Source organism: Oncorhynchus kisutch, linkage group LG5 (genome assembly GCF_002021735.2).
Source record: "Oncorhynchus kisutch isolate 150728-3 linkage group LG5, Okis_V2, whole genome shotgun sequence".
NCBI lineage: Eukaryota > Metazoa > Chordata > Actinopteri > Salmoniformes > Salmonidae > Oncorhynchus > Oncorhynchus kisutch.
In genome coordinates this window covers 57,771,317-57,915,495 of record NC_034178.2, presented here as the reverse complement: position 1 = coordinate 57,915,495, position 144,179 = coordinate 57,771,317, and the positions used below count along the sequence as shown (strand labels likewise).

General features: G+C 43.4%; 5 protein-coding genes across 9 annotated transcripts; 2 read left to right on the top strand and 3 right to left on the bottom strand.

Annotated features, from left to right (window-relative positions):
- Nucleotides 1–15,367: 15,367 nt before the first annotated feature.
- LOC109891307 (protein BTG2-like) lies at nucleotides 15,368–17,817 on the top strand. Its single transcript, XM_020483740.2, has 2 exons — nucleotides 15,368–15,864; nucleotides 16,308–17,817. The coding sequence occupies exons 1-2, from the start codon at nucleotides 15,717–15,719 to the stop codon at nucleotides 16,658–16,660; spliced, it is 501 nt and encodes a 166-aa protein (XP_020339329.1). The 5' UTR covers nucleotides 15,368–15,716; the 3' UTR covers nucleotides 16,661–17,817.
- Nucleotides 17,818–43,013: 25,196 nt separating this feature from the next.
- On the bottom strand, nucleotides 43,014–55,870 carry znf76 (zinc finger protein 76). 3 transcript variants are annotated; one of them, XM_020483739.2, is made up of 13 exons: nucleotides 55,760–55,870; nucleotides 52,652–52,751; nucleotides 52,443–52,526; nucleotides 52,254–52,331; nucleotides 51,871–52,061; nucleotides 51,476–51,661; nucleotides 49,163–49,364; nucleotides 46,810–46,989; nucleotides 45,264–45,467; nucleotides 45,070–45,161; nucleotides 44,637–44,798; nucleotides 44,395–44,508; nucleotides 43,014–44,308 (listed from the first exon to the last, which is right to left on the bottom strand). In XM_020483739.2, exons 2-13 carry the CDS (start codon nucleotides 52,722–52,724, stop codon nucleotides 44,219–44,221), a joined length of 1,656 nt encoding a protein of 551 aa, XP_020339328.2. In that variant the 5' UTR covers nucleotides 52,725–52,751; nucleotides 55,760–55,870; the 3' UTR covers nucleotides 43,014–44,218. The 3 variants fall into 3 exon arrangements, with proteins under 3 accessions (XP_020339328.2, XP_031681348.1, XP_031681347.1); XM_031825488.1 differs by having other exon boundaries at nucleotides 45,070–45,158; XM_031825487.1 differs by lacking the exon at nucleotides 55,760–55,870 and adding an exon at nucleotides 53,747–55,718.
- Nucleotides 55,871–56,080: 210 nt separating this feature from the next.
- LOC109891305 (bombesin receptor-activated protein C6orf89 homolog) lies at nucleotides 56,081–64,293 on the bottom strand. Of its 3 annotated transcripts, none has more exons than XM_020483737.2 (8): nucleotides 63,986–64,293; nucleotides 63,150–63,471; nucleotides 62,622–62,787; nucleotides 62,361–62,509; nucleotides 62,025–62,173; nucleotides 60,613–60,748; nucleotides 60,375–60,498; nucleotides 56,081–58,917 (listed from the first exon to the last, which is right to left on the bottom strand). In XM_020483737.2, the coding sequence occupies exons 2-8, from the start codon at nucleotides 63,336–63,338 to the stop codon at nucleotides 58,835–58,837; spliced, it is 996 nt and encodes a 331-aa protein (XP_020339326.1). In that variant the 5' UTR covers nucleotides 63,339–63,471; nucleotides 63,986–64,293; the 3' UTR covers nucleotides 56,081–58,834. The 3 variants fall into 3 exon arrangements, with proteins under 3 accessions (XP_020339326.1, XP_020339325.1, XP_020339327.1); XM_020483736.2 differs by having other exon boundaries at nucleotides 63,150–63,437; XM_020483738.2 differs by lacking the exon at nucleotides 63,986–64,293 and adding an exon at nucleotides 63,807–63,969 and having other exon boundaries at nucleotides 63,150–63,437.
- A 321-nt stretch (nucleotides 64,294–64,614) lies between these two features.
- On the top strand, nucleotides 64,615–80,696 carry LOC109891304 (ADP-ribosylation factor-like protein 8A). The gene is made up of 7 exons (XM_020483735.2): nucleotides 64,615–65,069; nucleotides 76,506–76,586; nucleotides 76,720–76,793; nucleotides 76,989–77,082; nucleotides 78,074–78,141; nucleotides 78,239–78,309; nucleotides 78,412–80,696. Exons 1-7 carry the CDS (start codon nucleotides 64,947–64,949, stop codon nucleotides 78,465–78,467), a joined length of 567 nt encoding a protein of 188 aa, XP_020339324.1. The 5' UTR covers nucleotides 64,615–64,946; the 3' UTR covers nucleotides 78,468–80,696.
- Nucleotides 80,697–94,771: 14,075 nt separating this feature from the next.
- LOC109891303 (G-protein coupled receptor 37-like 1) lies at nucleotides 94,772–99,381 on the bottom strand. The gene is made up of 2 exons (XM_020483734.2): nucleotides 98,457–99,381; nucleotides 94,772–97,452 (listed from the first exon to the last, which is right to left on the bottom strand). Exons 1-2 carry the CDS (start codon nucleotides 99,150–99,152, stop codon nucleotides 96,481–96,483), a joined length of 1,668 nt encoding a protein of 555 aa, XP_020339323.1. The 5' UTR covers nucleotides 99,153–99,381; the 3' UTR covers nucleotides 94,772–96,480.
- Nucleotides 99,382–144,179: the final 44,798 nt, after the last annotated feature.

The following is a 144,179-nucleotide window of genomic DNA, read 5'->3' as shown; positions in this document are numbered from 1 at the left end:
CATCAAAACTATGAAATAACACCTGTGGAATCAATGTAGTAACCAAAAAAGTGTTAAACAAATCAAAAATATATTTTAGATTCTTCAAAGTAGCCACCCTTTGCCTTGATGACAGCTTTGCACACTCTTGGTATTCTCTCAACCAGCTTCATGATGTAGTCACCTGGAATGCATTTCAATTAACAATTGTACGTTGTTAATAAAAGTACATTTCTGGAATTTCTGAAGGTCAGTCAATAAGGAAAATTTCAAGAACCATCAAGTGGTAAGATGAAACTGTCTCTGTGGGAAGAGAGGCCCGTGACCATGCCATATGTGTGAGAGAAGACATCACCTCAGGCTCCAGAGTGTAGGGTCAGCCTTCACCTGTAGGTTGCACCTTGCTGCTCACACAGCGCAGGGGTCAAAGGGCACTCAATCAAAGCAGGAAGTGGCCCTGAGGCAGCAGGATGCCTAGTATGACTAGTGCTATCAGGGATCCTTGGGACGTCCATAACTTAAACCCTACACTCTTAGAAAAAAAGGTTCCAAAATGGTTATTTGGCTGTCCCACTAGGAGAACCCTTTTTGTTTGCAGGAAGTACCCTTTCTGGTTCCAGGTAGAACCCTTTTGGGTTCCATGTAGAACACTCTGGGGGTTTTACCTGGAACCAAAATGGTTCTACCTAGTACCAAAACGGGTTCTACAAAGGGTTCTCCTATGGGGACAAAGAACCCTTTTAGATTCTAGATAACACTTTTTTCTAAGAGTGTAACCTTAACCCTTACCCTAACCCTTACCTTTACCAGGATGACAGGTAGCCTAGCGGTTAAGAGCATTGGGCCAGTAACCAAAATGTCGCTGGTTCGTATCCCCGAGCCAGCAAGGTGAGTTCCTGGACTATAGTCAATACAAGCATTTCTAAAACTAAGAGCATTGTATTTGGTTCAAATCATACCCTATGTTCTAGACCTCAGCTGAATCTGGTAATGAATGGTGTGGCTGTTGAACAAGTTGAGGAGACTAACTTACTTGGTCTTACCTTAGATTATAAACTGTCATGGTCAAAACATATAGATTCAATGGTTGTGAAGATGGGGAGAGGTCTGTCCGTAATGAAGAGATGCTCTGCTTTTTTGACACCACACTCCACAAATCAAGTCCTGCAGGCTCTAGTTTTGTCTCATTGACGTCCAGTCGTGTGGTTGAGTGCTGCAGGAAAGACCTAGTTAAGCTGCAGCTGGCCCAGAACCAAGCGGCACGTCTTGCTCTTCATTGTAATCAGAGGGCTGATATAAATACTATGCATGTCAGTCTCTCTTGGCTAAGAGTTGAGGAGAGACTGACTGCTTCACTTTTTCTTTTAATAAGAAAATTCAAAATTGTTTGCATAGTCAACTTACACACAGCTCTGACACACACACTTACCCCCACCAGACATGCCACCAGGGGTATTTTCACAGTCTCCAAATCCCAAACAATTCAAGAAAACATACAATATTATAGAGCCATTATTGCAGATAAAGCAACACCTACTTAGATAGTGTGTGCCTTTTTTAAATTGATGTAGTTCTGATCTAGTCTATTAATGTTCTGTATTATGTCATGTTTCATGTTTTATGTGGACCCCAGGAAGAGTAGCTGCTGCTTTCGTAATAGCTAATGGGGACTCTAATAAAATATCAAATACCAAGCATTCACACCTGATTCAAATAATCAGGTAGGGCTGATCCTAGATCTGTGGCTACAGGCTACTTTTACCTGCAGCTGTATTCCAATAGACCAACATGCAAGGCAAGAGAAAAGTCTGATTAGCATAGTTAGTTCCATTAGTTGACTATTACATCAAACAGGACACCTTTTTATTATTTTATACCTTTTTTGTCTCCCCACTATTCAGTTCAGAACTGAGCCTGAGTGGGGGAAGTGAGGTCCTGAGAGCCAGATAGCCTGTGGAGCCTGTGGAGTGCTAGGAGTCAGTCTACTGAGACGCTCTCTGTCCATCCCACTACAACACAGCCCGGTTAGAATCTCTCTCCTCAACACTGTCTCCTCAGGCATCTCTCTCCTCAACACTGGCTCCTCAGGCATCTCTCTCCTCAACACTGTCTCCTCAGGCATCTCTCTCCTCAACACTGTCTCCTCAGGCATCTCTCTCCTCAATACTGTCTCCTCAGGCATCTCTCTCCTCAACACTGTCTCCTCAGGCATCTCTCTCCTCAACACTGTCTCCTCAGGCATCTCTCTCCTCAACACTGTCTCCTCAGGCATCTCTCTCCTCAACACCGTCTCCTCAGGCATCTCTCTCCTCAACACCGTCTCCTCAGGCATCTCTCTCCTCAACACTGTCTCCTCAGGCATCTCTCTCCTCAGGCATCTCTCTCCTCAACACTCTCACTACAGGCATCTCTCTCCTCAACACTCTCACTACAGGCCTACATTTTACTATCTCTGCCCTTGGTTTGTTAAGCACAGCAGCTGCAGTCAAAGAACATCACCTGTCTGGAAAGCACATCATCAGTTCCAAGAACAATCCCAGGCAGTACATGTATAACAGAGTGACAAACGCAGTAATTAGATGGTTAGGACATTTGTGACTCATAGCTCAAGGCAGGAGAGACTTTTCACAGCTTTCATAGCTTGACAAGTAGGACTAATACAGTACCTTTCATGCGTGAAGTAATCGGATGGATTTCTGAGAAACTGGTTTGAACTGTGTGATGTAGACTGGAGTTATAGAGGATTTCAGAGCATGTGGCATAGACTTATTATAACATGCTGGAGTTATAATGCACGTATACCGCTCGGAATAAAATAAATAGAATGATATTCAGATTTCCTATTTCACTGAAAAAGGCAATCACAGTGCACACAGCGAGCAGCCAGCCATCTGCATTTACACACCTAGCTACAAACATACACAAATTGAGAGAAATAAACGACACATACGGAGTGAAAGGTTGCAAGAAAATCAACAACATTGGCAAATCAGACAACAACAAAAAACAACAGCAACAAAAACATCCCTCTTTCGGCTGAAAATCATTCTGGTGTTGCCATGGTGAGGGGGTCCTGTGCTTGAATATAACTGTTACAATGACATCATCCCATCCAAACATAGACTAGCATTTAGGACGGGTGTCATGGGCTGAATAATACCCTGAGGAAACATAATGGGATTCTGCTTAAACACTTAGTGTTGATACATTCTAGATGGACCATAGAGAGTTGCTGGAGTCTAGCCAGTGCCGATCAGTGCTTCATTTGTAAGTCGGGAGGTGCCCGAACAAAGAGTGAGCTTGAGAGGTACCAGAACTCATTAAAAAAAAAAACTTTATAATAAAGCATTGCATGCATATCATAGCATTTGCGTAGTGGCATACAGCAGTAGAGTAGAGGCATACAGCAGTAGAGTAGAGGCATACAGCAGTAGAGGAGTGGCATACAGCAGTAGAGTAGTGACATACAGCAGTAGAGTAGAGGCATACAGCAGTAGAGTAGAGGCATACAGCAGTAGAGGAGTGGCATACAGCAGTAGAGTAGTGACATACAGCAGTAGAGTAGTGACATACAGCAGTAGAGTAGAGGCATACAGCAGTAGAGTAGAGGCATACAGCAGTAGAGTAGAGGCATACAGCAGTAGAGTAGTGGCATACAGCAGTAGAGTAGCGGCATACAGCAGTAGAGTAGAGGCATACAGCAGTAGAGGAGTGACATGCAGCAATAGAGGAGTGGCATGCAGCAGTAGAGTAGAGGCATACAGCAGTAGAGGAGTGACATACAGCAGTAGAGGACTGGCATACAGCAGTAGACTAGAGGCATACAGCAGTAGAGGAGTGACATACAGCAGTAGAGTAGAGGCATACAGCAGTAGAGGAGTGACATACAGCAGTAGAGGAGTGGCATACAGCAGTAGAGTAGAGGCATACAGCAGTAGAGTAGAGGCATACAGCAGTAGAGGAGTGACATACAGCAGTAGAGGAGTGACATACAGCAGTAGAGGAGTGGCATACAGCAGTAGAGTAGAGGCATACAGCAGTAGAGGAGTGACATACAGCAGTAGAGGAGTGGCATACAGCAGTAGAGTAGAGGCATACAGCAGTAGAGTGACATACAGCAGTAGAGGAGTGGCAAACAGCAGTAGAGTAGAGGCATACAGCAGTAGAGTAGTGGCATACAGCAGTAGAGTAGAGGCATACAGCAGTAGAGGAGTGGAATACAGCAGTAGAGGCATACAGCAGTAGCGTAGAGGCATACAGCAGTAGAGTAGAGGCATACAGCAGTAGAGTAGAGGCATACAGCAGTAGAGTAGAGGCATTCTGCAGTAGAGTAGAGGCATACCGCAGTAGAGTAGTGACATACAGCAGTAGAGTAGTGACATACAGCAGTAGAGTAGTGACATACAGCAGTAGAGGAGTGGCATACAGCAGTAGAGTAGAGGCATACAGCAGTAGAGTAGTGGCATACAGCAGTAGAGTAGAGGCATACAGCAGTAGAGTAGAGGCATACAGCAGTAGAGTAGAGGCATACAGCAGTAGAGTAGTGGCATACAGCAGTAGAGTAGTGGCATACAGCAGTAGAGTAGTGGCATACAGCAGTAGAGGAGAGGCATACAGCAGTAGAGGAGAGGCATACAGCAGTAGAGGAGTGGCATACAGCAGTAGAGGCATACAGCAGTAGCGTAGAGGCATACAGCAGTAGAGTAGAGGCATACAGCAGTAGAGTAGTGACATACAGCAGTAGAGTAGTGACATACAGCAGTAGAGTAGAGGCATACAGCAGTAGAGGAGTGGCATACAGCAGTAGAGTAGAGGCATACAGCAGTAGAGTAGAGGCATACAGCAGTAGAGTAGAGGCATACAGCAGTAGAGGAGTGGCATACAGCAGTAGAGTAGTGACATACAGCAGTAGAGGAGTGACATACAGCAGTAGAGGAGTGGCATACAGCAGTAGATGCATACAGCAGTAGAGTAGAGGCATACAGCAGTAGAGTAGAGGCATACAGCAGTAGAGTAGAGGCATACAGCAGTAGAGTAGAGGCATACAGCAGTAGAGGAGTGACATACAGCAGTAGAGGAGTGACATACAGCAGTAGAGTAGAGGCATACAGCAGTAGAGGAGTGGCATACAGCAGTAGAGTAGAGGCATACAGCAGTAGAGTAGAGGCATACAGCAGTAGAGTAGAGGCATACAGCAGTAGAGGAGTGGCATACAGCAGTAGAGTAGAGGCATACAGCAGTAGAGTGACATACAGCAGTAGAGGAGTGGCATACAGCAGTAGAGTAGAGGCATACAGCAGTAGAGGAGTGACATACAGCAGTAGAGGAGTGACATACAGCAGTAGAGGAGTGGCATACAGCAGTAGAGTAGAGGCATACAGCAGTAGAGTGACATACAGCAGTAGAGGAGTGGCATACAGCAGTAGAGTAGAGGCATACAGCAGTAGAGGAGTGACATACAGCAGTAGAGGAGTGACATACAGCAGTAGAGGAGTGGCATACAGCAGTAGAGTAGAGGCATACAGCAGTAGAGTAGAGGCATACAGCAGTAGAGTAGAGGCATACAGCAGTAGAGTAGAGGCATACAGCAGTAGAGTAGAGGCATACAGCAGTAGAGGAATGGCATACAGCAGTAGAGTAGAGGCATACAGCAGTAAGGTAGAGGCATACAGCAGTAGAGTAGAGGCATACAGCAGTAGAGGAGTGGCATACAGCAGTGGAGGAGTGGCATACAGCAGTAGAGTAGTGACATACAGCAGTAGAGTAGAGGCATACAGCAGTAGAGTAGAGGCATACAGCAGTAGAGGAGTGGCATACAGCAGTAGAGGAGTGGCATACAGCAGTAGAGGAGTGGCATATAGCAGTAGAGTAGAGGCATACAGCAGTAGAGTAGTGGCATACAGCAGTAGAGTAGAGGCATACAGCAGTAGAGGAGTGACATACAGCAGTAGAGTAGAGGCATACAGCAGTAGAGTAGTGACATACAGCAGTAGAGTAGTGACATACAGCAGTAGAGTAGAGGAATACAGCAGTAGAGTGGTAACATACAGCAGTAGAGTAGTGGCATACAGCAGTAGAGTAGAGGCATACAGCAGTAGAGTAGAGGCATACAGCAGTAGAGTAGAGGCATACAGCAGTAGAGTAGAGGCATACAGCAGTAGAGTAGAGGCATACAGCAGTAGAGTAGAGGCATACAGCAGTAGAGTAGAGGCACACAGCAGTAGAGTAGAGGCATACAGCAGTAGAGTAGAGGCATACAGCAGTAGAGTAGTGACATACAGCAGTAGAGTAGAGGCATACAGCAGTAGAGTAGAGGCATACAGCAGTAGAGTAGAGGCATACAGCAGTAGAGTAGTGGCATACAGCAGTAGAGTAGAGGCATACAGCAGTAGAGGAGTGGCATACAGCAGTAGAGTAGAGGCATACAGCAGTAGAGGAGTGGCATACAGAAAAATGAAATGAAATATTTTGTTAGCCTACAGCATAGCATAGTCTTCTCTTTTCAGCTGGAGCCATTTGGTTTCAAACCTATGTTTCCCGCAATTGTATTTGAAATATTGCGAAAGGCCTGTTTTGTCTGCATGCTGTTCACTGACAGATTTGCCGCATGATCCCGACTGTAGGCTATATAATGTTATTGGGCTACACACATTTCACAGCAGTGGAGGCTCCTCAGAGGAGGAAGGGGAGGACCATCCTTCTCAGTGAATTTCATAAAAATCTAAATCGTGAAACATAAAAAAATATATATACTAAATATATCACCAAATAATTGATTAAAACACACTGATTCGCAATGAAGGTCTGCAGTAGCCTCAGCAGCACTCTGTAGGGTAGCACCATGTTATAGCCTGAGGGCAACTAGCTTCTGTCTTCCTCTGGGTAAATTGACTTCAATACAAAACCTAGGCGGCTCATGGTTCTCAACCCCTTCCATGGACTTACACAGTAATTATGACAACTTCCGGAGGATGTCCTCAAACCTATCAGAGCTCTTGCAGCATGTTGTCCACCCAATCAAAGGATCAGAGAATGAATCTACTACTGAAAGCATTAGCTACAGCTGGCTAGCACTGCATAAAATGTGGCGAGTAGTTGACTCAAAGAGAGAGAAAAACAATAGTTGAACAAATTAATTTCTTCCAAAATTAAGGAGAAGCGAGAGCAAGAGAGAGAAAGAGCGAGCTAGCTATATTTGATTGTATTTTTTAAACTTTCACTCAGCTAGAAAATGCTGCTAGCTAGTTTAGCCTAGTCAAACACCCGACACAAACAGAGAGGGATGCTATGTTAGATAGCTGGCTACGGCTATTGACCAAAGCGCAGCGTGGTAAGTGTTCCTGATATTTTATTACTCAAAAAACACTCAAACAAAATAACAAAGTGAAAAAAAAAAAAACAGTTCTGTGAGGTGCTGACACTAAACAGAAACTAACTACACACAAAACGCAGGTGGGAAAAAGGCTGCCTAAGTATGATTTCCAATCAGAGACAACGATAGACAGCTGCCTCTGATTGGGAACCACACTCGGCCAAAAACAAAGAAATAGAAAACAAAGAAATAAAGGACCTAGAATGCCCACCCTAGTCACACCCTGGTCTAACCAAAATAGAGAATAAAAGCCTCTCTATGGCCAGGGCGTGACAGCTATCCAACACTGAAACTCTTTTAAGTCAAGGTAAGCTTTTTGTTTTATTAATGTATTGCCACTGGGACACATCAGTGTAGCTGCTAAACTGCTTTCTGACTGTACATTGTACTGCATGACTCTAGCGGATTTACTAACGCATTAGTTCTAAATCAAATCAAATCAAATGTATTTATATAGCCCTTCGTACATCAGCTGATATCTCAAAGTGCTGTACAGAAACCCAGCCTAAAACCCCAAACAGCAAGCAATGCAGGTGTAGAAGCACGGTGGCTAGGAAAAACTCCCTAGAAAGGCCAATACCTAGGAAGAAACCTAGAGAGGAACCAGGCTATGTGGGGTGGCCAGTCCTCTTCTGGCTGTGCCGGGTGGAGATTATAACAGAACATGGTCAAGATGTTCAATGTTCATAAATGACCAGCATGGTCAAATAATAATAAGGCAGAACAGTTGAAACTAGAGCAGCAGCACAGTCAGGTGGAAGTTGAAACTGGAGCAGCAGCATGGCCAGGTAGACTGGGGACAGCAAGGAGTCATCATGTCAGGTAGTCCTGGTAGTTCTTACTAGTCTTCTAGTAGTTTTGATAGTAGATTTGACTTGATTTCTAGTTGGCTATGACGTGACAACTACAGTATGTAGAATGTGTGCAGCGGTTAGCATTCATGATATGAAGGTTTGGCTTGGAAAGGTTTTTTCGACTGCACACAGACAGCTGATATGTTGTGCACTGAAGTTCACAAGCGGTGGGAAAAGGTGAGAGAAGAGCGTGTAGATAGTTGTGAGAAGGAATTATATATACAACGAGCAAAGTGATCATGCTGTTTTTATGTGGCTGCTATGAAAGTGAACTGTTTGCATGCGATCAGGGATGTATTCATTCCGCCGATTCTGTTGAAAAACTTTTCTAAAACTGAAGCAAACAGAAGAAAACGGGGATAAACATACCTGAAGCATGTTCAATAGAAACTCTCATTTGCAACTGTTGGACTAATGATTACACCCTAGATCAGCTAGATGCAGGCAAGAGTGTTCAAGGCAGTATTTAATGTGTCACTGTCTGTCACCTTGAATACTCCAAATTCTCTCGACCTGTGCAGCAACGTTTTAAACTTGTATTCATAGCAACCTCATGATGGGTATAGGGAAAATTAGAGTATCATGTAGTAGCCTAAACCTATCAATGTTACATTGAGCTGGGGAAATGGAATAAGAATGACAGTCATCCAATATGCTGTAAAAGGCCATGCTCACACAAATGATCATTCTCCTACATTTTAACTGATTCACAGCTAGGCTATTTTTTAAAAGAAACTATTGATCCTCCGTGGCTAAATGATGGGCATTTTCATGGTGTAGTATGCTATTCTAAATGATTTTATTTATTTCTGAACAGGCTGCAGTTATTCTATAACTTTGGCAAATGTATTTCAATTTATCAGCGGTGTTGCAGGCAGGTCCTCCAGAACCCTTCTCACGGCTATGATTCTATAAAGAAAAAAATGATGAAGTGCAACACTGGAGAGATGAGAGTTGCAGGCTCAGGTCTACAAGAGCATCACAGAAAGTGAATCTCATTCTATTTCTGTGAGAGATACAGGCGTGCTACTCACACAGCTATGGCCACGCGTTGGTCTCAAACATAGTGACAATGTTACGCAAACTATAAACCCGGGCCTAGCCAACCCGAATCAACTCTTAGAATATCAGGCCCGGGCAGCAAATCTACTTTTTCACATTACATTTTCTTTTGGGGGCGGGGGGTGGGGGTACCAGATCCGGCCAAATAGGTTCCGGAACGAAACAGTCCAAAAATGAAGTAGTTTATGGTCATTGTCGATGGTCAATATCAGAGGTGTCGTAACCATTGAAACTGAGCGGCCACTTACCCCCTCACTTTCATACAAAAGATTCAAGACATATGATGACAAAATGGTTACAACACACACACACAAACACACACACACCACTTCAGGAGCTGCTGTGTGCCATGCTGTGCGAGCATAAATGCTAAAGTTCATTTGAAATTCAGAAGAGTAGGTCAAGCATGTGGTTGTGGCATTTAAGCAACATGTGGTTGGCCACAAGAGAAAATGAATATCAGTGGAGAACTAGATATGGATCTTATGTCCACCTACCAAAATTCTAACCTGAATACCACGAAACTAATAGCCAGGTCAAACGGCCTAGGAGGACAAAGAGCAAATCAGATGACTCTAAACAGAAAGTATTTAACCTGAGACCTACTGGTGCTGTTGATAATGGATTTCTTATATATCCAACATGTTTACATTGTGATGTGTAAAGTGCATTTGGAAAGTAGTCAGATCCCTTCACTTTTCCACATTTTGTTACGTAACAGCCTTATTCTAAAATGGATTAAATAAATACAAATACTCATCAATCTACACACAATACCCACAATGACAAAGTTAAAACAGGTTTTTAGAAATGTTTGCAAATATATTAAAAATCAAAACAGAAATACCTTATTTACATAAGTATTCAGACCCTTTGCTATGAGAATCGAAGTTGAATCGATGTTGAGCTTAGGTGCATCCTGTTTCCACTTATCATCCTTGAGATGTTTCTCCAACTTGATTGGAGTCCACCTGAACCCGATGGTTACTCATCTCGGCTCCAGAATTCCTCTGTGGAGATGGGAGAACCAAGATTCTCTGGTCTGATGAAAACAAGATTGAACTCTTTGGCCTGAATGCCAAGTGTCACATCTGGAGGAAACCAGGCACCTCTCATCACCTGGCCAATACCACCCCTACGGCGAAGCATGGTGGTGGCAGCATCATGCTCATTGGGGTGGCAGGGTAGCCTAGTGGTTAGAGCGTTGGACTCGTAACTGGAAGGTTGCAAGTTCAAACCCCCGAGCTGACAAAGTACAAATCTGTTGTTCTGCCCCTGAACAGGCAGTTAACCCACTAGGCCGTCATTGTAAATAAGAATTTGTTCTTAACTGACTTGCCTAGTTAAATAAAGGTATACATTTTTTAAATTAAAAAAATGCTGTGGGGGAATTTTGGCAGCAGCAGGGACTGGGAGACTCGTCAGAATCGAGGGAAAGATGAACGAAGCAAAGTACAGAGAGATCCTTGATGAAAACCTGCTCCAGAGCACTCAGGACCTCAGACTGGGGTGAAGGTTCACCTTCCAACAGGACAACGACCCTAAGCACACAGCCATGACAACGCAGGAGTGACTTCGGGACAAGTCTCTGAATGTCCTTGAGTGGCCCAGATTGAACCCGATCGAACATCTCTGGAGACCTGAGAATAGTTGTGCAGTGACGCTCCCCATCCAACCTGACAGAGCTTGAGAGGATGTGCAGAGAAGAATGGGAGAAACTCCCCAAATACAGGTCTGCCAATACCCAAGAAGACTCAAGTCTGTAATCACTGCCAAAGTTGCTTCAACAAAGTACAGAGAAAAGGTCTGAATACTTGTGTAAATGTATTTATCTCAGTTTCTTCTTTTTGTTGACATTTGCAAAAATGTCATTATGGTTTATTGTGTGTAGATTGTGGGGGGAAACAATGTAATACATTTTAGAATAAGGCTGTAAGGTAACAAAATGTGGAAAATTGAAGGAGTCTGAATACGTTCAGAATGCATGGTATAACTGAAAGTTGAGCCAATGTTACAGGAAAACAAATGATCAATGAGAAGAAACCGACTACACCGATGTAGTGTCTTCACAGACCTTTTCAATCTATCCTTGTCCCAGTCTGTTATCCCAACATGTTTCAAGCTGACCACCATTGTCCCTGTTCCAAGGTAACCTGCCTAAATGACTATAGCCCTGTAGCACTCTATAATTATGAAGCGCTTTGAAAGGCTGGTCATGACACACATCAACACAATCATCCCAGACACTCTAGACCCACTCCAATTCGCATATCACCCCAACAGATCCACAGATGACGCAATCTCAATTGCACTTCACACTGCCCTGTCCCACCTGGACAAGAGGGGAAATAAACATGCGAGAATGCTGTTCATAGACTACAGCTCATTCAACACCATAGTCCCCTCCAAGAGCATCACTAAACTAGGGAGGCTAGGACTGAACCCCTCTCTTTGCAACGGGATCCTGGGCTTCCTGATGGGCCGGCCCCAGGTGGTGAGGGCATACGGTTTATGAAATGGTACAAAAAACTACACTTGATTCAAAAACAAAATCAATTTAAATGATTATATAATATTATTGCCACCAACAGAATGCTATATATATGGGGCATACAACAATCTCAGCTCTGTAGATTTTGCTGCGAAGAGACAGAATCGATAGATCACTTATTCTGGTATTGCCCCTATGTAGCTTGGTTCTGGTCACAGGTTCAGGAATGGATAAAAAATCACAACATGCACCTAAAATTAACTTTACAAATAGCAGTGTTGGGCAATCTGGAACGCCATAGACAGTCAATAAATAATATAATAATACTCGTAGGAAAGGTTTTCATCTTTTGCTCACAATCTGTGGTTAATATACGATTAGAAAGATTCAAACATTTTGTGAAACATCACAGCACAATTGAAGAATATATGGCACATGGAAACCAAACAAGGGCGGTCTATGATGATAGGTGGGATGGGCTGAGAGTGGCTGAGGGTTAAGATTAAAGAGCGGAGGTCTATGGTGATAGGTGGGATGGGCTGAGAGTGGCTGAGGGTTAAGATTAAAGAGCTGAGGTCTATGGTGATAGGTGGGATGGGCTGAGAGTGGCTGAGGGTTAAGATTAAAGAGCTGAGGTCTATGGTGATAGGTGGGATGGGCTGAGAGTGGCTGAGGGTTAAGATTAAAGAGCTGAGGTCTATGGTGATAGGTGGGATGGGCTGAGAGTGGCTGAGGGTTAAGATTAAAGAGCTGAGGTCTATGGTGATAGGTGGGATGGGCTGAGAGTGGCTGAGGGTTAAGATTAAAGAGCTGAGGTCTATGGTGATAGGTGGGATGGGCTGAGAGTGGCTGAGGGTTAAGATTAAAGAGCTGAGGTCTATGGTGATAGGTGGGATGGGCTGAGAGTGGCTGAGGGTTAAGATTAAAGAGCTTATGTTTGGTAAAGTATTATTGTTATTTGACTGCTGTATATAAATGTACCATGTACTGTATGTAAAATGTGTATGTAAAATGTATATGTAAAATGTGTATATATATGTAGCAAAAAAGCTGTAAAAAAACTAAAATATATTTCTCCTCCGAAGAGTGGGGGTGGTGGAGGGGTTAATAATAACAATTTTAAAAAAATTTAAAAGTCAGAGACTTAGCAGTGTGGTGCCAGGACAACAACTTCTCCCTCACTGTCAGTAAGACCAATAGGTTGATTGCGGACTATAGGAGAAAGAGGGGAGAGCACGGCCCCATCCACATCGAAGGGGCTGTTGTGGAGCGGGTCGAGAGCTTCAAGTTCCTTGGTGTCCACATCACTAAGGACCTAACATGGTCCACACAGTCATGAGGATGGCACGGCAGCGCCTCTTCCTCCTCAGAAGGCTGAAAAGATTTGGCATGGGCCCTCGGATCCTAAAAAAGTTCTACAACTGCACCATCGAGAGCATCTTGACTGGCTGCATCACAGCTTGGTATGGCAAATGCACCATCCCTTGACAAAGATCTACAGAAGGTGGTGCGGAGAGCCCAGTACATCACTGGGGCCGAGCTTCCTGCCATCCAGGACCTCTTTATCAGGCTGTCTCAGAGCAAAGCCACCCAAGCCATAGTCTGTTCACTCTGCTACTGTCCGGTAAATGGTACCGGAGCATCGAGTCTCTCGGACCAACAGGCTCCAAGACAGCTTCTTCCCCCAAGACTGCTAAATAGACAGACTGCTAAATAGACAGACTGCTAAATAGACAGACTGCTAAATAGTCAATTAATGGTAACCGAACTATCTGCAACTGACTCTATCTATTAATCTACGCACACTCACTAGACTACATATATCAATCAATTAAATGTATTCATAAAGCCCTTTTTACATCTGAAGATGTCACAAAGTGCTTTAATCCAGATGTAGAAGCACAAACCATATACACACTCACTTACACACACAACATTGACACTCCCACACAAAACCCACACCCATTCACATACACTTTATACACACACATATAACACACACACATAGGCCTACATACACATTACACACAAACACTTTTTCACTCATAATTTGCTGCTGCTACTCTGTTCTTTATTTGACTTGTATTATTATTTATCCTGATGCCTAGTCACTTTACCCTGCTTTAATGTACATACAGTATCTTTTTGGCATCCCGAGTGGCGCAGCGGTCTAAGGCACTACAGATCCGGGTATGATCCCGGGCTGTATCACAACCGGCCTTGCTCAGGAGTCCCATAGGGCAGCCATGCCCAGCGTCATCCGGGTTAGGGGAGGGTTTGGCAGGGGGGCTGTCATTATAAATAAGAATTTGTTCTTAATTGACTTGCCTAGTTAAATAAAGGTTAAATATTAATAAATAAAAATCTACCTCAAATACCTCGTACCTCTGTACATTGATCTAGTACTCACTTCATATAGCTCCATTCTCGTGTATTTTTATTCCTCGTATTACTACTGTTGGGAAGGGCTCTTAAGCAAGCATTTCACGGTAAAGTCTACACAAGTTGTATTCTGCGCATGTGACAAAGAAATATTGATTTGAACAGGGGGTTAAAATGGCAAACTATAATTTAAATTTACAACCACTAGATGTCCCTGTAGTAGCGCCAGAGGAACCACAACACACACACACACACACACACACACCCGAACGTTAAACCTGAACTGTGATTTAACATTTTGTTCCTCACAGCCGAGAAAGTTTATTCTGCCTAGACTTTTATTTCCCCATATGCAATTGTAGTAGCACTGATTAAAGCTGGAGGCCTTAATTGAAACAATTATAAAGCATTTACCCCACCTCTTTTTTGGTCAAAAGCTGAAAAACATGAAGTATGTGGTGGCCCACAACTGTGCCTGAATAATTGTGTTATCTGGCATGGGCCTGTAGAAATGTGACCAGTCTCAAATTCATCAAAAGAGCAATGGATGCAAGGACTGACTATCCATATCAAAGTAATAGTTGTAACCATGTTTTGGAACTATACAGTTTGTTTACATTTACATTGTTTACAATTTTTTTTAACAAAAAATATATTTTGGGTTCTGATGGGGAACGACAGTTGAACTAAACTCATGATGCATTTATAAGTTATATTATTCAAGAATCAATTGGTAAAAATAATTTATAAGTCTAAAGTCTAATGTATGTAGCAACTAAGGATTCTAGCTTTAAATGAAATATGTAAAATGGGATGAGTATTTTTGTCAATACTAGGTTCATTTGTTTGGCTAAACCGGTAAAACTGTTTTTCTTCCAAATAGCCGTCGCCTATGTAGGCTACATGTTATATCTGTAAACAATAAAACTCTTTGAGCCGATGTCAATAGTTGTTGAATACGCTTGTTAATGTAGTAAAAAATCAAATTTTCTCGCTTTAAATTTACGGTAAGTGGCTAGTGTTTTTTTGTTGCACAGTAGTCACGAATACTTTAGAGCAGGGTTAGACGTCAATTTCTATATTTGGTGATGGACGGAACCTCATTTGCATTTTACACCCACCTCAGTTTTCCACGATGTGAACCAATCACATCGCACGGGGAGCGCTGTGTGTGGTTTTTCTGTGAATTTCATTGGTTAAAATGCCAATCACTCAAAACTCGCAATTAAGTGACATCACATATTCTCTCCCTTCATAAAAAAGAAGCCACAAGCTGTAGTGCGAGCACAGACAACTTGGAAGTGGCACTTGAGCGAAAAATAACATCAAACGCCACTTCCAATCGAACAAATATTTTTTTTTATAAATAATGCTCATTGTTACTTTGGCTAGAGCCAACTTGTTGCTTTGATATCACTGCTTCGGACTTGAAGATTCATTTTTGCTGAAGGATTCGTCCAGGACTCGCATAGCTACTTCCGCTATAGCTAGCTAACGTTACCTCGGTTTCACACTGCATTACTGTCAAACTCTTATTTTATTTCCTACGAGCCGAAATAACAATTTTGTTGGCAAAATGAACCAAGGATACTCATCTAGAGGTGAAATGGGCCCCGAAGTAACGGCCGCTGCGACGTTTGTTTCCAGGTTATTGAGAACAAGAGGCTTCCTGAGTGAACACCAACTTCATGATTTCAGAGATTGTCTTCAACAGTCATTATCAGGTAATTTGGTAGGCTTTTCCTGTAATAAAAAAAAAAAAAGTTTGGCTACGAACTAGTTATTGTCGAAATGGCTGCATAGTGTTTTGGCTAGTTAGTTGAGTAACGGTAGCCTAGCTAACGTCGGCTAGTATTGGCTTTGTCTGTTTCAACAGACAAATCGAGCTACTTTTCTAATCTGATCGACGTTAGTCAGCAAAATTATTTAAAAAATATATATTTATTAGTTAATGCTGGGGGGAGACAACGAACATGTAATTCGACAACATTTTTTAAATACATTTTCAAGTCAGCAAAATCGTTAGCAAGCTTCCTCGTTAGCCTAATTTAGCATAATATCTCGAGATTGTAGTAGGCCCAAATTCATTAGCTGGTGCTTTGTTTTCAATGCAACAAGTTGACTCTTCTAGTTTCGTGCCTTCATTCTGATAATTCTCTCTTCACAGAGCACTACCAGAACCACTGGTTCCCAGACAGACCACAGAAGGGCTCGGGCTACCGCTGCATCCGAATGAACCATGAAATGGACCCAATTATTGGCAGGGCTGCTGGTCGGATCGGACTTACTAGCGATCAGCTCTTCGCCCTCCTGCCCCGAGAGCTAACCCTCTGGGTGGACCCTTTTGAGGTCTCTTACCGCATCGGGGAGGATGGCTCCATATGTGTCCTCTATGAAGCAGCGGCCCCAGCGCCAGCAGCAGCACCAAGCCCCGACCCCACACAAAATTGCAAGAATCAATTTCTGATCGGTGGCCGCACTAGCCCGCCGAAGAACTACCTGATGACCGTCTCGAGCTAGTGCGGAACCAGGCATTACCTCGACTGGCTACGTGAACAGCGTCAGTGTGAAGCCCGTCGACCACCCACAGTGACTATTTTTCTACTTACATTTCGCAGCATTTACCCCTTTTTTTAAATTTGAGTTTTCTTAAAGCACTGGGTATTTGTTGTAGTGTTTCTGTTGGGTTAGTTTTTTGTTTGACTACCAGCCCATAGGCTCTTTTTGCACTGCAGAGACTCAGTATGTAGTGTGCTTCTGTCCTGTGGTCTTGACACACTACAATCAAGCCAGGACTCAAAGGGTATACAAAATGACTCTGGGATTCAGATGTTAGTATCTCATGGTGCAATAGTAATAATACTTCACACCATTGCCACTTCTCACAAATGTATACTAAAGCAATCATAACTGGAGCGTTAAGTATTTGTTCAGGTACCCATACATTTCCAAGATTAACTTTAAAAAAATGTTTGTGTACTGCTGGTTTGTAATCTTACAGGGCCTCTTTTAACCTACCTGTGCCCTGAAATCAAGACAACGTCAGACATCCTAGTTGAAAAAGAGCTGCCTCTAACAGGTTATACTACCTTAACATGACAATGTCTTCCCAAATCCCTTTGTGTTGAATATTGCTGCCAAACTTTATATCTTGGCTCCTTTTGTGCAATAGTCAAGAGTATTCAGAGCAACTGGAGTTTGGCTAAATCTCAACAAATAGTCAACTAATTTCAATCCTCTTGGATCCTAGTTGAGAAAGATTTGACTTTTTAATCTAAAATAGCTTTACTTTCAACATGTTCAAGAAGTGGTTGGTTTTAATATTGATCACTATTGTGAATGTTTTTCCTATGTGAATCTGTCACTTCGACAAGTGTTCCCTGTTATTCTCCCCTGGGTAGTTTGCCTTGTGTATAAGCTGTGAGGTGGTTGGTTGGCGTCATATTAACGTCTATCACTGCCAGGTAGCGTGATGCTCTCAGCCCTCTGTAGTATACTCTCTCCCTACCGAGCTGTTGAGCAGCTCACCATTGTTTACTGTTCTAGATGGGAAAGATGTAGAGTTTAAGCTATTTGAAGCACAGTATGCATTTAATGTACATTTAAAAAAATATGTGCATATCTAGATACTTGTACAGTTTGTCAATTTTATTACAATAAACCTTTATGAATTCAGATTCTCTTGCTGTGGTCTGTTCAATTTGCATTATAGTTAATCCTTTCACTGGTAGCCCATTCTACGTAATCTCTTCCTGTTGTAACTTAAACCGGAACTCTGTTTATGCCATATTCTACATAAATGTCCCCAGCCTCTACTCTTGAAACCCATGAATAGATCTGACAGGATTGGATAATTGTTGCCCATAACTCCTATGAGCTCCTATCCCGACTCATGTTTGCATTGGACCAATCTGATCTATTTATCTATATGCAGGGTTTATATGAATGGTGCATTGTCACTCAATCATGCATTCTCTCTCAGGATCAGGCTTGTCTGTGCCTCAGCGCTGGTTTGGCTTGTCACTAAGGGCACACATGTCTTGACATGCCCTGCACCAGCCACAGAAGAGGGAGGACCTATCCGCATGTACACTGTCCTGTTATCAGTTCTGTCCTGGGAGAATGTGTGAAGTTATTTAGTAAACCCACCCTCCTCCCTGCAAGTGTTGGCAGTTTTTTCTGCAAATAAACCTTTCAAGGATGGTGTTTGTGTAAACTTGCACATTTGTTAGTATGCGGATGTCTTGATTCAGCAATCCTACCTTCCAGGCTTACTCTGCTTGAGCCTTAACAGACAGCAGGCCAAACTGTGTTGGAAATAATTCAACCCAGCCAATAGACCTACACAGACAGTGATGTGTTTTAAGTATTACTAGTCTAAGTGCCTTTAACAGACTAAACTCCACTCCATGGTGAAGGGAGTTTTATGATTAACTTAACTGATGGCTTGGGGCCGAGACCAGGCTTTGTGGAATCTAGCAACGATTCGCCCAAGGTCAATACTTAACATTTAAATTATGAAACACCCACCTTTGTCCTCTGTAGTTGCCTGCCTTTGTTTGACATCCATGCTATCTCAAAAGTGAATCAAATGCATCCACTGACTTTCCGTGTTGAGATTCAATTCAGTAGGCACATGCACATTTGTGCTGAGTTGCCATCTTAGAGCAACCGCAAGGAGCAAATCGTTGGTTGTGTTTGAATCTTCCTTCACTGTGGAGTTTAGTCTGCTAAGATGCCCTCAGGTTGGTTGACTTGACAGGACCCCGAACAGCTTCTACCCCCAAGCCATAAGTTATTTTATTTAACCTTTAACTAGACAAGTCAGTTAAGAACAAATTATTATTTACAATGATGACCTATAAGACAATTAAGTAGTTAACCAAATATACTATTTAGCAATCTGCATGGACCCTTCTTGCACAAACCTTTTGACTTGTCACACGCTGCTGCTACTGTTATCTAGTTGCCTAGTCACATTTATTCCTAGTTCTAAGTACATACAGTATCTACCTCAATTAGTTCGTACCCCTGCACATGGACATGGTACTGGTACCCCAATGCATTGGCCAAACTACCCGTTGTGTATAACTTTTACGTGTTATTACTTTTAAAATGATTTTTTTTTCTCTGCATTGTTGGGTAGGGCCGTAAGTAAGCATTTCACTGTTAGTCTCTCAACCTGTTGTTTACGAAGTGACAAAATATTTGATTTGTGTGTGTGGGAGTAAATACAAAAATATAAACCAAGAGTTCTCAATTTAACCTCATTCTTTAATGATTTATTTCTCTAATTTTCTGCATATTAATATACTTCTCTGTCAATGGGTAATATGCGTATATACAAAAGGATGTTGACACTAGCATTTGCAAACATGCTGATGTCATTAACATTGTGATAGAGTCTGCCTCTGTGTTAAGAGTACAAACCTGAGGACATCTCTAGCTGTTTCTCCTTTCTAAAACCACACTATCATTATGAATGCTACTATACTATGAACTACTATATTTGCTGTGTATGTGACTGTTAACCAACAAGAGTCAACAATAAAACATGTATTTTAAAAAATCAACTAAAAGGAATATGAGGGTGTGTTTGTGTCTGGTTCCCTACAGCTTCTTCTTGGTACTCCATGTCTGAAATTCTTCTACCTTTAGATTTCAACTTCTTAATAAAATACATTTAGAGTCAAGCTGACCTGAAAATCATCAACAGTTACGCTGAACAAAAATATAAACTCAACATGTAACAATTTCAACAATTTTACTGAGTTACTCATATAAGGAAATCAATGAATTGAAATACATTCCTTAGGCCCTAATCTATTAATTTATTATGACTGGGAATACAGATATGCATCTGTTGGTCACAGATACGTAAAAAAACGGTAGGGGCATGGATCAGAAAACCAGCCGGTATCTAGTGTAACCACCATTTTCCTCATGCTGTGCAACGCATCTCCTTCGCATAGAGTTTATCAGGCTGTTGATTGTGGCCTGTGGAATGTTGTCCCTCTCCTCGTCAATGGCTGTGCGAAGTTGCAGGAACTGGAACACCCTGTCATACACATCGATCCAGAGCATCCCAAACATGCTCAATCTGTGTCATGTCTGGTGAGTAGGCAGGCCATGGAAGAACTGGGACATTTTCAGCTTCCAGGAATTGCGTACAGATCCTTGCGTTATGAGCCCGTGCATTATCATGCTGAAGTGATGGCGGCGGATGAATAGCAAAGGGCCTCAGGATCTTGTCATTGTATCTCTGTGCATTCAACATGCCATCGATAAAATGCAATTGTGTTCATTGTCCATAGCTTATGCCTGCCAATACCATAACCCCACTGCCACCATGGGGCACTCTGTTAACAACATTGACATTATTGAAACCGGGATTCATCCGTGAAGAGCGTATTTCTCCAGCGTACCAGTGGCCATCGAAGGTGAGCATTTGCCCACTGAAGTCGGTTCTGATGTCGAACTGCAGTCAGGTCTAGACCCTGGTGAGGACGACGAGCACGCTGTTGAGTTTACCTGAGACGATTTCTGACAGTTTCGGGAGACATTCTTCGGTTGTGCACACCCACAGTTTCCTCAGCTGTCCGGGTGGCTGGTCTCAGACAATCCCGCAGGTGAAGAAGCTGGATGTGGAGGTCCTGGGCTGGCGTGGTTGCACGTGGTCTGCGGTTGTGAGGCTGGTTGTACGCACTGCCAAATTCTCTAAAACAATGTTGGAGGTGGCTTATGGTAGAGAAATTAACAACAACTCTGGTGGACATTCCTGCAGTCAGCTTGCCAATTGCACGCTCCCTCAAACATTTAGACATCTGTGGCATTGTGTTATGTGACAAAACTGCACATTTTAGAAGGGCCTTTTATTGTCCCCAGCACAAGGGCCACCTGTGGTAATGATCATGCTGTTTAAAAAGATTATTGATATGCCACATCTATCAGGTGAATGGATTATTTTGGCAAAGATAATTAACGTGGCAGGTTAGGAAAATTAGGTTAAGGCTTAAATGGTCCCTGACGCAATGTATAAAAAATATCTAGCTACAAAAAGGGCTGTCCTGAAAACAGTCTTGGTTTCCACAAATGCAATGCTGCTTCTCGAGTCGCATGTCTAACACGTCTATCACATCATAGACACACATACGGAGACACCCTGCAGTGGGTCCATTTTTTCCATAAGAATCCCCCTGAAACTCCCTGAGGGGCACTCAGGGGCTATATAGCTCTCCAGCTTGATGTCCTAAAAAACAGAAAGGATGTACCTGTGGTTCGTTCAGCCATTCCTTTGGGAAAAATGAATGGGGAAAGAATAGGGTTTTGGAATAAACGCAGAATATAAGGTCTGAGGATAACACAGACTTTTAGGAGATCTTATACACTTTGTTCTATGAGATAATATCAGTCAGTTAACTTTGAAGAATCTCAAATATAAAATATATTTTGATTTGTTTAACACTTTTTTTGGTTACTACATGATTCCAAATGTGTTATTTCATAGTTTTGATGTCTTCACTACTTTTCTACAATGTAGAAAATAATTGAAAAATAAAGAAAAACCCAGGAATGAGTAGGTGTGTCCAAACATTTGACTGGTACTGTAAATGCAAAATTGTGACTGAAAACATTGATAATTTCTGTGGTGAGTTTATCAGCTTCTTGGAGCATGCTTCTTGCCTGGATGATGGTTCTTATGGTTCTCTGTGGCACTAACATATCCTACATCAGGCCGTCACCTACTACCAATTCAATCTTCTGGGATTTCCATTCCATCTGTGCTATACAATGAATGACGATAGCAATAAAGAACAAGAAGCCAACCTTACTAAAGCACAAACTGTTGGAGTCACTGTACTGGTCTACTACTCACAGGGATCCTCTCAGGCTCCCTCACCCTTTGCCCATCATCCTCTACTTTCCTCACTGCCTCAGCATAGGACACTTTCTGCACTGCTCTCACCCTGGAAACTTCAACTTGTCTCACTTTCTTAAATTTTTTTTTGATTTAACTATTTAACACGTGCACAGGTAATTTCTGATCCCCAGCAACATGACCTCCCTCACAATTGAAACACTCCACTTTTTCCACCAAAACTACACACTTAGTCCCATGCCCTCCTTCACATTTCACACACCTCAAAATCTCCCTCCTGCATACTGCTCCAATATGACCATAAACTTGTCACCTGAAACACTGCAGTGGGTTCGGATCAGAAGCTCTCACAGGATAACTTATATACCCTAGCTTGACTTTATCCGGCAAACACTCTGCATCAAAACTCAGGACAGAAAGGGTCTCCTCAGTCTCATATTCACCACCGGGTCTGCGCCTCACCAAACGACATGCATCATAGACACTGCAGATCCCCAACTTCAGGTGATCCACACCAACACTCAACACCACCCCAGTTATCCCTCCTTTCAGCGGCACACTGCTCCCGGAGAGCACAGCAGGACACAGCTCTGGCGATATGCCTAGGACCCTCTCCCTCTGGGCAGCAGACACACAGTTCACCTCTGGATGCTTTGACCAAATTGACAGAACCCAACTTCTTCCCTGCCCAGCCTGATACCACAAACAGATAGATCTACTTTCTCCAATAATTGTACTCCCACTGGACCAGAGTAATCTCTGGCATTTTCCTGATTATTGGGGTGAGGCTCGGAAGCCTTCACCTCACCTGACGACACGGGTTCTTCCTCTTCACTTCTGTTGCTTTCAATTTCAAATTCATTGTCCGTCGACAGCTCAGGGTTATAAGGAGCGTAACATGTAATTTTCTCTCCTGTTCTTGACACAAAGGAGAAAGTACTCAGGTTGTATTTCGCAGATGTCTGTTTGGGTTTGAACCTCTTCTTTCTTCATTCTTCTTTGTTTATTCTTGTCATCCTCCATCTTCTTCGCCTGCGCCTCTGACATCTGGTAGGTAGCTCAGAGCAGCCAAGCGGGGTAAAACAATTCTTCTTCTTCTTTGGTGGAGTTTAACGGGTTTAATGCATTACCCCCACCAACTGGACGGGCTATTGAGCGCTAAAATTAAAAATCCATTGCCGGAATAGGAGAAAAAAACCAACATCAAACATTATACAAGAAAATATTAACAAATAAAACCAATCCCACTCCTCCAGTAACAGTCCGATCTAAAATACATCCCTACACAGGTTCAGGGGCCTGTTAGGGCGGAACAGTCGTTGACAGGATTCCTTGCAAGGCCTCGGCTGTGAAATCACGAAGAAAAACATTCAGCCGCACGCCAATGATGCCATTCTTCTCAAACTTCTTCTCTGCTTTTGCTGTACAGTTTAAGACCATTGCAATAAATGATAAAAAGTCCACCTTTTTAATATGTACAGTGCCTTGCAAAAGTATTCATCCCCTGTAACGTCTGCTTACACTCTCAAACACATAGATCCCCTGAACACAGCTCACTTTCCAGCTCACACTCTCAAACACATAGATCCCCTGAACACAGCTCACTTTCCAGCTCACTTTCCAGCTCACACTCTCAAACACATAGATCCCCTGAACACAGCTCACTTTCCAGCTCACACTCTCAAACACATAGATCCCCTGAACACAGCTCACTTTCCAGCTCACACTCTCAAACACATAGATCCCCTGAACACAGCTCACTTTCCAGCTCACACTCTCAAACACATAGATCCGCGGAATGCAGCTCACTTTCCAGACCACTTTCCAGCTCACACTCTCAAACACATAGATCCCCTGAACACAGCTCACTTTCCAGCTCACTTTCCAGCTCACACTCTCAAACACATAGATCCCCTGAACACAGCTCACTTTCCAGCCCACTTTCCAGCTCACACTCTCAAACACATAGATCCCCTGATCGCAGCTCACTTTCCAGCTCACACTCTCAAACAGATAGATCCCCTGATCGCAGCTCACTTTCCAGCTCACACTCTCAAACAGATAGATCCCCTGATCGCAGCTCACTTTCCAGCTCACACTCTCAAACACATAGATCCCCTGAACACAGCTCACTCTCCACATCCCAATCACCTGAATTCTGATCACCTGTTCACACACCTGTGTGTCATTATCACACACTATTTAGTTCAGTTCTTTGCACCCCATCATTGTGAGGTATTGTTTGTTTTGTGACATACTTGTATTCGGACCTCTGTTTTTCCCCGTAATTTAATCTTCCCGTGTATGATAGTGAGGCAGGGAAAAACTAGCGACGCCTTTTGCCTGCCTGTATTTTAGCCTATCGGATTTCCTGTTATCAACCTATTGTCTGATCTCCCGGAGGACGTTACTAGCCTTTTACCTGCTTGTACGATTGTCTTTTTGGACCCCCTGTGTATGACCTTCTGCCTGCGCCTGGACCCAGCTACCTGCCTCCTCCTGTCATCCTTTACAAATTATCATGACACAAGGGGAGACCCAAATGTAGACACAGGAGGCAGATGGTTGGAGTCTTACAATATTTATTAATCCAATAGGGTAAGGCAAGAAAATGGTTGTGGACAGGCAAAAGTGTCAAAACCAGTTCAGATTCCAAAAGGTATCAAAGGGTAGGCAGAATCAAGGTCAGATCAGGCAGGCGGGAAAGTAGTCCAGAGTCAGGCAGGGGTCAAAACCGGGAAGACTATCAAAAAGAGAATAGCAAAAGGAGTACGGGGAAAAACACGCTGGTTGACTTGACTAAACATACAAGACGAACTGGCACAGAGAGACAGGAAACACAGGGATAAATACACTGGGGAGAATAAGCGACACCTGGAGGGGGTGGAGACAATCACAGGAACAGGTGAAACAGATCAGGGCGATGACCCCAATAAACACCTGCTGCGCCCTACGCTTGAAACCAGCTCTCTGTCTCCCATCGTGTTCAGTACATCCCCCCTGGTCAATTGTTTTCTCTATTTTGTTGCATTACAACCTGTAATTTAAATGGATTTTTATTTGGATTTCATGTAATGGACAGACACAAAATAGTCCAAATTGGTGAAGTGAGAAGAAAAAAAATCACTTGTTTCAAAATATTTAAAAAAACTGGAAAGTGGTGCGTGCATATGTATTCACCCCCTTTGCTATGAAGCCCCTAAATAAGATCTGGTGCAATCAATTACTTACAGAAGCCACACAATTAGTTAAATAAAGTCCACCTGTGTGCAATCAAAGTGTAACATGATTTGTCATATGATCTCAGTACAGTTGAAGTCGGAAGTTTACATACACTTAGGTTGTAGTCTTGTTAACGAACTATAGTTTTGGCAAGTCGGTTAGGACATCTATTTTGTGCATGACAAGTCATTTTTCCAACAATTGTTTAGACAGGTTATTTCACTTGTGATTAACTGTATCACAATTCCAGTGGGTCAGATGTTTACATACTCTAAGTTGACTGGGCCTTTAAACAGCTTAGAAAATTCCCCAAAATCATGTCATGGCTTTAGAAGTTCCTGATAGGCTAATTAACATAATTTGAGTCAATTGGAGGTGTACCTGTGGATGTACAGTATTTCAAGGCCTACCTTCAAACTCAGTGCCTCTTTGCTTGACATCATGGGAAAATCAAAAGAAATTGTAGACCTCCACAAGTCTGGATCATCCTTGGGAGCAATTTCCAAACGCCTGAAGGTACCACGTTCGTTCATCTGTACAAACAATAGTGCGCAAGTATAAATACCATGGGACCACGCAGCCGTCATGCCGCTCAGGAAGGAGATGCCTTCTGTCTCCTAGAGATTAACGTACTTTGGTGTGAAAAGTGCAGATCAATCCCAGAACAACAGCAAAGTACCTTGCGAAGATGCTGGAGGAAACAGGTAAAAAATATATCTATATCCACAATAAAACGAGTCCTATATCGACATAACCTGAAAGGCCGCTCAGCAAGGAAGAAGCCACTGCTCCAAAACGGCCATAAAAAAGCCAGACTACGGTTTGCAACTGCATAGGGGGACAAAGAGCGTACTTTTTGGAGAAATGTCCTCTGGTCTGATTAACAAAAATAGAACTGTTTGGCAATAATGACTATCGTTATGTTTGCAGGAAAAAGAGGGAGGCTTTGCAAGCCGAAGAACACCATCCCAACCGTGAAGCACAGGGGTGGCAGCATCATGTTGCAGGGGTGCTTTGCTGCAGGAGGGACTGGTGCACTTCACAAATTAGATGGCATCATGAGAAAGGACAATTATGTGGATATATTGAAGTCATCCATCAGGAAGTTAAAGCTTGGTCACAAATGGGTCTTCCAAATGGACAATGATACCAAGCATACTTCCAAAGTTGTGGCAAAATGGCTTAAGGTATTTGTATTGTATGAATGTTGGGCTCAATGAGACAATTCTGTTTAACCTGCCTTGCTTAGAGAGCAACTGTCAGACGAGTGCCGTGCGCGACCTCCGGAGGTAGTGTTCGAGACATAAGAAATACGCTAGTTTACATTACAGTAATGTCTCTCGAGAATCAATACCTCTTTAGAATCTCTCAATTCTCATCAATGAGAACACACCCTCAGTGTCACCTGGCTTTTTCACCCTCCTCTTCTGTGCCCCTAAAACCCAGCAGCAGAGAGAGGGAGAAATACCTGAATGCAGGCCTCTAAAAGGTGAAAAGAAGGTTGGTGTACCCCCTCCCTCACCCATCCCTGTTCCCCCTTTCATCTCACCCTGCTGACCCAGGAGGGTTGAGGGACCTAAGCCGAGGGGCACCGGACCTCTTGCAGCACGTGAGTGGGACAATTGGCATCGCTTTGCTGGGCCTTTCAGGAAAGGGGCATCTGGTGTTTGTGAAAGCCGGGGGAGATGAGAGGAACAATAAAAAAAGGCATGCCTCGTTCCCCGGCTCTACTCCCGTCTCCCTCTCTCTATCCTTGGCTCCCCCTCTCACAGTAGCCATAGCACCATCTGTCCCATCCCCACCTCATCCTGTGCCCACCGCCCCCATCCATCCAGCACTAAACATCAGAAAAAGGCCTCTTTCAGCTCAGTGAGCCCCCCCCCCCCCCCCCACCCCCCGACAATCCTATTACTATTACAGAGGCCTGTGAGGTCGACATAACTTTTCATGCAGCAACAAGTGCCCGGGGTGGATTAGGCCGCTTTGACTGAGGGGGGAGAGAAAAAAGAGGTAGGAGGGGGAGTTGAGCAGAGAAACAGAGAAACAGAGGAGTGGAATCAGTGTAATTTATTCCTTGGTGGAGTCCTATTGATCATAGATGTGTTAGAGTGGAATTTTCCAAAGGTTTGCCTGATGCTGTTATTTTGGTCTGATCCTCTGGGGTTACAAAGTAAATGGCTAACCATCAAAGTACTACTGTTTTCTTTAATTATGTTTACTTTTATAACAGTCAAATTTGTAGCTAATCTGAATATCTGATTTCAGGTACAAAATACATCACACACTAGAATATACACACAAAAACTCAAATAAAATGTGGATAAACAGAGACTTTCTAATAGTTGACCTCTACCTTATTATCTACAGAATATTGATTGTGTGTTGCATGTGTGTGTGGGGGAAGGGGGGCATTTATGTATGTATGGGAGAGAAAGACAGGATATGTGTGGGTACGAACAGAACAGTGAGTGAAGTGGTCCTCATTTAATCATTGGTGCGAAGAGGGATATCATTTAATTGAGTCTGTAAACAAGATGTAGGTGTTTAGACGAGGTTGTTTATTAGCCAGAGTTTATTTCTGTTTATGTCTCTCTGTTTATGTTTCCCTCAGGATTGTGTTTGAGTAGAGTAGACCAATGTATGTATGTGAGAATTTACCGCGCTGTGTCTTTGTCTCTGTTTGTGGACACAGTTGTGTCTGTCTGTGTCTGGTGGTGGTTGTGTGTGCTCACAGTAAGACCCAGTTGAATCATAAAGTAGGTATGAAGGAGGATATAATGGGAGGTGATGTGTGGAAACGGGCTGTGGGTGTCAGGCTCAACATGTAAACTTTGGTGACATCACACAGTGGGATTGGTGAGGGGGCCACATGATATGGCAGGGATTCTTTAGGACTGTAAGTGTGGATTCCACCCCAATTCAGACCTATCATATGTATCACGTCTCACATAGGACACACAACATGACACTCCTAACTCCTAACACGCACTCCTAATTGTTCACTGTGTGACCCAATCAAGACTGTCTGAAGCAGCCACTCCTGTGTCTTAGGAATTCACAGGCAAATCACACTGTAAATGAGACCCAGATAAGCTAGCAGTACGCTAAGCTAACTATGGTAACGATCCAGGAAAATTCAGCTTCCCTGACACAAGATCTGCTTTGGCCCTTGGGAGGTAGACCAGTGGTTTAGAGTGGTACAGTGACACAATAATGTATTACGTAATATTTGCAGTGAACATGTTGCTCATATAATAGTGGTTATGTCAGCACAACAACATGTTCCCTGTCTAAAATGCCCTGTCAATTTGACCTGCTGGATTGTAAAATTGGCTCATAAATACAATAAATACTGTTGCAGTGTCTCTGTTGGCAGGTGCCGAGTTTGTAGATTGACATGCAGCAACTGACGTTCACCATGGTAGCTTACGTTTGCCTGCATTTTTCCTGAAGTACAAGGTACAGTAACTGTTGAGAATAGTTGTGATGTTGTACTCTTGGTTTCTCCAGAGAGACAGACAGGAGTGACGTCAGTGGGGGCTCTCTCTCTGCAACACACCTGACTGAGTCAAAGGGGCGCTGTATGTGTGTGTGTTAGAGAGAGAGTTGTTAAAACTGTCTACTATTTATTCAGATGACAACTGAACACTCACAGCTTGAAAAGTAAACTCAAATGGTAATTGTATGCATGTGCTCATTTGATAATTCTAGTCAGTTTGTCATTTGATTCGGTCCATGGTTGGGACATAGATTGGAGGCATTACACATCTTTCTCCCTCTCCCGCTCCCACTCCTTCCCTCTCTCTCTCTCTCTCTCTCTCTTTCTTTTTCTTCACCCTCCTTTATTTAACTTTGTTAGGGCATTGTATCGTAGGAAACGGCATCTTATGTTACCTGTGAATGCCCACTAACTACATGGGTTTGGGGGCAAACTGATAAGAATGTGACACTGTTTCTTACACTGCAAGATCAAAAGTATGTGGAACATGTGGAACTGATCGTCGAACATCTCATTCCAAAATCATGGGCATTAATATGGAGTTGGTCCCCCCCTTTGCTGCTATAACAGCTTCCACTCTTCTGGGAAGGCTTTCCACTAGATGTTGGAACATTGCTGGGGGGATTTGCTTACATTCAACCACAAGAGCATTAGTGAGGTCGGGGACTGTAGTTGGGCGATTAAGCCTGGCTCGCATTCGGCGTTCCAATTCATCCCAAAGGTGTTCAATGGGGTTGAGGTCAGGACACTGTGCAGGCTAGTCAAGTTCTTCCACACCGATCTCAACAAACCATTTCTGTATGGACCTTGCTTTGTGCACAGTGGCATTGTCATGGTGAAACAAGAACGGGCCTTCACCAATCTGTTGCCACAGTTGGAAGCACAAAATCGTCTACAATGCCATTGTATGCTGTAGCATTAAGATTACCCTTCACTGGAACTAAGGGGCCTAGCCCAAGTCGTTATTCCTGCTCCACCAAACTGTACAGTTGGCACTATGCATTGGGGCAGGTAGCATTCTCATGGCATCCACCAAATCCAGATTCATCCGTCAGACTGCCAGATGGTGAAGTGTGATTCATCACTCTAGAGAACGCGTTCCCAATGCTCCAGAGTCCAATGGCGGCGAGCTTTACACCACTCCAGCCAACGCTTGCATTGCACATGGTGATCTTAGGCTTGTGTACGGCTGCTCAGCCATGGAAATCCATTTCATGAAGCCCCTGATGAACAGTTCTTGTACTGACGTTGCTTCCGGAGGCAGTTTGGAATTCGATAGGTGTAGAGTGTTACAACCGCTTCAGCACTCTGCGATCCTGTTCCGTGAGCTTGTGTGGCCTACCACTTACACGACTGAGCCTTTATTGCTCCTAGACGTTTCCACTTCGCAATAGCAGCACTTACAGTTGACCGGGGCAGCTCTAGCTGGGTAGAAATTTAACGAACTTACTTGTTGGAAAGGTAGCATCCTATGACGGTGACACATTGAAAGTCACTGAGCTGTTCAGTAAGGCCATTCTATGTTTGCCTACGGAGATTCTATGGCTGTGCGATTGATTTTATACACCTGTCAGCAACGGGCTGAAATAGCCAAATCCACTAATTTGAAGGGGTGTACACATACTTTTGTGTGTATAGTGTATGTTGACCAGAAAAATGATGGGTATGTACATTTCTGTAGGTCATTGCCTTAACAAAAGCCCCAGTCTGTCCTGTTGTGTGTGTAATGGATCCATGCCCTCCTTCCCCCTCTCCTTCTCACAGCCAGAACTCTGTGGGTTAAAGGGCTCATTGACAACTGAATGGATGACCTCTGACCTGTAGGCAGCTGCTGGGGCCAGTCAAACTTTGTTTATAGACCTGTCTGCTTTCTCATTGGTCGATGGCGGTATCCAGGCAGGTTTCTTGGTTTCGCTCCCCCCTCTTTCTTTGCTTCTCTCTGTCTCTGTCTCTATTGCTCTCTATTTCTGTGCCTTGCTCTGTCTCTTTCTGTATCTCTTTCTCTCTCTCTGTGTCTTTGTCTCTGTCTCCATGTCTATGTGGGACTCACTGACTTCCCACAATTCCCACAACGAAGTAAAAACGGGTTCTTCATGCTGCAGTATATGCTACTAACAGTCACTTCTAGAAGTAGAGAGATAGTAAACAGTAATGCTAGTATGTCTCTTCTTCCCCAAGTGAAATAGCGATTCAACAGCTTATTTGACAGAGCAGTCCCCACATGTAGTTGGGTTCCCCTATAATCATATTCATTTAGAATCCCTGAGTTATAGGATCTTAAAGCTTTTTTTCTTTCTCTTTCATCTCTGTCATTCACCTTCATGATACCCTTCCCTGCCCTGAGGCTACCAGTGTGTTGTCTCAGCTCAGGCTTCATCCCCTAGTCTGCAAGCAAAAACACACACACACACACCCCTCCCACAACCCACCATAACTCAGAGTTGTTTGGCCTTGGCCACCCCAGACCATCCCATTGTGGAGGGGGACACACCAGTTGGTGTGCAGTGTGAGCGGGCGGGTGGTTGGGTAGATCCCCTTTGAGGCCATTTGGCTAATCCCTGGTGCTGGGTACTGTAAAGACCAGACACTCTCCCCCCAATTACCCCAGAGTGGGCTGAGGAGCTGGGCCAGCCAGCGGGCTGGGGGCCCCTCGCCCTTGAGGGCTGGCCAGCTCAGTCCTCCAGGATTTCCCGACCCTGAGGCATGGGGATAATTGGTCTGGCGCTTCACAATGGTTTAATTTCTGTGTCATTACTGGAGAATGTCAGGGTTTGTTGTTGTTTTTTTTAAAGGGGTTGTTTCAGGTCAACAGTGCAACTGTGGGCTCTATTCAATCCGTATCGTGGAAGTTCACCGTTTTAAAGGCAATGATCCTGCGTTAGCGAAATTGCATTCACTGTAAAACTTGCATATATCTGCTCAGTCAAAAACAACCTTTATATTTCTATCACACAATCTGTAACTCTTCAGTGGTACAGATGGAATAGAGTTCCAAGTCTCTACTGGACAGTAGGGCCTGTCTGTTGTTTGGTTGTAGTACCTCGTTTAGAGATGGTTGAGTTGATTGAAATATGCATATCATCCAGAATGTAAACAAGATTGGAAGCAATTGAATCAATACAATCAAAACAATTGTATGTAATTGATATGATTCCCAAAATCATGTTTGTACGGTGGTACTACATAATAAATATGTACTGTGGTACTACATAATAAATATGTACTGTGGTACTACATAATAAATATGTACTGTGGTACTACATAATAAATATGTACTGTGGTACTACATAATAAATATGTACTGTGGTACTACATAATAATAAACATGTCTGTAACCTATTCACTGGTCCAAGAACATATTGGTTGAAATGGCAAATTATTTCTCAATCTGTCTTTCTCTCACCCCATGCCAATACATAATTTCCTGTTGAGCTATAAATGAAACTTTCGCTTCCTTTGTCTAAATCTCCCTAAAACACCATTTAATTTGTTTCCCGGAAAATACTGTAGAAAGATACTGCTGACACTTGTGTTTCATAGTCGCAGCTGGAGACTAAGATGTGGCAAGAAATGATGTTTTGTTTATTTCGATAATCCTAAAGTAGTTCACAACAGAAAAGTGTTAGGAAGCCACTGTCTGAAGGGGAAGATGGAGCAACAGGCCCATGGGTTATTAGTCGTATGACCTTGGATATGACTGTAATGATACCCAGAGCTCCTTCCTCTGTGACCTGTCGCCTGAGAGACCATTTGATGTGAAAGTGTGAACGGTGTCTCTCGACACTGTATTTACAGGTTTACCTTCCTGCCCCATACATTACAATAGACCCAAGTATTGTCTCTCACTCTGTCACTCGGCTGTCTGTCTGTGTGCTTGTGTGTGTGAGGGAGAAATAGACTAGAGGGGCCTCTCAATAACATTCTCATTCTCCTATCCTCTCCCACTCCTTATCTATCCATCTCCTATGTGTTCCATCTCATGTGAAGCCATTTTGTCTCTGTTGTGCTTGGTCTTTCTTTCGCCCACCTGTCTCACTTCTCATTTAGCCTACTGTCAAAATGGCAGAAGGGAACTGAGACATACTGTATCTGTGATGCTAACTGGGGGAAGCCCCTATGGAGAGGGGGGGGGGGTTGTTAACAGTAAAAATGCAGGTTTGAACTTTTATGTAAGTTTTTGTTGTTGTTTCTACTGAAGTGATACTGTAAACAACGAAACAATTGTAGGACACAAAGCCACAGTACCTCCAGGACTTTCTCTCCAACCTGTCTAGAAAAGACCCATGCTCTTTATCTTTGATCTGGGATTTTACCTCAGATAATTAAACTGAAGTGTAGGAGCATGACTCTTTTTTTCCCTTCTCAAAACCCTTATATTTTTCTTCTTTATCAGGGAACTCATGTCACTCATCTTACTTGTACAATCGTACAAAACCCAACCCAGAGTGTTCCTTTATGAGTAGAAACATACAAACGACCACATTATCTACTGTAAATACAGATTAGATCAGACCTTCTCTTTGTTTTTATAAGTAATAACAATGAACATGAAAGACAGGGTTTAGTGAGTTACTTTGAATATGAATGAAAATACATTACAGTTAGCTCTGCCCCAGCAAGTTCTGAGTGCTCAGTGCTAAACATGATGTAAAAATGGGGACTTCTCTTCTTATATAACAGAACGTTCAGATAGAAATGTATTGAGTAGAACAGAAAATGTCACCTAACTGAACAGTTTCATGGTCCTGAATGACCCTAGCAGCTACCTGTGGCCCTAAAGTCAAACCCACTGGAACAGGGAGACATTAGTCAAACAGCAGTAAACTCCAGAAATAGGCCACCGTAAACATGCAAAGGTGAGACTTTAAAAGGACAGTCTGAGTTTTATGGGTTGTGTGAGTTTTTAGCAGCTGTTTACCAACTCTCCCTCCTCTTGGCCCTCTCACCATGTCCCCCTCTTCTCTCTCACCCCCTAAATCCCCCGCCATCACTCCCCCCAACCACCTTACCTCACAAAGCCTAGATTGTTCCCTGTTGAAGCCGGGAACTCGACCTAATCCAAGGGCAGCTGTCTGAATAAATCCCCCCCCCCCACACACACCCCGCTTGTGGTCAGACATTAAAGGGGTGCCCCCTCCACTCCGTCCCAGACTCCCTCCCAGACTCTTGTCAAATCCTCCCCCTCTCCGGTCTTCCCCCATAACAACCTCCCACGTACCCCCTAATCTCCCCATCCCAAAACAACCCCCACATGGCAGTCCCCTCCATCCCCCTCCACTAGCCAAACACTCTCCAGCTGTAGCTCACTGAGCAGTCCTCCTTCGCCATGTTAACCCCTTAGTGGTACCCACACCCTCACTTACCTAAACACACAATGGTGCCCTATGTATGCTCACACACCTAAGCACAGACAGACATACACAATACTAATACAAAACTCATGACATTACACAAAGTTCATACAAAACTACCTAAATGCACAGAATCCAACTAAGCCACACATACAAAAGAACAACCACAGTGTGGTTTGTTTTTCTCTATTGCTGGGTTTTCCATCATGTTAGACAGCATGGGGGAGTAGGGAGGATGTGGTGAGTCAAGACTGTCAATCACAGAAAGTAGCTGTGAAACTGAGAAGAAAACAAATAAGATGTTCTTTACCGTGACATCAACCCACTGATACACACCTGGTTAGATGACAGTCTATGTGTCAAAGGATATCATTTTTAACCTTTATTTAACTAGGCAAGTCAGTTAAGAACAAATTCTTATTTTCAATGACAGCCTAAGAATAGTGGGTTAACTGCCTGTTCAGGGGCAGAATGACAGATTTGACCTTGTCAGCTCAGGGGTTTGAACTTGCAATCTTCCAGTTGCTAGTCCACCGCTCTAACCACTAGGCTACCCCTGCTATCATATGCTCTGACATTGCTCATCCATATATGTATATTTTCTATCTATTTCTATTTTCTAGGTATTTGTTGTGAAATTGTTAGTTCTGACTTGTTAGATATCACTGCACTGACGCAACTAGAAGCACAAGCATTTCCCTACACCCGCAATAACATCTGCTAAACACGTGTATGTGACCAATACAATGTGATTTGATGAGTTACTGTTACAAAGAGGGAAATAAGTTAGAAATGACATGTTTTTCTTAGTATATCATACTGTATCTTCCACTGTATGTATGAACAACTGGTGGTCAGGTCTGCTAAAGGTTTTGCTTGGACTGCTGTTCCTGCTAATGTTCTGTGGGCCTTTGTGTCTGTGCGTATGTGCACGTGCGCGCAGGTGTGTGTGGTGTACAGATTTTCTCTGACTGTGTTGATGGAGAGGAGGATAGGGGCATGGGGAACCCTTATGGAAAACAAGCATGTTGAGTGCTTGAAAAACAAACACTACTCCACTTAAGTGGGCCTTGCCACTGGCCGCCACCACACCCAGGCCCTCCTCTCCTATCTGGCCCTGATAACAGCTCCAATGTCGGAGAGCAGCCGTCTGGGTTTTTTACCCACTGGCAAATGATAATAAGCCAGCAGAATGGAGACAAGATGTGGGTCAACACACAATACTTAGCAGGGCCTTCCCTGAAGGGAGAGGATTTCGATTTAGACCGACTAGGCTGGTCCCCCAGGTTGTATTCCCCCAAGGTCGTGACATGTTGGGTGTTGTTTCTCCCTCCTCTCTCCCCCTTGAGCTGTTGTCATCTGCTTATTGGGTCAGGGTGATATGATCAAACCCAGACCTCTGGGGTGACTGAACAATAGCCAAACTACTCTACGTCAGAGCAACAGTATGTGTTACAAGGCCCAAATCCCCGTCATCAGTGGCAGGTAGCCTAGTGGTTAGAGCGTTGGGCCAGTAACCGAAAGGTCATTGTAAATAAGAATTTGTTCTTAACTGACTTGTCTAGTTAAATATAAATCAGTGTGAAGAAAAGACTGAGAAAGGGAGCATGAGGGTGGGGTGCCTTGTAAGAATTTGCCTACGAGTAGACAAACCCCCACCATCTTCTGTATTATTGGCCAACGTGCAATCATTGAAAAACAAACGGGACGATCTACGATCAAGATTATCCTACTAAAGGGACATTAAAAACTGTAATATCTTATGTTTCACGGAGACTTGGCTGAACGACGACACAGATAATATAGAGCTGGCTGGCTTCTCTGTGTTTCGACAGGACAGAGCAGCAACGTCTGGTAAGACAAGGGCCGTGCTTAGTCCACTCCTGTACTCCCTGTTCACCCACAACTGTGTGGTCAAGCACGACTCCAACACCATCATTAAGTTTTCTGATGACAAAACAGTGATCACCGACAACGATGAGACAGCCTATAGGGAATAGGTCACAGACCTGGCAGTGTAGTGCCAGGACAACAACCTCTTTCTCAATGTGAGCAAGACAAAGGAGCTGATTGTGGACTATAGGAAAAAGAGGGCCTAACAGACTCCCATTAACATCAACGGGACTGAAGTGGAGCGGGTCGAGAGTTTCAAGTTCCTTGGTTTCCACATCACCAACAAACTATCATGGTAAAAACATACCAAGACAGTCGTGAAGAGGGCATGACAACACCTTTCCCCCTCAGGATACTGAAAAGATTTGGCATGGGTCCTCAGATCCTCAAAAGGTTCTACAGCTGCACCATCGAGAGCATCCTGTACGGTTGCATCACCGCCTGGTATGGCAACTGCTTGGCATCTGACAGTAAGGCACTACAGAGGGTAGTGCGTATTTGTCCAGTACATCACTGGGGCCAAACTTCCTGACATCCAGGACCTATATACTAGGCGGTGTCAGAGGAAGGCCCAAAAAATTGTCAAAGACTCGAGTCACCCAAGACATAGACTGTTCTCTCTGCTACTGCACGTCAAGCAGTACCGGAGCACCAAGTCAAACGTCCACCCGGCGACCCCCCACCCCCTGTATAGAGCCTCGTTATTGATATGTACATTTCTTGTGTTACCTTTTGATTGATTAGATTTTTTAAACTTAGTTTACTTAGTAAATATCTTACTAACTCTATTTCTTGAACTGCATTGTTGGGTAAGGGCCTGTAAGTAAGCATTTCACATTAAGGTTGTATTCGGTGCATGTGACAAATGTGATTTGATTTAGTTTGTTTTCAAGTGTTATTAGTCGTACGTACAGGATACACATGGTGTACACCGTCCAACCAAACGCTTACGTACAGGATACACATGGTGTACACCGTCCAACCAAATGCTTACGTACAGGATACACATGGTGTACACCGTCCAACCAAACGCTTACGTACAGGATACACATGGTGTACACCGTCCAACCAAATGCTTACGTACAGGATACACATGGTGTACACCGTCCAAACAAACGCTTACGTGCAGGATACACATGGTAAACACCGTCCAACTAAATGCTTACGTGCAGGATACACATGGTAAACACCGTCCAACTAAATGCTTACGTACAGGATACACATGGTGTACACCGTCCAATCAAACGCTTACGTACAGGATACACATGGTATACACCGTCCAACCAAATGCTTACGTACAGGATACACATGGTATACACCGTCCAACTAAATGCTTACGTACAGGATACACATGGTGTACACCGTCCAATCAAACGCTTACGTACAGGATACACATGGTATACACCGTCCAACTAAATGCTTACGTACAGGATACACATGGTAAACACCGTCCAACTAAATGCTTACGTACAGGATACACATGGTAAACACCGTCCAACCAAATGCTTACGTGCAGGTTCCTTCTCCACAATGCAACAATAAAACATAAGAATATGAACATCAGTTAAATGGCTTAGTAGAATACAATAAACATTTTAGCATAAGTAAAATACAGAAAGGCATCATTTATAGTCCAATATTTACAGCATACATGTATCAGGGAAGTGGGTATTGGGGGGCAAGTGTTTAAATTGTACAGTATTAGCAATAGTAAATAATAGTCTGGCAGCAGCAGTTGTGATGTGTGCATGTGTGCTAAGTTGCGAAGAGTCAGTGCAGGCGGTCTGTTCATTTTCATTTCAAGTGGCTTGTAGATAGAAACTGTCTCTTAGCCTGTTGGTGTCAAATCTCATGCTCCGATACCATCTGCCTGACGGCAAGGGAGTGAACAGCTGGTGGCTGGGGTGTGTAGGGTCCTTGATGCTGTGAGTGTGTGAGTATGTGAGTGTGTGAGTGTGTGAGTGAGTGTGTGAGTGTGTGAGTGTGAGTGTGTGTGTGAGTGAGTGTGTGAGTGTGTGTGTGAGTGTGAGTGTGTGTGAATGTACAGGGCTGTGAAAAAGTATTTGCCTCCTTTCTAATTTTCTCAAACTACTGTATCAAAAATATGCAGAAGTAATCAGAACAAAAACCTAATATTGGATAAAGGGAGCCTGAGAACAAATAACAGAGCAATTACATACTTATCTCATTTATTTCATTAAAAAAACACCCAATGCCCCTGTATAATTGCACCCTTACACTCAATAACTGATTGTACCACCTTTAGCCGTAATGACTCCAACCAAACGCTTCCTGTAGTTGATCAGTCTCTCACATCGCTCTGGAGGAAGTTTGGTCCACTCTTCCATGCAGAACTGCTGTAACTCACCGACATGTGTGGGTTTTCAAACATGAACTGTTCATTTCAAGTCCTGCCACAACATCTCAATTGGGATTGGGTCTGGACTTCGACTAGGCCATTACAAAACTTCACATTTGTTGCTTTTTTTTTTAAATGTTCATGTCAAATTCAAAATGTATTGGTTGCATACACAGCAGATTTAGCAGATGTTATTGCAGGTGTAGCGAAAGGCTTGTGTTCCTAGTTCCAACAGTGCAGTAATATCTACCAATTCAGAACAATAAAAAAATGTAAAAGTAAAAGAATAGGAGAATGAAATATATAAATATTAGGATGAGCAATGTCGGAGTCCGGAGTAAAAAATGAATAAAACAATTTGGAAAGTATTCAGACCCCTTGAATTTTTCCACATTGTGTTACATTAGAGCCTTACTCTAAAAATTATTTGTAAAAATCCTCAGCAATCTACATACAATACCCCATAATTACAAAGTGAAAACAGAAATAGCTTATTTACATAAGAATTCAGACCTTTTGCTATGAGACTCAAATTGAGCTCAGGTGCATCCTGTTCCCATTGATCATCCTTGAGATGTTTCTACAATTTGATTGGAGTCCACCTGTGGTAAATTCAATTAATTGGATTTGGATTTGGAAAGGCACACACCTGTCTATATAAGGTGCCACAGTTGACAGTGCATGTCAGAGGAAAAACCAAGCCATGAGGTCCAAGGAATTGTCCATACAGCTCCGAGACAGGATTGTGTCGAGGCACAGATCTGGGGAAGCGTACCAACACATTTCTGCAGCATTGTAGTTCCCCAAGAACACAGTGGCCTCCATCATTCTTAAATGGAGGAAGTTTGGAACCACCAAGATTCTTCCTAGAGTTGGCCGCACGGCCAAACTGAGCAATAGGGGGATAATGGTCTTGGTCAGAGAGGTGACCAAGTACCGGATGGTCACTGACAGAGCTCGAGTTCCTCTGTAGAGTTGGGAGAACCTTACAGAAGGACAACCATCTCTGTAGCACCAATCAGGCCTTTATGGTAGAGTGACCGAACGGAAGTCACTCCTCAGTAAAAGGCACATGACAGCCCACTTGGAGTTTGCCAAAGGCACCTAAAGACTCTCAGACCATGAGAAACAAGATTCTCTGGTCTGATGAAACAAAGATTGAACTCTTGGCCTGAATGCCAAGTGTCACATCTGGAGGAAACCTGGCACCATCCCTTCGGTGAACAGTAGTGGTGGCAGCATCATGCTGTGGGGATGTTTTTCAGCGGCAGGGACTGGGAGACGAGTCAGGATCGAGGCAAAGAGGAATGGAGCAAAGTACAGAGATCCTTGATGAAAACCTGCTCCAGAGCGCTCAGGATCTCAGACTGGGGCTTAGGTTCACTCCAGCTGCCAAACTAACTGTGATTCAAATGACCATCCTACCCATGCTAGATTGCAGAGACGTAATTTATAGATTGGCAGGAAAGGGTGTTCTCGAGCGGCTAGATGTTCTTTTCCATTCGGCCATTTGATTTGCCACCAATGCTCCTTATAGGACACATCACTGCACTCTATACTCCTCTGTAAACTGGTAATCTCTGTATAACTGCCGCAAGACCCCCTGGTTGATGCTTATTTATAAAACCCTCTTAGGCCTCACTCCCCCCTAGCTGAGAAACCTACTGCAGCCCTCATCCTCCACATACAACACCCGTTCTGCCAGTCACATTCTGTTAAATGTCCCAAAAGCACACACATCCCTGGGTCGCTCCTCTTTTCAGTTCGCTGCAGCTAGTGACTGGAATGAGGTACAACAAACACACAAAATGGACAGTTTTATCTCCATCTCTTAATTCAATTACTCAATCATGGACACTCTTTCTGACAGTTGTGGCTGCATCGTGTGATGTATTGTTGTCTCTACCTTCTTGCTGTTGTCTGGGTCCAATAATGTTTGTAGCATGTTTTGTGCTGCTACCATGTTGTGTTGCTGCCATGCTGTAGTGGTCTCTCTTTATGTAGTGTTGTCTCTCTTGTCGTGATGTGTGTTTTGTCCTATATTTTTTTTTTAAATCCCAGCCCCCGTCCCCGCAGGAGGCCTTTTGCCTTTTAGTAGGCCGTCATTATATATAAGAATTTGTTCTTAACTGACTTGCCTAGTTAAATGAAGGTTAAATTAATAAAATAAATAATAACACTCAGTTTCAAAAACAGAAAATCAGAAAGGGGGCAAATACTTTTTCACCACACTGTATATGTGCGTGAAAGTGTGTGTGTGTGTGTGTAAACACCCCTTGGAGAAGGCACAGATCACAGACAAGAGGTCATAATGTGGGGTAAATGAGGTAGCATGAAGAACCATCAGCTTGACCAACAGTAGTGTTTTAGGATCCATGTTTTGCATTGAATTTGCAGTGATAAAGTATCCATAAGAACTTGGGTGCCCTTTCCATACTGTGACCAAAATGTATGAGTGTGTGAATAAGCTAAATGTACAGACAGCAGGACTAATGATTAAGCCTTTTCTATAATGAATTGTGTGTCAGCATGCTTGTGTATGAGTAAATGAGAGATCCTGCATGTGTTTGTGTCAGCATGCTTGTGTATGAGTAAATGAGAGATCCTGCATGTGTTTGTGTCAGCATGCTTGTGTATGAGTAAATGAGAGATCCTGCACGTGTTTGTGTGTCAGCACATCATTCCAACACACAGATTCATATCACTCAGATCTGGATAACAGAGGGAGCAGCCTAGGTCACTCCTCGACCTCCTACACAGGTTGCACTGTACACCTCTGGCAGGAAGCCAGCTCCTGTGAATGTCTCTGTTCATCAGATTAGTAAACCAAGATGACAGCTGATTATACTAACGGTGAGGTGTGTTGTTTTAGTTATGGCTAGAGGCAGCCACCCTATCAGCCACAAGCACAACAGATGAGAGATCTTACGACATCAACCAACCCAATCAAAAACATTTTTGTTGTTTATGAGACCCACCTAATGCTTTTAGGCCACCAAGTCAACAAAACCAATGTTAAGTCAGCAAGTAGTCAAAGTAACCTGAAATTGTAATCTGAAGGGAATCCTCCCCAACCCACCAGTCCCAACACACTATTTATGAAACACTAGTCTGGCATCACTTAGCTGAAGGAGGTGATTATAGGCTATAAGGGGGTTTCACTGAGTGTTTGACTTCAGGGAGTTTGTGTGTGGGAAAGTGTGTGAGATGCTAGGCCTTGAGATGTGTGTGTGTGTGTGTAGTTGTGTGTGTTGGTACTAGGCGTAGGCCTTATTCTCCCCATTCTCCTTTCAGACAGGATGCAGCCAAGGCCGCTCTAACACGTGTCAGTAATCACAAGAACTACAGGAAGCGAGGGAGCACGGAGAGCTGGGAGGACCACAATAGAGTAGGTTGTCCAAAGCTCCTCTCTCTGGCTCTGCTCTATATTTCTCCTAATCTCCTCTTACGTGTCTTTCTTTGTACCTCTCCTCGGTTCTCCTGTCTCAAATCTCTATTTACAGTTTCACCTCTCACTCTCCCTTTACACCAACTCCTTTGGCTCTGCTCTCTCTACCTTCTCTCTCTCACTCACTGCAGCTGTTGGTCCCGATGAGGCGTTATGTCACAGCCGCCCCTGCCAATCAGGTGCTGTTGTCGAGGGAGAACAGAGCAGCAAAGCAGAGGAAAGGAAGTAGGAAGGGTGGAGAGGAGGAAGGGTTTGGTGTGTCCTGTGGTCTGCCTGGTGTAGATTATGGGTGTGTTCCTTTGCCCAGACGTTGCTGACGCATTACAGATCTAACTACACCTGGCAAGGTACTGTATTTTACGTATCAGAAAACCACAACATATGTTATAGCAATCTGTCTGACGATGACGTGGCATCCGACCATTGGTTGATGCATGTAAAGTCTGAGCAGGGGAATGTGACCAAAACACAGTTGTTAAAGGCTCTCCTCCTTCTGAACAGCGATGAGATCCAGATCACCATACCTCCGTGTTTAGTTCATTTTCTTGGCCTGAACAACAACCACCACCACGAGAGTCGTGATAAAGGGGGGACTAGTTGGAGTGTGGCGGGGCTGGAATGCACTGATCCTGGGGATGAGAGAGAGGGCTGGGCTGCTGCTTTGCCATCTGCCCCTTTGTGTGAGAGGCTGGAGGGTGCAGGGAGGGGGTGGGTACAACAAGTGGCAACCCATAACAAATGAGAAAGGTGGAGACAGCTAGTGGTGGAATGCAAAGATTCAATGGTGACCACATGTTTGGTCTCCCGTTTGTTTTAATCCCAAGGTTATTTTTCCACCCTTTTTTCTTTAGCCATGATTTGAGTTGTTTCATTAAAACATGCATGAATGAGTGAATTATCATTGAAGACTCATCTGTCTCTCCTGTTTCCTTGATCTATTATTATATGAAGATGCACTGTTTGTACAGTGACGTTTTATGGTGTTACTGTCTTTGTCTTGTTAAAAAATAACTTTTAAACATGCACATTATGCCGTGAACAAAACATCTCATAGGAGAGACTTAATCAAAGACAAGAAGCTAATCTTTCTGAAAGAAGGAAAACACCATAGCTGACAGGTCTTTCTCAAAAACATTTTCTTGGTTGAGGGGTATTTTAGGTGTGAGTCTGCCCTCTGGTGGTGAAAAGACAATCAGAAATAATATCAGCCAGAAAAGCATTGTGAGAGACACACAGCAAAGGTAAAGCTATTTATTGACAAATGTACACCTCGGCAATGTCAGCATAGATCCAGATACACGTTGCAGCTTGACACCGCTGATTTTGGGCTCTGTAGTTTTGCAGTTCATTTCTTCAATGACGTAGACAAGGCCAACTTTTAGCTCCTCAGACAGACAGTCTACCTCTGAACAGTTTCACAAGTGTTTCAGTAGAAAGAATCCATCTGTTTAAGAGCACTCTTCAAACCAAAACTTCAGAGTAGACGCAGAAGTACACAGTACTGGAAAACTCACTGCAATCAGACAAATATAAAACCAAAACAAACGTTCTTGTATCACGATATGCCAATTTAGCAGACACTTTTATCCGTTCTTGTATCACGATATGCCAATTTAGCAGACACTTTTATCCGTTCTTGTATCACGATATGCCAATTTAGCAGACACTTTTATCCGTTCTTGTATCACGATATGCCAATTTAGCAGACACTTTTATCCGTTCTTGTATCACGATATGCCCATTTAGCAGACACTTTTATCCGTTCTTGTATCACGATATGCCCATTTAGCAGACACTTTTATCCGTTCTTGTATCACGATATGCCATTTAGCAGACGCTTTTATCCATTATTGTATCATGATATGCCATTTAGCAGACGCTTTTATCCATTATTGTATCATGATATGCCATTTAGCAGACGCTTTTATCCATTATTGTATCATGATATGCCATTTAGCAGACGCTTTTATCCATTATTGTATCATGATATGCCATTTAGCAGACGCTTTTATCCATTATTGTATCATGATATGCCATTTAGCAGACGCTTTTATCCTTTATTGTATCATGATTATGAAGACTAGAGGTAAAATCGAACTGGAGCTAGCTTTAGTGCAGGTGCTGCTTCTCAGAAGCAGCAGGATGAGTATGGATGAGTATGCTATTGTATTGTGGCTAAAACAAACAAAGAAAGATCAATCTGCTCATGTTCACATCTGAACATTCTAAAGCCAGTCTCCATGACAACAGCTTCTCGGAGTCTCTCTGATTGGTTCCGAGATAGGAGTTCTGCTCACTCTGTGCCTGTTGCAGGAGACAGGGCTCCAGGAGTGCTGTGGAGCTGGTTGGCGCTAAGCAGGTACCGTGTCGTACCCAGGGAAAGATGCTCTGTTTGGGGGAGGTAGGTGTGTCTCAGCAGATCCCCTCTCATGTGTCCTCGTCCTGAACCAGCCCTCCCTGCTGGATGGCAGCTGTCGCCATGCTGATGGCCTCCTCCAACGTCTGCTGCTCCTCCAGCTACACACACACACAATTAACAAATCAGTGTAATGCTCAGTGTCACTTACAGGTTGTTAATCTTGGTGTGTGTACTCTATACTGACCTGAACAGCAATCTGGGTGCCATTAGCCGTGGCCAGCAGTGCGACCTGCTGGTAGTGAGGGCCGGAGCCCTGCAAGCCGCCTGTCATAATACCCTCCGATGTCACTATGGCAACCTGGAGAGGAAAAAGACAAACCACCAATAACATGATGATCCACTTTACAGGACAAACATTGACATGCAAGAGCAAATACTGATTCACACAGATAGCTTAGTGTGGGCTAAGATGTGTGTGCAACATACCGGCTGCAGCTCCTTGCCCTCCCCTGTAACCATGGTGATGTGGTGGTGTCCCATGGCGGCCATGTCTGTCTGGTGGGTCGGCAGGGAAATGGTTGTGCCGTCCTGCGTTACCATGGTGATGGCCGTGCTGAGTGCCTGTAGGTCCTCTGTCGACAGACCCACCTGCCAGAACAGAACCAATCAAACTGAAGGACAGAGAACCAACCGTTTTTTATAATACAGTAAAGCTCTGATAAATGCAACAGCTTGAGGTTGTCTTGACAGCATGTGCTAAACCGAAGCATGCTGCAATCAAATGAATGGGAATGGAAAACTATTGCATGTTTCAGGAGTTGACTGCATCCACAAGTCTTTGGTGGGACAGCTGAGAGCTTATGCTATTTTCTATCTATATCACACAAGCTGAATTACTAGATAGGAAATTATTAACTACCTGAGAACCAATGATAACCTGGGAATCCGACCCATCCTCTTTCTGCTCCGCCCCCTCCAGGAAGGAGGCCTGTGATTGGTCATCCACCGCTTCTGCAACAGAGACAGAGGCAGCCAATTAATTCATGAATACTGTTCAGACCTTCTGTCCTCAGCTGGTGTTTGTTACAGGAGTGTGTGTGTGTGTGTTCATACCTTCCCCGTCCTCTGTGGCCTCAAAGTCTCCGTGCGTGGTGCGTTTGTGCATGGCCAGCGTGGAGGTCTGTCTGTAAGTTTTGCCACAGTGGTTGCAGGTGTAAGGTTTGCAGTGTGTGTGAACCACATGGTGCTTGTACAGGCTGGAGTACTCTGTAAATCGCTTCCCACAACCAGGGACTGTACACAGGTAGGGCTTCTCCCCTAGAGAGAGCGAGAGAGCGAGAGAGAGAGCGAGAGAGCGAGAGAGAGCGAGAGAGAGCGAGAGAGAGCGAGAGAGCGAGAGAGAGCGAGAGAGCGAGAGAGAGAGCGAGAGAGCGAGAGAGCGAGAGAGAGAGAGAGAGAGAGAGAGAGAGAGAGAGAGAGAGAGAGAGAGAGAGGAGTACTTTGTCAATTTTAACTGGGTGGTTCGAGCCCTGAATGCTGATTGGCTGACAGCTGTGGTATATCAGACCGTACACCACGGGAATGACAAAACATGTATTTCTACTGCTCTAATTACGTTGGTAACCAGTTTATAATAGCAGTAAGGCACCTCGGGGGTTTGTGGTATATGCTGTATCCAGGGACTCTGCGTTGCGTGGAGCATAAGAACAGCCCTTAGCCGTGGTATATTGGCCATATACCACACCTCCTCGAGCCTTATTGCTTAAGTATCTAACAAAGCAGTAATGTAACCTCTCACCTGTGTGTACTCTCATATGATTTAAGTAGTGTGTGTGTCTTACCTGTGTGTACTCTCATATGATTTAAGTAGTGTGTGTCTTACCTGTGTGTATTCTCATATGATTTAAGTAGTGTGTGTCTTACCTGTGTGTATTCTCATGATTTAAGTAGTGTGTGTCTTACCTGTGTGTATTCTCATGATTTAAGTAGTGTGTGTCTTACCTGTGTGTATTCTCATATGATTTAAGTAGTGTGTGTGTCTTACCTGTGTGTATTCTCATGATTTAAGTAGTGTGTGTGTCTTACCTGTGTGTATTCTCATGATTTAAGTAGTGTGTGTCTTACCTGTGTGTATTCTCATGATTTAAGTAGTGTGTGTCTTACCTGTGTGTATTCTCATGATTTAAGTAGTGTGTGTCTTACCTGTGTGTATTCTCATATGATTTAAGTAGTGTGTGTGTCTTACCTGTGTGTACTCTCATATGATTTAAGTAGTGTGTGTCTTACCTGTGTGTATTCTCATATGATTTAAGTAGTGTGTGTGTGTCTTACCTGTGTGTATTCTCATATGATTTAAGTAGTGTGTGTGTCTTACCTGTGTGTATTCTCATGATTTAAGTAGTGTGTGTGTGTCTTACCTGTGTGTATTCTCATATGATTTAAGTAGTGTGTGTCTTACCTGTGTGTATTCTCATGATTTAAGTAGTGTGTGTCTTACCTGTGTGTATTCTCATGATTTAAGTAGTGTGTGTCTTACCTGTGTGTACTCTCATATGATTTAAGTAGTGTGTGTCTTACCTGTGTGTATTCTCATGATTTAAGTAGTGTGTGTGTCTTACCTGTGTGTATTCTCATATAATTTAAGTAGTGTGTGTCTTACCTGTGTGTATTCTCATGTGGTTCTTGTAGTTGGTAGCACTGGCAAAGCCTCGTCCACAGGATGGTTCAGGGCACATGTAGGGGCGTTCTCCTGTGTGTGTTCTGATGTGGACTTTCCTGATGTTAGAGGTGGTGAAGGAACGACCACAACCTTCAAACGGACACTTAAACGGCTTCTCACCTGACAGAAGGAGAAGTGTCAGGGGAAGATATGGAGAGAAGGAATGAAAGACAAGAGGGAGACGAGGGGGATATTAGATATGGGGAAAGAACACCTACACCTACGGACACCTGTCCGCGTCCTACTACCTGTCCCTGTCCGCGTCCTACTACCTGTCCCTGTCCTACTACCTGTCCCTGTCCGTGTCCTACTACCTGTCCCTGTCCTACTACCTGTCCCTGTCCGCGTCGCTACCACCTGTCCCTGTCCGCGTCGCCTACCACCTGTCTGTGTCCCCAAAACACCTGTCCGTGTCGCCTACTACCTGTCCCTGTCCTACCACCTGTCCCTGTCCGCGTCGCCTACCTCCTGTCCCTGTCCGCGTCGCCTACCACCTGTCCGCGTCGCCTACCACCTGTCCGCGTCGCCTACCACCTGTCCGCGTCGCCTACTACCTGTGTGCGCGCGCCCTACCACCTGTCCGCGTCGCCTACCACCTGTCCCTGTCCGCGTCGCCTACCACCTGTGTGCGCGCGCCCTACTACCTGTGTGCGCGCGCGCGGGCCCTACCACCTGTCCGCGTCGCCTACCACCTGTGTGCGCGCGCGCGCCCTACCACCTGTGTGCGCGCGCGCGCCCTACCACCTGTGTGCGCGCGCGCGCCCTACCACCTGTGTGCGCGCGCGCGCCCTACCACCTGTGTGCGCGCGCGCGCCCTACCACCTGTGTGCGCGCGCGCGCGCCCTACCACCTGTGTGCGCGCGCGCGCCCTACTACCTGTGTGCGCGCGCGCGCCCTACTACCTGTGTGCGCGCGCGCCCTACTACCTGTGTGCGCGCGCGCGCCCTACTACCTGTGTGCGCGCGCGCGCCCTACTACCTGTGTGTGCGCGCGCGCGCCCTACTACCTGTGTGCGCGCGCGCCCTACTACCTGTGTGCGCGCGCGCGCCCTACCACCTGTGTGCGCGCGCGCGCCCTACTACCTGTGTGCGCGCGCGCGCCCTACTACCTGTGTGCGCGCGCGCCCTACTACCTGTGTGCGCGCGCGCGCCCTACTACCTGTGTGCGCGCGCGCGCCCTACTACCTGTGTGCGCGCGCGCGCCCTACTACCTGTGTGCGCGCTAGCCGCCCTACTACCTGTGTGCGCGCGCGGACTACTACCTGTGTGTGCGCGGGTCCTACTACCTGTGTGTGCGCGGGTCCTACTACCTGTGTGTGCGCGGGTCCTACTACCTGTGTGTGCGCGTGTCCTACTACCTGTGTGTGCGCGTGTCCTACTACCTGTGTGTGCGCGTGTCCTACTACCTGTGTGTGCGCGTGTCCTACTACCTGTGTGTGCGGACTACTACCTGTGTGCGCGGACTACTACCTGTGTGCGCGGACTACTACCTGTGTGTGCGCGGACTACTACCTGTGTGCGCGGACTACTACCTGTGTGTGCGCGGACTACTACCTGTGTGCGCGGACTACTACCTGTGTGTGCGCGGACTACTACCTGTGTGTGCGGACTACTACCTGTGTGTGCGCGGACTACTACCTGTGTGTGCGCGGACTACTACCTGTGTGTGCGGACTACTACCTGTGTGTGCGCGGACTACTACCTGTGTGTGCGCAGACTACTACCTGTGTGTGCGCAGACTACTACCTGTGTGTGCGCGGACTACTACCTGTGTGTGCGCGTGTCCTACTACCTGTGTGTGCGCGGACTACTACCTGTGTGTGCGCGGACTACTACCTGTGTGTGCGCGCGGACTACTACCTGTGTGTGCGCGCGGACTACTACCTGTGTGTGCGCGCGGACTACTACCTGTGTGTGCGCGCGGACTACTACCTGTGTGTGCGCGGACTACTACCTGTGTGTGCGCGCGGACTACTACCTGTGTGTGCGCGTGTCCTGCTACCTGTGTGTGCGCGTGTCATACTACCTGTGTGTGCGCGTGTCCTACTACCTGTGTGTGCGGACTACTACCTGTGTGCGCGCACGCGCCCTACTACCTGTGTGTGCGCGGACTACTACCTGTGTGTGCGCGTGTCCTACTACCTGTGTGTGCGGACTACTACCTGTGTGTGTGCGGACTACTACCTGTGTGTGTGCGGACTACTACCTGTGTGTGTGCGGACTACTACCTGTGTGTGTGCGGACTACTACCTGTGTGTGTGCGGACTACTACCTGTGTGTGTGCGGACTACTACCTGTGTGTGTGCGGACATGCTTCTGGAGGTCTCCGGAGGTTTTGAAGGCCTTGAAGCACATGTCTTCAGGACACTTGTATGGTTTCTCTCCAGTGTGTGTCCGTAGGTGACTCTTCAGGCCGTAACCTGTAGCGAACGCCTTTCCACACGTCAACACATCACACCTGTATGGCCGGACACCTGTGTGAGCCCTCTCATGCACCTGACAAGACAGGGTCAACGTTAATGTCACATGAATATCTTCTCAAGTGGGAACAAATGTGTGTACAGTGGCAAGAAAAAGTATGTGAACCCTTAGAAACTACCTGGATTTCTACATAAAATGGTCACAACAGACAAACAGTCTGCTTAAACTAACACACAAATTATTGTATTTGTCTTGTCTATATTAAATACATAATTTAAACATTTACAGTGTAGGTTGGAAAAAGTATATGAACCCCTAGGCTAATGACTTCTCCAAAAGCTAATTGGAGTCAGGAGTCAGCTAACCTGGAGTCAAATCAATGAGACGAGATTGGAGATGTTGGTTAGAGCTGCTTTGCCCTATAAAAAAAACTCAAAATTTGAGTTTGCTATTCACAAGAAGCATTGCCTGATGTGAACCATTAAGAATTGTTGCCTTGCATAAAGCTGGAAAGGGTTACAAAAGTATCTCTGAAAGCCTTGATGGTCATCAGTCCACAGTAAGACAAAAAAATTGAGAAAGTTCAGCACTGTTGCTACTCTCCCTAGGAGTGGCCGTCCTAAAAAGATGACTGCAAGAACACAGCGCAGAATGCTCAATGAGGTTAAGAAAAATCCTAGAATGTCAGCTAAAGACTTCTCTGGAACATGATAACATCCTTGTTGATGAGTCCACGATACGGAAAACATTAAACAAGAATGGTGTTCATGGGAGGACACTACAGAAGAAGCAACTGCTGTCTAAAAAAAATTGCTGCACATCTGAAGTTTGCAAAAGTGCACCTGGATGTTCCACAGCGCTTCTGGCAAAAATATTCTGTGGGGAGATGAAACTACAGCTGAGTTGTTTGGAAAGAACATACAACACTCTGTGTGGAGAAAAAAAAAGGCACAGCACACCAACATCTCATCCCAACTGTAAAGTATGGTGGAGGGAGCATCATGGTTTGGGGCTGCTTTGCTGCCTCAGGGCTTGGACAGCTTGCCATCCTTTTTCTGTCCATGAATTTCCAAGTTTATCAAGACATTTTGCAGGAGAATGTTAGGCTTTCTGTCCGCCAATTGAAGCTCAAGACAAGTTGGGTGATGCAATAGGACAACGACCCAAAACACAGAAGTAAATCAACAACAGAATGGGTTCAACAGAAGAAAATACACCTTCTAGAGTGGCCCAGTCAGAGTCCTGACCTCAACCCGATTGAGATGCTGTGGCATGACCTCAAGAGAGCAGTTCACACCAGACATCACAATAATATTGCTGAACTGAAACAGTTTTGTACAGAGGAATAGTCCAAAATTCCTCCTGACCGCTGTGTAGGTCTGATCCGCAACTCCAGAAAACGTTTGGTTGAGGTTATTGCTGCCAAAGGATTTTGCACTGTGAATATTCACAGTGTGTTCAATAAAGATAATTGTGTGAGTGTTATTAGTTTAAGCAGACTGTGTTTGTCTATTGTTGTGACCTAGACAAAGATCAGATCAAATTTTATGACCAGTTTATGCAGAAATCCAGGTATTTCCAAAGGCTTCACATACTTTTTCTTGCCACTGTATGTGTGTGGTATCTTAAGGTGGGGTACTGTGGTCCGAGGGTCAGTGTGTGCTGTAGAGGGTGTGTGTGTGGTATCTTAAGGTGGGATACTGTGGTCCGAGGGTCAGTGTGTGCTGTAGAGGGTGTATGTGTGTGGTATCTTAAGGTGGGGTACTGCGGTCCGAGGGTCAGTGTGTGCTGTAGAGGGTGTGTGTGTGGTATCTTAAGGTGGGGTACTGTGGTCCGAGGGTCAGTGTGTGCTGTAGAGGGTGTGTGTGTGTGGTATCTTAAGGTGGGGTACTGTGGTCCGAGGGTCAGTGTGTGCTGTAGAGGGTGTGTGTGTGTGTGTGGTATCTTAAGGTGGGGTACTGTGGTCCGAGGGTCAGTGTGTGCTGTAGAGGGTGTGTGTGTGTGTGGTATCTTAAGGTGGGGTACTGTGGTCCGAGGGTCAGTGTGTGCTGTAGAGGGTGTGTGTGTGTGGTATCTTAAGGTGGGGTACTGTGGTCCGAGGGTCAGTGTGTGCTGTAGAGGGTGTATGTGTGTGGTATCTTAAGGTGGGGTACTGTGGTCAGAGGGTCAGTGTGTGTGTGTGATACCTTGAGGTGGTGTGCTGTGGTGTAGAGACGTCCACAGCCCTCGTAGTCACAGCGGAATGTCTTCTCAGCCGTCTGCTGACCCTTAGGGGAACCCCACGACCCCATCACCTGTACAATAGGCTCTATGTCCTGCAGTCCATTGGTACTGCTCATGGTCTCATCCACCTCCACCTCAGACCCCGTCATCTGGGGAGAACAGAGTTTGAGAGCATTATATTGATTAAAAGTACAACATGACTTATTCCACCAGAAGTAGAACTGCATAGTATCTGTGAGAGAGAGAAAGACACATGGGGGGGAACTGCGCATTCAAGAAAAATAAGCAAAAAATAATTGACAGGAAACCGTGAGTGACAGAACACATGAGTGATACAACAGCAGGAAAAGAGCGAGACCTTGGCGTAGTTCTCCAGGGTGGTGATGGTGTCTGTGTCCACAGTGTCATCTGTAGCTAGCTCCTCCAGGCCACCCCCTGGCTGCAAAGTCAGGATGGTGCTGCCAGTCTGCAGGCCCGAGGGGTGGTGGATGTACGCCGTGCTGCCATCCTCCAGCTGCACCGCCTCCACCGCACTGGGATCATACCCGTCTGCAGGGGTTAGAGGTTAGATGGTCCTCTTTGAAAATGTTTGAGATGACTTCCCTTCCATCCTTTGCAGAAGTAATAATAACTGATGTGTGGCTGGATAATGATAAAACAAGATGATGACCACCCAATTGCTTCAACAAGCCAACCTTTCCTAGAGTGGTGAATACAGCATCTGGTTAGATGCTAATATACCTTTGGGTGTGTGGTGGATGTATGCCGTGGTCCCGTCCTCCAGCTGCACTGCCTGGCCATCCTCAAAGGGCAGCGGCTCTGGGGAGACGGCAGGAAAACAGCATCAGGAGAGGTATGAGCTCACAGAACACACAAAAGGTTATTCACAAACCCTCCGGCAGACATGTTGTTCTGAGGGTGTACACTGACCTTTCTGCTGTACAGTAACCTGCTGAATGTAGGCTGTAGTACCATCCTCCAACTGAATAGTATCGCCTTCCACTAGGTTGCCATCTGATGAAATCAGTATATATATCAGTGGCAGTCATACATACTCATACTGGTGGACATGTAAATGTTAGCTTTGAGTTGTGCATTTCATAATTTTTTTGCAGTGTGTGAATGTGTGAGTTTGTCACCTTTGATGGCTTGTTCAATGTAGGCTGTGGAGCCATCACTGAGGGCAACAGCCTGCAATCCCAAACTCTCCATCCTTCTGCTCAGCTACAGATGCTCTTTCTGACAATAAGAGAGAGTCAGAGACACATAGCTACTGAAACTCCACTGCAGAGACAGGCAGTTGCTATGAGCTGACACTCTCCTACTACACACACACTATGGAGGATCCCCAGCAATCCTGTGTACTGCTGCATTGTGTTGTTTATTATGTAGCTACTGTCCTAACATCTTGCTCTGTAGCAAGGTTATATTCCTTGGGTCAGCTGATGTGACCTCAATGCAGTGATGATGACCTAGGGGTTGTGTGGTAGCTTGACACCTCAATGAAGAGAAAGGGAGGTGAGTGATGCGTTCCCAAAATGTGGCTGGCCTAGACACTCAACCAGTGAATATGGCATATTATAATACTTGTATTATGTGTATGCACCTAGGATAGGTTGAAGATGAGTCTATGGGTGGGGGGTGGGGACTTATTTTACTGTCAATGGACATAGCTATCTGCTTATGATCAAGTTTCTACAAGGGTTTATGGCCATCCGGTTGTCCTGTGCTATTATTGAACGTTTAGGTAGACACAGGTCAAGAGACACACTCTTGCCTGCATCTAGCTGGTATAGGGTGTAATCATTATCATCCAAGAGTTGCAAACGAGAGTTTCTATTTGACAAATTCAGGTATGTTTATCCCCATTTTGTTCCGGTTAAGAATAGTTTTTCAACAGAATCGGAGGAACAAATACACCCCTGATCACACGTAAACAGAGTACACTTTCATAGCAGCCACGTTGTATTCCTTTCTCGTCCCTTCTGGACTTTAATGCACAACACATCAGCTGTATGTGACCAGTTGAAAAAACCTTTCCAAGCCAAACCGCTACACAGCTACTGTACATCGTTGTCACCATATTAGCTAAAGTAATGTCATAGTCAGCATAGCTAATAGAACTAACGTGTTAGTAAACCCGCTACAATCATGCAGTAACGTTCGCGTACAGTCAGTAAGCAGTTACACAGGTAGGCCCCAGTGGCAATAAATTAGTAACACCAAAAGCTTACCTTGAGTTGGAAGAGTTCCAGTGTTGTGTTGGAAAGTCATAGCCAGCTAGCCAACATAGCACCCCTCTGAGCAGGGTGTTTCAGTAGGCTACACTAGCTAGCTGCATTTGCTAGCTAAGTAAGAGAAACTGAAAGTGCTTCTTCATTTTGGAAGAAATCAATTTGTTCAAAACTGTTCAACTATTGTCTCTCTCTCTGTTGTTCTGCCCCTGAACAAGGCAGTTAACCCTGTTCCTAGGCCATCATTGAAAATAAGATTTTTTTCTTAACTGACTTGCCTAGTTAAATAAATATATATATATTTTTTAAATGCTCCAATATCTAGTGGAAAGCCTTGTGTTATAGCAACAAACTCCATATTAATGCCCGTAATTTTGGAATGAGATGTTCGACGAGCAGGTGTCCACATACATTTGCTGTATTAGTGTACACCGATCGTGCAAAACATTAGGAACACGGGCTCTTTCCATGACAGGCTGACCAGGTGAATTCAGGGAAAAGCTATGATCCCTCATTGATGACACTTAAAATCAGTGTAGATGAAGGGGAGGAGACAGGTTAAAGTTTAAAGACTTGAGACCGGTTGTGTATTATGTGTGCCATTCAGAGGGTGAACCTTTATTTAACTGGGCATGTCAGTTAAGAACAAATTCTTATTTACAATGACGGCCTACACTGGCCAAACCCGAACGACGCTGGGCCAATTGTGCGCAGCCCTATGGGACTCTCAATCACAGCCGGTTGTGATACTGCCTGGATTCGAACCACAGTGTCTGTAGTGAAGCACCTAACACTGAGATGCACTGCCTTAGATGGCTGCACCACTCAGGAGCAAAATATTGACGTGTCTTTGAACAGGGTGTCAATAACTGCAATGCTGCTGGGTTTTCCACACTCAACAGTTTGTGTTTATCAAGAATGGTCTACCTGCCAAAGCACATCCAGCCAATTTTGGGAAGCATTGGAGTCAACATGGGCCAGCATCCCTGTGGAACGCTTTCGACACCTTGTTGAGTCCATGCCCGAGTCCATGCCCTGACGAATTGAGGCTGTTCTGAGGGCAAAGTGGGGTGCAACTCAGTATTTGGAAGGCATTACTATTTTTTTTCTACACTCAAATCACATACGTGTTTAACATATGTTATTGCGGGTGTAGCGAAATGCTTTTGTTTCTAGCCCCGACAGTGCAGTAATATCTAACAAGTACACTCAGTATATACTACAGGGATCTACACTAGAGCTAATTGTCACTGTACCGGTTTAGATGGGTTCTTTGTTGGTAATGAGAGAGGTTCGTGAATTGTTGAATTCATTATTCTACAGCTGGTTACTGTAGCGGACCTAACTCCACTCTGAGCAGACCACACAGCTAACGTTAGCTTTCATCCGAGTCAATAATTACTGGGAATATAGTATAACAATATGCCATGAATCCTATAGTTAATTAGTCAAGAAGAAATGTGGACTCATAGTCCATTTCAAATGGCAAGCTAAGTTAACGGCTTAACCAACAGGCTAGAGGTCGAGTGACAGCTAGGCATCTAGTAAGCTAACGTCGCCATTACACTGAACGGTAAAGTTAGCTGACTGGCTATTGGTGCTATGGCTAGCTTTAACTTCAACAAACACATTTTCTTCGCCAACTAAGTCACATAACACCATAAATGAACCTAATAGTAAATAGCTAGCGCCACAACTTTGACTACGTTTACAATATGTTTTTTTGACGTGACTAACTAGCTAAGGCGCACGGCAGTAGAAATACAACCAGGCCTCATTCACTACAACACGTTTGCGCTTGAATCAGACATTTGCAACGCAACCGGGTTACTCCCATCGGTAACGCCGATAATCGATCCCTAACAAAGCGTTTTCTATTTCTTGATATTTCTTCTCAAACGCTAAAGAAATCCAGAAAATCACAAGCTCTTTATTTTCCCCTCCATATCCCCCATTTTTATATCCCATCTCTCCCTCGGTTTGACAAGTTGCAGCGCAAACTGGGATACTCACCTCCAGCAGACCGCCATGCACCACAGAAGCACCCGGGAACCTGAATGGTATGAAAACGAGTTGGATCATTACACCACCAGTCACCAGATTTATCTAGGGTCAGTTTTGTCGTACTGACCTCAAAGGTGTTTTTCCCGGGGTGCGTAGGACTGGTTATAGACACTTTTTAGGATCAGCAATTTCTGCAGGCTGTTCAGATATGTAAAAGGTGAACATTTACTTCTTGAAAATATGTAGCAGTAGCCACATAGGAAAAAGCCCTGAAAGTACTTACTTTTTGTCAATCTCAAAAAGTAAGAAAAAAAGCAACACAGCACACAGTAGAGCAGAAAACATTTATTTATAAACATATAAACATTCAGCATCTGACAAGAGTGCAGAAAATCAAACTATTTGATATAATGCTCTCTGATTACGATCCAACACAGATTATTGCACATTTTATAAGGTCTCATTTTTTCAAGGGATATCTGAAAATACAATGGTCAAATCAGTGTGGATTTCCATGACACCTATTACACACACACACACACACACACACACACACACACACACACACACAGACACTTGTTTTGGTTGTGTGTGTAAACCTTGACTCACATTGCAATTTGATCACACAAAGCTATTATTCAAAGCCAATTTAAACAAGTTGAATTGTCTTAATTGTATTTTCAGCTGGTGTACAAACTGAAAGTAAAAGGCACACAAACAAAATGTAAGAATGGGAAGAATAGAAATCCGGCACATAACAGCTCTACTACCAAGACTTGCTTTCAATGAGAATGACAGATATATAACTCACATTTCTATGTGAATTTGGTCAGGTGGCCCAGAAAGTTAAATATTGCAGCTTTAAAGCCAGCGACATACATTACCCTGTTTTCATCAAAGTATCCAGTGCTGCTTGAAGGACAACATTAGTAGTAGTCTTAACCTTGCTAACAGAAAAAAAACAAAATAATTTAACATACTGTAAGTAAGGCGTGATAAGAAAAAGGCAAGCTTGAACTCAAGGCAAATGTTTCAGGATCAGGAAGGAGATGATAGCGGTTGGTGAAAGCTGAGGGCCTTGAACCACAAATATACTTTGAGCAGCAAAGACAATGATAAAGATCTCACCCACCCAACTGGGCTTCGAGTAAAGAGATCAAACACCACCCAACTGGGTTTCAGACTGGGTTATCCACCCAGAAAACTGACTCAAATAAGGACATTTTTGGCACTATCCTCCGAGTTCATACAAAGGGAATTGGATATGTGTACTACCAAAGAACAGTTGCATTCACAGTATGTATATACACAATATGGCAGTCGTACATGCCAATACATCCCCAGTCATGAAGTCTAACCGTAATAACCACTGTTAATAGTTTAGGCTTCAATACATGGACATCATTTGAACATGACAAAATAATAAAAGCAGCTCTGATAACAGAATTCCCTTGAAAATACACAGGTACCTGCTCAAATAAAGGAAACACCAACATAGTGTCTTAATATGGTGTTGAGCCACCAGAACAGCTTCAATGAGCCTTGGCATAAATTCAACAAGTGTCTGGACCTCTATTGGAGGCACCATTCTGCCACGAGAAATTCCATAATTTGCTGTTTTGTTGGAGAAAAACGCTGTCTCAGGTGCTGTTCCAGAATCTCCCATGTATTCAATTGAGTTGAGATCTGGTGACACACCACTTAAACCCCCCTATGCTCCTTTGAGACCCTTCTTTCAAAGTCACTGACATCTCGTCTTCTAGCCGTGGTAGATAATGGGCAACTGGGCATTTTTATACATGACGCTAAGCATGATGGGATGTTATTTAATTAACTCAGGAACCACATCTGCTTTCAATATACTTTGTATCCCTCATTTACTCAAGAGTTTCCTTTATTTTGGCAATTACCAGTACATAATCACATTGTTATTGATGCATTGAGAAAACCAAAGTGACAAGTCTAAAAACAGATTTACTTAAAACGGTGACAATGTATAACTTAACAATATGGCCATAACTTGACATTGTGTAAAATTGTGAATTCTGAGAGATTAAAACTGTATAAATATTATGTTCGGCAATAGAACAGGATCAATTCTCAGAACGGCGACAGTGTGACACAACATCAACACGGACATTGTCAACACGTTCCGGATAGCTAAAGTGCTTACATGGGCGAATGGACGACAGGGGGAAAAAGCAGAGACAAAACAAAAACAATCCGTGAAAAGAACATTAACATACAGCATTTAAAATTATGGCAAAAGCACTTACCGTCAACTATATATTAAATACAATTTCTGCACTTTGTTATCAAAAGCAATTCACCTTAAATGTAGAAATCAATTTTACACATCCTCCTAACCAACTGTTATTGTTACACTAGCAGCGACATGTTGAATTTAGATGAATACAGACCAGTTCATAAGTGAGTAGATGAGGAAGGGCAGTACTGCAAAACTGTCCAATTCTGGATGTGATTTGATCGCAAAAAAATACATAACCGAAATAATCTTGAACATTCCAACTGAACACAGCATAGGAGCAAAGGCCTTCTGATGTTCCAAAAATTAGATCAGTCACCCTCTCCATTTCTCTTCTTTGGGCTGAATGGGAGAACGTTCCAGCCTCTTCCTCACCAACACACATCTCCCAGCCCGAGTGTGTTCCCTCCCTGCTTATAATCATCCAGTTGCCGCAGATCTGTGAAGGGATATCAATGAAGAGGCACAGGTAGGGGCTAGAGATGAGTTTGATATTAGGCCAGAGAGGGGTGAGGTTTAGGGATTGGTTTGGTATTAGGCAAGAGAACAGTAGGGGCTAGGGATGCGTGTAGTATTAGGGGAAACTCTTCAGTCTCTTTTGTGCCTGTGGAAAGTCTACTTTTCTAGACCTAGAGAGGAGGGTGGGACAAGCCTACAAGGGACAGTTAAAAGGTCCAATCACAGGAAGTGATATATTCTCAGCCGGTAAGAAGTCTGGACTGGAGTGAGGGTTTAAGAGTTCTGGATGGCAAGTCCAAACCCTCCATCCTCCTCCCCTTTACTCCCATTCTGTCTCGTTCAGTTTTTCCTCTCCTCCCTCAGAAAGTGGAACCGTCACAAACAATGTTCTGGTCTCGGCCGGGGAACAGCTCCATCTGCCAGTAGCGCGGGTCAGCATATACTGGCAGGGTCAAAGCACAAAGGTCAAACTCAATGCAAACTTGTATAGGTCTATAAAATAAGGATTTTGTTACAGCCTAGCACAAACTAGAGGTCGACCGATTATGATTTTTCGATGCCGATACTGATTATTGGAGGACCAAATAAAGCAGATACCAATTAAATCAGCCGTTTTTTAAAATGTATATACATCTAGAATAATGACAATTACAACAATACTGAATGACCAATGAACACTTATTTTAACTTAATATAATACATCAATAAAATCAATTTATTCTCAAATAAATAATGAAACATGTTCAATTTGGTTTAATAATGCAAAAACAAAGTGTTGGAGATGAAAGTAAAGTGCAACACGTGCCATGTAAAAAAGCTAACGTTTAAGTTCCTTGCTCAGAACATATGAAAGCTGGTGGTTCCTTTTAACATGAGTCTTCAATATTCCCAGGTAAGAAGTTTTAGGTTGTAGTTATTATAGGACTCTCTCTCTATACCATTTGTATTTCATATACCTTTGACTATTGGATGTTCTAATAGGTACTTTAGTATTGCCAGCATAATCTTGGGAGTTGATAGGCTTGAAGTCATAAACGGCTCAATGGTTGAAGCATTGCGAAGAGCTGCTGGCAAACACAGGAAAGTGTTTGAATGAATGCTTATGAGCCGGACACTATCATTTCGAAAACAAAACGGTTATTCTTTCAGTGAAATACAGAACCGTTCCGTATTTTATCTAACGGGTGGCATCCATAAGTCTAAATATTGCTGTTACATTGCACAACCTTCAATCTTATGTCATAATTATATAAAATTCTGGCAAATTACTTCGCAACGAGCCAGGCGGCCCAAACTGTGGCATATACCCTGACTCTGTGTGCAATGAACGCAAGAGAAGTGACAATTTCCCTAGATAATATTTCCTGCTAACGTGAATTTCTTTAAAAAATATATACTTGTGTATTGATTTTAAGAAAGGCATTGATGTTTATGGTTAGGTACATTCGTACAACGATTGTGCGTTTTTCACAAATGCACTTTTGTTAAATAAGTAGGCTGTGATTCAATGATAAATTAACAGGCACCGTATCGATTATATGCAATGCAGGACAAGCTAGATAAACTAGTATTACCATCAACCATTGTGTAGTTAACTAGTGAATGTTAAGATTGATTGTTTTTTATAAGGTAAGTTTAATGCTAGCTAGCACCTTACCGTGGCTCCTTGCTCCACTCTCAGAACAGGTAGTCAGCCTGCCACACAGTCTCCTCGTGGAGTGCAATGTAATCGGCCATAGTCGGTGTCCAAAAATGCAGATTGTTATGAAAACTTGAAATCGGCCCTAATTAAATTGGCCATTCCGATTAATCGGTCAACCTCTAGCACAAACACACCATATTCAAATAATGAACAAAAAAATTAACACAGTATACGTGTAAGTACGTTTGTGTTCTCACCCATATCTCCCGGTCCCAGCCAGAGGTTGAAGGAGCTACAGTGTTTTTGACAGCGGTGGACAGGGACCACTCGAACCGTGGGTAGCCCTTCTCCTACCACCAGCCAGCCCAGCACACGCACCCCCTAAAACACACACACACAATACCACTGTACCAACATGCTGCTGAATCACACCAAACACCATAACAACAAACATGCATGTTTGTATATTTGGGCTGTGTTAGAGGTTAGACTCACTCTGCTCTGAGAGTTGGCACTATGCGTGACCAGGCAACGCTGCAGTGTTGTTCCAGCGCTGTCCAGTAGAGGACATAGCTCAGCTTTGGGGAACAGCCACCTCAACACCTTCTCTCTGGCACCAGATGCAAACCTCCTAGGGAGTGGAGGGCAGGGGAGAGGTGATTTAGTCAGATGAGAATAACAGAAATGCGTCCTTGTTTTCTTTGCTTGGAGACCAGTTTTTAATGTGACCAAGTCATGCTCATTACAGTGCAGTCAGAAATAGTATTCAGACCCCTTGATTTTCCCCCCACATTGTTACGTTACAGCCTTATTCTAAAAATATATATATTCCCCTCAAATCTACACACAATACCCCATAACAACAAAGCCAACAGGTTCATTGAAATTTTTGCTAATGCATGTTTATTTTTTAAATTTTTAAATATCACATTTACATACGTAGTTTGACCCATTAGTAGGTACTTTATTGAAGCACCTTTAGCAGTGATTACAGCCTTGAGTCTTCTTGGGTATGACACCACAACTGTATTTGGGGAGTTTCTCCCAGTCTTCTCTGCAGATCCTCTCTAGCTCTGTCAGGTTGCTGCACAGCTATTGTCAGGTCTCTTCAGAGATGTTCGATCAAGTTCAAGTCCGGGCTCTGGCTGGGCCACTCAAGGACATTCAGAGACTTGCCCGAAGCCACTCCTGCATTGTATTGGCTGTGTTTTTAGGGTCGCTGTCCTGTTAGAAGGTGAACTGTTGCCCCAGTAGGATGTCCGGAGTAGGTTTTCATCAAGGATCTCTCTGTACTTTGCGTCGTTCATCTTTCCCTCAATCCTGACAAGTCGTCCAGTCCCTGCCGCTGAAAAACATCCCCACAGCATGATGCTGCCACCCCCATGCTTCATGGTGCCTGGGTTCCTCCAGACATGACACTTGGCATTCAGGCCAAAGAGTTTAATCTTGGTTTCATCAGACCAGAGAATATTGTTTTTCATGGTCAGAGTCCTTTAGGTGCCTGGCAAACTCCAAGGGGGCTGTCATGTGCCTTTTACTGAAGAGTGGCTTCCATCTGGACACTCTACCATAAAGGACTGATTGGTGGCAGCACTCAGTGTCTGTCAGGGATGAGATTCAGAATCTCTGTATCAGACAGTTGCAGCAAACCACTAGCCAAGAAACATGAGGACAAAGCCACACTTTAGTAGCCTTTCAGGTCAATTTGACCAACTTCTACATTTGGGCTTCGGTTTAAAATAAAATTAAAATAAATATTTAAAAAATGTTCCCAAATGCTGTGTGACCAGCCGCCAATGTGGCTGGTGATATTTTTACCCGCCAATGCCAAAATCTACCCGCATTTGGCGGGTGTTAATTTCCCACCCTGCTAAATGTCTAAAATGTCAAATGTAATGTAAATGTACCAGAGCAGGGTAAAGTTTGCGGGGCCCTGTGGAAAACCCTCATCATGTGACAGTAAGTTATCTTCCTCCAGTAGTATACTCATGGAGCTGGAGTGGGCTGAGTAGAGCTCCTCTAGCTGCTGCCTCTGCAGACACAGAGACTCTCCACCCTACATAAAGACAGAGGACATATGTCAGGCACAGCCGCAGACAAGATTCACTGCTGATGTTAGCTAAATTAACTAGCTCAATAAAGATCATTCTGTGGTGGATCCGTAAACAATGAGCAGACTTGACCCTCACTTTCAGGGAAATTGTTGTTTTTCAGTCTTTCTTTATTGTTAGTGGTGGTCGTACCTTGAGCAGCACAGGCTGTGGACCTCTGCGCATGGCTGCAGACTCTCTGAGGGTCTCAGGGACCTCCAGCACAGAGGACACCTCAGCACAGCCAGAACAGTTGACCAGGCCCTGTCGCAGAGCCCCTGCACTCCACCACTCATGGAAACCTACAGGAGAGAGAGAAGCTGCTGTTACACACACTGGCTAGGAACAAAGACCCATTGTCTATAGTGAACAACTATGAATAGTGTCTAAAATGGTGTTTTAGACTTACTGTACCTTGCAGGTTGTATTTCTTGGCAATGGGCAGAGCCAGCAGTCTGATGTGGCTGAGGGGGGAGGACCAGTTATGTCCCCCCGTGTACGTCACACCTAGCTGGGGCCGAGTCTGGGGGTAGGTGAAGGCCAGCACCACCACCACCAGAAAGCCTACTGCTACCACAAACTACAGTATGGAAAAAGAGGAACTAGTGAGAGGATGGTTCATCAATGCAGGGATTGATATTAAGGGTTGCCTTATTGACCAGGGCAAGTGACCTGAGCAATCATGCAAGATGAGCCTGCTCTGTGGTTTCCCCATTGGGTAGGTGATTGTGTTTTACTGATAACAAACCAAATGCAAAGAATTCTAGCAGTCCGTTCTTTCTGGTTCCTCCCATGTAGGTGCAAATAGCCACTTTAGATTTTTCTGCAAGCGATCAATCTTTGGGCAACCCAAAAATACTCCTGACTTTCCCGATGGGCAAGTGCCTTTTAGACAGTCCCTGTGTATGATCTTACATGAGTGTGTGTGTGTGCGCATCTTACCTTGATGGTGGCTCGAAGGATGGGGAATTGTGGTGGATCTCTTCGAGGCTCGTTGGTCTCCAAGACTTGTTTGATAAACTTCTCGATCTCCCTCTCTGACATGCCATAGCGATACCCCGACTGGCGGAGAATATCGATGCTCTCAGACAGCTTGTCGTAGATGCAAGGCTCACTCAGTGTGGTGCCCATGGCAAACAATGTGCTCCAACTGATTTCAGTCAACAGTTAATTTAGGAGGACAGTGCCTCTAGCCTTCCGGTTGCAGCTGCGTCACTCATATTGTCTTCCCTGTTTGAAGTTGAAGAGGTTGGTAAAGACAGCACTTCCAAAGCCCCAGACAGAAGATACACAAACAATCCTGATTATTTGGCTGAACATGGCATTGGACTGTGGTCAAAACAGACACCGTGTCAATGTCAACACATGCATTCAGAGGCCCATGTGAACTGTATGCAATAAGTAGTCATTTGCATGTGTGAACAATATCAACAAACAATTGAGAGGTTAAAAAAAGAAAGTTGGACAGAAGCTAAACAGGCAGATAAATATTTCCTTAGAAATCCACAATGTACAGAACGCATCTAACGTTACTAAGTTCAACTCGATGTCAATCTAACCATTGTATATATTTATGTTATTCTAACGTTGTCGTTTTACCTTTATCATACAGTGAGTGTGCCAGCGACAGCAGTGGGGTAAACAAATAAACAATGCTAACGTTAGCTAGCTAATTGGCTAGGACCCTAACTTAGCTTTTCTACTTTTAACAGGTATAGCTAGCTAGATTTCATAAGATCAAGGAAACGTCATATTTCAAACAGTGATCTTGAACTCACCGATTTTTTAAAAATGTGTTTAATTTTTTTTATTTTTTTTTACAGATCTATTGTCTCGTTCATATTTAGCTTCGTGTCGACCAAGAAACCTTTCCCACTTGCTTGCTGTTTGAGAATTTGCGGTCGTCACTAGTTACCACAGCCTTAAAGTCATAAACCACCTCCGCCAATTTCTACAATTTATCCTCTTAAAATCATATTTTAAACTTAACTTTAATCACACTGCAAATCTTATGCCTAACCCCAACCTAAATGTTTGTTTTCATAAACTTTTATGATAGGCCTATAGACAATTTGACTTTGTGGCTGTGGTAACTAATGGAAACCAGAATTTACCGATGTCACTTGACTTCCCTGTTGGACAGATTCACCTTGAGACTGTCAACAGCAGATTCGTGTAGTAAAACTCAAGATTGATGTTTTTTTTTTAAACAATTTGTAAAATATGAATTATATAGTCTATATTAATACACTTGTTATTTTTGTATTGGCAGTATATATATATATATATATATATATATATATATATATTTTTTTTTACATGTATATGAAAAATGTGTTGATGAATCTGCTTTGTCACAAAATGTAATATTTTTTTGTAATATGCAGCTATTTTATCAATCGGCAGAGGGCGCAATTTCGTGAGTGGATCGCAACTAAGCTGGACCCGTTGAACCTCCTTTCACCAAAGCGCCCCTCAGCGCATTGTTTCGCGGATCAGCTGTGAGTGGATCTAAAACCCCACCCAATGAGGAAGGAAAGAAGTGAAGCGAAGCAATACCGACCTCAGGAAAATACGAGGCTTCAAAGCGATTGTCATTCATTAAAGGCGTAAAGTCAATACACCGCCGTTTATATTGCGATTTTTAAAGACCGACAATTAAAGACCTTTGAGCGCCGCGGCGGTGAAGACAGCCAGTCAGCTGATATTTTGCTACCAGCTCCTAGCCGCTCTCTCAAGATGATAGCCCTCTTTAACAAGCTATTGGACTGGTTCAAACAGCTATTTTGGAAGGAAGAGATGGAATTGACACTGGTCGGTCTGCAGTATTCGGGAAAGACAACCTTCGTGAACGTGATAGCGGTAATTTCGCTGTTTACTCGCTCTGTGTCTGTATGCGCCTTCATATAACTACAGTCATTAGTGTGCACCGATTTACGACGGGAATAGACCGTGGTACAAAGTAGCGGTCCCGTGATTGAAACGCCACTCCACCCTTTAATTGCTACAGTGTCGCAGTATTATTTGTAATCAGGACCTTTTCGACCTAGGCAGAAACAAATATGCTATATGTGTGTGGAGTGAATAATGGCCGTATTTAATTGCGAATAGGACGGATGGTAGGGTATATTAATTGGCCTATTTGATTTATTGAGGGATGGAGACTGGCTGGCTATTTCATCATGTGATGTGTTCGCTAGTAGTGATGACGACATCACAAGTGACGTCCTAGTTTATGCTGTCGTGAAATACAAGCATTACAACCTTGAAATGGGGCACTGTTATTTCATTGTACACCAGAGTTACACAACCTAGTGTTCCACACTGCAGGCTACACTTGGCCGCACAATATTTTATCTCTGACACCAGCCGTAGGCTAGATGACAGTTGGGCTGCTACATACATTAGCCTCAAATACATGCTTCCTCTTTGACTGTATTCATTGTATCACCCAGAGCCCTCATTTGTAACTACTTTATGACAACAACAGCCCTTCCACCTGCTCCATTCAGTGTGGGTCCTCATTTGACTCCTGTTGGCCTGATGAGGATTTGTGGGATTGTAGTGATATCATCTGCAGTGTGGTAGTAGGTTGATGGATGTATAATGGTTTGTCAATTCTACAGGTTTATGAATGGTATGTTGAATGAAGAGGAAATGATTACCCTATCTTTATTGTTAGAATTTGTGTTAATACTGTAGATGTGTGTGTGTGTGTGTGTGTGTGTGTGTGTGTTCACCCTTCTACCAGTGCTGATGAGTATTCCCTCTAAGAACACGCATAAAACCAGGCTGTGCAGAAGAAGGTCATCTGTGTATAAATTCACACCTTACAGTCAGAGCACATAAATTCAACCTGGACATTTGTCACATGCACCGAATACAACCGGTGTAGGCCTTACAGTGAAATGCTTACTTACAAGCCCTTAAACAACAATGCAGTTTTAAGAAAAATAAGTGTTAAGTAAAAAATATATAAGTCAAAAAAGAAATAACTGTAGCGAGGCTATATATAGGGGGTACCGGTACAAAGTCAATGTGCGGGGGCACCGGTTAGTCGAGGTAATTGAGGTAATATGTACATGTAGGTAGAGTTAAAGTGACTATGCATAGATAATAAACAGAGAGTAGCAGCGGTGTAAAAGAGGGGGTGGGGGGCAATGCAAATAGTCTGGGTAGCCATTTGATCAGCTGTTCAGGAGTCTTATGGCTTGGGGTAGAAGCTGTTATGAAGCCTTTTGGACCTAGACTTGGTGCTCCGGTATCGTTTGCCGTACGGTAGCAGATAGAACACTCTATGACTAGGGTGTCTGGAGTCTTTTGACAATCTTTAGAGCCTTCCTCTGACACTGCCTGGTATAGAGGTCCTGGATGGCAGGAAGTTTGGCTCCAGTGATGTACTAGACCGTGCGCCCTGCCCTCTGTAGTCAAATCAAATCGAATCAAATTTATTTATATAGCCCTTCGTACATCAGCTGATATCTCAAAGTGCTGTACAGAAACCCAGCCTAAAACCCCAAACAGCAAGCAATGCAGGTGTAGAAGCACGATGGCTAGGAAAAACTCCCTAGAAAGGCCAATACCTAGGAAGAAACCTAGAGAGGAACCAGGCTATGTGGGGTGGCCAGTCCTCTTCTGGCTGTGCCGGGTGGAGATTATAACAGAACATGGCCAAGATGTTCAAATGTTCATAAATGACCAGCATGGTCGAATAATAATAAGGCAGAACAGTTGAAACTGGAGCAGCAGCACAGTCAGGTGGAAGTTGAAACTGGAGCAGCAGCATGGCCAGGTGGACTGGGGACAGCAAGGAGTCATCATGTCAGGTAGTCCTGGGGCATGGTCCTAGGGCTCAGGTCAGTTGAAACTGGAACAGCAGCATGGCCAGGTGGACTGGGGACAGCAAGGAGTCATCATGTCAGGTAGTCCTGGGGCATGGTCCTAGGGCTCAGGTCAGTTGAAACTGGAACAGCAGCATGGCCAGGTGGACTGGGGACAGCAAGGAGTCATCATGTCAGGTAGTCCTGGGGCATGGTCCTAGGGCTCAGGTCCTCCGAGAGAGAGAAAGAAAGAGAGAAGGGGAGAATTAGAGAACGCACACTTAGATTCACACAGGACACCGAATAGGACAGGAGAAGTACTCCAGATATAACAAACTGACCCCAGCCCCCCGACACATAAACTACTGCAGCATAAATACTGGAGGCTGAGACAGGAGGGGTCAGGAGACACTGTGGCCCCATCCGAGGACACCCCCGGACAGGGCCAAACAGGAAGGATATAACCCCACCCACTTTGCCAAAGCACAGCCCCCTGTAGTGCCTTGCGGTCGGAGGCTGAGCAGTTGCCATGCCAGGCACTGATGCATCCAGCCTGCTCTCGTTAGTGCAGCTGTAGAACCTTTTGAGGACCTGAGGACCCATGTAAAATCTTTTCAGTCTCCTGAGGGGGAATAGGCTTTTTCATGCGCTCTTCACAACTGTCTTGGTGTGTTTGGACCATGGTAGTTTGGTGATGTGCATACCAAGGAACTTGAAGCTCTCAGCCTGCTCCAGAACAGCCATGTCGATGAGAATGAGGGTGTGCTCGGTCCTCCTTTTCCTGTTGTCCACAATCATCTCCTTTGTCTTTATCACATTGAGGTAGAGGTTGTTATCCTGGCACCACACGGCCATGTTTCTGACCTCCTAGGCTGTCTTATCATTGTCGGTGATCAGGCCTACCTACCCTTACCACCTGGGGGTGGCCCGTCAGGATTTGGATGATCCAGTTACAGAGGGAGCTGTTTAGTACCAGGAGCCTTAGCTTAGTGTTGAGCTTTAGGGAACTATGGTGTTGAACGCTGAGCTTTAGTCAATGAATAGCATTCTCACATAGGTGTTCCTTTTGTCCAGGTGGGAAAGGGCAGTGTGGAGTGCAATAGAGATTGCATCATCTGTGGATCTGTTGGGGCAGAATGCAAATTGGAGTGGGTCTAGGGTTTCTGGCATAATGGTGTTGTTGTGAGCCATGGCTACAGTTCATGCACTTCATGGTTACAGACGTTAGTGCTACGGGTCGGTAGTCATTTAGGCAGGTTGCCTTAGTGTTCTTGGCCACAGGGACTATGGTGGTCTGCTTGAAACATGTTGTTATTACAGACTCCGACAGGGACAGGTTGAAAATGTCAGTGAAGACACTTGCCAGTTGGTCAGCACATGCTGTAATTCATTTGGCCCTGCGGCCTTGTGAATGTTGTCCTGTTTAAAGGTCTTACTCACATCAGCTATGGAGAGGGTGATCACACAGCCGTCTGGAACAGCTGATGCTCTCATGCATGCTTCAGTGTCGCTTGCCTCGAAGCGAGCATAGAAGTATTTTAGCTCGTCTGGAGGGCTCGTGTCACTGGGTAGCTCGCGACTGTGCTTCCCTTTGTGGTCTATAAAAGTTTGCAAGCCCTGCCACATCCAACGAGCGTCGGAGCCGGTGTAGTACGATTCAATCTTAGTCCTTTGTTGACACTTTTCCTGTTTGATAGTTCATCGGAGGGCATAACCTTAAAAAAAGGTTAAATAAATAAAAATAGTGGGATTTCTTATAAGTGTCCGGGTTAGAGTCCCGCTCCTTGAAAGCAGCAGCTTTACCCTTTAGCTCAGTGTGGATGTTGCCTGTAATCCATGGCTTCTGGTTGGGATATGTACGTGCGGTCAGTATGGGGACAACGTCATCAATGCACTTATTGATGAAGCCAGTGATTGATGTGGTGTAATCCCTAATGCCTTCGGAAGAATCCCGGAACATGTTCCAGTCTGTGCTAGCAAAACAGTCCTGTAGCTTAGCATCTGCGTCATCTGACCACTTCTTTATTTACCGAGTCACTGGTGCTTCCTACTTTTTTAGTTTTTGCTTGTAAGCAGGAATCAGGAGGATAGAATTATGGTCAGATTTGCCAAATGGAGGGCGAGGGAAAGCTTTGTACGTGTCTCTGTGTGCGGAGTAAAGGTGTTCTAGAGTTGTTTTTGTTCTCCTCAGGTTGCACATTTAACATGCTGGTAGAAATGAGGTAAAACTGATTTAAGTTTCCCTGCATTAAAGTCCCTAGCCACTAGGAGCGGCGCCTCTGGATTAACGTTTTCCTGTTTGCTTATGGCAGAATACAGCTCATTGAGTGCGCTCTTAGTGCCAACATTGGTTTGTGGTTGTAAATAGACAGTATGGGAGAAATTATGTACATATATGAAGGAACATAAATACTGTAACACAAGAGAGAGATACACATATAGAGTGCATTTGCCATTCTGGTAAAATACGTTGTCTATTGTATAGGAGAGGAGAACTAGAGGAGACACACAGGCGCCAGGACAGCTGGACACACTAAACCTAGAGGAGACACACAGTCTGCTGATCCGAAATAAAGACACACATACAAAGGAACAGATGGAGCTAATTGCAGGGTCAAAGCATATAGGGACGTATATTTTCTTTAGGTCAAAGCAAGGGTCTTGTCATCATTAGGATCTAATGGAAAGCAGATGTGGGCGTTATTGGGCTGAACCAGCAGGATGCACGGATGTGGGATGAACTGATATGTGGTGTGTGTATAAAATCAGAGCGAGTGCTCTGAAAAAGTGTGTGTTCCGTTGATCACTCCGGCTTGCGATACTTCTTTTATTAAAAGCCTATTGATTTCACAAAGTTCTTGATTGCGTCATATTTGAACCGATTTTCCACGACAACAGCTATGAAAAATATAGATGAAAATTCTTGGTAAAGAGTGTGGTCTACAGCTTATTGTGAGATACTCTACCTCAGGTGAGAAAATCCTTGATACTTCCTTAATATAAGATTTTATGCACCAGCTGTTGATTACAAGTTTACACAGACCGCCACCCCTTGTCTTACCGGAGGCTGCTGTTCTATCTTTCCGATGCAGCGTAAACCCTGCCAACTGTATGTTATGCATGTTGTCGTTTAGCCACGACTCGGTGAAACATAAGATATTACAGTTCTTAATGTCCCGTTGGTAGGATATACGTGATCTTAGCTCATCTATTTTGTTATCCAATGATTGTACATTGGCTCATAGGACTGATGGTAGAGGCAGATTACCACTCGCTGTTGGATCCTTACAAGGCACCCTGACCTACGTCCCCGATATCTCTTTCGAATGAGAGGGATTTGGGCCTTGTCGGGTGTCTCAAGTAAATCCTTCTCATCTGACTTGTTAAAGAAAAAATCTTTGTCCACTACGAGGTGAGTAGTCGCTGTCCTGATATCCAGAAGCTCTTTTTGGTCATAAGAGACGGTGGCAGAAACATTATGTACAAAATAAGTTACAAATAACACGCAAAAACACACACATTAGCACAATTGACTTAGGAGCCCGTAAACCGGCAACCATCTCCTCCGGTGCCATTCTTGCATCTACCTGCTCCAGCTGAGCCCAATCGCCCAGCCACATTCCCAGACCATGCCTCAGACTCTGCCCTTGTTCCCAGCCCAACCCCAGACCCTGCACTTGTTCCAGCATCACTTGAGCCCCATCCTCATCCTCATCCATTACCCAGCCCCTGCTCCATCCACAGCCCCAGGTCCAGCCCATCCCAGCCTCATCCCATTACCCAGCCCCATCACCACCCCCAGGCCCAATGTTTAGTTCATGGCTTTCAAACTTACTGTCTGGGGGCCATATCCGGCTGGTTTCACAGACCGTCCAATACCCAAGTTACTGATCCTTATGGTGTATCTGTTTAGCTGCCACAGGTGGCAGTGAGTGGGGTTGTGCTGTCTTGTTAGAAGAATGAGAATGCTGTTGGCTCTGGCTCTGGTCTTGGCTCCCCACTGAGTGCTAGACAGGGATTTGGGAAGACGGTGACTTAGAGACTCGTCCTTGTTTGTCAGATCCTCCCATCTGGGTCTTTTGTGGTTTCATCCGTCCCATTGAGCGGCAGTTAAGTGTCCTTTAAGTCTGCTTTTATTACACAACTGAAGGCCCAGAGGTGGACTTAGCCATACACTGGGCAGTAGGCAGAGGTAGTAGGTGGCTGCAGTATGACCACTTAGTGAGAATGTGTATCTTTAAATGCGTAAACATTTTGGGATGACATGTTCAGAGTGAGATGTGATGTGTAGCGTAGAAATGGTGTTCGGTTCCACTTAATAGAGAGGGGACCATATCAATTCTAGACATTACATTTCTATTTCCAGGTTGTTGTGAAAGCATTGAAGCAAGCTCCCACTCATGCTCAGAAATCCAAGTACAGATATGTTGGCTAGGCTATAGGCTATGTGTTTCTGGTTAATTCAGATGGGGTAGATGAGGTGACATACCCCAAGTAAAGCATGTGAGACTGGGGTCCAGTGATCTCAGCTATATAAATGCAATATATTATAGATAGGTGCCTGAGTCTTTCCGGAGCATGTGACCTGACCAGGGAAAACTATAGGCACCGTTTCCTAGTTAGACTCAGGTCACATGGTCAGGAAACTCTGGACCCTTATTATATCATCATATCCAGACAATGACATCTTACTTAACAATGAGTTTCATGGGATGTTGATACCATGTTGTGAGGACAATGGCCCTACTTGACAGTGTTCTCCTGAGGATCAGAGGGATACTCTGGGATGCTCTTGGATACTCTGGGATATTAAGGTCAGATGTTGTTCAGTGGTTATAAAGGTGATACAAAGGCCTCACTTATTTCCTCACAAGATAATGAGGTCACTCCATAATCTAATCAATAGGTTGGCTGTAGGCTAATCCTGTTGACCTTCTACATAGGACTTTGAGTTTATACAGTGGGGCAAAAAAGTATTTAGTCAGCCACCAATTGTGCAAGTTCTCCCACTTAAAAAGATGAGAGGCCTGTAATTTTCCTTATAGGTACACTTCAACTATGACAGACAAAATGAGAAAAAAAATCCAGAAAATCACATTGTAGGATTTTTTTATGAATTTATTTGCAAATTATGGTGGAAAATAATTATTTGGTCACCTACAAACAAGCAAGATTTCTGTCTCTCACAGACCTGTAACTTCTTCTTTAAGAGGCTCTTCTGTCCTCCACTCGTTACCTGTATTAATGGCACCTGTTTGAACTTGTTATCAGTATAAAAGACACCTGTCCACAACCTCAAACAGTCACACTCCAAACTCCACTATGGCGAAGACCAAAGAGCTGTCAAAGGACACCAGAAACAAAATTGTAGACCTGCACCAGGCTGGGAAGACTGAATCTGAAATAGGTAAGCAGCTTGGTTTGAAGAAATCAACTGTGTGAGCAATTATTAGGAAATGGAAGACATACAAGACCACTGATAATCTCCCTCGATCTGGGGCTCCACGCAAGATCTCACCCCGTGGTGTCAAAATGATCACAAGAACGGTGAGCAAAAATCCCAGAACCACACGGGGGGACCTAGTGAATGACCTGCAGAGAGCTGGGACCAAAGTAACAAAGCCTACCATCAGTAACACACTACGCCGCCAGGGACTCAAATCCTGCAGTGCCAGACGTGTCCCCCTGCTTAAGCCAGTACATGTCCAGGCCCGTCTGAAGTTTGCTAGAGAGCATTTGGATGATCCAGAAGAAGATTGGGTCAGATGGTCAGATGAAACCAAAATATAACTTTTTGGTAAAAACTCAACTCGTCTTTTTTGGAGGACAAAGAATGCTGAGTTGTATCCAAAGAACACCATACCTACTGTGAAGCATGGGGGTGAAAACATCATGCTTTGGGGCTGTTTTTGTGGAAAGGGACCAGGACGACTGATCTGTGTAAAGAAAAGAATGAATGGGGCCATGTATCGTGAGATTTTGAGTGAAAACCTCCTTCCATCAGCAAGGGCATTGAAGATGAAACGTGGCTGGGTCTTTCAGCATGACAATGATCCCAAACACACCGCCCGGGCAACGAAGGAGTGGCTTCGTAAGAAGCATTTCAAGGTCCCGGAGTGCCCTAGCCAGTCTCCAGACCTCAACCACATAGAAAATCTTTGGAGGGAGTTGAAAGTCTGTGTTGCCCAGCAACAGCCCCAAAACATCACTGCTCTAGAGGAGATCTGCATGGAGGAATGGGCCAAAATACCAGCAACAGTGTGTGAAAATCTTGTGAAGACTTACAGAAAAAGTTTGACCTCTGTCATTGCCAACAAAGGGTATATAACAAAGTATTGAGAAACTTTTGTTATTGACCAAATACTTTTTTTCCACCATAATTTGCAAATAAATTCATTAAAAATCCTACAATGTGATTTTCTGGATTTCTTTTCTCATTTTGTCTGTCATAGTTGAAGTGTACCTATGATGAAAGTGGGAGAACATGCACAATTGGTGGCTGACTAAATACTTTTTTGCCCCACTGTATATCCAGGAATGTTTGACCTTTTTGAAGAAATGGTCAAATAAACGAAGTAATTTCTGTATTTTTAAAAATCTTTCCATTCAATTTGGACTGTTATGGAAGTTTATATCAAAATAGGGATTTAGGTCAAAACCACAGTTTTGATTGATTCCATGTGAACTTTTAGCACAATATTTTAGCATTAGGAAATACACAACAGATCTAATTGTTATCACATTGCGTCCGTTGATCCCAATTGATCATCAGGGTATTTATTATTTGAAATACACAAACAGGCTACACACACTTCAGATGCACACAAGTGTATATGGACTAAATCCATTTCAATTCAATCACTTTTTGACGGCACCCCTTTTGATTTGAACAAAACCTTCCATATTTGCTCATTGTAGAAGTGCTCAGAAAGTGACTTTGTAGCTTATACTCTGTTTATACTCGGTTTTTGTGTTGTCCCCACCATCAGTTAAGACACAACATGCTATTAAATACAGGGCGGGTGACGTGTCATGGCTGATAAATGTACTAAAATGGGAATCAAATAGAAATGTAAACATTTTAAAATCGTACCACAAAGATGATTGGAGGTCCACACATAAGAGAATGTTGACTTGAATGGGAATATCGGTTTTAAATTATATTGTCAGTCCTCCATAGGAAACCTATTGAAATCATATAAATAATAGAATAGAGATGATAATTTAAGTTGACATTCGACGTTGGGTGGATTGGCCACCATCTTCTGTGGTAGTAATTAGAAATTAAAATGTACATTTCAATGGTGTACCAGCTAAATTGCAGTGGTCTGAGGGGATAGGTCCATTCTATGAATTCTATTTCTATGAATGAAGTGACACCAACCCTGTATTAAAGAGCAGGTTGTGTCTCAACCGACGGTGGGCACAACACAAACCTCAGATGAAGTACGGTCTAAACTACAACATATGCAAATTGACGTTAAAGGTCAAATGGAATTATTATATATATATTTTTTTTACAAAAAAATGAATACATTCTAAAGTAGTTTCACAACCCTGTTTGTAAGCTTTTAAATGATATCAAACTCAATGTATCTTTTCCAGTAATGAAGACATGGATGTCTCATGGTATGGTGGGGTATTGCCAATGGGGCCAACTTTGAGCCATTCTCCTGAATGTTTTGGCATTCAGGTTCCAAAAGTAACTTTCTGACCTCTCCTTCCATGTGGTAACATTTAAATCTAGTGGGATGCTGTCAAAAAGTGATTGAATTGAAATGGATTTACCTTATGATCCCCCTCTTGGCTTTACAGTTCTTTGGTATTAAAGTGTCGGTATGTCTGGCTGAAATATAGTTTCTGGTTACATTGCTCCACCAGTGCTTTAGCCTTGTCTGAAACACCTCCAAATCAAATCCAATTGTATTGGTCACATAGACATATTTAGCAGATGTTATTGCGGATGTAGTGAAATGCTTGTGTTCCTGGCTCCAACAGTGCAGTAGTATCTAACAGTTCACAACAATACACACATCTAAAAGTAAAAGAATGGAATTAAGAAATATATAAATATATACGATCAGGACAACGTGATCAGGGCAACACATCGGCTCGGGAGGAAGGAAATTCAGCTAGGAGCAGGCCCTATATTGAGAAAGTGTCATATTTATGTCAAGTAGAGATATGGCCTTGTGCTGTATAGGGTAGCAGTGTCCTACTTGTGCTTAGTATACTGCTTTAACCTTGCCTCAAGAGAACTGACTTAGAAAATGAAGTGCATCAGGTGATGGTGTGGAATAACCTGTTTTGTAATTTTAGCCCAAGGACAACAGCAACGGAGGCGTTTTTGAGTTGTTAATTTAATAGGAAGCAGAGGGAATGGCTGCACATGATGCTCTCAACTTGAAAAGATTGTTCATCACAGACAGTAGAGTAGCAGGATTTTGACAGTACAAGACGAAGGCTTTCTTCTTGAGTTAATCTACAAGTGCCTCAAATGGAGTATTACAGGAAGGTTTATATTGTAAACTAATTTATAATTGGAGATTAAATGGACATTACCACTGCATATATTTGAACATTTCCATATTTTCCTCATCAGATAAACTAAATACATTGTTTTCCTAAAATGTTACTGTTAGTACTTTCTGTCTAGACTGACCTCTAGTGTCAGCGCTCTGCAGATTAATGACTAGTCAGAAATGTCAGCTCCAGGGAGAAGTTTCCCCTAGGTACAGATCTAGGTTCAGCTTCCGCTCCCCCAATTCTAACCTTAACCATTAGTAGGGATTGGGGAAAATACTAAACTGACCCAAGACCAGTGTCTAGGGACAACTTCACCCTGCACCAAAAGTCAACCTTTGAAAGCCCCAACAACACTGTGATCTAGGCAGACACAGTGACACCTAGCATGAGACATCAACCAGGAATTTGACACATTGTTTAAGCGTGGAACCTGTAGGCTATTTCAGTGAGTTTTTGTCAGCTTACTCTGAAACAACTCTCTTCTGTTTAAAGAAAAACCTCTTGAATATGTTATTGGTATTACTACCTCATTTGACAATGTTAGCTTATCTTTATTATAGTCTAGAGAGTTAGGACTATTACAGTGTATATATCAAAGGTAGCTAGATAACTCATTGATCCTGCTTCATGAAATGTGCTACCACCTTGCTTTCAGAGTGACACACAATGTACATATCCACACATATCCACACATGTACATATATTAAGGCCCGAGTGTGTACAGTACAGGAACCCTATTTCTGTGTCTTTACACACCTCTCTGCATGTATCTTATGCTGTAGTCTGGTGAGTGTGGTGAAGGTGCTGCTGGTAGTCGGGATCAGGTGACTTGTGGTCATGTGTCAGACTTCCACATAATTAGTGACTCATTGTTATGATTAATGTGTTTGTTACTCTGCTGAACAGTCTATCTACACCCCCCCCCCCCCCTTCCTTCCTTCCCTCCCTCCAGTCAGGACAGTTCAGTGAGGACATGATTCCTACAGTGGGCTTCAACATGAGGAAGATCACCAAGGGCAACGTCACCATTAAGGTCAGAGCATCAGACTTGATAATTAGCTGCACTTACCCGTGGTACTAATGCTGATAGTATTACTGATCGTTTGTGTTTGTACGACTACCTTTTTGAGACTGAAGTGGTGTTTGTGTGTTCTGTTGTTCTCCAGCTGTGGGATATTGGGGGTCAGCCTCGATTCCGGAGCATGTGGGAAAGATACTGCCGAGGTGTCAGTGTCATTGTGTAAGTACACACACTAGGGCTGGGAATTGCCAGGGACCTCACGACACATTATTATCATGATACTTAGGTGCCGATAAGATATGTATTGCAATTCTCACGATTCTATATGTGTTGTGATCCGATTCTGTAAGTTTGTTGCGATTCGATGTTCCAAACATATTGTTCACCATGTGCCTCTCTCGCTCTCTCTCTCAGTTACATGGTAGATGCTGCAGACCCAGAGAAGATTGAGGCCTCGAAGAACGAACTACACAACCTCCTAGACAAACCCCAGCTACAGGGGATCCCAGTGAGTATGGAAGAGGTCGATATGAGTGAAGGTATTATGAAGGTATTGGGCATCAGAAGCTCACCCTGAGCAGACTCATAGTGGCATCTGTCACGTACCTAACAACACCCCCCTCTCTCTGTAGCCCAGACATGAATAATGAATGTGTCTGAGTGATTTGGGCCTGATTTATCGAACCAAAGGGACGGATAGATGGAGAGGGAGGAAGAGACAGACAGACTGAAAGAGAAGGGAGGGAAAGTTTGATGGTAGGTGAGATATAAGTCGAGGGGGAGTAAGGAGGGAGAGAAAGATAGGTTTAAGAGAGACAGGGGAGAGAAATGGAGGGAGAGCGAAACAGTGGGCGGTGCTTGAGCATTGCAGATGCTTCTAGTTTTACTAGCATCTCCAAGGCTAGTGCTGTAGCATTGCAGGAGAGATGGATGGAGGGAGGGAGGGACTGACGGACAGAGGGAGGGGAGTGTGTGTCTGTCTGGGTCCAGACGTGTATTGACTGGGGGGGAGACCATTAGCAGGCCTGGGCAGTGCAGTGAGATCCATACAGGATGATCCTCAGAGTAACGTTAGTGGAGAGAAGGTTTCCTCCTTACATCTCTTAACACATCATTGCTCTCATTGAGATGATGATAGGGGCCTAAAAGACAGGGAATGTCACCCTAACTACAGATGCTACAGCTGACCAGTGTGAAGACATGTTTATTTAAAGCAGTGGAGTGTGGCTGTCAACCATTTTTAAATGAGAGGGAGAAGATGAATAACAGTTTGTCTGGCTAGCTAGCTACTTCCCCACTCACAACAATTCTCACAAAATACCTTTTATTTCTCCACTCTAGCAGATATTGGCTTTCAACAGTAATGATCAGCTCTAGTTAGTGTGTTATAAATCCTGTGGAATGTAAAGTTGAAATGGAATGGGTTTGCAGGAGAAAAGCCTAAAGGCAGGTGCATTGGCAAAGACAACACTCATGTGGTTTCCCTTGGACTCTCTCAGGTACTGGTTTTAGGGAACAAAAGAGATGTTCCAGGTGCCTTGGATGAGAAGGAGCTGATTGAGAGGATGTGAGTATGGGAGCTGTGACGTTTCCTTTTGTAAATGAAGCTTACTATGTGTGCGAAGTTTTCTTCTCTCTAACACTATCCTCTCTGCCTAACCTAGGAACCTGTCAGCCATCCAGGACAGAGAGATCTGCTGTTACTCTATCTCCTGCAAGGAAAAAGACAACATTGGTGAGAAAACAAATGGTTGATTCAAAACGACCTAATTACCTGATAAGGACTTTTTGTTTCTTTGGAGTATTTGAAACAAATGGACTTTCTATCCTCTGGCAGACATCACACTACAGTGGCTGATCCAGCATTCCAGAACCAGGAAGACAACAACATGAGGGCTCAACTCACTGGACGACCCCTCTCCCCTTCCTCTACCCTAAGACCAACCGTACCCCTCCTTCTTGCCTCCTCTTCTCTTCCCTTCTCTTATCACCCTGGTTCCATTTCTAGCCCCTTCCTTTATCTCGTACACCTTTGGGTGTTAACAGATCTGACAGGATTGGATAGGTGTGAGAAATATGTCAGAATATGGACCCAGCGTCACAATGGTTATACAAAATAAATGTATACATATCTAATCTTCTCGGATCTGTGAACATGGAATAGATAGAGACTAGGAGAAGGGGCTGTCCTCTTATCCTCAGCTCTCTTTTCTTCTTACCCATCTGAGATCCCTATATTTTACTCTTTAAAAACAGCCCTTCTTCCTCTCTCTACCTGATTCCATTCTTGTAAAGAGTGTGTGAAAAATTATGATTTGCACTGTTTAAATTGTTTTGTTTTCTACCTATATGCATTTTTTACACCATGTACTTCAGACTGAACAAAGTGGACTCTTGACAGTCACCCACCGAGCAACTCTTGTTTTCATTGACTGTTATATATTTGTTTCTTTTTTTAAAAATATATATGTACTATACTTGTACAGTGTGGATCTGATTTTGATGAGGTTCTGGTCAAGGAGGTAATCTATTTTCTCTTGCTTAAATGAATCATGTGTTGTTCAAAGTGCAAACTACTCACACACTCACTCACTCACTCATTCTGCCTACTAACCTGCATCTTCACAGCTGTTCCCATAGCAACATGGTGGCCATTTTGTCTTTTTACTAGATCAGGTGACAAGCTCTGACCAATGATTTGATATTTTATCGAACAGAATTATTTCTAATTTCTTTTGCATGTTACCTAACTGAAAGGAAATGCATTCCTCTTCAATAGGAAGGATGTATACATTTAACGCAGAGGTCAGCTCACAAGTTTACAAGACATCAAAGATAATTGTTCCATACTGATGCAACAGAACTCAATAATGTTTTATACATGTTCGATATCCTTGACAATAAGTAAAACAATTTGATGGTCATCTTATCCAAACAAACATATTATTCACCTTGATGTTGCTCTATTTGAACATATTTTCTCATATCACAGTCAGTCTGTTTTGCGTTTGGAATTGAAACAATGTAATATACGATTGATATCGTGTTATTTGGGGTAGTTTTAGACCCTGATTTGAGTTGTACATATTCTTATCATCAATATCAGTTTAAACTAGAATTGCAACCGTTTACTTGAACCTTCCTTTAGGCCTACATGACCCTGTCAAACAGTCATGTTTGCTTATGGCAACTGATGGATTTGGAGAGGTTTGATCTAGGGGTCAAGTAAAGTGTAACAATTGCAACCTTGAAAGAGTTTCTCCGATAATTTAGCTAGCTATTCCTAATGTTATTTAACAACATTTGAAGATGGCAACTGCAGCTAATTGGTTATTTTTATGTCACCTGACATTAGCATGCATTGACATTCACAAGCTTTTCTGTCTGACATGTATGTTACTAACAAATACATGTCCATGAATGTTAATGAATGCTATGTGCCATCTCATATAACAATGTTTAATATTCATAAGGACATATTTATTAACTATTTTAGTGTTAGGTTTTCTTTTGTTTTTATGTTTTGAACATGAAACCATGAAAAAAGATTCAATACTAAAATCATGTTCTAAACATACCTCATGGAGCACAGAAATGATGTAAAGCACACAATAACCAACTTGTTTTTTGTTGTTTTCAGCAGGTTTTGTCTGATAATTCACTCTAAATATGAATCAAGCCGTTGGCTCCTCTACAGTTTCTCCCTGTTGGATTTAGAGTTTTCAGCTCAGCCTTTAATGTAGTGTCATGCAGTTGTAGGGTGCTTCCCAGTAGTCTACCGTGGCTTCCTCTTCTTTGAATCCTTTCCTCCTTTCCTTCATCCGCACAGACATGACAGAACTAGACTTGTGAAAAAAAAGCATCCATCCACCATATCGCTTTCACACATGCTGCCTTTTCATATCAGTGCAGATGAAGGAAAGGAGATGAGTAGACGAAGCCCCTTCAGAATATTGAGATGCAACCTCCTAGTCCCATCATTCATTTCAACACCACTCCATTGACTTATTGCCAGTTTAAGGTTGCTATTTGTTATTCTAAATTGAATGTTTGTACCTGACAATGTACAATGAGTGAATTGGCTTGAAGCCCTCAAAGTAAAAAACGGTCTTGTCTCTAAAATAATGTGAAAGGTGTAATTTGTTCCACAATGCACCTTCCATGCTACCCTGCCGCTACAGTAACAGACAGTGATGTGTTATTGGTTGACAGTGAAGGACCAGCTTTGTCTTATTCCTCTGCCTAAAAACAGGAGTTTCTTGCCTAATACTGAACAGGCCTGGGCCCAGTTTCCCAATAGTGATGGAATTTAGGCATACAAGTGTTTTAATGATGCATCTTTCTTACAACGGCTAAACACTTCGCTGAGAGAATGGTTGCTAAGTCCATGGTTGGAGCATGTGTCGATACACATAGGATCAAAAGAAGATAGCACTGCTCTCGGATCAGCTTCCTCCATTCAAATATTACCTTGACATTAGAATTATTTCACAATACTGACGACGAATCACCTCCAAGAGAGATATTACCACCTACGGCTGCAAACATTGATGCGGCTAATGCTTAGGCTACTCAATACAAAATGAATTACGTACATAAGTTTACATATGAAATATACTGAACAAAAATATAATATATAAAAAAATATAATATAAATGCACCATGTAAAGTGTTGGTTACATGTTTCATGAGCTGAAATAAAAGATCCCAGAAATGTTCCATACAGTATGCACAAAAATCTGATTTCTCTCAGGTTCTGTGTACAAATTTGTTGACATCCCTGTTGGTGAGCATATCTCCGTTGCCGAGATAATCCATCCACCTTACAGGTGTGGCATATCAAGACGCTGATTAAACAGCATGATCATTACACAGGTGCACCTTGTACTGGGGACAATAAAAGGACACTAAAATGGGCAGTTTTGTCACACAACACAATGCCACAGATGTCTCAAGTTTAGAGGGAGTGTGCAATTGGCATGGTGACTGCAGGAATGTCCACCAGAGCTGTTGACAGAAAATGTATTGTTCATTTCTCTACCATAAGCCACCTTCAACTACCTTCAACGTCGTTTTAGAGAATTTTGCAGTATCCTCAGCATACACATCACAGACAAACTGAATTGGTCCACCCACACAGACAGCGTTGTGAAGAAGGCGCAGCAGCGCCTCTTCAACCTCAGGAGGCTGAAGAAATTCGGCTTGTCACCAAAAGCACTCACAAACTTCTAATGTTCAAACAAGTTGGCCATAATTAATACCTTTCCACTAGTGCACAGTTACTGTGCCTCCCAATACCTAGAATGTTGTATTCAAATCTGCAGCTAAAATCCTAATTGAAAGCTTTTGGAGATCGAGAGCATCCTGTCGGGCTTTATCACCGCCTGGTATGGCAACTGCTCCGCCCACAACCGTAAGGCTCTCCAGAGGGTAGTGAGGTCTGCACAACGCATCACCGGGGGCAAACTACCTACCCTCCAGGACACCTACAGCACCCGATGTCACAGGAAGGCCATAAAGACCATCAACGACAGCAACCACCCGAGCCACTGCCTGTTCACCCCGCTATCATTCAGAAGGCGAGGTCAGTACAGGTGCATCAAAGCAGGGACCGAGAGACTGAAAAACAGCTTCTATCTCAAGGCCATCAGACTGTTAAACAGCCACCACTAACATTGAGTGGCTGCTGCCAACATACTGACTCAACTCCAGCCACTTTAATAATGGAAATTGATGGAAATTGATGTAAAAATGTATCACTAGCACTTTAAACAATGGCACTTAATATAATATAATATTTGATAAGAGTATTTCCAATCCCAATGATAATAACTATCAATCAATAGCTTTGACCAATCCCTGAGGTTTGTAAGACCATGGGTATAATAATAATTAGTCAAAAACTCAGCTTATACAAAAGGTTAATACAGTTTATTCAGAGAACGTTCTAAAGTCAAGAATAGAAAACAATTCATTTTATACTGACTTCTCATGCCCACACATTCACACAGCCATACGCACACACACACACACAAACAGATGCACACACATGTCCTGCTACCCAGCCGCCAGAGCTTTGTGACCTTGTTCTTGACACATACTCCCTGTTCTCTCGGCACCAAGCTCAGACAGTCTGTGTTTATAATACCATAAAGACATATTGTCTTTACCCTAATTCTGACTAGGACTACACATTTATTGATTATGATTTTATACATTCTAATCAATTCCATACAATTATATGTTTCAGGGCGGAATATTCCAATCATTCAATGAACAGACAATTCTCACCTATCAATATCATCTACTGCATCTTTATGTAATAGATGTATCACTTGGCACTTTAAACTATGCCACTTTGTTTACATACCCTACATTACTCATCTCATATGTATATACTGTACTCAATACCATCCACTGCATCATGCCTATGCTGTTCTGTACCATCACTCATTCATATATCTTTATGTACATATTCTTTATCCCCTTACACTTGTGTGTATAAGGTAGTAGTTGTGGAATTGTTAGGTTAGATTACTCGTTGGTTATTACTGCATTGTCGGAACTAGAAGCACAAGCATTTCGCTACACTCGCATTAACATCTGCTAACCATGTGTATGTGACAAATAAAATTTGATTTGATTTGATATTGTTATCTTGCGATGAAGAATGAAATAAAACATGTCCCACTCTGTAAACCCAACTTTTGGCTTTCTGGAGGTTACTGGATCTGAACCCAGGAAAGGCCTACCACCAAGGCTTCATGGCTGAAGGCTCCCGCCATCTCACTGCCTTCATCACACCGTGGAGATTGTGTGTGAGGATCCCCTTTGGGCTGATAAACACTCCTGTAGCATTGCAAATGAGCATGGAGGAGATGCTGGACTGCAAGACGAGTGCTGTATCCCTTGTCCGAATGATGTTCTCTGCTACCCCAAGTCATTGAAGAACATGGTGAGGGAGGTTTTGAGAACACTACAACACCACGAGGTGAGCTAAGCAAGGAGAAGGTGAAAGGTTCCCCATTGCCATCCAGAACTCCAGTGAGATGGATGGAGGAACACCAGACTATCCTTGAGAGGCTCATCCACAGACTATTGAATCCACCTCTACTAGCCTATTCCGACTTCGTCTAAACCTTCCCACTCCACACTGACGCCTCAGAACAAGATCTTAGAGCTGTTCTTCACCAACGACAGAATGGGAAGCTCAGAGTTGTCGGGTATGTTTCAAGAACTCTCACGCCTGAGGAGAAGAACTACCACCTTCACTCTGGCAAACTTGAGTTCCTTGCATTGAAGTGGGCTGTGTGTGAGAAGTCCAAAGACTATCTTCTATGCTCCACATTTCACCATCTACACGGACAAGAACATCCTGACATACAGTTGAAGTCAGAAGTTTACATACACTTAGGTTGGAGTCATTAAAACTTGTTTTCAACCACTCAACAAATTTCTTGTTAACAAACTATAGTTTTGTCAAGTCGGTTAGGACATCTACTGTGTGCATGACACAAGTTATTTTTCCAACAATTGTTTACAGACAGATTATTTCACTTATGACTGTATCACAATTCCAGTGGGTCAGAAGTTTACATACACTAAGTTGACTGTGCATTTAAACAGCTCTGAAAATTGCAGAAAATGATGTCATTTTGAAGCTTCTGATAGGCTAATTGACATAATTTGAGTCAATTGGAGGTGTACCTGTGGATGTATTTCAAGGCCTACCTACAAACTCAATGCCTCTTTGCTTGACATCATGAGAAAATCAAAAGAAATCAGCCAAGACCTCAGCCTTGAGAGCAATTTCCAAATGCCTGAAGGTACCATGTTCATCTGTACAAACAATAGTATGCAAGTATAAACACCATGAGATCACGCAACCGTTCGGTCTCCCTGAGATGAAAGTACTTTGGGGCGAAAGGTGCAAATCAATCCCAGAACAAAAGCAAAGGACCTTGTGAAGATGCTGGAGGAAACCGGTACAAAAGTAACTATATCCACAGTAAAATGAGTCCTATATCGACATACCCTGAAAGGCCGCTCAGCAAGGAAGAAACCACTGCTCCAAAACCGCCATAAAAAAATGCCAGACTACAGTTTGCAGCTGCACATGGGGACAAAGATCGTACTTTTTGTAGAAATGTCCTCTGGTCTGATGAAACAAAAATAGAACTGTTTGACCATAATGACCATCGTTATGTTTGGAGGAAAAAGGGGGAGGCTAGCAAGCCAAAGAACACCCGCAGACAGGGCAGGCCCATCACCATAAGCACAAAGAGTCTCAGCTTCTCCAGCTCCCAATGCCGAACACAATTGCCAGTGTACCGAAGCCAATGAGTGGAAAAAAGGTCTGAATTGGGCTGCCTATGTAAACACAGCCAGTGTGGCAAAGCATAAGACCAAGATGGCGGACGGAAGACAGGGTGGTGCGGCAGGTGCCGCTTCTCATTCGAATGCTGTAATTTGATCTAAACCATCAGGTGTACACCGATCCCAGCTAAGCAACTCATCCAAAGGGTTAAAGCGCAATTATGTGTTTTATCTCCAGTACTCTGCCATGATTGTCAGTTATGTAGCTGCTCTACTGATAATCTCAGTGCGTCCTTGCTGGAATGACACAATCAGTCTACTACCGGGGAATACCAACACCAAACACATTGGTTCATCGTTCCACGGGAGCGCTATGGTCCGATGGTTTCTCTCGACTCACCCGGCTCCAGGATAGATTTTGACTCTTCAAACATACCCAAGTCACTATATGCGATCCCTGACTCTGCTTCTGGTACGCTGTTTTAATTAGTTCCCCGCATCCAGTGCAGGCAAGAGGGATTGTTAATTGCGCTACCGAACTGCCCCTAATCAAAACGAAACAAAACGGCCTAAACCCAGCTGTCAAAAAACACAGAAAATCTTATTTTTTCAATGTGTCAATCACTCTCGAGTCATCTGGGACCCACGAGCTATGCCCAAGGGACTACTAGGGGGGCACTTGAACATTCATAGTGTCATTCCAAAAAGTGATCAAATTCAACATCTACTCACAGACTACAACCTTGACTTCCTCTGCCTCTCAGAGACGTGGCTCCATAAACACTCTCCATATGCTGCTTTGATTGTGCCTGGCTACAATGTTTTCAGGAGGGACGGGATTGAAGGAAGAGGGGGGGGTGTGATGATTTACATTAAAGAACATATCCAATGTAAACAAATTGAGTGGTCATGTGATAATGAACTGGAATGTATTGGCCTGAATGTTACACTGTCTCCCCAAATGTCTTTTAGCCTTATTGGAATGTATAGGAAGGTGCCACCAAAAGCGTGTTTTATGATCAGTTTAATAACATGCTTAGGGAATGTGACTTTGGGAAAGAGGTAATCTTAATGGGAGATTTTAACATTAATTATGAAGACAAGTTTTGTAGGAAAACCCTCAAACGGATCACTAATACCTTTGACCTTACACAGCTAGTTAAAGGACCAAACAGGGTGACTTGTTGCTCTAAAACACAGATTGATTTGGTGTTCAGTAATAAACCAGAGAGAGTGACTAAATCATTCAATATGGTTACTGGGCTATCTGATCATAATCTGACACTTATAGCCAGAAAGCTGTCTAAGAGCAGGCTTAACCTCTCTACTGTTAGAAAGCCGGATCAACTAAGAATACCTGATTTAAGCTATTTTGAAAACGCAATTAAGGTAATTAACTGGAATGATCTCTTGTCCTATACAGACGTGGAAGCTGATAGTCAGGTTTTTCTATCCACAATCCAGACTACAATAAATGGTTTCCTAAACAAAATAAAATCCAAACCTGGCCAAAAGAGCACTCTTCCTTGGCTAAATGGAGAAATCTGGAAACTGATGAAAGAACGAGATTATGCTCTAAAAATAGCCCTAAGATCCAAATTAGAGCATGACAGACGTAGGTTTACTATGTTGAGAAATAAGGTGATGAAAGAAATCAGACAGGTCAAGGCAAACTTTTTTATTAACACAATTGGTGAAGCAAAGGGAAATTCTAAACTGATCTGGGAGAATCTAAAAAAGTGAACAGGGAAAGACCATAGTAACACTACAAAAAGACTAGAAATCATGGTGAATAACAATCTAACACAGGATGCAGTCGAAATAGCAATAGCCTTTAATTCCTACTTTATTGACTCTGTCAGGGTACTGACACAGAACCCCTCCACTGGTTTCTTGGGCTCAGTGCTAGTAAATTATGCTCATGTAACGGATGTGAAACGGCTAGCTTAGTTAGCGGTGGTGCGCGCTAAATAGCGTTTGAATCGGTGACGTCACTTGCTCTGAGACCTTGAAGTAGTAGTTCCGCTTGCTCTGCAAGGGCCCCGGCTTTTGTGGAGCGATGGGTAACGATGCTTCGTGGGTGACTGTTGTTGATGTGTGCAGAGGGTCCCTGGTTCGCGTCCGGGTATGGGCGAGGGGACGGTTTAAATTTATACTGTTACACTCAACCTGTCTTCATCACCCATAAGGGAGGTTTCTGAGTCAAAGGTGAACAAGGTGATTAGCTCACTAAAGAACTCTAAAGCCAAAGATGTGTTTGGGCTGGACTCTACCTACAAAGAGTCACTCATTGGCCCCATTACTAAGGTCACCAACGCATCTATAGGTCTCGGGGTGTTTCCAAGGGTATGGAAGTCGGCTATAATGCCCTGGGGCGGCAGGGTAGCCTAGTGGTTAGAGCGTTGGACTAGTAACTGAAAGGTTGCAAGTTCAAATCCCCAAGCTGACAAGGTACAAATCTGTTGTTCTGCCCCTGAACATGCAATTAACCCACTGTTCCTAGGCTGTCATTGAAAATAAGAATTTGTTCTTAACTGACTTGCCTAGTTAAATAATAATAAAAATAACGGCCATCTTTAAATCAGGCGATCCTGCGTGAGTAACTACAGGCCCATTAGTATACTACCTGTGGTGTCAAAGGTTGTTGAAAAGTGTGTAGCAGAACAACTGATTGCCCACCTCAACAACAGCCCCTTCACATTACACTCCATGCAGTTTGGCTTCAGAGCGAAACACTCCACAGAAACGGCCAACTGCTTTCTTCTGGAAAATATGAAGTCCAAGATGGACAAAAGGGGCGTTGTTGGGGCTGTGTTTCTGGTCCTAAGGAAGGCTTTTGATACTGTTAACCATGAGATTCTCATCACAAAATTGTCCAAGTTCAACTTTTCCCCTGATGCCTTGAGATGGATGAAATGAAGGCAGAAGTGTCAGAGTGAGCAATGACCTGTCGCCCACTCTTAGCTATGATGTGGGTGTGCCCCAAGGGTCAATACTGGGGCACCTCCTGTTCAGCCTGTACATTAATCATCTGCCTTCTGTCTGTAATGGGTCTGAAGTTCAAATGTATGCAGATGCATGCGAAGAGCAAACAACAAGCTGCACAAGAACTCACTACTGTAATGGTCCAGGTTACAAAGTGGCTCAGTGACTCGTGTTTGCATCTCAATGTGAAAAAAACAGTTTGTATGTTCTTCACAAAGAGGGCAACAGATGCTACTGAGCCAGATGTCTGTTTGTCAGGGGAGAAGCTCCAGGTGGTATCGGATTTTAAGTACCTTGGCATCATACTCGATTCCAACCTCTCTTTTAAAAAGCATGTGAAAAAGGTAATTCAAATAACCAAATTCAACCTAGCTAATTCCCGATTTATACAACATTTTTGACTACAGAGGTAGCAAAACTGTACTTCAAATCTATGATACTCCCCCACTTAACATACTGCTTGTCTAGTTGGGCCCAAGCTTGCTGTACAACATTAAGACCTATTCAGTCTGTCTACAAACAGGCTCTCAAAGTGCTTGATAGGAAGCCCAATTGCCATCATCACTGTTACATCCTCAGAAAGCATGATCTCCTGAGTTGGGAAAATCTTGTGCAATACACCGACGCCTAAATGGCCTGGCTCCCCCCCTCCACTCTGTTAAACAGAAAACCCAAACATATGGCAGCAGATCCATAAGGTCTGCCATGAGAGGTGACTATCGTTCCCTTACGGAAAAGCACCTTTAGTAAATCCGTTTTCTCTGTGAGAGCTTCCCATGTCTGGAATACACTGCCATCAGACACACAAAATGCTTAAAGACATGGCTAAAGATCAATCAGATTTGTGATCATAATCCCTATCTGTGTATTGCCGCTTTCCATGTTGTCTGTTGTCTGTAGCTTGTGAGGTGTGGAAACACTTTGTTGCTTTTATGAATTTTGTCTTGCTGCTTTTTGTTCTATGTTGCTATGTCTGTATGCTATGTCTTGCTTGTCCTATGTTGCTCTGTCTGTATGGTAATTGTTTTTAATAACCTGCCCAGGGACTGAGGTTGAAAATTAGCCGGCTGTCTAAAACCGGCACATTTACTGAAACGTTGATTAATGTGCACTGTCCCTGTAAAAATAAAATAAAATAAACTCAAACTCAAAGCATCCCAACCGTGAAGCACAGAAGAGGCAGCATCATGTTGTGGGGGTGCTTTGCTGCAGGAGGGACTGGTGTACTTCACAAAATAGATGGCATCATGAGGGAGGACAATTATGTGTATATTTTGAAGCAACATCTCAAGACATCAGTCAGGAAGTTAAAGCTTGGTCACAAATGGGTCTTCCAAGTGGACAATGACCCCAAGCATACTTCCAAAGTTGTGGCAAAATGGCTCAAGGACAACAAAGTCAAGGTATTGGAGTTGCCATCACAAAGCCCTGACCTCAATCATATAGAAAATTTGTGGGCAGAACTGAAATAGTGTGTGCGAGCAAGGAGGCCTACAAACCTGACTCAGTTACACCAGCTCTGTCAGGAGGAATGGGCCAAAATTCACCCAACTTATTGTGGGGAGCTTGTGAAAGGCTACCTGAAACGTTTGACCCAAGTTAAACAATTTAAAGGCAATGCTACCAAATACTAATTGAGTGTATGTAAACTTGTGACCCACTGGGAATGTGATGAAAGAAATAATTCTCTCTACTATTATTCTGACATTTCACATTCTTAAAATAAAGTGGTGATCTTAACTGACCTAAGACAGGGAATTTTTACTAGGATTACAAGTCAGGAATTGTGAAAAACTGAGTTGAAATGTATTTGGCTAAGGTGTATGAAAACTTCAGACTTCAACTGTATGTCATGAGCACAGCCAAGCTGAACGCATTTGGCCACAGATGGGTTGGAGAACACTCTGACTTCCGCTTCGACAGACCAGGCAAAGTCAATGTTGACGCAGACACCCTCTCTCATCCCCTGGATATCACCAAGTACGTGGCTGAATGCAATGAAGAGCTGCCAGGTGAAATGGTCCGTGCAACATGGGAAGGGAGTCAAGTAGCAAAAAGAAAATATGTGGCTTGGATTGCAGCCCTCGACATCTCTGAAGGCATCTCAAGAGAACACCACACCAGCGAACCCCTGTCAACCATCAACCACAGCGAGCTAGAAAGGGCCCAGCCATCGGAGAGCTCATGAGGTTGAAAGAGACAAGCAGAACCCTGACCAGTGATGCAAGATGAGGAGTGAGTGGCTATACCAGGAAATTGTTGAAAGCTGTGCATCGACGATGAAATCCTGTTCCAGAAGGACAACCAAAGAAGGCAGCTTGTCCTACCAGTCAATTATAAGCAGACATTCCTGAAGCACCTCCACAATGACATGAGTCATGTAGGAACAGAGAGAGTCCTCAGCCTGGCAAGGGAAGTGTTCTACTGGCCATTCATGAAGAGGGATATAGAAGAGCATGTTACTCGGAGGTGTCCCTGTATCAAACAGAAGCAGCCAGTCACACATGTAAGAGCAGCTATGGGCAGTATCACATCAAGTTCCCCCTGGAGCTGGTGTCTATTGACTACATGCACCTGGAACCCAGCAGAGGTGGTTTCAAAAACATCCTGGTGGTTCTAGACCACCTCACAAGGTTCGCCCAGGCTTTTCCGGCAAACAACAAGTCCGGAAGAAAAGCGGCTGAAAGAATCTTCACCGACATCATACTAGAGGTCTTCATGGATCCACATCTACATGAATAACTGAGACCTGATGCGGGAACCGAGCAGATCCGGATCCAGAATTTTAAATAATGTCACCGGTCTGTGTTGGATCTGATATGATTGTCATGGACCTTGGGAATGTGTAATTTTATCTGACTTGTCCGGAAGGATCCATACAGATCGGGACACGACTGCTGCTTTTCACGAGGGTGGCACGTGTAGCTTTTTGTTGGGAAATCATAAGTCATGTGGGGCAAAAGTTAGGAGATATCTGATCAATGGAGGAAGATGGAATTAAAATGATGGAATAAAAAGTTAAAGGAGAAGGATAGCTACAATGACCAAGAGCAAACAGTTAGGTCGCTACTTTATAGTCTGAATGGAGTTGTTGTTGTTGTTTGTAACAGTGTAGCCTTAATTAGCCTAACTACTTAGCTAGCTAGCTTCACTAACTTCTCTCGGTTTGATGCAGTCAAAACAGGTACTATGTACGTAGTCATATTGGATGATAAATAACCTAGCTATGGCGGCTATTAGTCCACTATAGTGTGAGTCAGCTTAGTTGGTTGCTGTCTAGTCCTCTCTTTTCGTGTCACTCACTCACACTCACAGTAGCTTACACACAGCATGGTCCCTGCAAGAGCGTCACCTCTTTACCTCCTCTTCCTCACGCTTTATCAGCTCTGGTTAGTAAAGTAGCTTAAAAATGGACTTTTCTGTTGCTTCTCTCACTCGGATCGGACCGAGTCTAGATCCAACCAGATCTATATGGAACGGATCTAGATGTCCTCTGGTTCGTACGGAACAAGTCCCTATAGTTAAAAAAAATATTTATGCATATTTGGTCCGGATGGGAAAGCCCCAGGTCAATTTCGCGAAGGCCTCTACTTCATACAGAGGTTTGGATACCCCTCGAAGTTACACCACAACTAGGGTAGAGAATTTGAGAACAATCTTTTGAAAACCCTGCAGCAACTGACAGGAGTGGGTCACTGAAGAACATCACTGTACCACCCTCAGGGAAGCCCAGCTGAGACATTCAACAGAATGTTGAACCCAGTCCTGAGAATGCTTGAGGAGAAGGAGAGAGAAAGAACACCTTCCACAAGTGTTGCATGCATACAACTGCACAAGGCATCAGTCCACGGAATACTCACCCGGTCGATATGCTCTACGGTCGCCAACCACACCTGCCAATAGAGATGCTGTTTGGCCTGACAGCTGAAGAGGAGACAAACTCACCCGAAGGCTATCCTGAGAAGTGGGCTAAGAGAATGAAGGAAGCATACAGAATAGCATCTGAGAACAGCAAGCAGTCAAGTGCAAGGGGGAAAAAGTACTATGACCGACAGATGAACTGTGTAGTCCTCCACCCAGGTGATCGAGTCCTGAACGAAAGAGGGGGTCCTGGAAAAGTAAGGTCCTATGCCAGGCCAGTTGGGGAATTCCCACCTCACTACATCCCACCGCCTTTCACGCCTTATTCACCTTCATACTTACCATCTGCACCTTACCACACCTTCATGACTTACACTTACTCTATACACTGAGTGGACAAAACATTAGGAACACCTTCCTAGTATTGAGTTGCACCCCCTTTTGCCCTCAGAACATCCTCAATTCATCGGGGCATGGACTCTACAAGGTGTCGAAAGTGTTCCACAGGGATGCTGGCCCATCTTGACTCCAGTGCTTCCGACAGATTTGTCAAGATGGCTTCATGGTGGATCATTCTTGATACACATGGGAAACTGTTGAATATGAAAAACCCAGCACTTTTGTAGTTCTTGACACATTCAAACCGATGTGCCAGGCACCTACTACCATACCCAGTTCAAATTAACTTAAATATTTTGTCTTGTCCGTTCACCCTCTGAATGACACACACACAATCCATGTCTCAATTGTCTCAAGGCTTAAAAATCCTTATTTAGCCTGTCTTCTCCTCTTCATTGTGTATAGTTTTATTTTGTATTGTTCCCAGAGCACATTAGCAAATGAGACCTTGGTCTTAATGTGTTTTTCCCTGGTTAAAAAAATATGACCCCATTGCATTATATGTTTGCAACAAGATGAAACTATTTGTCATCTTTTCGACTGCAGGGAACTTAGAAATTATTTTTTGAGTGCAGACCCTCTACAAATGAATCTGGAGTTTCTTTGTCGCAATATATTTTCCATGGTAAGTAGAGTTATATTTGTTTTCACTTTCAGTCTACAGTATGTGTTGCACAGACGAGAGCAGTTATTTTATAGCGTAATTGATGTAATTCTCCACTAAAGCCAGCAGGAGGCGGTATTGGATCAGGTTTCAGATGGAGAGGCAGTGTGATTGGGAGAGGGAGGCTTGGGAAAAGTTATATGTGTCGAACACTCTCTTCTCATCCTTGAACTTTGTTCTTTAAACCCTTTCAATCTCTTTTTCTGTTTATCCCTGTCTCTTGCTCTCTCTCTCTCTGACTCTCTATCTCTGACTCTATCTTTAGACTCTCTCTGAATCTCTCTCTTTCGGTCTGTATGACTGTCTGTCTCCCTCTCTCTTTCTCCCTCTCTCACATTCACATACATAATAGGCTCACCAAACCCAGGAGGTAGTGAAACTCATTAAGTAGTGTTTATGGGTCCAGCCTGCTTGGCACTGGAACCAAGAGCAAAAGAATGAAGAGATTTCAAGATGACTAAAAAAAAGAAAACATGTCACTTGTTCAGAACGCTTGCCATTTAATCCACTACAGTCTAATCTTAAAAGGCCTGTTTGTTGGATTGTCTCTCAATAGATGTTGGTTTTCCAAGGCCTTACTATGTAAACCAGTGAACCGGTGAATACAGTCAGTGAAAGAACTGTTTGAACTGGGATAGTAAGGGACATTAGTGTTATCTTCAGAGGTTTATTGATGTTTCCCATGTCCCTTAAAACCAAAGCCAAACACCCTCACAGAGGAAGTGTCCTGTGGTCCACCACTGGTACTAGTCCTAAGTGAAAAACAACCCCAGTCACTCACTGTTCCAGTTCCACCCCCAGCCGTGACAATGACAGGACAGTGACAGAGCGGACTAGGCTGGTTCTGTGTTCTGCTGACAGAAGGGACACATGGAGACAGAGAGGTCCAGAACCTCTGCCCCCTCTGGGAACTGGGCCCAGGGTTCTCTGCAGGGTTCTATCCCCAGGCTTACAGAGCACTGGACTCCCAGAACTGGTTATGTTTGCATTCTCCAACGTTCTGGAGCTGGCTGCTAGGCTGCAGCCATGGCAACGTGTAGATAGGGCTCTGATCAGAGGATGTATGTTTCCTGAGCCTGCTGAGCCTGGAGTGAACATGACAAACAGAGGGCCTTAACACTATCAGTACACGCACACGTGCACATGCACACGCACACACCTTAACCTACTTCAGGAGTCACTTCAACCCCACCTCACTTTATCTCAAATGCAGATAAGGTTTTAAAACCTTGTCTGATGAGAAATGTAAGCAGTCTGAGAGGCTGAACCTTCCCATTATGCAGCTTCAGACACTCAATGGTGGCTTGGTAGGCAGAAGAGAATTTAATGTGCAGCAAAGTGCATGAGGCGAGGACTGGTGTATGGAGCAGTACTGAGCGTCTGGCCTGAACAAACGAGAGACCAGACAAATAAGGCCCTTCATCCGTTGTCATGGAAACCACAGGGGAACTGAAGGGTTTGGGAAAGTCGCCTAGTGCCCTCTTCTCCCTCTTTCTTCCCCCTCTCCTCTCATCTCTCTCTCTTGCTTCTGTTTGGTGACTGTGAAGGGGACTTGAATGTGACGGTAGCTTGGCAACTCCCCCGGTGGTTGACCATTGTAATGCAGTGAAGGGGCTGGGGAGAAGGCTGAGGAACAATGCTCTTCTTATGAGAGCCCCCCTCTCTCAGGCCCAGGCAGAACTAAGTGGGAGGACAAATATTTCAGCTCAGGGAGCCGAGACGGAACACACAGGACAGGGGCAGCCAGATGAAAAATCCTCACTGTCAATATCCTCTCTACTGTGAGTGTGTGTGTGAGTGGATGATGGATGAATATGTGTGTCTGTTAGAATGTGTATGTGTGTAGGTGTGTGCATTGTGTGTGGGCAGACGTGGTGGTCTCTTTAACATGACACTGACTTGTTCATGCACTGATAGATGCATGCTTTCCCTCAGCCATGATTTATTTTCCAGTGGAAAACAAGACCACAGACATTGTCTCACTGTTTATTGGGTACAACTGAATACAAAATAGACAAAACATCTGATACACAGTCAGTTCTGATACACAATGTTAAATTCAAACCAGACATAATTACAGTATATTCACAATACAAGAGAATACATACCAATTCCCCCAAAAACTATAAATGTTTTTATTTATCGTTTTTTACAACATTCATATGATTTGACTGATCTCTTTTTGAGGAAGGAAAGTTATGAGAAGTACAGATTGTATACATGTACAAGGTAATATTGAGGACAATGAAAGTTGTTCATTGGGTCCTGATATCTGAGCAAGTCAAAATGTTCCACTGTTGTGTCACGACAGTATAACACAATATATCAGCATTGTATTGGTCAGATTGTACTCTACACAGATTCACAATTTTTATAGGGATTGGTTAGGTTCTATCTTGACATCTATCAACATATTGACACAAGAGCCATTGTGTGGACTAGTGGTCACATTATAAGCTTTAATAATCATGAATAATGTTTATCTGTAGAAGAGATGTGGTGTTAAGATCTGGGCCCGTATGCACACAGTGTCTCAGAGTAGGAGTGCTGATCTAGGATCTGGCCATATAATATGATTCATTATGATCTAAAAATCAAAACTGATCCAAAATCAGCACTCCTACTCTGAGACGCTTTGTGGATATTGGTCCTGAGCAATGTTAGTAGCTCTGCAGAAGATGCTCAGCAATAGTATGGTTCTTGAGGGGAAACATGTTGAGAAAACCCTGAGCTGCACAGCTAAAATACTACAACACAACAGTGAATTCTTAACACACAAGACAGTTGATTTGCGCCCTATTCCTGGAGAAATCGCAGGAAGACTACACTGTAGTGGTTGTTATTTACTCAGATAATGACAAGTAATATTTACTCCACGTGTAAACAGTCAGTCACCAGTGGTGATGGGTGTTCTGACGTGTGTTTGACGGGTACCATTCCACCACATTTCCTCCCTTGTAGATCACTGTGAGATGGAGTGCAGGCCAGGGGAATAGAGAGGAGTTAGAGAGAGAACAATTAGCCCACAGACAGAGGATCCCTCAATGGCTCTTTCTGTTGTTCATTTCCACTAATAAAACACAGGAAATGAGAAAACACAACTTGAATCCAGACCATAATTCACAGCGAAGAGAATTGTTTGCTTTTTAAAATGTTATTTATCAAACGAGAGTACACTAGTAAAATAAAGTAAAGAAAAGTTAATGTCAGTGTATTCAGCTCTGGATCTCTCCCGGCATTCAGCTGTGCCACTACAATTGATATGTTGTCTCATGTCATAATGGACTGTCTGTAATGATCTTCATCACTTATCTCACGGCTAGGAGGGATTGAAGACAACCAAAGCCCTAGCCATGAGAATATTCAGTAGTCTGTCTGTAACCACAAGTCTCTCAAAACAAATAGCCTTAAACTCAAGAGGTGTCTTTAAGCAGTGCATGATGATGTCCATAGTGCTGTCTACCTTTTATTCTCAAGAGTCTTCTTGGTCAAATAAGTGTCCCTCTAAGGACCAAGCATTATAGAGATCATGTATCTTCATTCAGTGCAATGCCCAGCACAGTCAGTGTGGGCAGAGAGAGGTTGGGGTAAGAGAGCTGGGTTCTTGAGGTCCAAGGGTAGCGTGGGCATTTTGTTCTCCAATGAGGTGACTCCTGGCTAGGCAGGGACAAGGCAAGGGACTCAGCAGGGTGTTCCGATGGCCATGAGAGAGGAGCTGTCTTTGGCCTTGTCATAGAAGATGGCTGGTATGGTTCCAGACACAATATGCAGCTTCTCCTCTTTGGTGGAGGACGGAGAGAGTGATGACGGGGATGAGAGCGAGGAGGGGTATGTGGAGACTGCGGTGGTGGAAGTGGAGGATGATGATGATGAAGAGGCTCCATTGGGTAGACATTCCTCACAGCAACAACAGCAACAGTCCATGAAGGCTTGGCCCAGAGAATGACACAGACACAGGAACAATACCGGCGTTGCTGAGCAACGGACAAACAACAGGAACTGGCCAATCAGAGCCAGCAGGGCCTCAGTCGTTGTGGAGATGGGGTTGGCGATGTAGGCCAGGGCAATTTTACAGACGTTCTCGGGGAGGTTACACACGGCGTAAACGATGGCCAACGCCACGACTGTAGAACTACACCTACGGTCTCTCTTCAGCTGCTGCTTCTTGGAAGAGGAGGAGGACGATGACAAAGAGGACGAGGAGGAAGGGCGTATTCTTTTTCCTCCTACTACTGTGCTGCTCCCATGTTTCATCCGTGCCTCCTCAGCGACAACGTGTCTCGTCACCAGCTGGCAGGCGAGGGTGAAGAGGAGCGGCAGGCAGAAGTAGCAGCCGAAGTACCACCACATGCGGGCCTCGTGGTAGGTCAGCACCAGGGAGTAGACCGACTCAGGCAGGCTCAAGGAGGGCCTCCGGACACACAGGTCCACCACGTAGCCCCCTGGCTGGACGGAGACCTCCTGGGTGAGCTGCCACAGCAGCAGCTCTGGAGCGGCCAGGACCATGGAGCCTATCCAGACCACAGACAGCTTGGCCAGGATGGACTGGCAGGGCTCCACCCGTGGGGCCTGAGGCTGGGGGCTGGTCGCTGCGTGGAACCGGTCAATGCTCAACGCACACAGGCTGAATGTGGCTACTCCCAGAGAGGTCACCTAGAGAGAGATGGGGAGAGAGGGAGGGGAGAAAGGCAGAGAGGGAAGATGGGGGAGAGAGGGGGGGGGGCAGAGAGGGCAGATGGGGGAGAGAGGGGGGGGGAGGCAGAGAGGGAAGATGGGGGAGAGAGGGGTGAGGCAAAAGAAGGAGAGAAAATAAGAGGACAGTGGAAAGGAGAGAAAGAGACTGAATGGGATTGAGTGACACTGGTTTCAACAGAAGATGCTCATTTGGCAGATCTTGATGCTGATTTTGAGGGTTCTCCAACCCACCAAGAAAAAACTGGGGGAAACACTACTGCTCCAAATAAATGCCCCCTAGGAATATGCAAATGAACCTATTCAGCTGGGTTGAAAAGAGCATATAGAATAGCATTAGAATGCCCCTCTGACCCAGATCCCCTCCTTGATAAGAGTTCCTAAGAACCTCAGTTAATTACACACACCCCACCAGACAATTAACGTGAGGCGCTCGTTAGCATAACAATAGGCTAACTACCATAACACATAGGCAGCTGGCAGACTGGGGCGATATACACAGGCAGTGGTGCACATAGTGCAATTACAACATATAAAACACACACAATATGGTAATTAAGTACAGTTTGAGTCTGAAAGACATTGGAAATACCCAGACCAAGGGAACAGCCAGAGCAGGGCTTGCACCATCAACCCTGAAAATGCACTCTTCCAGCCCTAATAGCAGAGGCGGCCCCAGTGCACTCACACATGGACTATATTAAAAAGCTATACAAAAGCCGGTTATAACCACCATCCTGTCGTCCCTATATGTGTAGGTATAATCATTTTTATTGCTGCAAAAGTATAACTTGTGTGTATGACTGGTCTACTGTTCAATAATGGGAGAACGAGGAAAGACAGAGGTGTGATGCAGAAATAACTGGACACATACGCGCGACGCAACAGGTGCATCTCTTTGTGCTTGTTAATGCACACTGCCGAAATGCCCTCACGTGCGTGGACGTTCAAGGTGAACTGTTTACCTCCATGTAGGGCACGATCCGACAGGACAGGTCCCCTAGCAACCTTCTCTTGGTGAGCTCGTTGAAGACGACCACGGGCAGACAGAAGAAGAGCACGAGGAAGTCCCAGAATGCCAGACTGGCCAGGATGCAGTTCCACGCGCTCTTCAGGTAATAATTGTGCCAAACGATACACATGAGCGCGAGGTTACCAACGATGCCCATGGCGAATAGGATGAGGGCGAGGAGCATCACTAAGTAAGCCCCGTATGAGCTGTCGGTTACCGGGTAGAGCGGGTTGTGGAACAGCACAGAGCCCTTGGAAGAGTTTCCCCGGGATCTGCCGTGCCTGTCCGGGGTGCTGTTGGCCAGGTGTGGGTCCTTGGGCGTTGTGAAGTAGCCGTCCGGTTCATACGGTCTGGGGTGTTGGTAGCTGTGAGGAGACTGCTGGTCCTGTTTCCTCGAGCTCCCATCCTTGGCGCCCCGGGGGATTCTCTTTTGGTTGGCGTCTGATTCATGCATCAGGGGTTCGATATATCCCATATCACCTCCAATCTGATTCAGATTCAACTCAGAGTCTGACTCCCCGGTCCCCGTCGTCAGTGCACCTGCAGCCCCGTCCGTCTCCTCAGTCCTCAGCGCTGTGTAACCAGGAACGACATGACGGGGCTCCGCAGCGCTCAGAAAAAGTAGCAACAAAGCAAAAAGAGGAGTCATTTTCAGAGTTGAATTATGTTTGTCTTTTACCTTGATAGAACGCTGAGAGCAATGTAGTTCTATGTTCTGCAAGTGTTGCGTTAGTTTAGAATGATAACTCCAGTCTATAAGTCAAATATAACCACAAATAGTTTTAGAAGAGTGTCCAAACTTCAGTCCGCCGGCTGGTTCGTTCTGATGTACAATTTTGAGCTTCTGTCTGGCTCAAACTTGCATGCCCGTTATTCATTATGTTCTGCAAATGGAAGAGACCACATCTGCCCTCTTGTGGCCGAGATAGACGAGGCAAGGACCTCAAACTGTATTCAGAGCAAACGCATAGTTCAGTTCAATCAAAGCAAGTCAATGAATCTTTATCTGGGAATCCCTATATTGGCAGTGGTGGAAAAAGTACCCTATTGTCATACTTGAGTAAAAGTATAGATACCTTAATATAATGTTACTCAAGTAAACGTGGAAGTGACCCAGTAAAATACTACTTGAGTAAAAGTCTAAAAGTATTTGGTTCTAAATATACTTAAGTATCAAAAGTAAAAGTATAAATAATTTCAAATTCCTTATATTAAGCAAAGCAGATGGCACCATTTTCTTGTTTTTTAAATTTACGGATAGCTATGGGCACACTCCAACACTCAGACATCATTTATAAAAGATGCATTTGTGTTTAGTGAGTCTGCCAGATCAGAGGCAGTAGGGATGACCAGGGATGTTGTCTTGATAAGTGTGTGAATGGAACCATTTTCCTGTCCTGTTAAGCATTCAAAATCTAACAAGTACTTCTGGGTGTCATGGAAAATGTAGGGAGTACAAAGTAAATTATTTTCTTTAGGAATATAGTGAATTAAAAGTTAAAGTTGCCCAAAATATAAATAGTAAAGTACAGATACTCCCAAAAATTACTTAAGTAGTACTTTAAAGTATTTTTACAACACTGCAAATTGGCCATATTTCCCCCAAAATGTCTGGAAAATAAACAAAAACAATGTGCTGTGGACAGGAATTTTAGATATATATGCTGTTATGTCCTACTAGAAGGTACTAGAATGTACATGTACAGACAGGTGTTTAATGGGGCAGGTTGACTCTACAGTCGTGGCCAAACTTTTTGAGAATGACACAAATATTATTTTTAACAAAGTCTGCTGCCTCAGTTTTTATGATGGCAATTTGCATATACTCCAGAATGTTATGAAGAGTGATCAGATGAATTGCAATTAATTGCAAAGTCCCTCTTTGCCAAATGAACTGAATCCCCCAAAAAGATTTCCACTGCATTTCAGCCCTGCCACAAAAGGACCAGCTGACATCATGTCAGTGATTCTCTTGTTAACACAGGTGTGAGTGTTGACGAGGACAAGGCTGGAGATCACTCTGTCATGTTGATTGAGTTTGAATAACAGACTGGAAGCTTCAAAAGGAGTGTGGTGCTTGGAATCCTTGTTCTTCCTCTGTCAACCATGGTTACCTGCAAGGAAACACGTGCCATCGTCATTGCTTTGCACAAAAAGGGCTTCACAGGCAAGCATGGCACCTAAATCAACCATTTATCGGATCATGAAGAACTTCAAGGAGAGCGGTTCAATTGTTGTGAAGAAGGCTTCAGGGCGCTCAAGAAAGTCCAGCAAGCGCCAGGACCGTCTCCTAAAGTTGATTCAGCTGCGGGGTCGGGGCACCACCAATACAAAGCTTGCTCAGGAATGGCAGCAGGCAGATGTGAGTGCATCTGCACGCACAGTGAGGTGAAGACTTTTGGAGGATGGCCTGGTGTCAAGGAGGGCAACAAAGAAGCCATTTCTTTCCAGGAAAAACATCAGGGACAGACTGATATTCTGCCAAAGGTACAGGGATTGGACTGCTGAGGACTGGGGTAAAGTCATTTTCTCTGATGAACCCCCTTTCCGATTGTTTGGGGCATCCGGAAAAAAGCTTGTCCGGAGAAGACAATGTGAGCGCTACCATTAGTCCTGTGTCATGCCAACAGTAAAGCATCCTGAGACCATTCATGTGTGGGGTTGCTTCTCAGTAAAGGGAGTGGGCTCATTCACAATTTTGCCTAAGAACACAGCCATGAATAAAGAATGGTACCAACACATCCTCCGAGAACAACTTCTCCCAACCATCCAGGAACAGTTTGGTGACGAACAATACCTTTTCCAGCATGATGGAGCACCTTGCCTTAAGGCAAAAGTGATAACTAACAAAACATCTATATTTTGGGTCCATGGCCAGGAAACTCCCCGGACCTTAATCCCATTGAAAACTTGTGGTCAATCCTCAAGAGGCGGGTGGACAAACAAAACCCCACAAATTCTGACAAACTCCAAGCATTGATTATGCAAGAATGGGCATTAATTGGCAGCATGCCAGGGCAGATTGCAGAGATCTTGAAAAAGAAGGGTCAACACTGCAAATATTGACTCTTTGCATCAACTTCATGTAATTGTCAATAAAAGCATTTGACACTTATGAAATGCTTGTAATTATACTTCAGCATTCTATAGTAACATCTGACACAAATATCTAAAGACACTGAAGCAGCAGATTTTGTGAAAATTAATATTTGTGTCATTCTCAAAACTTTTGGCCATGACTGTATATATTATACAGGGTATTTATTAACTTTAAAGTCCCATTATAGTCTAAATTATGTTGTTCCTGTGTTTTATATCATACAGCTGATGAAACTAACACTGTAAAAGTGTGGAAAACATTTGATCAGTGTTATTTCCGGATAGTTGCTGGTTGAAAATGCAATCTACACCAGCCTGGTCTCATAGACTAGACGTAACATACTAAATGTAAATCTGAAACAACCAAATGAGTATTATATGTTATGTTGGGTATGGTTACATGAGACAGACCCTTACTTAACCTTTTCACGGATGATTTCCAAATATCTCTAACGGTCACCCCCAGTGCGAGTTTTTTTATACATGTGATGTCAGAATGCATTCACTGGTTCAAAATGTGATTGTTACGCAAATGGCAGTTAACCCAAGCTGTACTCAAACCAAGGCACGCAGCCTGCTAATTATCTATAGGCTATGTTTCAACTTCTCAATTTCAATTCATTTTCTAACAAGTTTATTTTCGAACAACAGTTTGATTGAGGTGTGTTCCGCCTTCTCATTAATTCACATAGAAGTAGCCATTTTAATGTTGCGGGCAACTTATGTTTGAGGCTTTACTGAGCCTGACAAAATTCACTCTTCGATCAGAGTCCAAGCACTTCCCCAATGTTTCCCCAGATCAAGTATACATGGGGAATAGTTACAGGGGAGAGGAGGGGGATGAATGAGCCAATTGTAAAGAGAAAAAGATATGACTAAAGCCAATGAGCCAATTGTAAAGAGTAAAGATATGACTAAAGAGTAAAGATATGACTAAAGAGTTAATCATGGTGATTTTTTCCACAAATAGATAGGTATTTTCCTTTCCATGGTAGCAAGATCTTATATATATTTGCTAACTTACTATAAAAATGTATTGGAGTGAGATCAGTTCGGGATTTCTTTCGGGATTTGTATACCGAGTATGTCCTCATCACCGTCAGACCATTTTATTGATAAACTACACTGGAATTTAAAAGTAGCATTTTGTAGTGATCCAATACGTAATATAGTACACTTCATAATTTGATTTTAATCAAGAGAGGTTAGCAAAAGTATCTAGATCTTCTATGAGGCTGTGGAGGGGTTCTACTTGTGATTTTAAAAGAAAACATGAATCATCAGTTACATACACCTTTGTTTAAGCCATGGATTTCTAATCCCTTAATATTATTGTTGGATCTAATTTTAACAGCCAACATAATAATAAATATATATGCCGATAGTGGACAACCTTGTTTTACTCCTCTTGACAGTTTAAAACTTTATGAGATGTAGTCATTATTTACTATTTTACACCAAGTGTAACTATATATAACTTTAACCCATTTTATAAGAGATTCTACAAAATTGAAATATTCTAGGCATTTATATATAAACTCCAGTCGTTCTTTATCAAAAGCCTTTTCAAAATCAGCTATGAAAACCAGGCCTGGTTTAACTCAATATTTAATAGTATTCTATTGTTTCCAGTACTCGTCTTATAATATCTCGAATGTATCGTCCATGTAAAAAACCTGTCTGATTAGGATGAATAATATCTGAAAATACCTTTTTAATTCTATGCGCCAAGCATTTAGTGAGAATTTTTGCATCACAACACTGAAGTGTAAGAGGCCTCCAATTTTTTAAATGGACTGGATCTTTATATATACCAATTGGATCATGTTTCAGTAATAATGAAATCAGACCCTCTTGTTGCGTGTCCGATAATCTACCGTTTATAGGGGCGGCAGGGTAGCCTAGTGGTTAGAGCGTTGGACAAGTAACCGGAAGGTTGTCGCTCTGCCCCTGAACAGGCAGTTAACCCACTGTTCCTAGGCAGTCATTGAAAATAAGAATTTGTTCTTAACTGACTTGCTTAATTAAATAAAGGTAAAGAAAAAAATATATAGCAGTGGTTAAAACATGCTAATAATGGTCCTCTGAGTATATCAACAACAGTTTGGTATACTTCCACTGGTATGCCATCCAGCCCTGGAGTTTTCCCAGCCTTAAAGGCTTTAATTGCATCAAGAAGTTCCTCTTCTGTAATTTGGCCTTCACATGGTCTGATATGTTAATTATTCATGGGGGTTTTATGCACTCTGGCAAAAGGGGCGTTCCATGACACCGACATAATGTCTGTGCTGACGTGGGTGTGGTCACCCGACCGGATAAGACTTTATATGAAAAACAATTATCTCGTTTAGAAGGCTAACATCACATTATGTCTTCTCGCAAATAATTCATATTTAATGTTATAAGTTCCACAACATTTAGATGTGAATCTGATAACTGGGATGTATACATTTGTAAATGTACAGTTATTTAGTTATACTATCCTTCATGATATCACAAAACAACAACTGTTGGACATGGTTATTCTTTAAATACCCACGGACCTTTCCCAATGTTTGGATTACAGAAATATTGTTTCATTATCAAGCCTTTTGATGTTGTAGTTTTGGTGGGAGGAATCTCCTTGTAACAAAATGTTTCTTTCCCCTCCATCCTGCAGAGCCCAAAGGCAGAGTTTCTACAAGGTATTTATAACCGTCATAAAACGGCCAACTTCACCCCTCGGTAGAGAGAGGTAGAGAGAGGGCGCTGTAGAGCAGACTCACTGTAACCTGATCCTTCGGATCCTCACCAGAGAGTCATGATAGTGCCCAATATTGTTTGTACCCTGTTTTGTGCTGCTACCATGTTGTGCTGCTGCCATGTTGTGTTGCTACCATTCTGTGTTGTCATGTGTTGCTGCCCTGCTATGTTGTTGTCTTAGGTCTCTCTTTATGTAGTGTTGTATCTCTTGTCATGATGTGTGTTTTGTCCTATATTTTTATTTTATTTATTTTATTTTGCATCCCAACCTCCATCCCCGCAGGAGGCCTTTTGGTAGGCCATCATTGTAAATAAGTATTTGTTTTTAACTGACTTGTCTAGTGAAATAAAGGTTAAATAAAAAAATAAAAAAATACAATTACGAATTCAAAACTTATTTAATGAAAATTCTAAATGATAACATTTTAATTCAATATCCTTACACATTAAAAATGACAAAATTCAAATACATTTTCTGTTGGTACTGAAATAGCTCCATACTGAAATAGCTCCATTCTACACACAAACCTACCTCCGTCTCCCCCCACCCCTACACCCACACCCACACATTTTCCCACACATACTCTATGTCATGGCAGGATTGTGTAAGTCTGGATAGTTTAGGTGACTGATCCCCTGTAGCTACAGTGCCTTGCGAAAGTATTCGGCCCCCTTGAACTTTGCGACCTTTTTCCACATTTCAGGCTTCAAACATAAAGATATAAAACTGTATTTTTTTGTGAGGAATCAACAACAAGTGGGACACAATCATGAAGTGGAACGACATTTATTGGATATTTCAAACTTTTGTAACAATTTTGAAAAATTGGGCGTGCAAAATTATTCAGCCCCCTTAAGTTAATACTTTGTAGCGCCACCTTTTGCTGCGATTATAGCTGTAAGTCGCTTGGTGTATATCTCTATCAGTTTTGCCCATCGAGAGACTGACATTTTTTCCCATTCCCCCTTGCAAAACAGCTCGAGCTCAGTGAGATTGGATGGAGAGCATTTGTGAACAGCAGTTTTCAGTTCTTTCCACAGATTCTCGATTGGTTTCAGGTCTGGACTTTGACTTGGCCATTCTAACACCTGGATATGTTTATTTTTGAACCATTCCATTGTAGATTTTGCTTTATGTTTTGGATCATTGTCTTGTTGGAAGACAAATCTCCGTCCCAGTCTCAGGTCTTTTGCAGACTCCATCAGGTTTTCTTCCAGAATGGTCCTGTATTTGGCTCCATCCATCTTCCCTGTCCCTGCTGAAGAAAAGCAGGCCCAAACCATGATGCTGCCACCACCATGTTTGACAGTGGGGATGGTGTGTTCAGGGTGATGAGCTGTGTTGCTTTTACGCCAAACATAACGTTTTGCATTGTTGCCAAAAAGTTATATTTTGGTTTCATCTGACCAGAGCACCTTCTTCCACATGTTTGGTGTGTCTCCCAGGTGGCTTGTGGCAAACTTTAAACAACACTTTTTATGGATATCTTTAAGAAATGGCATTCTTCTTGCCACTCTTCCATAAAGGCCAGATTTGTGCAATATACGACTGATTGTTGTCCTATGGACAGAGTCTCCCACCTCAGCTGTAGATCTCTGCAGTTCATCCAGAGTGATCATGGGCCTCTTGGCTGCATCTCTGATCAGTCTTCTCCTTGTATGAGCTGAAAGTTTAGAGGGACGGCCAGGTCTTGGTAGATTTGCAGTGGTCTGATACTCCTTCCATTTCAATATTATCGCTTGCACAGTGCTCCTTGGGATGTTTAAAGCTTGGGAAATATTTTTGTATCCAAATCCGGCTTTAAACTTCTTCACAACAGTATCTCGGACCTGCCTGGTGTGTTCCTTGTTCTTCATGATGCTCTCTGCGCTTTTAACGGACCTCTGAGACTATCACAGTGCAGGTGCATTTATACGGAGACTTGATTACACACAGGTGGATTGTATTTATCATCATTAGTCATTTAGGTCAACATTGGATCATTCAGAGATCCTCACTGAAATTCTGGAGAGAGTTTGCTGCACTGAAAGTAAAGGGGCTGAATAATTTTGCACGCCCAATTTTTCAGTTTTTGATTTGTTAAAAAAGTTTGAAATATCCAATAAATGTCGTTCCACTTCATGATTGTGTCCCACTTGTTGTTGATTCTTCACAAAAAATACAGTTTTATATCTTTATGTTTGAAGCCTGAAATGTGGCAAAAGGTCGTAAAAGTTCAAGGGGGCCGAATACTTTCGCAAGGCACTGTATATTTACCAGCTCTGTGATCGAAGTATAACCTGCATACAGCTGCAGGTGGAGGTAGAAGGGCGGGGCTGCTATTTGTAGAGTTAAGAGTCCCTGACCCTGAGATATTCTTAGCCTTAGCTAGCGACGTTAGATGATGGTATGACATGTGTAAGTTGTGTTATGGTTTGGCAAGGATTGATAGTATGGAGTTAACGAGTGTGACTCAACTCTCAATGTGCCTCAAGCTGTTCCTGTTTATGTTAAAATGTTAAACCTGGAGGGGTTTGAGATGTTGGTATCGTAGCTTCAGGCAACATCTAGGATTTCCCCCCTTTACGTAAAAGATTACTTTAAACATAGCTTTTCCATTGTCTCAACATGAAGCAGCTTTTCCATCTGTGATGTACTCATAATTGTAGTCTCGATAGGATTCAAGGAAAATAACACATTCTCAAAATAACACTGTGAGTTGAGAGTTGCATAAATGCTTATCTTTAAAATGAATGATTAACTATCTTAATCAACAAGTAGCATGCCTTGGAAAAGTAAGCCTTGTCTGAACCAGAATGGCCCACAGGGGCAGGAGTAGGGCTTTTTGTCAGCCGGTTATTGCAAAATTTTCCAGTCTCATGGTAATTAACAATGAATGAACATAAACACATTTAGCATCTCCAGTCATCCATGCATACAAGCCGCTGATGCACACCTTTGGAACAATTAAAAAATAATAACGCAACATGTAACGTGTTGGTCCCATGTTTCAAGAGCTGAAATAAAGATCCCAGAAATTACACAGGTGCACCTTGTGTTGGGGACAATAAAAGGCCATTAGAAAATGTGCAGTTTTGTCATACAACACAATGCCACAGATATCTCAAGGTTTGAGGGAGCGTAAACTTGTCATGCTTACTGCAGGAATTTCCAGCAGAGCTGTTGCCAGAGAATTGAATGTCCATTTCTCTACCTTGGCAGAATTTGTTTAATTTTGGAGTATAGACTAGACCAATTATGTACCATTGACATCTTAAATCCGTTTTTTTTATGGTTTTCTGCCGTGCATAATATGCGGTAAGCTGTGTATTGTAAAAGGGCACAATTATTAATTTAATTCCGTTTTTTTGGTTAAAGAGACAAGAGAGCCCTAAGTAGCATGCCATTAGTAATGTGATGGTCGTTAACGAGTTGGGTAACCCCAACAACTGGTTGCAGATGACGTGGATGTGGATTAAGGCAGCCCCCTGCACCTCTCTGATTCAGAGGGGTTGGGTTATATGCGGAAGACACATTTCGGTTGAATCCATTCAGTTGTGCAGCTGAGTAGGTATTCCCCCCACCCTTATTTGAAACCAGCCTGTCACCTGTTATGTAATTACACAATACGGCCACATAGAGGCAGTGTAATATGCTGTCTCCTTCTCCCTCTAATTCCATCTCTATTTCTCTCTGGGTTCAACTAAGGATACTTGCCGCCTACTTAGGTATGACAAAGATAGTCATGGTCTTTCCTCACTCAACATTTATAGTTTTATTGTAGTTATGGCAGATGACGTCCAAACGTTGAATATTTTCTGTATGCAATAATTTCATGAAGAAAAAAAACCTCTCACTATTGCAGTACTGCACTGGAAGAAATATAGCCACCACCGTAACTTTTATTATGAAAGGGACCTTATTGTAGATGTTATTTTTGGTATCACTGTTCTGGCCACTGTTTAATTCCCAATTAAACAAACCATAGAAAAGAAGGCAGCAGCTTCTATCAGGAGGCAGGAGAGAGAACCTAAAGATAACCCTGACAGACTTGTCTTTGGTCCATGTTAGGCCTTTGTGTGTGTGTGTGTGTGTGTGCGTGCGTGCTTGTGTGCGCGCGTGCGTTCGTTCGTGCAGGTTTGTTAAGAGAAATCAGTACAAAGAATAATGCCTTTGTTCAACACTCCTCCTTTGACCCCCTCCCTTGGTTTGTTGCACCTATTGTCTTTCACTTTCTCCAAAGCTGACATAACTGGATTCTCTGGTTCTTGCCAAACCCTTATCTGTCTGTTTAAAGAATACACACATCTCTTGGCCCCCTACAGTACCAGCTCTCGCAGTCTAACGTCAGAATAGGACATAAATCCATGTTTCTCAAATGCCGAATTTCAAAGTTGTCAAAATGTCACATTTCAAAGTGTTTAAGGATAAATTTAGTCATTATCTTCACATTTTTAAGGTTAGGGTTAAGTTTAGGCCTTAACTCCGAATTCTTAAGGATAGGCATTATCTCCAAATGGTTAAGGTTTGGGATACGCTTAAAACCAAAATATCAACAACAACAAAAATGATCACTGGATTTGAACATGCAATCTTTGGAACCACAAGCAGATGCTTACGCCCATACCCACCCACAATGCACTAGCAAAACTGAAACCTAATGGCCGGTTTCAACTTGAAATCCCGACGTCGTCAGACATGGATGGACGTCGAATACTGACTCGTATCACGGGTGACCCGCCTGCTGTCCCATGATGCAGCAAATATCATAATGGTGTTTTAATCAACTAAGAGGAATCTACCTGGGGACTGACCTAAATACCTTTCATCACTATCTAGGGACTGACCTAAATACCTTTCATCACTATCTAGGGACTGACCTAAATACCTTTTATCATTATCTGGCCACAGAAGACAGAGGCATTTCATCTGAAAGTAATTAGCATAATGCAAAAATACCCATACAAATCTGCCAATTTACGCTAGAGATATCTTTTTTTTTTTTGCATTGCCATGACCTCGTCCCCAGTGAAAGTTGCGCCCCTGTCTCAAATTACAGACTGCATGCTGTTCAGAGGTGCTAAGTACCCATACCCGGCAAACACTATTGGTGTGTCTGAGCCTTTAGTGTCTTTACTTTGTCACATCATGGCTGATAGGCTCGTAAACATGGTTGACAGATGGTGCTGAAAGTGATGTTGGAGGGCCGGAATTGAGAATGGGGCATTGGTGGTCTATGGAGCCCCAATGCATCAGGTCAGTGTGTGGACACACTGCCCTACAAAGAGTGCCGGTCTTCGGACATGAGATGGTAAACATAATCAAATCAAATAAATCAGATTTTATTGGTCACATGCAGATGTCATTGCCGGTGTAGCGAAATCCTTTTATTCCTAGCTCCAACAGTGCAGTAATATCTAACAATGACACTGATTCCCTGCCATTCCATCTTGGAAATGAACTAAACTGAATTCCAAAGCAAATCATGTTGAATTGAGCTGACCTGAGATGTCTGGAAGCTGATTGGCTGCTTCTTTAGATAATCAGAGCTTACCTGACTTGAAACAGGTCCATGTTAACTGTAAACAAGCAATTTGTCTCTCGCCAAACCAGTCTTTACCCCAAATCTATTCCTGACATGTTGCTCATCCTTTGACTGGAACATGCAGGAGGCCACATACTGGCAAGATCCTTTACATGATTGCTGTTATGGTAAAAATGTGTGTGTTTGTGTGTGCGTGTGATATTGCTCTCAGCCAAGTCTTTGCAGTGGCCACGAAAAAGCATCACATGATAAACTGTACCTTTCACAACATTGTAACACTTTGTATAGACCTCTGTCATAGAAAATTATTTTCTATCCAAATTCTGACTGCAAAATGGCTGTGCTTTAGAGAGGACATAAGCAGATGTTGTCTGAACCATTTGACTATTAATGCAAATACAATACTGTTGAAATATAAACACGCACGCACACACGCAAGTACACACACACACACACGCACGCACGCACGCACGCACGCACGCACGCACGCACGCACGCACGCACGCACGCACGCACGCACGCACGCACGCACACACACACACACACACACACACACACACACACACACACACACACACACACACACACACACACACACACACACACACACACACACACACACACACACACACACAGCCTACTCACTCTCTCCTGTGAATGAACAATGACAAGCACAGTCTTGTCACTCAGATTAAATATTTGTGTGTGCCTGAGTGCATGCATAAGTGAGTGTGTGTTTGTGCGCGTGTATGTGTGTGCTCGTGAGTGCATGTGAGTGTGTGAGAGAGTTAACTGTGGGCAGCCTGTCAGGTTTGGTTGATTACAGCGTTGGTATCAGCGTGTCGTTCTCTACAGAGCCTTGGAATCAGGGCAGCCACATCTCTGGAGCCCTGTTGTTGCTCTGGAGTGAATGTTATTTATAGTAAGGGTTACATGGAGAAAATCCGACCTCTCTGAAATGAAAATGGATTGCCGTCCAAAATATATTTTACCAAAACCCTCTCCAAATCTCTTGAAAAAAAATACACATTTAGCAAGTGACCCTCCCCTATACCCTGAACATAGGGGGGGGGGGGGGGGGGGGGGGGGGGGGGGGTCAAAATCAAAAGTAACAGTCAGTATCTGGTGTGGCCACCAGCTGCATTAAGTACTGCAGTGCATCTCCTCCTCATAGACTGCACCAGATTTGCCAGTTCTTGCTGTGAGATGTTACCCCACTCTTCCACCAAGGCACCTGCAAGTTCCCAGACATTTCTGGGGGGAATGGCCCTAGCCCTCACCCTCCGATCCAACATGTCCCAGACATGCTAACTGGGATTAAGATTCGGGCTCTTCGCTGGCCATGGCAGAACACTGACTTTCCTGTCTTTCAGGAAATCACGCACAGAACGAGCAGTATGGCTGATGGCATTCTTATGCTGGAGGGCATGAGCCTGCAGGAAGGGTACCACATGAGGGAGGAGGATGTCTCCCCTGTAACGCACAGCGTTCAGATTGCCTGTAATGACAACAAGCTCAGTCCGATGATGCTGTGACACACCGCCCCAGACCATGACGGACCCTCCACCTCCAAATCGATCCCGCTCCAGAGTACAGGCCTCAGTGTAATGCTCATTCCTTTCGACGATAAACGCGAATCCGACCATCACCCCTGGTTAGACAAAACCGCGACTCGTCAGTGAAGAGCACTTTTTGCCAGTCCTGTCTGGTCCAGCGACGGTGGGTTTGTGCCCATAGGCTACGTTGTTGCCAGTGATGTCTGGTGAGGACCTGCCTTACAACAGGCCTACAAGCCCTCAGTCCAGACTCTCATCCTATTGCGGACAGTCTGAGCACTGATGGAGGGATTGTGCGTTCCTGGTGTAACTCAGGCAGTTGTTGCCATGCTGTACCTGTCCCGCAGGCGTGATGTTCGGATGTACCAATCCTGTGCAGGTGTTGTTGCACATGGTCTGCAACAACACCTGCATCCCTGTCTCCTTGCAGGGAGCCACCATTGAAAAACATAAGGAGCTACTTAAGAACCTTATGGAAGGTCTCCATATGCTGGCGGGACGCTGTGACCAGGGTTTCAAAACGTTACTGGAGCAATTCCGTGGACTGTCTATCAGGCAGTATGCCACAACGGAGACCTCCTGGACTCTCTGTAATCCCCCTGCCAGTGATGATTTTGTACATCTACCCCATCTTCCCGAGAACCCTGCTTACTTCCTCCTGAGCGCTATGTTGGGGACCCTGGCGGGCATTTCATTCCCAGTGCTCCCTCATCTTTAAGCTGCAGCCCTCCTCATTCCCTTTGGACCGTTCAAGAATAGTGTATCTTATAACGCTATTGTCTGGTAGGGTGCTCTCCTGGGCAGTTTTGGGAGCAACAATCTGCCATTTGCCTTCGTTTGGAGGAGGAGAGGAATGTATTAGATTCTCCAGTGTTCAGGAGAGAGGCAGCCCAAAAGCTACTTTGAAGAACCCCGTAGTGGGCAGACTACATGGTAGACATTCACACATTGGCCGCCGAGAGTGCCTGGAACCTGTAGTCTCTGTTCGATACTTTTCCTCTTGGACTATCAGAGATAAGCTTGCAGCTCGGGAGTTACCTCTAGACATCGACTCCCTCATAGCCTTAACTATAAGGATCGGTGGACGTCTACGGAGGGAGAGGTCTGTTTTTGGCCCCACTTTTTCGTACACGGCTGCTTGCTCGCCCGAAGAACCCCCGAATCCCCGACGCCTGCATTTCCGAAGGGATCCAAAGTCACCTGAGTTCTCTCGGGAATCATCGGGAATGGGTGACTCGTTTTCTACTGTGCCTATGCAATGGCGCAGAGCTAGATTGTCGCCTCAGGAACGATTACATAGGCTTAACTCCAACAGTTTCCTTTATTGTGCTGCTACAGGGCATTACAAATCCACTTGTCCAGTAAAGGTCCAGACTAATCAGTTAGGTACGAGTACTATGGTGGGCCACACTGGGAGTTTACTCATACTCCCTTCCATGTTATCTTGCTGTGCAGTGACAGGTCTAAATCTCTCTGGGTGCTAATTGACTCGGGGGTTGATGAGAGTTTTGAGAGTTTTTAGGGGTTGATGAGAGTTTTATGGACTCTAATCTGGTAATGGACCAATTGTATTGTGGACTTGGCTGAACTGGTACTAACCTCCAACTATTTTATCTTCAGAGGAGACTTCTTCCTCCAGACCAAAAGGACAGCGATGGGGAGCACTGTGGCCCCTAATTATACTAACCTGTATCTAGGTATGTTTTAAAACAGGTGGAGCTGAATCCAGAATTTAACCCTTATCTCTCCAATATTTTCCCAATTCTGAGATATTTGGTGACATTTTCCTGATCTATACAGGCACCCAGGAAGAACTTTTGGAATTCCATGCTTATCTAAACTCTATGAATGAACATCTTCACTTCACTTCACCATTAACTATGACCTATCACAAATCCGTTTTTTTGATGTAATGGTTATTAAGGACAAATCATCCCTCTCTATGGATCTCTGTAGGAAACCTACTGACAGGAATACCCTCCTTAAAGGTGATAGCTCTCATCCACCTCCACTTATTAAAAGTCTCTGAAACAGACCACGGACCTCACACAAAGATTTAAGGAAAGGGGGTACAAAGACAATTGGGTAAAACATGCCAATGAGCATTTTGAAGGACAGTTGGAAAGAAGAAAAATAGAAAAAGCAGAACATGTCCCATCATGCTTTACAAAATACTCACCATCGGGGAAGGCATTTAAGAACATTATCAGGAAGAACTGGTACATTATTGATATTGACCCACAATTTAAACCCATTTTTAAATATACCCCACGTATGGCTATTAAAAGACTTCCAAACATGAGAGATATTGTGGTTAAATCTGATTACCCACCAGAGAAAAGGGAAAAGTTTTTGGACAAGGTTCCGGAGGGTAATTACAAATGAGGCCAATGTGCTCAATGCAGCTTTACGTACAAATGCAACTTATTTACACCCCCCCCCACCCACACACAGGACAAAGATGTAAGATCAAGGGCCTGATTACTTGTATATCCACCAATGTAATTTACATGTTGAAATGTCCCTGTCGTCTGTCTTACATAGGGAAAACCCGTAGTAGGCTTAAGACACGGATCAGTGAGCACCGCAGCAATATACGGACAGGTGAGACAAAAAATCAGGCTGCTGCTCATTTTGTACAAGCTGGACATCCTAAGAGTTCTCTGAGATACATTGGGATAGAGATGGTCTAGACGTCATGCAGGGGAGGGGACATTGAGAGGAAACGTCTTCAAATGGAATCTTTCTGGATCCACAGGCTGAACACACTGTTGGTATTTTTCTCCGGTAAAGACAATAACGATTCTCTGTCTTAAATTGTATTGATAATTTACGTATTAGGGTACCTAAGGTTTGATTATAAATGTTGTTTGAATTGATTGTAAAAGTTTATTAGTAACGTTTGGGATTAAATTTGTATGCATTTTGATGGAGGGAAACTGGGTGGATTTTTGACTGAAGCGCGTCAGCTAAACTTAGTTTTTATGGATATTATCGAACAAAAGGACCATTTGTGATGTAACTGGGAAATGTTGGAGTGCCAACAGAACAAGATCATGAAAGGTAAGGCATTTATTATATCGCTATTTCTGACTTACCTGCCTGGTTGATATATGTTTTTCATGGTTTTGTATGCGTGGCGCTGTCCTCAGATAATCGCATGGTGTGCTTTCGCCGTAAAGCCTTTTTGAAATCTGACACAGCGGCTGGATTAACAACAAGTTAATCTTTATTTTGATGTATTACACTTGGGATTTTATGAAAGTTAAGTTAAATCTTTATAATTCTGTAGTTTGAATTTGGCGTGCTGCAATTTCACCGGATTTTGGCCAGGTGGGACGCTACCATCCCACCTGCCCATAAGAAGTTAAAGACCTGGAGAATAAACCCTCCTCCTCACAGCTGCCCATGTCCCTTAAAGTTGATGATGTGGTTGTTACTGACAAGAAGCACATGGCTGAGCTCTTTAATCACCACGTAATTAAGTCAGGATTCATATTTGACTCAGCCATGCCTCCTAGCCTGTCCAACAGTTCCTCATCGCCCACCCATTCTAATGCAACTATCCCCGATGCTTCTCCCTCTTTTTCCCCTGCCCCGCTACAAAGTTTCTCCCTGCAGGCAATCACTGAGTCCGAGGTGCTAGAGGAGCTACTGAATCTTGACCCCGAAAAAACATCTGGGTCAGATGGTTTAGACCCTTTCTTCTTTAAGGTTGCTGCCCCTATCATTGCCAAGCCTATCTCCAACCTTTTTAACCTGTCTCCCCTTTCTGGGGAGGTTCCCATTGCTTGGAAGGCAGCCACAGTTAATCCTTTATTTAAAGGGGAGATGAAACCGATCCTGTTATAGGCCTATTTCTATTTTGCCCTGTTTATCAAAAGTGTTGGAAAAACTTGTCAATAATCAACTGACTGGCTTTCTTGATGTCTATAGTATTCTCTCTGGTGTGCAATCTGGTTTCCGCTCAGGTTATGGATATGTCACTGCAACCTTAAAGATCCTCAATGATGTCACCATTGCCCTTGATTCAAAGCAATGTTGTGCTGTTATTTTTATTGACTTGGCCAAAGATTTTGATACGGTAGACCATTCCATTCTTGTGGGCCAGCTAAGGAATATTGGTGTCGCTGAGGGGTCTTTGGCCTGGTTTACTAACTACCTCTCTCAAAGAGTGGCTGTCTCAGCCACTGCCTATAACCAAGGGAGTACGCCAAGGCTCAATCCTAGGCCCCATGCTCTTCTCAATTTACATCAACAACATAGCTCAGGCAGTAGGAAGCTCTCTCATCCATTTATGTGCAGATGATACAATTTTATACTCAGCTGGCCCCTCCTTCTTATGGATCAGTGGGATGCTAGCGTCCCACCTCGACAACTTCCGGTGAAATTGCAGAGCTCCAAATTCAAATTAAATTACTATAAATATTTTACGTTGATGAAATCACAAGTGCAATACATCAAAATTAAGCTTAACTTGTTGTGTCATGTCAGATTTCAAAAAGGCTTTACGGCGAAAGCAAACCATGCGATTATCTAAGGACAGTGCTCAGCACACAAAACATTAAACAGTTAGCAGCCAAGTAGATTAGTCACGAAAGTCAGAAATAGCAATAAAATGAATCACTTACCTTTGATGATCTTCGTATGGTTGCACTCACAAGACTCCCAGTTACACAATCAATGTTCGTTTTGTTCGATAAAGTCCCTCTTTATATCCAAAAACCTCCATTTTGTTGGCGTAATTCAATGGCTCTTGTTCAGTAATCCAATGGCTCAAATGCGGTCACAAGAGTCAGACGAAAATTCCAAATAGTATCCGTAAAGTTCGTAGAAACATGTCAAAAGATGTTTATAATCAATCCTGAGGTTGTTTTTAGCCTAAATAATCAATAATATTTCAATCAGACAATAGCGTTGTCAATATAAAAGAAAAACAAGAAAGGCGCGCTCTCGGGATTGTGCACCAAACAGGTTGGGGACTTTCCACTGAAACTGCTCATTCTCCCTAATTTTTCAGAATAAAGGCCCGAAACAATGTCTAAAGACTGTTCACAGCTAGTGGAAGCCACAGGGAACAGAATCTGGGTCCTATCACTTTAAATGGTGGATAGGCTTTCAATGGAAAAACACCTATTTAAAAATAATAGCACTTCCTGGATGGATTTTCCTCAGGTTTTCACCTGCCATTTCAGTTCCGTTATACTCACAGACATTATGTTAACAGTTTCGGAAACGTTAGAGTGTTTTCTATCCAAATCTACCAATTATTTGCATATCCTAGCTTCTGGGCCTGAGTAGCAGGCAGTTTACTTTGGGTATGCTTTTAATCCAAAATTCAGAATGCTGCCCCAAATCCCCCAAAAGTTAAATACTCTACAACAAAGCTTTCTTAGTGTCCAACAAGCTTTCTCTACCCTTAATCTTGTTCTGAACACCTCCCAAACAAAGGTCATGTGGTTTGGTAAGAAGAATGCCCCTCTCCCCACTGGTGTGATTACTACCTCTGAGGGTTTAGAGCTTGAGGTAGTCACCTCATACAAGTACTTAGGAGTATGGCTAGACGGTACACTGTCCTTCTCTCAGCACATATCAAAGCTGCAGGCTAATGTTAAATCTGGATTTGGTTTCCTCTATCGTAATCACTTCTCTTTCACCCCAGCTGCCAAACTAACCCTGATTCAGATGACCATCCTACCCATGCTAGATTACGGAGACATAATTTATAGATCAGCAGGTAAGGGTGCTCTCGAGCGGCTAGATGTTCTTTACAATTCGGGCCATCAGATTTGCCAGCAATGCTCCTTATAGGACACATCACTGCACTCTACACTCCTCCGTGAACTGGTCATCTCTGTATACCCGTCGCAAGACCCACTGGTTGATGCTTATTTATAAAACCCTCTTAGACCTCACTCCCCCCTATCTGAGTTATCTACTGCAGCCCTCATCCTCCACAAACAACACCTGTTCTGCCAGTCACATTCTGTTAAAGGTCCCCAAGCACACACATCCCTGGGTCGCTCGTCTTTTCAGTTCGCTGCAGCTAGCGACAGGAACGAGCTGCAACAAACACTCAAACTGGACAGTTTTATCTCAATCTCTTAATTCAAAAACTCAATTATGGACACTCTTACTGACAATTCTGGCTGCTCTGCGTGATGTATTGTTGTCTCTACCTTCTTGCCTTTTGTGCTGTTGTCTGGGCCCAATAATGTTTGTACCATGTTTTGTGCTGCTACCATGTTGTGTTGCTACCATGTAGTTGTCATGTTGTGTCGCTACCATGCTGTGTTGTCATGTCTACTGCCTTGCTATGTTGTTGTCTCAGGTCTCTCTTTCTGTAGTGTTGTTTTGTCTCTTTTGTCGTGATGTTTTGTCCTATATTTATATGTTATTTTATTTATTTATTCGTCCCCGCAACAGGTCTTTTGCCTTTATGTAGGCCGTCATTGTAAAGAATAATTTGTTCTTATCTGACTTGCCTAGTTAAATAAAGGTGGAATATTTATATTTTTTAAAACAACTCCTCGTGGGCAGCTATATTCCCTGTCTGGCCCTGAGACCAGCCCTGAGACCAGCCCTGAGACCAGGGCCATGGAGGAGTACATTGAGGACTCTCCAGCAGACTCTCTGTCTGCTGGGAGCATTAGTCCTTCTGCCTCCCCTGCTGGCACAGGTTTCTTCTTGTTGGAAAAAAGGACAAGAACCTGTGTCCATGTATCGACTACCAGGGCCTCAATGACATCACGGTTAAGAATCATTACCCTCTACCAGTCCTCTCCCTGGCTTTCGAACCTCTCCAGGGGGCCACCATCTTTTCCAAGTTGAAGCTTCGGAATGCCTACTACTTAGTTCAGATAAGTGAAGGAGACGAGTGGAAGACGGCCTTCAACACATCTAGTGGACACTATGAGTACCTGATCATGCCGTTTGGACCAACGCTCCCGCAGTGTTCCAGGCCCTGGTCCGTGACATGTTGAATCAATTTGTGTTGTCTACCTTGATGACATCCTTGTTTTCACCCATTCTGCTCAAGAACATGTCCTCCATGTCTGACAAATCCTTCAGCGTCTCCTAGAGAACCAGTTGTTCATGAAAGCAGAGAAGTGGGAATTCCACCGCTCCACTCTCTCCTTTCTGGGATACGTCATCGCTGAAGGGAATGTTCAAATGGATGCTGAAAAGGTGAGAGTGGTGGATTGCTCCCCTCTCTTCATTCACTTCTCCCAAGGTGTTGTTCACATGGTCCCCAGCTGTTGACAGGGCATTTTGGACATTAAGCATCAGTTTACTACAGCCCCATCGTCATCCATCCGGATCCGCCCTGTCAGTTCGGGGTTGAGGTTTACGCTTCTGGCGTCGGAGTGGGGGCAGTCCTGTCCCAACGGTCTGCCCAGGACCAAAAGCTGCATCCCTTCCTGTCCCATCTTCGCAACCCAGCTGAGAGAAACTATGACGTAGGAAATCGGGAACTTCTGGAGGTCAAGATGGTGTTGGAAGAGTGGAGGCACTGGCTGGAAAGGGCGGAACATTCATTTTTGGTGTGGGCCTACCATAAGAATTTAGAATATCTCCGCACAGCCAAGCACCTGAACTCTAGACAGGCCCGTTGGGTTCTGTTATTCACCAGGTTCAACTTCACCATCTCCTACCGCCCAGGGTCCAAGAATGTGAAGCCGGACACACTCTCTCTCCTGTATAGTTCTGCTGTCACACCTTCAGTCTCTGAGACCATAATTCCTACCTCATGTCTTGCAGCTACAGTTGTCTGAGGTATTGAGAGCCTGGTTTGTGGGGGGGCCCAGGTAACTGGATGTTTGTCCATGATTTGGCCCAATCTCAGGTCTTGGAATGGGCTCATTCCTCCAAGCTCACCTGCCATCCCGGCTCCCGTCGAACCCTGGCCTTCCTCCGACAACGCTTCTGGTGGTCCACTATGGTTCCTGATGTCTCAGCCTTCGTCACCGCATACACGGTGTGTGCTCAGAACAAGACTCCGTGGCAAGCTCTGGCTGGCCTCCTTCAGCCACTTCCAGTTTCTCATCGCCATCCCATATATCCCTGGATTTTGTCACTGGGCTTCCTCCGTCTGATCCCCGTTTGTCCGGGGGTGTCCTCGGATGGGGCCACAGTGTCTCCTGACCCCTCCTGTCTCAGCCTCCAGTATTTATGCTGCAGTAGTTTATGTGTCGGGGGGCTGGGGTCAGTTTGTTATATCTGGAGTACTTCTCCTGTCCTATTCGGTGTCCTGTATGAATCTAAGTGTGCGTTCTCTAATTCTCTCCTTCTCTCTTTCTTTCTCTCTCTCGGAGGACCTGAGCCCTAGGACCATGCCCCAGGACTACCTGACATGATGACTCCTTGCTGTCCCCAGTCCACCTGGCCATGCTGCTGTTCCAGTTTCAACTGACCTGAGCCCTAGGACCATGCCCCAGGACTACCTGACATGATGACTCCTTGCTGGCCCCAGTCTACCTGGCCATGCTGCTGCTCCAGTTTCAACTTCCACCTGACTGTGCTGCTGCTCTAGTTTCAACTGTTCTGCCTTATTATTATTCGACCATGCTGGTCATTTATGAACATTGAACATCTTGACCATGTTCTGTTATAATCTCCACCCGGCACAGCCAGAAGAGGACTGGCCACCCCACATAGCCTGGTTCCTCTCTAGGTTTCTTCCTAGGTATTGGCCTTTCTAGGGAGTTTTTCCTAGCCACCGTGCTTCTACACCTGCATTGCTTGCTGTTTGGGGTTTTAGGCTGGGTTTCTGTACAGAACTTTGAGATATCAGCTGATGTACGAAGGGCTATATAAATAAATTTGATTTGATTTGATTTGATCCCAACACCACAATCCTGACAGTAGTGGATAGGTTCTCTAAAGCCACCCATTTCATCCCTCTCCCCAAGTTACCTTCAGCCAAGAAGGTGGCCCAGCTCCTTGTGCAGCTCTTCTTCCAAATCCATGGACTCCTTGTCAACATTGTCTCTGATCGTGGTCTTCAATTCTCGTCCTGATTCTGAAAGGCGTTCTGCACCCTAATTTGGTTTTCGGTCAGCCTGCCCTCCGGGTTTCATCCAACAGCCAGTCGCCCTTCGAGTGCTCCATGGGGTATCAGCCCCCGCTCTTCCCAGAGCAAGAAGAAGAGGTCAACATACCCTCAGCCCCGATGGGACTATCAAGGTTGCACAGAAAAATAGGTTGGGCAAGATAGTCAGGACTTGTGGAAAAATCATGGGGCAGCAACAGCAAGAACTTTCTTCTCCCTACCTGGGCAGAGTTCTTCATAAGGTGAATAAAATTGTGGTAGACTCTTCCTATCCACTCCACCCTGAATTCCAGCTCCTTCCCTCAGGTAGTCTGTACCTGCGTCCAAAGGTTAAAAAAATATGGCCATGTACTCTTTTATTCCAAATACAATTCTGCATCTTAACAAATGTTCGACTAATTGCACTTAGCACTTACTCTGCCTATTTGTTTGTAAATATCCGTTGCTATTTATTTAAATGTTTTAGATGTTATATGTTTTATGACTGTTGCAAGATGAATTGCCTTTTTGAGAACATTAAAGTTTCTGTATCTGTTTGTCTGCCGCTATCTCCGTACCTGGAAGTGAGCTCGTCTGCTCTTCTCAAGAACACCTCCATGTATCGTCGACAAGTGGACCCCCACCGGACTCCGGCTCCCTGCTCTCGTCTCGGGCAGAGGGTATGGCTGTCTATGCGGGACCTGCCTCTCCGGATGGAGTCCTGTAAACTTTCCCCCTGTTTTATTGGTCCTTTCCCCATCTCTAAAGTCCTTAGTCCCACTGCTGTTCGTCTTCTGTTGCCCTGTACCCTCTGTATACATCCCACTTTTCATGTGTCCAGGATTAAGCCCTTGTCTCACAGTCCTTTGTCTCCAGTTTCCAGGCCCACCCCTCCTCCCTGGCTCATCGATGGCCATCTGGCATACATGGTGGGACGCCTATTGAGTGTTTGAACTCGGGCAGGGGTTTCCGGTACCTGGTTGACTGGGAGGGTTATGGCCTGGAGGAGAGGGGGGGGGGGGCACCACCTAATCTGTTTCACCTGTCTTTGTGCTCGTCTCCATCCCCCTCCAGTTGTTGACCATCTTCCCCATTATCCCCAGTGCATTTATACCTGTGTTCTCTGTTTGTCTGTTGCCAGTTCGTCTTGTCTTGTCAAGCCCACCAGCGTGTTTTTTCCAAGCTCCTGTTTTCCTAGTCTCTGTTTTCTATCCCTCCCGGTTCCAACCTTTTCTGCCTGCCCTAACACTGACCATTCAGCCTGCCCTGACCTCAAGCCTGCCTGCTGCCCTGTACCTTTCAGACTCTGACCTAGTTAATGAACTTCTGCCTGTCCTCAACTTGCCTATTACCTGCCCCTTGTATTTCAATAAATATAAGAGACTCGAACCATCTGCCTCCTGTGTCTGCATCTGGGTCTCACCTTGTGTCGTCATTCAATCAAGGAGCCACCAACCTCCTGTGATAGGGGTTCTTGATATTGTGCATCCAGCGGAGAATCAGAGTTGAGGGGCGGTATCGAGCACATATTGATATATAGCCTTACAAGCAACTAATTCTAAAACACTGAGAAATATTGACATTTTATCAATTACAAATTACATGACACTCCCCTGGACTAGATTTAAAAATCCTCCAAATCCTCCCCTTAACTGAATTTGAATAAGCATGACCTCCCTTTTTTCCTCCAGGAAACCATTATGCACATTATGCACATTATCCAACCCTAACCGCTTTGAAAGGATGCCATTTGGAGAAACTACCCAGGTCAACTACTCTGCGTAAACTCTGGACAGGTTGGGTTGCAGGATGAGTTGGTAAAAAACGAGCAGTGGCAGAATATACACAGAACAGGACCCCTGGATCTGGGGACAAACATTGTCTGAAGATTTTCTAAACCATTCAGCATGCCAATGTCAATCATTGTGTAAATGTTGAGGAACGTTGTGACGGTATAGATGGAATGTCAGCCAAGGTCTCTCCTTCAAAATAATCCCCTTTTTGATTTATTGCCTGTAAATCGTTCAAAAAACAAAAGACAAAGAGACCAAGAGAGGATGTTATGAGGCATATGATATACGTAAAACATTTAGTAATCTTTTATCAGAGGAATAAATGTATTAACCTAGTGACTCCCCATCCCGGGTCCGGGAGCGTAATCATCGACTGACACTAATTAGCATAACACAACGGACAATATTCCTATTATGAAAATCACAAGTGAAATATATTGAGACACAGCTTAGCCTTTTGGTAATCACCCTGTCATCTCAGATTTTCAAAATATGCTTTACAGCCAAAGCTAGACAAGCATTTGTGTAAGTTTATCGATAGCCTAGCATAGCATTTTGTCCAGCTAGCAGCAGGTAACTTGGTCACGGAAATCAGAAAAGCAATCAAATTAAATCGTTTACCTTTGATGAGCTTCGGGTGTTTTCACTCATGAGACTCCCAGTTAGATAGCCAATGTTCCTTTTTCCCAAAAATATTATTTTTGTAGGCGAAATAGCTCCGTTTGTTCTTCACGTTTGGCTGAGAAATAGACCGGAAATTGCAGTCACGAAAACCAAATTAGCTCCATAATATCGACAGAAACATGGCAAACATTGTTTATAATCAATCTTCAAGGTGTTTTTCAAATATCTATTCGATAATATATCCACCGGGACAATTGGTTTTTCAGTAGGAGGAGGACCCCACACCATATCATCTCGTGATGGCTGTTATATCAATATTTGCACATAAAGGCGTTTCCACCACCATGTCTCGCATAATTACATTTACCGACACTACAAGATCCATCGGTATTTATAAAATTGTACCGAAACTTCCTGTTTCTGTCACAGCTGTCGTGATACGGTATGACTTTGCTCGCATAAAAACTGTGGATGGAAACGTGGTAACAGTAGATGAATCAATGCCTCTTGTGTTAGAGACCCATTTGTCATGTCATGTACCTACATATATTAAGTTTGTCACCCTGTCTGGTGAATTACATAATGAATAATGAATAACCCTAAGACGTACTGCATAGTGCTCCAAGCGTATGATGTGCCATCTCTCATAGAGGTGAAGCCACAATACCTGGTCCCGCTCCGGCTTTGTGAACGGACACTCTCAGACAAACACAGACTTTTCCTGGTCACTGTGGCCTGACAGTGATCCTATCTGCTGCTCGTTTTGTGTCTCTCACTGGGATTTATGGGTTATGCAGACACACCCAAAAATATTTTGGTCTCTGTCACATTTCTGTTTTAGAATCAGAATACAGGTTAGGACAATGAGAAGCCATTTTAAACCATCTCTACAACAGTTTCAACACCAGTTTCCATCGCGACAACAATATTTCAATATGGCACATGGTGCCATTCAGTAGAGATGTAACGGTCGTCGTCGGTGGAAGAAGGTGAGGACCAAAGCGCAGCGTGGTACGTGTTCATCTTTTTAATAAAGTAAACGGAACACTGAATAACAAAACAACAAAGAAACAACAGGAACAGTTCTGTCTGGTGTAGACACACAGACTGGAAACAACCGGAACAGTTCTGTCTGGTGTAGACACACACAGACTGGAAACAACCGGAACAGTTCTGTCTGGTGTAGACACACAGACTGGAAACAACCGGAACAGTTCTGTCTGGTGTAGACACACAGACTGGAAACAACCGGAACAGTTCTGTCTGGTGTAGACACACACAGACTGGAAACAACCGGAACAGTTCTGTCTGGTGTAGACACACACAGACTGGAAACAACCGGAACAGTTCTGTCTGGTGTAGACACACAGACTGAAAACAGTTCTGGCTCGACACACAACAGAAAACAGAAAATAATCACCCACCAAACAATAGAAAACATGCTACCTAAATATGGTTCTCAATCAGGGACAACGATTGTCAGCTGCCTCTGATTGAGAACCATGCCAAACACAGAAATAGCAAATCATAGAAAAACTAACATAGACAACCCACCCAACTCACGCCCTGACCATACTAAAACAAAGACATAACAAAATAACTAAGGTCAGAACGTGACAAGAAAGGCATCGATCAGCGTTGACATTCAAAAACACATACAGGTTCCAGTCTGTTGTGAATGGGTTGTGATGAAAACACAATGTTTTGGAAGAAATTGTACACATGGTAGCTTTGTTTCTCTTTGTTGCACTTGCGAAACAGTTGATAGATAGATAGATGATATTAAATACAGATGCTCTTGGTGGATGACATTCCCAATCACTGTCATGATGTGATTACTTACTGTTTTAATTCAGGCTTCTCATTTTGTCTGAGGTGTTAACCCACTGGGCACAAACTGGTTGAATCAATGTTGTTTCCACGTAATTTCAATGAAATTTCAATGAAATTACGTGGAACCAACATAGAATAGATGTTGAATTGACGTCTGTGCCCAGTGGGAAGTGTTGAAAGTATTAGTTTCCACCCCCATAACTGTTCATGTTGGTCCAACCCACTCTTTTTTAGTGTGTAAATCGAACCCTGGTTTCCTCTCCAAAGTCATTAGAATCAATAAGTCCCATTCTATGAATTATTAGGTTTTACTATTGTCCTATTGTGTCAGTCATTTCTGTGTACATGCTTACAACATTTCGTGGACTCCCTGTCAAATGACGGGAATCAGATCAACAGTGTTGTGTGTGTTACTGTAAATGCAAATCTAAAACCCCATGTCATTATTCACTATAGTATTGCATCCCAGAAGTGGATATAAAAAGAAACACTCCGGCATATATTAACAAAGAGGTACACAAAAGAAGCGCTCAGTCGTATCATATTAAGGAATAATACATTGTTCGTCTCAGTATCTCCATCTCAGGTCTCACCGCCCAGGCCTCTAGAGTAACCCATTCCTTTCACACCTCGCAGAGTTTCACAGAAATATTCCTCCCCCTAAATTATGATGCTTTTGTAATCTTACCCCCCTCTGAGGGCCTGTGGGAACCGAGGGATGAAAGAGGAACCTTTTTCCCAAAACTGTGTGCTAATCCTGGCAGACAGGTAAAATAGGGGGACAACAATAGTGTTACGACAGCAATTGTGGTGGCTGTTTCTACAGAAGAGGAGGGTTGGTCTTAGTTTACAGTGCCGGGATGCTGTTACGCAATACCATAAGTAGAGTGGAAAGCAAAGGGTTGAGGTAATGCTTGTTTGTGTGTGTGGAGTGCATGTGGGTGTGAGCATCTTGGAGGCTGGGTTCAGAGGTTAGGGTTGGTAACCTGCCTAAGGTGGTAAGGGTAGGCAACAACACATCCGCCACGCTGACCCTCAACATGGCGGCCCCTCAGGGGCACGTGCTTAGTCCCCTCCTGTACTCCCTGTTTACCCACGACTGCGTGGCCACTCACAACTCCAACACCATCATTAAGTTTGCCAAAGACACGACGATGGTAGGCCTGATCACAGACGACGATGAGACAGCCTATAGGAACGAGATCAGAGGCCTAGAAGTAGGGTGTCAGGTCTACAAACTCTCCCTCAACGTGAGCAAGACAAAGGAGCTGTCTGTCGACTACAAGGAGGACCACACAAACCCCCATTCACAGACAGGGCTGTAGTGGAGCAGGTCGAGAGCTTCAAGTTCCTTGGTGTGCACATCACTCAGGATCAATCATGGTCCAAACACACCAAGACAGTCGCCAAGAGTGCATGAAAGCCTATTCCCCCTCAGGAGGCTGAAATTATTTGGCATGGGACCTCATGATTCCCAAAAGGTTCTACAGCTGCACCATTGAGAGAATCCTGACTTCACCACTTCAACACTTGGTATTGCAACTGCTCAGCATCTGACCGAAAGGTGCTACAGATGGTAGTGCGTACTGCCCAGTACATCACTGGGTCCGAGTGAGCAGTCCTGAATGTCTCGCTCTCTGTCTGGGCAGAATGTCAGGACCAGTGGTGGAAAAAGTACCCAATTGTCACACTTGAGTAAAAGTAAAGATACCTTAATAGAAAATTACTCAAGTAAAAGTGAAAGTCACCCAGTAAAATACTATTTTAGTGAAAGTCTAAAAGTATTGGTTTTTAAATATACTTAAGTATCAAAAGAAAATGTAATTGCTAAAATATACTTAACTAATTATCAAAAGTAAAAGTATAAATCATTACAAATTCCTTATATTAAACAAACCAGACAGCACCCTTTTCTTGGGGTTTATTAATTTATGGATAGCCAGAGGCACACTCCAACACTTAGACATCATTTACAAATGAAGCATTTGTGTTTAGTGAGTCCGCTAGATCAGAGGCAGTAGGGATGACCAGGGATGTTCACTCGATAAGTGCATGAATTGGACCTTGTCCTGTCCTGTTAAGCATTCAAAATGTAACAATTACTTTGAAGTGTCACGGAAAATGTATGAAGTAAAAAGTGCATTATTAGGAATGCAGTGAAGTAAAAATAAAAGTAGTCAGAAATATGAATAGAAAATTAAGGTACAGATACCAAAAAAACATACTTAAGTAGTACTTTAAAGTATTTTTACTTAAGTACTTTACACCACTGGCACAGGACCCTGGCACAGTTTCACTATGATGATCGCTTGCATGCCTCTAGCTACATCAGGCCAGACATACAGTACCAGTCAAAAGTTTGGACACACCTACTCTTTCAAGGGCTTTTCTTTATTTTGACTATTTTCTACATTGTAGAATAATAGTGAAGACATCAAAACTATGAAATAACACATATGGAATCATGTAGTAAACAAAAAAAGTGTTAAACAAATCAAAAAATATTTTATATTTGAGATTCTTCAATGTAGCCACCATTTGTCTTGACAGCTTTGCACACTCTTGGCATCCTCTCAACCAGCTTCGTGAGGTAGTCACCTGGAATGCATTTCAATTAACAGGTGTGCCATGTTAGAAGTTAATTTGTGGAATTTCTTTCCTTCTTAATGTGTTTGAGCCAATCAGTTGTAAGGGTGGTATACAGAATATAGTCCATATTATGGCAAGAACATCTCAAAGAGAAACGACAGATCATTATTACTTTAAGACATTAAAGTCAGTCAATCCGGAAAATTTCAAGAGCTTTGAAAGTTTCTTCAAGTGCAGCTGAAAAAAACATAAAGAGCTATGATGAAACTGGCTCTCATGAGGACCGCCACAGGAAAGGAAGACCCAGAGATACCTCTGTTGCAGAGGATAAGTTCATTGGAGTTAACTACGGATGATCTCTGCATGTGTGGTTCCCACCTTGAAGCATGGAGGAGGAGGTGTGATGGTGTGGGGGTGCTTTGCTGGTGACACTGTCAGTGATTCGTTTAGAATTCAAGGCACACCTAACCAGTATGGCTACAACAGCATTCTGCAGCAATATGCCATCTCGTCTGGTTTGCGCTTAGTGGGACTATCATTTGTTTTTCAAAAGGACAATGAACCAACATACATCCAGGCTGTGTAAGGGCTATTTGACCAAGAAGGAGAGTGATGGAGTGCTGTATCAGATGACCTGGCCTCCACAAATCACCCGACCTCAACCCACTTGAGATGGTTTGGGATGAGTTGGACTGCAGAGGGAAGGAAAAGCAGCCAACAAGTGCTCAGCATATGTGGAAACTCCTTCAAGATTGTTGGAAAAGCATTCCAGGTTAAGCTTTATGAGAGAATGCCATGAGTGTGCAAAGCTGTCATCAAGGCAAAGGGTGGCTACTTTGAAGAGTCTCAAATATAAAATATATTTTGATTTGTTTTACACTTTTTTGGATACCACATGATTCCATATATACAGTGGCAAGAAAAAGTATGTGAACCCTTTGGAATGACCTGGATTTCTGCATAAATTTGATATGATCTTCATCTAAGTCACAACAATAGACAAACACAATCTGCTGAAACTAATAACACACAAACAATTATACATTTTCATGTCTTTATTGAACACACTGTGTAAACATTCACAGTGTAGGTTGAACCTTGGATTTAATAACTGGTTGACCCTCCTTTGGCAGCAATAAACTCAACCAAATGTTTTCTGTAGTTGCAGATCAGACCTTCATCATGGTCAGGAGGAATTTTGGACCCTTCATCTTTACAAAACTGTTTCAGTTCAGCAAAATTCTTAGGATGTCTGGTGTGAACCACTCTTGAGGTCATACAGCATTTTAAATTGGGTTGAGGTCAGAACTCTGACTGGGCCACTCCAGAAGGTGTATTTTCTTCTGTTAAAGTCATTCTGTTGTTGATTTACTTCTGTGTTTTGGGTCATTGTCCTGTTGCATCAGCCAACTTCTGTTGAGTTTCAATTGGCGGACAGGTAGCCTTACATTCTCCTGCAAAATGTCTTGATAAAGTTGGGAGTTAATTTTTCCATCGATGATAGCAAGCTGTCCAGGCCCTGAGGCAGCAAAGCAGCCCCAAACCATGATGCTCCCTTCACCATACTTTATATTTGGATGAGATTGATGTTGGTGTGCTGTGCCCTCTTTTTCTCCACACATAGTGTTGTGTGTTCCTTCCAAACAACTCAACTTTAGTTTAATCTGTCCACAGAATATTTTGCCAGAAGCGCTGTGGAACATCCAGATGATCTTTTGCAAACTTCAGATGTGCAGCAATGGTTTTTTTTGGACAGCAGTGGCTTCTTCCATGGTGCCCTCCCATGAACATTCTTGTTTAGGGTTTTATGTATCGTAGACTCGTCAACAGAGATGTTAGCATGTTCCATAGATTTCTGTAAGTCTTTAGCTGACACTCTAAGATTAATCTTAACCTCATTGAGCATTCTGCACGGTGCTCTTGCAGTCATCTTCTTTGGTCGGCCACTCTTAGGGAGAGTAGCAACAGTGCTGAACTTTCTCCATTTATAGACCATTTGTCTTACTGCGGACTGATGAACATCAGGGTTTTTAGAGATACTTTTGTAACCCTTTCCAGCTTTATTCAAGTCAACAATTCTTTATCTTGGGTCTTCTGAGATCTCTTTTGTTTGAGGCGTGGTTCACATCAGGCAATGCTTCTTGTGAATAGCAAACTCAAATTTTGCGATTTTTTAATAGGTCAGGGCAGATCTAACCAACATCTCCAATCTCGTCGCAATGATTGGACTCCAGGTTATGACATTTTATAACCAATTTATGCAGAAATCCAGATAATTCCAAAGAGTTCACATACTGGTTCTTGCCACTGTATGTTATTTCATAGTTTTGATGTCTTCACTATTGTTCTACAATGTAGAAAATAGTAACAATAAATAAAAACCCTTGACTGAGTAGGTGTGGCAAACTTTTGACTGGTATTTTTTTAAACAATAAGCTAAATACACTGAGTATACCAAACATTAGGAACACATTCCTAATATTGAGGCCCCCCCTCATTTTCCCCCCACAGCCTCAATTTGTCGGGGCATGGACTCTACAAGGTGTCGAAAGCATTCCACTGGGATGCTGGTCAATGTTGACTCCAATGCTTTCCACAGTTGTGTCAAGTTTCCTGGGTGTCTTTTGGGTGTTGGACCATTCTTGATACACACGAGAAACTGCTGAGCATGAAAAACAGCAGTTTGCAGTTCTTGACACAATCTGGTGTGCCATACCCTGTTCAAAGGCACTTAAATATTTTGTCTTGCCCATTCACCCTCTGAATGGCACACATACAATCAATGTCTCAATTGTCTCAAGGCTCAAACATCCTTCTTTAACCTGTCTTCTCCCCTTCATCTACACTGATTGAAGTGAGCAGGTGTTCTTAATGTTTGGCATACTCAGTGTATATTTCAGGCCTGGTTCTGTACATTCATGTTAGAGTTGGAAGGTATTCTCTTTATCTCTTCTCATTGGGACAATCTGCCAATAGAAGACAAAACATTACTATTCTATCCAGTTTTTCCAGATTCTCAGATTACGGAATAGGTGAAACCCTGTAATTCTAAAATGATTTAGACATTACAGCTATGCTAGTGTAGGTCAGACCAAGTCATTAGAGTGAAGCAGCATGTCTTTTTGTCTGTCTGTTTGTAGGTCTGCAGGTCTGTCTGCAGTGGTGTTGTCAACTTTCAGTGTAAGCAGGTGAGATGTGTCAGTCAGTCTCTTCTCGTCTCATTTCTCAGACTCTTCATCTGAAGAGGAGAGGCGAGAAGGATCGGAGGACCAAAATGCGGCGTGATATGTGTTCATCATTAATTTTAATAAAGAAAACACTGAAACACTATACAAAAACAGTAAACAAAATAACAACCGTGAAGCTAATGCGAGCTGCGCTGAAACAAGCCATCAACATAGACAATCACCCACAAACAAACAGTGCAACCCAGGCTACCTAAGTATGATTCTCAATCAGAGACAACTAATGACACCTGCCTCTGATTGAGAACCATACTAGGCTGAAACATAGAAATACCCAAATCATAGAAAAACAAACATAGACTGCCCACCCCAACTCACGCCCTGACCATACTAAATAATGACAAAACAAAGGAAATAAAGGTCAGAAAGTGACAAATGTATTGGTCACATACACATATTTAGCAGATGTAGTTGGGGTGTAGAGAAATGTTTGTGCTCCAACAGTGCAGTAATATCTAACAATATACAACAATACACGCAAATCTACAAAGTAACATAATGTAATAAAGAAACGTAGAAATATTAGGAAGAGCAAGTCCTAAGTACTTCGGAGTCCGAAGTATAAATGTATATGTATATAATGGGATGTATAGACATTATGGACTGTATATGGATAGAATATGTTGTATATCTGTAGAATACGTAGGATAGAATAGTATATGTAAAGCAATAGTTAAATAGGATAGGCCTTGACAGGAATACAATACATATGAAGGGGGTAAAACAGTATGTAAACATTATTAAAGTGACCAGTGTTCCATGACTATGTACATAGGACAGCAGCCTCTAAGGTGCAGGGTTGAGTAAAGGGTGTTAGCCGACTATTGACAATGAGTAAAGTTCAGGGCACGGTACTGGGTGGAGACTGGCTAGTGGTGACTATTTAACTGTCTGATGGCCTTGAGATAAAAGCTGTTTTTCAGTCTCTCTTTCCCAGCTTTGATGCACCTGTACTGACCTCGCCTTCTGGATGGTAAATGGGGTAAACAGGCTGTGGCTCGGGTGGCTGAGGTCCTTGATGACCTTCTCTCGACTGGTCGGGTTATGACTGAGAACCTGACACCAGCTGAACTCGTTTTGTTTCCACATAACAGGCTCCATTGTTCTAAAGGTGTTCATTATGCTGAATTCCAAACCGGTCCCTTCCCCATTCCCCCTCCGCCCTCCATTTGTACGTTCACGCGCACTTTCGCCATATGCATAAACAGGGTTGGGGAGCAACGAATTACATGTAATCCGTTACATGTAAGGGATTACAAAAAACGGTAACTGTAACCCGTTACGTTACCAGTAAAAATATTGTAATCAGATTACCGATACTTTTGAAAAACTAGATGATTACTTCGAGGATAACTTTTAAATTCAGAAATGATGTTTACAAAATATGATTTGATACTTCTCTGTTTTCTCAATTACATTGTTCCTCATAAGTGAGTCTGACCACAAATCAGAGACTTGATGACACACAAAATGTGTTGATGGGTCGTGGGCAAAGAGCAGGAATGGGCTTTTTGTGGGCTTTTACAGTCCAAGCCATGTCTTCCAATGGTGCGACTGCTGTCGGCATCCAAAGATTATCCAATTTGAATAAACACTTGGAGGTAAGGATGACAGTAGTTGTGTAGTCTACGGTGATACGGATATCACTTATTATTGATACCTATATAGCTGTTTGCGACTTACGGATTGTGGTTGTTGTGGATGGCTGTTCACAAATCTAAATGTGTATTTGAACCCAATAATGCTTGAATTCAAGAAGTTTAAGCTGCCTATCAGTCATTGTTTTTGAAACCAGTGGACAGACAGTGAAACATTTGCTCTTGCAACAGCTGCATATTGTGGATCCAAGCCTATGGAAAGAAAGTGGGGATTTTATTGCTCAATCTAATTCATGCCGATAAAAAAATAAATCCAAAGGCCTAATGGATACATGCTCAAACTTGCACACTTTAGATAGACTTAAAAGGGGCAATCTGTAGTTGCTACATCTATTTTTGGACTTATACATTATATATACAGTACCAGTCAAAAGTTTGGACACACCTACTCATTCAAGGTTTTTTCTTTATTTTGACTATTTTCTACATTGCAGAATAATAGTGAAGACATCAAAAAAGTGTTAAACAAATCAACGTATATTTTATATTTGAGATTCTTCAAAGTAGCCACACTTTGCCTTGATGACAGCTTTGCACACTCTTGGCAAAGCATGCCATTCCATGAGCGCAGCATTTATTTTTCAATTCGAATCAATGAGCCCAATCAGTCCTCCATGACAACAAAATCATAAGCAACAGAGTAGGGCTGGCTATACTTCCATATTTCCAAGTCCTATTCTTGAAGATCAAGGGGTATAACATTTATTGGAATGAGTGGAATTCTGATATACTTAGGTTTTTAATGTAAAGATATAATTTAATCATATTATTACATGTAGTAGAAAGTGATGGGTTATGTAACATCCATATATGGCCAACCTTAACATTGATTTATCCTGCAATAGATGTCGTTCAATTGGTAACATACATTTTTGGCTTCTTCTAATGCCTCTTAAGGGGAAAGTAATCTAAAAGTAATGCAATGTAATCAGATTACATTACTGAGTTTGGATAATCCAAAAGTTACGTTACTGATAACAATTTTGGACAGGTAACTTGTAACTGTAACGGATTACTTTTAGAAAGTAACCTACCCAACCCTGTGCATAAGTGTTCCAAAGCCAAAGGAGTGAAAATGATTGAGGGTGTAGGGGCTAATTAGACCCTCCAATACCCACTTCGACCAAGCCAGCAGGCTCCGGTGTTAACCTTTAACAAAATCTGTTCATATACACCTATATACACCCATGTTTTGACAAGCGAGCACTTATTGTAGAAATTGTCATTTTCACATTTTCATAAATTCATAGAATGTTTGGGAATGACATATAATACGGTATTTGTGAATATTTTATAGCAGTATAGAGTTGGAAAGCGGCCTTGTGTTTGGACAATTAATAAACACTGCAGTAAATAAAACATCTGTTTTGTCCAGAACTGGAGTCTATGCAAACCGGTGCGCCATTTCCAATCAGAGCTACAGAAGGCCTATGTGCAAATAAGCCATTTGCCACAAAAGCCTGCCATCACTCCCTTTGAACTGGACTGTGTGTTTACAGGCAATAGCAACAGCGCAACTTTAGATCATTAGAACGCATTTGCCTTCGCCAAAAGCAACAAGTACACCTGAATGGATTTCTGCAAATATGTAAATACCATGGGTCCTCTTACATTTGGGAACTTCAAAGTTCTATTGATCAAACCACTATGAAAATGTAGGCTCTCTCCCTCAGTTACCTATACACATCAACAACAACATGATCAACAACTAATGCGAGATAAGCTCAAATCTAATGAGGGATCATTAGATAAACCCTCTCAAACCTTTTAAGCTAGTTGGCCGTCAAATTTGCACTGAAACAATAGGGAATAGTAGCCTGCTCGTCTTTCTGCAGACTGCCTGCCAGTGCATGCTTGTCCCAACCCACGTTTTGACAACTGAATGGGAACTTGCCTGCCCACCCATTTGATCGATGCCATATACATTTGATTGACAACTAAGAAATATGCTGTTGAAATTCAACATAGCTAGCTAGCTAGCAAAGCAATTCACATTTCTTGTTAGCTAACCAAATGACACTTGCATCTCTAGCTGTAGCCACGGAAAAGTATATGAGTGTAAAGTGTTGGTCACTCACAGTGGCATATATTCATGGATGCCAAAGGAAGCCAGGCTTCCCCAAAGAATTGACAAAAAATATATATACAGTATATGTCTTTCGTCTCTGTGTTTTCTAGATTTCCTTCAATTCTCAAGAGGCTGAATGTATCTCAATGGAAAAAGCATCTGAGGGAGAAAAACAGCGACCCCTCTGTCTCAGTATGTGTAGGCCATCTATCTGATGTTGTCTGGTTAAAAAGAGTATGACATTGTTGCCACCTGTAGCACTGAATAATAAAAATAGTAGTTAGTAGTTAAAATAATAGTTAAATAGTTGCCAATCTGCTTTGAGCTAAACTGAGGGAGCTCAACTGTGAATGGTCCTGGCGCATCAAAACAAAAGGTCAAGGGAACACCGTTTGGATTTGGCTTTACACCAATCACAAGAGCAAACGTAATTTATTTATTTTTAACGTTATTTACAAAAGCCAAATGTAATTTACAAAAAAATTAATGAATTGTTGCATCTCGTTGTGTCGTTGTTCTCCAGTGGCTAGCTAGCTAGCTAAAATCTTCCTTTCCTAAATTAGCCATGAATGGAGATAGGGATTTGGACTTGTGGTTTCACTTAATTCTCTGTACTGGCCAATGATTTCAACGGCAAGTCTGGTCTAAAGATAAATTCATACATTATACCCCTGGCCTGAGAGGATGGAAGTTCAATTTGTAGCTAGATGTGTAGGCTAACGAGCAAGCATTTTAGCTAGGCAGCCTAGGACAATAAAAACTAAAAGCGTGTACTGTATGACAGCGTGTACTGTAATAGTCATGAAAGAGAGGAGGATGGCATTGGCGTTTCTGGGTGAGTCAATATGTTTTTTTTTCCACTTGCACTTCTGTCACCATGATGTGCTTTGAGAGACTAGTCAAGGATCATATCACCTCCACCTTACCTGTCACCCTAGACCCCACTGCAATTTGTATACTGCCCCAATAGGTCCACAGACGATGCAATCGCCATCACACTGCACACTGCCATATCCCATCTGGACAAGACGAATACCTATGTAAGAATGCTGTTCATTGACTACAGCTCAGCATTCAACACCATAGTACCCTCCAAGCTCATCATTAAGCTTGGGGCCCTGGGCCTTAACCCCGCCCTGTGTGATTGGGTACTGGACGTCCTGACGAGCCGCCCCCAGGTGGTGAAGGTAGGAAACAACATCTCCACTTAACTGATCCTCAACAAGGGTGCGTGCTCAGCCCCCTCCTGTACTCCTTGTACTCCCTGTTCACCCATGACTGCGGGGCCATGCATACCTCCAACTCGATCATCAAGTTTGCAGACGACACAACAGTAGTAGGCTTGATCATCATCAACGACGAGACAGCCTATAGGGAGGAGGTGAGGGCACTCAGAGTGTGGTCAGGAAAACAACCTCTGACTCAAGTTTCAAGTTCCTCGGTGTACACATCACATACAAACTGAAATGGTCCACCCACACAGACAGTGTGGTGAAGAAGGCGCAATAGCTCCTCTTCAACCTCAGGAGGCTGAAGAAATGTGGCTTGTCACCTAAAACCCTCCCCAACGTCTATAGATGCACAATTGAGAGCATCTTGTCGGGCTGTATCACCACCTGGTATGGCAACTGCACCGCCCACAACCGCAGGCCTCTCCAGAGGGTGGTGCGGTCTACACAACGCATCACCAGGGGCAAACTACCTGCCCTCCAGGACACCTACAGCACCCGATGTCACAGGAAGGCCAAAAAGATCATCAAGGACAACAACCACACGAGCCACTGTCTGTTCACCCCGCTACCATCCAGAAGGCGAGGTCAGTACAGGTGCATCAGAACTAGGACCGAGAGACTGAAAAATAGCTTTTGATTTGATACACACAGGAATTGACACCTGTGTTTGTGTCTGATTTTGAGGCTTGACACATAAAACTAATTAAATACCTCCCAAATTAAATGTTGAACTATTTCTTATCTTGTAAAACAACAGGGGAATTTGAATTTAATGCCATTTGAATTTCATGCCCGTTTGTGGAGAAGTCATGAGTGTGTCCAGAGATTTATGGGTTTATTGATCTCCTCACCACTCTATAAGTCACCCTCAAGAGTTTCTTCACCAACACATGACAACGGAGGGCCCCCTGAACGAGTTGGCAGTGGCGAGGGGCTGGTTTGGGATTCACCGTTCATGTTACTGACTGTACAACAAATAGGGCTGTATGAAGACTGAATTACACAGTCAAACATAATCCCACTTTCACTGGATAGAGATAAGAATATGTTACTTTCACTGGAGACCCAGAGCACTAGAGACCCAGAGCACTAGAGACCCAGAGCACTAGAGACCCAGAGCACTAGAGGCCCAGTCCAGGTTCTGGAGATCAACACGGCATAACACAACAACCAGTACTAACACACCAGATTCATCTAATCAAGGGTTTGATGAATAATGGATTAGTTGAATCAGGTGAGTTAGTACTGGGCTGTAAAAAAAGCCTGTACACCCTGTGGGTCTCCAGCACTAGGACGGAGGAACAATGAATGGTTGATACGCTCAGTTGGCTAAAGTTAATTTGGCATGTTGAATGAAAAGTAAAGAAGCCATCATATCTCTATCTGACACACTCTTAATGCTGCATCAATCATGAATAGCCATTTGTGCGTTAGTACAGCAATTATCAACACAGAGCAGAGGTGGAGGGAAATTCAGTGTACCATATCATCAGTGTGCGTAACATTGTTCAACTGAATGCAACTCGTAATTGCACCCAATTCAGTGTGCCTATGTGTGTGTAACAGTCTTCAAGTGAACACCACTCACGATTATTTTAAGACGAAAACAAGACAAAATATAAACGCATGTCATGTCATGATCCCTCCGTCCCACACAGTAGCCACCGGCTGTCAATCCTCCTATCATCACCTTCAGGCTCCAGGGAATGTTACCAGCAGTCATTTTGATAGCATGTCCTCACAGAACTGTTTTAAAACATATATTATGAACTGTGTTGCCTCATCGTAACTTGTTTGCCTTGGTAGTCTATTCTCTATTATGTCTTGGATTGACGCATGGTAATTAACTTGTTAGTCTTTGTCTTTATGGTCTCTTTAAGTGTAGCTTGTCTGTCACTCATGCTACTGTCAGGGAGTTTCTGGTGACTCTTCTCTGTCTTTTCCAGAATTGAGCAACTCCACTGGGCGAGGCATTGCAAGTTTTGCAGTTCTTGTGCCTATATAGTTTGTGTGTGTGTCATGGCAAGGATGTGTCATTAATCACACTCACATGAATGTATACTATGATTTGGAAGTGGGAGTGTGTGTCTATTGGTTTCTTGCACATTTACAGAGGTGGATGTGTAGACTACAACAACATCCTCTTGCAGGTGTGAAAAATGTTGTATTTCGCAGTGCACTGACATTTCCAACTCTCACTGCTACTTCCTCTTCATGTTCCTAATACGGTCATACCAGAAAACAACTTCCTGTTAGCACTTATTCACACATTAACTCACATACACAATATGCGCAAACACACAACAGGCATGCACAATCTCTGTACAGGGCAGACCAACAGGCTCAACCAACTGAGTGGGAGTGGAGTGCTGAAAGCTTGACATCACGCAAACAAGCGTGCAGTGGGTTCAGAACAACAAGGTCAAAAACTGTATACATTTATATATACAGTCATGGCCAAAAGTTTTGAGAATGACACAAATATTAATTTCCACAAAGTTTGCATCTTCAGTGTCGAGATATTTTATAATTACAAGCATTTCATAAGTGTCAACGGCTTTTATTGACAATATTTGCAGTGTTGACCCTTCTTTTCAAGACATCTGCAATCTGTCCTGGCATGCTGTCAATTAACTTCTGGGCCACATCCTGACTGATGGCAGCCCATTCTTGCATAATCAATGCTTGGAGTTTGTCAGCTTTTGTGGGTTTTTGTTTGTCCACCCTCCTCTTAAGGACTGACCACAAGTTCTCAATGGGTTTAATGTCTGGGGAGTTTCCTGGCCATGGAACCAAAATATCAATGTTCTGTTCCCCGAGCCACTTATTTATCACTTTTGCCTTATGGCAAGGTGCTCCATCATGCTGGAAAAGACGTTGTTCATCACCAAACTGTTCCTGGATGGTTGGGAGAAGTTGCTCTCGGAGGATGTGTTGGTACCATTCTTTATTCATGGCTGTTTTCTTAGGCAAAATTGTGAGTGAGCCCACTCCCTTGGCTGAGAAGCAACCCCACACATGAATGGTCTCAGGATGCTTTACTGTTGGCATGACACAGGACTGATGGTAGCTCTCACCTTGTCTTCTCCGGACAAGTTTTTTTCTGGATGCCCCAAACAATTGGAAAGGGGATTCATCAGAGAAAATGACTTGACCCCAGTCCTCAGCAGTCCAATCGCTGTACCTTTTGCAGAATATCAGTTTGTCCCTGATGTTTTTCCTGGAGAGAAGTGTTTTCTTTGCTTCCCTTCTTGACACCAGGCCATCCTCCAAAAGTCTTCGCCTCACTGTGCATGCAGATGCACTCACACCTGCCTGCTGCCATTCCTGAGCAAGCTCTGTATTGGTGGTGCCCTGATCCCGCGGCTAAATCAACTTTAGGGGACGGTCCTGGTGCTTGCTGGACTTTCTTGGGTGCCCTGAAGCCTTCTTCACAACAATTGAACCGCTCTTCTTGAAGTTCTTCATGATCGGATAAATGGTTGATTTAGGTGAAATCTTACTGGCAGCAATATCCTTGCCTGTGAAGCCCTTTTTGTGCAAAGCAATGATGACGGCACGTGTTTCCTTGCAGGTAATCATGGTTGACAGAGGAAGAACAATGATTCCAAGTACCACCCGCCTTTTGAAACATCCAGTCTGTTATTCGAACTCAATCAGCATGATAGAGTGATCTCCAGCCTTGTCCTCGACAACACTCACAGAGAATTACTGACATGATGTCAGCTGGTCCTTTTGTGGCAGGGCTGAAATGCAGTGGAAAAGTTTTGGGGGGGTTTCAGTTCATTTGCATGGCAAAGAGGGACCTTGCAATTAATTGCAATTCATCTGAACACTCTTCATAACATTCTGGGGTATATGCAAATTGCCATCATGCAAACTGAGGCAGCAGACTTCATGAAAATGTATATTTGTGTCATTCTCAAACCTTTTGGCCCCAACTGTATGTATATATATATATATATATATATATATATATATATCGTGCTGTGAAAATGTATTGCCGCCTTCCTAATTTTCTCTACTGTTGCATTTTTTGATCTTCCATCAAAACATAATATTAGACAAAAGGAACCTGAGTGAACAAATAACAACAATTCCATACTTTTTTAATGTATTTAATAAACAAAGTTATGCAACACCCAATGCCCGTGTGTGATTTTTTTTGCCCCCTTACACTCAATAACTGGTTGTGCCACCTTTAGCTGCAATTACTCCAACCAAACGCTTCCTGTATTTGTTGATCAGTCTCTCATGTCGCTATGGAGGACTTTTGGCCCTCTCGTCAATGAAGAATTGCTTTAACTCAGCGAAATGTGTGTGTTTTCAAGCATGAACTGTTCATTTCAAGTTCTGCCATAACATCTCAATTGGGATTAGGTCTGGACTTTGACTAGGACATTCCAAAACTTTGTTGCTTTCTAGACATTTTCATGTGGACTTAATTGTGTGTTTTGGATCATCGTCTTGTTGCATGACCTAGCTGTGCTTCGGCTTCAGCTCACAGGCTGACATTCTCCAGTAGAATTATCTGATACAGAGCAGAATTCAGGTCATAAGGCAGAAAAGCATCCCCAAACCATCACACTACAGCCACCAAATACATTACCACGGCACTGTATATACCACCACCAAAAAAGGCACTTGGTGAGTGGGAAGGCAAAGTGGCATGTGCTCGGCACAACTAGACCCCTATCTGTGCATGTGCCCACTAATAGCTGTGGATCAGGTGTAAAATCAAAGGGACCGCTCCTTCTCTACCTGCGTAATCAAACATTCATCCCTCCCACACAACACTTGTTGCCATGACTTCATGTCCTCTGCCAGTAACTGTATTCTATCCCAGACTTTATGACTGTTGACTTCATGGGAAGCATTGAGCTGTGACCTAATTCATGTGTTGGTCCGGATGTACCTGAATCCCCATTTTAGAACAAGTAAATTAAGGGTTGGGACTCTAGCTAAGTGCCAATATGGGTTAGTATGGGTTAGAGTTAGAGTAAAGTTTAGGGGGCAGGGTTCAATGGAGCATCAGGAGAAACCTTGGTATATTTAAGCAGCCAACAATTCAAGTGAAATGAGTCCAATCAGGGTGTTCCTGCATCTCATTCAGTTGACCTGAGCGGGGGACAATCAGACACCAGCTAAACACACAGTGGATGTAAAGAAAGATGAAAATAAAATGAATAAACAAGATAATAAAAAAAGAAAGAAAGAAAGAAAGATGGGCTTGGCAGGATGTTGGGGCAGTAACCACTCGCATATATTGAGGTGTATTACACACATGCCGAATAGATTGGCTACCCTCACATATCATAATTAGAAATGTGCTCTTCAAGAGATGGTGATATTAAAACATAATAGTTATAAAACTAATTTATCCCTTGAAAACCGCACATAGTTGTAAATGGTTTTAGCGGAGCTGGGGGTCTCATTGCTAGTGGAAGCTAGTTAGTCCCTCAACATGCTACAAGATGATGCTGCCCGGCCAGAGCTACTTGCTGAAGAAAGGTGAGATTTCTCCATTACTTTCTGTAGCTGACTTAGCTAGATGTTCTGGCTGGCTGATGATGCTTATTGACTGAGTATTAATCAATTGCAGTTACTATCTAGCACTTTTACCTACCTGGCACAATGCATAGCTAACTTAGGTATTGCTTACACATGCAACAATATCCAATTAATGCTGATGTGTGTGTGTGTGTGTGTTCGGAATGTTCCCACAGGAGAAGGGCACAGTATGGCACTTCATGTAGTTACAGTAAGATAAAATGAGCATTTTTATTGGTATGGGTATACTTCACAAACATCCTGTCCTGCTCACTGACAGTCAGATGTAAGCTACACTCTTCAGTTGTGAACAAGACTATTGCTAAGACAATTGGCCTACTTCTTGGAATGTACACTCTAAAAATAAAAATGTTCCTGGAAGAGGGGTTCTTCAAATTGAAACTGTGGGGGAACCTCTTCAAAGAGCCCCCTTTAATGGTTCCTCAAATAACCTTTTGGGGTTCATTTTTTACCCCCCCTCCCATTATTATTATTAATCAATAATACAATCATTTAGTTGTCAGTGTTTATTATGATTTTAATGGCAAAGCAGAATTCAAAAATCTAAATATAAGCTAAACTCCCTATCAGAGCTCCAAATTGAATCAGTACATCCTCTGGTGTGTTAATGTGTTGATATCCTTCATATCCATAGCCAGAATGATTCACTCACCCTATCCAGTGGACATGATGCTCTCAAGGTCCTGTACTACACCAAGATGAGAAGCAGTAAGCCTGGTCGCATGACTGTAAGTCATTACATCTCTGTAACCATCCTTAAGTAGATTATCAGCAACATAAATATTACACTGCGTAGGTGTAAGTAGAGGCAGAGGCATAGTGAGGCAAACTATTCTCCAACTTATTCTCCAACTTGTGGACAGACAGAAGCCACTCCTCAGTAAAAGGCACATGACAGCCCGCTTGGAGTTTGCCAGAAGGCACCTAAAGACTCTCAGACAATGAGAAACAAGATTCTCTGGTGTAATCAAACCAAGATTGAACTCTTCGGCCTCAATGCCAAGCATCACGTCTGGAGAACACCTGTCCCCATCCCTACGTAGAAGCATGGTGGTGGCAGAATCATGCTGTGGGGATGTTTCTCAATGGCAGGGACTGGAAGACTAGTCAGGATCGAGGCAAAGATGAACGGAGCAAACTACAGAGAGATCTTTGATGAAAACCAGCTCCAGAGCACTCAGGACCTCAGACTGGGGTCTAAGGTTCACCTTCCAACAGGACAACGACCCTAAGCACAGAGCCAAGACAGCGCAGGTTCGGCTTCGGGACAAGTCTCTGAAGGTTTTTGAGTGACCCAGCCAGAGCCCGGACTTGAACCCGATCGAACATCTCTGGAGTGACCTGAAAATAGCTGTGCAGCGACTCTTCCCATCCAACCTGACAGAGCTTGAGAGGATCTGCAGAGAAGAATGGGAGAAACTCCCCAAATACTTGTGTGCCAAGTAGTGTCATACCCAAGAAGACTTGATTCTGTAATCACTACCAAAGGTGCTTCAACAAAGTACTGAGTATAGATTTTGAATACTTTAAATTTAATATTTCTGTTTTTTATTTTTAATACATTTACAAAAATGTATAAAAACCTGTTTTTGCTGTGTCATTATGGTGTATTGTGTGTAGATTGATGAGCGAAAAAAGCAGTTGAATTCATTTAAAAATAAGGCTGAAAATGTCAAGGGGTCTAAATACTTTCATAAGGCACTGTATCTACCTCTATCACTACACTATCCCTGCACAATGTAAATATGGTATTGGAACTGACCCTGTATATAGCTTCTTATTTCTTATTTTTATTTCTTCTGTGTTTTGTTCTACCTTATGCTATTTTTACTACTACTTTGATATTGTTTACTGCATTGTTGGGCTTAGAGCTTGCAGGAAAGGTATTACACTGTACTTGTCCACGTGCCATTAAAACTAGAAACTTTAAATGAGCAAGGTTTATTGCATTGAAATTAGGACTGGGAATGGTGTGTTTTACTTTGTTTTACTCTGAGCAAAGAAACAGCTGGAAAATGGGCTTTATGCTCATGTTACACTTTGAACCCACTATCTCCACCAAAGTGACATCTTTCAACTTTCAGTAGATGTAGTAGCACATTACTGCCATTTTTTGGATTAACCTCTACTGACTCCCCATCCCGCATGCGGGAGCGTAATTATCGCCTGACACCAATTAGCATAGCGCAACGGACATAAATATCCCTAGAAAATATTCCTATTCATGAAAATCACAAATGCAATATATTGAGACACAGCTTAGCCTTTTGTTAATCACCCTGTCATCTCAGATTTTCAAAATATGCTTTACAGCCTAGCATAGCATTTTGTCCAGCTAGCAGCAGGTAACTTGGTCACGGAAATCAGAAAAGCAATCAAATTAAATCGTTTACTTTTGATGAGCTTCGGATGTTTTCACTCACGAGACTCCCAGTTAGATAGCAAATGATCCTTTTTTCCAAAATATTATTTTTGTATGCGAAATAGCTCTGTTTGTTCTTCACGCTTGGCTGAGAAATCGCCCGGAAATTGCAGTCACGAAAACGGCAAAAAATATTCCAAATTAGCTCCATAATATCGACAGAAACATGGCAAACGTTGTTTAAAATCAATCAATTTTTCAAATATCTATTCGATAATATATCCACCGGGACAATTAGTTTTTCAGTAGGACCGAGTAATGGCTACCTCTGTATTTTATGCGATAATCTCTCTGGGGGCATCAGGTGACCACATGCGCAATGTAGCCGCCTACGGCTATTCTTCAACATGAATGCGTAAAACTACGTCACCAAGCTGTAGACACCTTGGGAAATACGTAGAAAGCGCAATCTGGTTGATCTGGCCCATTCACAGCTCAATAGGGACTCATTGCAGCGCTTTCAATGGGGCACTTCCGGATTGGATTTTTCTCAGGCTTTCGCCTGCAACATCAGTTCTGTTATACTCATAGACAATATATTTACAGTTTTGGAAACGTTAGAGTGTTTTCTATCTCTAACGATATTCTAGCATCTTGTCCTGACCAAATATCCTGTTTACAACGGGAACGATTTTTTTCCAAAAATGAAAATACTGCCCTTGAGTCACAAACAAAGAACAAAAATGTA

Excerpts from the sequence above, each read along its gene's own strand:
- LOC109891307 (XM_020483740.2), top strand. The coding sequence starts at position 15,717 with ATGAACCAAGGATACTCATCTAGAGGTGAAATGGGCCCCGAAGTAACG. Across the intron at positions 15,865-16,307 it reads TCTTCAACAGTCATTATCAG|AGCACTACCAGAACCACTGG; the intron begins GTAATTTGGTAG and ends CTCTCTTCACAG.
- znf76 (XM_020483739.2), bottom strand. The coding sequence starts at position 52,724 with ATGGAGAGTTTGGGATTGCAGGCTGTTGCCCTCAGTGATGGCTCCACA. Across the intron at positions 49,365-51,475 it reads CCACAGCACACCACCTCAAG|GTGCATGAGAGGGCTCACAC; the intron begins GTATCACACACA and ends CTGTCTTGTCAG. Across the intron at positions 44,509-44,636 it reads AGGGCAAGGAGCTGCAGCCG|GTTGCCATAGTGACATCGGA; the intron begins GTATGTTGCACA and ends TTTCCTCTCCAG.
- LOC109891305 (XM_020483737.2), bottom strand. The coding sequence starts at position 63,338 with ATGGGCACCACACTGAGTGAGCCTTGCATCTACGACAAGCTGTCTGAG. Across the intron at positions 62,510-62,621 it reads CAAGAAATACAACCTGCAAG|GTTTCCATGAGTGGTGGAGT; the intron begins GTACAGTAAGTC and ends TCTCTCCTGTAG. Across the intron at positions 62,174-62,360 it reads CACAGCCTGTGCTGCTCAAG|GGTGGAGAGTCTCTGTGTCT; the intron begins GTACGACCACCA and ends GTCTTTATGTAG.
- LOC109891304 (XM_020483735.2), top strand. The coding sequence starts at position 64,947 with ATGATAGCCCTCTTTAACAAGCTATTGGACTGGTTCAAACAGCTATTT. Across the intron at positions 76,587-76,719 it reads AGGGCAACGTCACCATTAAG|CTGTGGGATATTGGGGGTCA; the intron begins GTCAGAGCATCA and ends GTTGTTCTCCAG. Across the intron at positions 76,794-76,988 it reads CGAGGTGTCAGTGTCATTGT|TTACATGGTAGATGCTGCAG; the intron begins GTAAGTACACAC and ends TCTCTCTCTCAG.
- LOC109891303 (XM_020483734.2), bottom strand. The coding sequence starts at position 99,152 with ATGACTCCTCTTTTTGCTTTGTTGCTACTTTTTCTGAGCGCTGCGGAG. Across the intron at positions 97,453-98,456 it reads GGATCGTGCCCTACATGGAG|GTGACCTCTCTGGGAGTAGC; the intron begins GTAAACAGTTCA and ends ATCTCTCTCTAG.